Consider the following 144,179-nt stretch of genomic DNA (forward strand, 5'->3'; position numbering starts at 1 on the left):
AGATATAAATGTGGTTCGTAGTAAACAGAGGTCAGACCAGTCAAGTCCTGAAACAGGGGTAACTTTAACTAATAAAATGTACTAATTGGCCCAACCAAAAATTCTAGAAAAAAATTAGTAGATAGTTATATGAGTCTAGATTTAGGGAAAATTTACGGATCTTGATTTCAAGTTTTGTAACTCAAGATATGATTTTTCTTGTGACTGTGATGCAAGTAGCTTAAAAGTTGTGAATGTAGAAATAAATAATCCAAAGTTCTAAATATGTTAAATTAAGCTTAGTAACACCTCATACTCGACTCGGACGACGGTCTCGGGTGTGGGGGTGTTACATTTAGTGGTATCAGAGCAGGTTTAGTCAGTTCTCGGACTACGTGTTGTATGTACGGATTTTGCTATACATGCCATATGTATGAATTGTGATAGTGTGACGACTTCTGACCTTTTTAAATGATTTTTTTATATAGTAAATGGATCCCGATCCAGCTGTGGCAGATGAAGTAGAGAGTAATGCGCCAGCTCCAGCTGAAGGAGCAGCGCCGACTGAAAACCCACCCCCTACTGTTGGTCATGGAGGAGGAGAAAGGGATCGGGAAGCCTTTCTCCAAATGATGAGTGCATGGTACACTGAGTTCGTTCGTACGAACCCAAATGTACGACCTCCCCCACCTCCCCCAATTCCTCAACCTGTACCCCCGATGCCTCAAGGTATGGATATGATAAAATTTCACAGAACCCCCGTTGACAGAATTCGTAAACAAGGGGCTGAAGAATTTAGAGCAAATATTGATGATGATGCAGAGAAAGCAGAGTTCTGGCTTGAAAATTCTATCCGGGTATTTGATGAATTATCTTGTACACCTAAAGAATGTTTGAAATGTGCTACATCTTTGTTGAGAGATTCAGCCTATAATTGGTGGAAGACTTTGATTTCGGTGGTACCGAAAGAGAAGGTAACCTGGGAATTCTTTCAAGAAGAGTTTCGGAAGAAATATATTAGTGAAAGGTTTATTGATCAGAAATGTAAAGAGTTTCTTGAGCTAAAGCAAGGTAATATGACAATCTCAGAATATGAAAGAGAGTTTGTTCGATTGAGCAAGTATGCCAGGGAATATGTTCCTACAGAAGCCAAGATGTGCCGACGATTTGAAGACGGGCTCAACGAAGACATTAAAGTATTTGTCGGGATCCTTGAACTAAAAGAAATGGTAGTACTGGTTGATCGAGCTTGCAAGGCTGAAGAACTACTTAAAGAAAAGAAAAAGGTAGAGGCTGAGACTAGAAATTGGAAGAAAAGACCGATGAGTAGTTCATTTTCACAGCAACCTAGAAAGTCAAGGAATATGAATCCTTGTTCCCAAGCTTCAGCTAGACAATCATATGGGAATTATAAGAAGCAAAATGTGGGTCCTAAATCTCAGAATACTTCTGCAGCCAGTGTAGGGAACTCAAGATTTGTTAAACCCGAGTGCCAGCAGTGTGGTAGAAATCATTTTGGTCCGTGCAGAGCAAATGAATGTTTTCGATGTGGTTCTCCGGATCATTTTATTAGAGACTGCCCAGAGAGAGCTGAGAAAGAAAATTTTCAGAATGTAAAAGCTAGTGGTGCAGACTCGAGGGGAAGGTATCCGAGAAAAGCTGGAAGTGAAACAAGCAGTAAGAATGTAGCCAGGGATGCACCGGTTAGACCTGAAGGAAGGACTCTGGCTAGAACTTATGCTATTAAAGCGCGTGAAGATGCTTCCTCACCTGATGTGATTACCGGTACATTTTCTCTCTATAATGTTAATGTTATTGCTTTGATTGATCCCGGTTCTACTCATTCATATGTGTGCATGAAATTGGTGTCTAGTATGAATACACCTGTTGAGAACACAGAATTTATGATTAGAGTGTCGAATCCGTTAGGCAAATGTGTGACTATTGATAAAGTATGTAAGAAATGTCCTTTAATGATTCGGGATCATTACTTTCCGGCCGACTTGATGTTGTTGCCGTTTGATGAGTTTGATGTTATTTTGGGTATGGGTTGGTTGACATTGCATGATGCTAAAATAAATTGCAAAGAAAAGGTTATAGAATTAAAGTGTGAAAATGGTGAAACTCTGCGGGTTGAATCAGATAAATCAGAGGCATTGCCTAGTGTGATTTCTTCAATGTTGGCTCAAAGATATCTGAGAAAGGGTTATGAAGCTTATTTGGCGTATGTAATTAATACAAAAGAAGTTGAAAAGAAAGTTGAATCAGTGCCGGTTGTGTGTGAATTTGCAGACGTATTTCCAAAAGAATTGCCGGGTTTGCCTCCAGTCAGGGAAGTAGAATTTGGTATTGATTTGATACCGGGAATAGCTCTGATTTCGATTGCTCCGTATAGAATGGCACCAGCAGAGTTGAAGGAATTAAAGTCGCAGTTGCAAGAGTTGACTGATAAAGGTTTTGTGAGACCGAGTTTTTCACCTTGGGGTGCTCCCGTGTTATTTGTGAAAAAGAAGGATGGTTCTATGAGGTTGTGTGTTGATTATCGGCAGTTAAACAAGGTGAGAATCAAAACAAGTATCCGTTGCCAAGAATTGATGATTTGTTTGATCAGCTAAAAGGAGCGACATGGTTTTCAAAGATTGACTTGAGATCTGGGTATTACCAACTGCGGGTAAAGAAGTCAAATGTGCCTAAAACTGCTTTTAGAACAAGGTACGGTCATTATGAATTTTTAGTTATGCCATTCGGGTTGACAAATGCTCCTGCTGTGTTTATGGATTTAATGAATCGCATATTTCAGCCATACTTGGACAGATTTGTTGTGGTGTTTATAGATGATATTTTAATTTATTCAAAAGATGAGACAGAGCATGCTGAGCATTTAAGGATAGTTTTGCAAACTTTGAGAGATAAGCTGCTGTATGCTAAGTTTAGTAAAAGTGAATTTTGGCTCCGGGAAGTTGGATTTTTGGGTCATATTGTTTCAGGTGATGGTATACGGGTTGATCCTAGTAAAATTTCAGCCATTGTTGATTGGAAACCACCGAAAAACGTAACTGAAGTTAGAAGTTTCTTGGGGCTAGCTGGGTATTATCGGCGGTTTGTAAATGGATTTTCTATAATTGTTGCTCCTATGACTAGACTACTCCAAAAGGATGTTAAATTTGAATGGACGGAAGAATGTCAACAGAGTTTTGAAGAATTGAAAAAGTTATTAACTGAAGCACCAGTGTTGGTACAACCCGAATTAGGTAAAGAATTTGTGGTGTATAGTGATGCTTCTCTAAATGGTTTGGGGTGTGTACTCATGCAAGAAGGAAAAGTGGTGGCTTATGCTTCGAGGCAGTTAAAACCTCATGAGAGGAATTATCCTACTCACGATTTAGAATTGGCTGCAGTGGTGTTTGCTTTGAAGATTTGGCGACATTATTTGTATGGAGAAAAGTGCCGAGTATATACCGATCACAAAAGTCTTAAATACTTGATGTCACAAAAAGACTTGAATTTGAGACAGCGAAGATGGTTGGAGTTATTGAAAGATTATGAGCTTGTTATTGATTATCATCTGGGAAAAGTGAATGTGGTTGCCGATGCTTTAAGTAGAAAGTTGTTGTTTGCTTTGAGAGTTATGAACACTCAGTTGAAAATGTCAGATGACGGTTCGATTCTAGCAGAGTTAAGAGCAAGACCGATGTTTTTACAAGAGATTTCTGAAACTCAAAAAAATGATCAAGATTTGCTAGCCAAAAGAAAACAATGTGAAGCTGATACGGGATCAGATTTCAGAATTGGTTCTGATGGGTGCTTAATGTTTAAAGATCGGATTTGTGTACCGAAGAATGAGGAATTGATTCAAAAGATCCTACAGGAAGCACATAGTGGTTATTTCTCGATTCATCCGGGTAGTACGAAAATGTATAATGACTTGAAGAAAATGTATTGGTGGAATGGAATGAAAAGAGATATAACAGAGTTTGTGTCCAAATGCTTAATTTGTCAACAGGTGAAAGCTGAACACCAAGTACCTTCAGGATTACTCCAGCCTATTATGGTTCCTGAATGGAAATGGGATCGGATTACTATGGATTTTGTTTCAGGATTGCCATTGACTCCGGGAAAGAAAGATGCCATCTGGGTAATAGTTGACAGATTAACTAAGTCGGCTCATTTTATCCCGGTACTTACGGATTATTCTCTTAACAAGTTGGCTGAACTGTATATTAGAGAAATTGTTAGATTACACGGAATACCATTATCGATTATTTCAGATAGAGATCCAAGGTTTACCTCGCGGTTTTGGCAAAAGTTGCAAGACGCGTTAGGTACGAAGTTAAATTTCAGTACTGCTTTTCATCCACAAACTGATGGACAATCAGAAAGAATAATTTAGATTCTTGAAGATATGCTTAGATGTTGTGTATTGGAATTTCAAGGAAGTTGGGAAAGATACTTACCGTTGGTGGAATTTGCTTACAATAATAGTTATCAGACGAGCTTGAAAATGGCACCTTATGAAGCATTATATGGTCGTAAGTGTCGAACGCCATTGTATTGGACTGAACTCAAGGAAAATCAGATTTATGGAGTTGATCTAATAAAAGAAATTGAAGAAAAAGTGAAGATAATTCGAGATTGTTTGAAAGCTGCTTCAGATAGACAGAAATCTTATGCAGACCTAAAGCGAAAGGACATTGAATTTCAAGTTGGTGATAAAGTATTTTTAAAGGTGACTCCGTGGAAGAAAGTCCTTAGATTTGGACGGAAGGGAAAATTAAGTCCGCGTTTTGTTGGGCCGTATGAAGTAATTGAAAAAGTTGGACCGGTAGCAAATCGGCTAGTATTACCACCTAAATTAGAGAAGATTCATGATGTGTTCCACGTATCTATGTTACGTCGGTATCGTTCGGATCCTTCACATGTAGTTTCACCAGCAGAAATTGAACTACAACTAGATATGACCTACGAAGAAGAACCGATTAAGATTTTAGCTCGAGAGGTCAAACAACTAAGGAATAAAAATGTTGCACTTGTGAAGGTGTTGTGGCAAAGGCATGGAGTAGAAGAAGCTACATGGGAATCCGGAGAAACTATGAGAAATCAATACCCACATCTGTTTACCAGTAAGATTTTCGAGGACGAAAATCCTTAAAGGGGGGAGAGTTGTAATATCCCGAATTAGGGCCTAATCAGAATAGTGGTTTCGTGACCATAAATCTGAGATAGAAATAATTATTTTATAATTATTTTTAGGTTTATGATATGATTGCACAATTGTGTGAAAATTTCGTGATGAAATTCTATGCCTAAAGTGCTTAAATTGAAAGTAGGGACTAAATCGAATAAGTTGTAAAACTTGCATTCTAGAAGTTTTTAGTATGAAATTGTTTTGGAATATTAATAAGGAGGTCTTAAATAGCAATTTGACCAATTTTAAGTTCATGGAGAAAATTAGGACATGGAAGGAATTTTTGGAAAGTTTAGTAGTAAGGGTATTTTGGTCATTTGGTTATTAAAATGAATTAAAAACAAAATTAAAAGCCAATTTTTGTCCATCTTCTTCATTAGGCCAAAATTTCAAGGGTTCTCCATAGCTAGGGTTTGTTTCAAGCTTCCAAGCTCCATAGTAAGTGATTCCAAGCCCCGTTTTTAATGATTTTTACGTTTTTGAGATCCCGGTAACTCGATAAAGCTTATGTTAGCAATAATTTAACCTAGGGTTTATATTTGGAAAATACCCATAGGTGAAATTTGTATATTTTGATGTTTTATGATAGAATATGAAGTTTTAAATTATGTTAGACAACTTGTACTACTCGATTTTAAGCAAAAACGAGTAAAAGGGCTTAATCGGTAAAAATACCTAATAGTCACAAGTACATGTTAGAGTGAGATTTGATGTTGTCATAGAAGAGAAAAGTGATCAGCATGTTGTAAAACATAAGAATAAGGAATAAAGTTTAATCCCGAGCCTAGGGGCAAAAATGTAAATATACAAAAGTTTAGGGGTAAAATTGTAATTTTGCCAAAATTTGAGTTAAGGATTAATTTGATAATGTGAGTATTAAATAAGCTAAATGTGTTATTTTAGATCAAGAAAGACGTGGAATCGACCTCAATCGAGGAAAAGAAAAGATTGTGGACTAAATTGCAAAGTCTTTGTATTTTGGTACCAAGGTAAGTTCATGTGTAAATAATGTAGCATAATGGTTATTTTTAAGTTATTGATGTTAATTATATGTTATGCTGAATTTTATAATGAAATGTATGCTTTGTGGTTAATTTCAAATAATATGTAAATTATGTGAACTACTTGTTAAATATAATTGTTACCGAGTATTGATTTCGGCATTCTACGGAAGACGGCAAGGCTAAGTGTTCGAGGAAAAAGCCCGTTTGAACCTTAGGAATAGATTAGGATACAAGTGACATGTCACTAGGATGGTTGAGCATCCGAACTCGTTGAGTTGAGTCCGAGTTCACTTATGGATGCGAATGTCCGAACTCGTTGAGTTGAGTCCGAGTTCGTGAGATGTAACTAGGCATCCGAACTCGTTGAGTTGAGTCCGAGTTCACTTATGGATGCGAACGCCCGAGCTCGTTGAGTTGAGTCCGAGTTCGCTTATGGGCGGGTTACATGATTGCTTGATTGCATATATGGCACTTATGTGCAAGTTATCCATGTATCCGAATTATATTCCGATGTGTTCAACGGGTAAAGTTCTACTCAAATGGAGGAATATTCGAGATGTAAAGAGACGTATTGGTAAGTGATGTGAAATGGATATTTTGGACAGGTATGTATTTAACCCTCGGGTTGAGTATTGATACAACCACGATAAGGTAATAAGATGATGAAAAATGATTAAAAATGTGATATGTGTTTTAGTGATACATGCTAATGTTGATTGGTATGACTGTTTGTTATGTTACTTATTATTTGCATATGAGCTTACTAAGCATTTATGCTTACTCCCTCCTTCTTACTCATTGTAGTTTTGGACAAGCCAGCTCAGGAGTCGGGATAGGTCGAAGGCTCAGTCACACTATCCGGAAGACTTTTGGTAACGGCTTGTAAATTTAAGTATGGCATGTATAGCAACATACCTTTTTTGTGTAAATGATCTTATGGTATGGTGATGGAATGGTTGAGGAAATGCTTGATAATGATAAATTATGAAAATAGTTAGTTTAGATTATATTTGATGTTAAGGAAAATTATTAAGATACTTAGTGCATAAAAACTCATAAAAGGGATGAAATTTGCCATAAACAGAATACTACAGCAACACTGATGCGAGTTTAAAAATTTACTAAAAATCATAGAAATTGAACTTGGTGATGGACTACATATCAAATTGAAGCTTATTATGTCTAGTTTCACATGAAACAAATGAAACAGGTAAAGAAATTATATGTTACAAGATATTTGAATTTTAGTGAAACAGGGTCATAGCAGTTTCTGAATCCCCTGTTCCAACTTTAGAAATCCACCATAAATTGTAAAGATATAATTAGGTAGTGTATTTTATATTATAAGAATCCTTATTGAGTCTAGTTTCAGGAGAAATAAACCTCATAGTCATATGGATTTTGTACAGAGATAAATGTGGTTCGTAGTAAACAGAGGTCAGACCAGTCAAGTCCTGAAATAGGGGTAACTTTAACTAATAAACTGTACTAATTGGCCCAACCAAAAATTCTAGAAAAAAATTAGTAGATAGGTATATGAGTCTAGATTTAGGGAAAATTTACGGATCTTGATTTTGAGTTTCGTAACTCGAGATATGATTTTTCTTGTGACTGTGATGCAAGTAGCTTAAAAGCTGTGAATGTAGAAATAAATAATCCAAAGTTCTAAATATGTTAAGTTAAGCTTAGTAACACCTCATACTAGACTCCGGCGACGGTCTCGGGCGTGGGGGCGTTACACATATATTCATATATGTCATAACATTTATCATTAACATAATATTATAAACTATCATTCATACCTTTATGAGTTTCAACTCATCATAAACACATTTTACTCAAATATTTGAGTATCACATTCAGTACTATCAAAATTAGCTCAGCTTGAAAGCACGTCTATCTAATTAAAACAATTCTTGTTAGAGTCGAAAGATATCACACTATTACAGGTTAAATATAGAATGTATAGCTAGACTCACATATGCTAGTTAGTCCTAGAATCGACTAAACTGTAGCTCTGATACCAACAAATGTAACACCCCTAACCCGTAATCATTTTCGAAATAGGTTAAGAGGCATTACTGAACTTGTAACTCAATTCAGAACAATCATTTATTAAATGCCATCTCATTTCAGTAAATATCATTCATTCAAATTCAATATGTAATTAAATCGAGCATACAAGTTTTAAATCATACATTCGAGACTAAATCGGTAACATATGAAAAATTTAGAAACTTTGAAAATTTTCAATATTTCAAGTATCACACGCTCGTGTGAACAAGCCGTGTGCCTCACACGGCTAATAGACATGCCCGTGTCTTAGACTGTATGGAAACAGGGCATACATACTGACTTGGGTCACACAGTCAACCACACGCCCATGTGTCAGCCTGTGTGCCACACACGGCTAATAGACACGCCCGCGTGTCTAAGCCGTGTAACTCATTGACTTATTTTAACTAAGCTTCAGCAAACACACGATCGAGTTACACGCCCGTGTGCTCAACCATGTGGATGAGAAATAGGCTTATTTAAGCCAATTTTCGTCGCCCAAATTCAACTATAAGCATACATATAACACTATACTCTTATTCAATTTGGCAGCCAAAATAACCATTTCAAAAACACATTATGTTCCATTTAAAAATCCAAGCATCTATATACTAAATTAATACAATTTGTGCCATCAAACACATAACAAACCAATATGACTTGTAAGCCAATGTATGCATATAATCTATTCAATAATTCAAACAATTTGCATATCTTCATCTCATCAACTACTAGCCAATACATACCATATTTAGTACACATATACATAACCAATATTTAACCAAGTTAAGCCAAATCACATTGCTTAAACACATCAATGCATATAAGCTTCAATAACTAAAATAACTCATACATCTCATATCATCAACTAGCCTATACATGCCATATTACCAATTTCAAAGATTTTAAAAATACCAAATCAACTCCTAGATAGTGTGATGAAATCTTCGATGACTTTCAACCCAAGTGAGCTTTCAAATCACTGTAAAATACAGAAAATAAATAGAGTAAGCTAATAAGCTGAGTAAGCTTGTATGACTAGTATGTACTATATACAATTTAACAATTAATTAAGAATTAAATAATCATGAGGACATATAAATCAGCTCCAAATCAACACGTAATACAATAACAACCTAGTAATCCATGTATGTATTCATCGATTTTCACTTACATATCATATGAAATTTGTAACTGCCTGATTTAGACCCTATTTGGAACGGTGCTTTCGGGACCAGGAATCCGATTCAGAAAAATATTTTAAAATTATTTTCTGTGTTTATTATGTGTGAAATTATATTTGTGAAATTTTCGTGATTTAATTTTGTCGTTTGAGTGCCCAATTTAATAAAAGGGTTAATCACGTAAAATAAAATTTTATGGTTAATTGTAAAAGGGCCGAAATGAATGTGTCTTTATAAGTGGAGGTATTTAAAATGCAACTTGACCAAAAGATTATGTAGTGGACGGTTAGAACCATGAATTATAAATGTTTAAAATTTTATTATAAGGTTAAATAAGTAAAATGATTAAAATGTAATAATAATATAAAACATAAAAAAAACATAAGTGCTCATACTCTTTGCATGACCAAAACTAAATAAAAGAAAAAGAAAATAAAGAGTTTGAGGTTCGGCCCTTTGTTAAGCTCAATCAAGGTATGTAACTAGCTTGATTTTTGATATTTTTTACGTTTTTGAGATCGTTGGAGTGTAATGTACAAAGCCCATGTTTGAATTTCTGATTTTGATGAATATTTTGACTTATGCCATTGATGAATATTTGAGTTTTGTGATGTTATTTGATGAATTATGAAAGATATGTTTTGGATTGATATGTTTTGTATTGGAATTTTTGGTGATTTTGAGTAATTAAAGCTAAATTGCAAAAAAAATTGAGGGACTAAAATGTGAAATAAATGAAATGTATGGACTTTTATGAACATGGGTAGTATTCAGCCTAAGCATGGTATGTGCAAATTTTGCATGTTTTGTATTTTGTACAATTTGGACTAAATTGTAAAAAGTGTAAAATGTCAGGGGTAAAATGGTAATTTGCCCATTTATGTGTTTTTTGACTAAATTGAGTGAAAATATGTTTGAATGAGTTTAATTTGAATATGTTTAGATCAAAAACCAAAGAAATCGGATTTGGATCGGGGGAAAACTAAAGTTGTCGATTAGCCGTTTTGTTCCGATTTTCATCATCTGAGGTAAGTTTATAAGCAAATAAATGCTGTTAATTTTGAATACATATAAGTTTTAAATGCTGAATCAAATTTTATGATTATATATACATAATGACTGAATGTGTATGTGCTTGGGAATTAAGTTTACGAGTTCGATTCGATCGAGTTACGACATCCAAAAGCCTCATACGAACCTTAGGAATAGCTAGGATACATATGTCATGACATAGGATTTTTGATATGTATTCTCGTGTAAGACCACGTCTGGGATGTTGGCATCGATATAGGTGGTTATGAGTAGGACCATGTCTGAGACATCGGCATTGTATCTGATTCGTGTAAGATCTTATTTGAGACAGTGGCATCAATATGAGATAGCATGTAAGACCACGTCTGGGATGTTGGTATTGTATGTTATATGTGATTATCTGAGTATCCTATTCAATTCCAAATGGTTCAACAGGCAATGATAGTTGTTATTGAAAGTGTAAAACGAGCTAAAGTGATCAGGTATGTGATAGTTTATTTACCTATTTGAAATAAGGTAGGTAGGTTACTTGACATGTGTTGTAAATCATGTATAATTTAAATGAAAAATGTATGTGCATATGGAAAGTGTATTCACCTTTTTGATTAAATCATGTGACTATTTATGAAATGATTCATGGATATATGTATGTGGGTTTATGTATGTTCGGTTATATAATGTAACACCCCAAACCTGGCCTAAACATTATGTAACACCGCTTACCTATGTTCGACGCTGGAACAGGGTACGAGGCATTATCAAACTTAATCACTAATCATCGTATAAAAACCGATTCATAATTTCACTCTAATTTAAAACTTTTTCAAACACATTTAAGCTGTCCCTTAAAAAGAGCTTACAAGGCCCATATCATGCTTTAATTCAAACACACACATAGGCAAGCATGCACATTCATAAATTGCATCATTTAATTAATAACATAATCAAGACTATCTATATTAAATGACTTTATACAATAGAGACCTTCAAATAACATAGGTCAGTATTTTAAGCCAATTCCTAGCAACTTAATAACAATTAAACGAGTCTCTATACATGCCAAAGACTTAAATACTTTAAAACCTTTTATATATCGATCAATAGTTTGATAGTGTGATTTAACCTCCAGCGACCTCCAACTTGAGCTAACATCTGCTACACTATAGGAAAAAGGAAAGGAAGTGAGTAAGCATTATAGCTTAGTAAGTAAGTATGTAAATATTAATAAACAATACATTATCATACTTTAAACAAAGTCACAATATGTTCCCGGAATATTACCACTACAAACACACATACTTTCACTATTACAATAATAAACAGGTTCAAAATAAGCTGTTTAGCTAAGTACTAGAAACTAAATTATTTATTTCTGCAGCTACAGAACTCCAAATTACAAACCGTTAATTTTTATTGAAACTAGATTCACATATATTTTTACCATAAAATTTTTATAATTTTTTGTCCAGCCAATTAGTACATTTTATTCATTGAAGTTATCCCTGTTTCACTGCTCAACTGTTCTGACCACTCTTCACTATGAATAAATTTTCTCCTCGTACAGAATTCAAAGGATGTTCTCGTTTATTTCATTTGAAACTAGAATCATTAAATATTTCAATCATATAAATTATATCCTCTAATTAGTTTTGTACAATTTTTAATGATTTTTCCAAGTCAGAATAGGGGATCACGTAGTCATTCTGAACCAGTTTTCCAAAAACTTAAATATCGCATAATATAGAATTCCTTTGCTTGCTCTGTTTTTGTTATATGAAAATAGACTCATTAAGCTCTAATTTGATATCTCATTCAGTCTCTGATTCAATTTCTACTATTTTTGGTAAATTTTTAGTTTCACGTCACTACAACTATCCAGAATAGTTTTATTGTCAATTTTGATCTTTCACACTTCAATTGTATTAATCACTTTCCCATAACAATCTTTCCAATTTCCAATCACATATCGAGCATATTTGATACGACCCTGGCCAAGGATGCCCTTGATTTCAGCTTGAATTCAGCTCCTCAAGCTCCATTTAGCTTGGTTCAGCTCACCGAATTTTATTTTAGCTCACATGAGCTTAATTCAGCTCGTTTGAGCTTGGTTTAAATTCAATTCAGCTCATTATTAGCTCTTTAGCTAAATTAATTTTATTTGCTGGAATAAATTAATTATTTAAGTTAATTAGTTAATTTAGTTACAGCTCTTAATTACTTGTCAGCTTATTACATGTTATAATTATGTTGTGTTAGCCGAATTTAATTAGGTGGCTGGATTATATTTAATTTGTCTTAATACCATTTAGTTCAGCCGAATATACATTTGCACTTAATTTAGTTCATGTTTTTTTCTTGTAGGATGGCTGAATGCATGAAGGAGCATTAAAGTCCAAGTGCATGAATGGTTCAATACAACGTATGGGAGTATACATGAATGGCTGAATACATGAATGGTTGGATTCATGGATATGGCTCATTTTATGATAATTCAAGGTGTTAATTCAGCCAAGAAGAGCAACTAAATTCATTCTCCAAAAGCTAGCCGATGCACTTTCCAAAACAGCACCTATGCGTTCACATTTGGAGTTCACACCAAGGACCATTTGGCTGATCATTGTTCACACTTCCAAAGACTTTTCCAACTCATTTTTCACACCTTCAAGGCTGTTCACGTTCACCTTTAATGCTGGTCTCTTTTCAGCCAAGAATTACATTTTAATGAGCTCATTTAAGCTCAATTGGCTGAACCTAGCTGCTGCCATTTCTCCAAGTGCATTTGCTCTTCTAGAAATCGTCCCTTGAGCTTCAAATTCAGCTGAATTTAGCTCCAGCAATTTAGTTTTTTATTTCCAAAATTTTCTAGCATTTCTCTAGCCTAATTAATTACTTAGACATTAAGTCTTTGTTTTGGCCATTCGGCTACCTAGCTGAACACTATAAATAGTTGTTCATTTTCATTGTAAAAGGACTTTTGACTTTTGATCATTTGAATGAACTTTGTTCAAAGAGTGAGTTTTCTCCTCTCTAAATTCGTACGAGTTTCGATCTGACTTATCTAGCGTGCTAGTGGCGTCTATCGTTCTCTTTTGAACTTATCACCTTGCTTTGGTGTGGCGTTCAACCCTTCTACAATTCCGCAATCCCACCTTGAACCGAATAGAAATCGGGGTGACACTTTTTAGTGTTGAATCGTTTCTGGCGTTTAAGCTCATTTATCCATTCCACCGACTATCCTAGATTTTACCCAACTATAATATCTTTTTACAAAACCGAGCCTTCATTTATCAACTTCCATTTTTCTTATTTTTATCCTTAAATCGAGCCTACTACCCTTATAAACTTACCATCACCTTAGCCAACCTTTAAAACCATTTGAAAGCTTCCGCATCTTTAGCCTTATTTCATCCTATTTCCGGTAACTCAACTATTCCTCGTCGACGATCGGGCAATTACGTGAAATGACTCAATTAATCCGGGCCAGATCACATCATTTGGTATCAGAGCTACTAAAACGAGGAGTGCCGACATTCGTATCAAGCTCGGAGTAGGTTCGTAACGAAAAAAAGTCAAAAAAAAATCAAAAAAAAAATTTTGAGTTGGAATTTAAATTTTTTTCTCTCTTCCTTGTATTTTGTTTACTATTGTATTGGATTTAAAAAAAAGAGAAGAAATTGATTGAAAAAAAAATTCAAAAAAAAGTGAAAAAAAATCGAGCAAAAAAAAAAGACAAAAAAAAGGGTGAGCAAAAAAATCAAGTTAAAAAAAAGTGAAAAGTCTTGTGAGTTTTATTTTGTTTCTTGTTGCTTCCGAGCATCCATTCATTCTACCATTCCCTCTACCCCCCCAAAACGCCACACATACTTTGATTTTTATTTTCTTTGTTTAGCCTACCCTACACCCGACGTTATCCCTTGTAACCCATTTGAAGCCGACCCTCTAAGCCGCAATAAGTCTTCTTGAAACAAAATACGAATTCACGAGAGTGAGACGAGCGGAAAAAGGCACGAGTGGTGAGTACATTAGAGCGAGCAAAAGCCATTAAACAAGTGTAAACACGAGTGGAGTGTTATCCAATTTTCTTTGTGAGTGAAACGAGAGATTTTTGTGGTGAGGTATTTAATTTTTGTTTTGTTTTAATCATTTTTTTAGTAATTAAATCATGTCTCAAGAAGAATTCTCTACTGATGAATTTCAATACTTGGTGAACGAGATGGGCCGAATTTTGGAGGAAAAACTAAGCCCATTAAAAAGACGTTTGAACTGAGTGGAGGAAAAGTCCCAACGGAAACAAAATCCACCAAGTCGAGAAACGGAGTCGAGATCATCACGGCAATACGCGTCCAAAGACTACTCGCTAAGAGATTCTTATCGGGATTTCTATTCAACGAGGAACTCAAGACGAAGCAAAGCAAGTTTTGAGTTTGAAGCTTTTCAAGGTGACGAACGAGGAATCACAAGTAGTCCTTCATATGCACCAAGGTATTCGTCCGCCAAGAATCAATCTCGAAGAGGTGATCATTTTTTGTATGAAAGTCATTCTAATTATACCCAACGAGAGTCATTTTGTGCTGATTCTTTTGCAACATCTCCATCCTATAATGAAAGAGCGAGGCAAAAAGAAAAAGAAATAAGAAGAAAAGAAAGACAAGAAATGTTGATGAGAGAAAATGAGCATATATGGAATGAAATCGAGAGACGAAAAAAAGAAATGAAAGAAAAGGAACAAGAAATCAAAAAAGTGAGAGAAAAAGAAAATGAAGAGAAAGAATTCAAAAAAGAAATTGAGATTGAACAAGAGTGCAAGCGAGAAAGAGAAATCGAAAGAAAAGAAGAAAAGATTGAAAAAGAAAAAGAAATCCAAAAAGAGAGTGAGGTCGAAAATAAAATTGAAAATGAGAGAGGAAATGAAAAGAGAAAAAAGAAGTTGAGATTAGAAAAGAAACGAGAGAAAAGGAGATAAACGAACCAGAAAAAGTGAGGAGCATTTCGACCAATCCATATGAAACTTGTTCTTGTTCTGTTTCTTCTTTCCAGGTGCCCGAGATATCAAACGATAATTTTCAACTTCACTACCTTTCCGATGAAAGACATTTTCATATGGTCAGTATAGGTAAGGTTGAAGATGAAAACGTGCCCCAAGAGTTCAAAGGTAAGAGAGGTGAGGAAATGTTAACGATCGAGTCACGACCACCAGGTTTGAAAATTGTTGAAATACTTTTTAGTGACTTAATTTCTAAACGCTCTCCTTATTTTGGTCTGATTAATTGCTACTCCCTGAATGTGGTTGATTTTTGTTCCAATCAACAAACCAAAGATTTAATTTTGCGTGATGACGGTTTTTCACGAAAGGCGATTAAATTTTTCATTTGTGACAATTTTGTGCACCAATTAACGCTTTGTGGAAAATCCATGAATTTGTGCAAGTATGAATTGATGAATGTAAAAAGTTTTAATTGTTTGTCCCTGTGTATGCAAAAATCCCATTGGTTTAACATGTTTGGTTTAATGAAATTTTTGCTACATTTTGGCATGAATACTCAAAATCAAGTTTTTAAACCCCGAATCTATTTTGGTTCGTTATATGGGAAAGTCAAGCTTCATCAATTTTGTGTGAACAATTTCTATTGTTTTGATAATTGGGTGTTGAATAAGGAACTGAGGTATGAAAAATTTGATTTCAATTTAAATTCATTCCTTAATCCATTTTTGTGGTTGTATTTGAAGTTCGTATTTCATTACGTTAAGGTTAATTCAGCCACAGAGATTCGACTAGACTACATGATGTGACCACGTCCACAGCACCACCAAGCTTGAATCTTGTTTCCCTCGAGCTCCCAAAGGGACTAATGACTCGAGTTAGGTCCAAGCAAATTCATGAAGCTATTTTAGCTTTATTGTTCAAGTTTTGGAAGGAGAATCAGCTCGTTGAAGATGGGGAAGCTCGATCCAACTCCTTGAAGAAACCATGCACCTTAGTGCAAGCTAATTTCAGCTCAATTCCAGCTCCCTTAGCTCAATTCGACTTCAATCAGCTCACTTGAGCTCAATTCCACCTATTTGAGCTCAATTTAGCTTCTTTCCAGCTCGTTAATTTTATTATTTGAATAATTTGAGTGATGTTTTATTTTAATTATTTTTACTACAGCTCATAACCAAATTTTCTAGCTCAATTCAGCTCATCAAGAATTTTGACTATCATTGAGCTAGCCGAATTTATTATTAATTATATTTTATTTATGTCTTTATTTTAATTTGTTAAATATGTCTTGATATTATTTAATTTAAGCTGAATGTACCTTGAATCTAATTTGTTTATATCTTTTGTAGGTACATCCACATGTGGGAACACAATTAATGAGGATTCATGAACATTTCTAGTTCAATGTATGTTCGGGTACATGCATGACTACCTACAATGAATGGTTGCCTTAAAGATGATGCATGAATGATTCAATACAATGAATGGAAGAGTGCATGAATATCCACCTACATGCATCGGTTGCTGACCATTGAATTTCCTATGCACCTATCCGGCCGAAAGACATCTTTTGAAGTGTCCATTCACACCTTGGCCGAATCTAGACAAAGCTATTGGCATCCCATGCATTCATCAGCCCTCAAGTACATTTCCTTACTCATGAAGTTGGCCATTGAACATCCATACAACCGAATTTGGACATCACTTTTAATGGATACATTTCTAGTTTAGTTTTACACATTTAAAGTCGAATTACTTAATGATGTGATCCGGCTCGGTTGATTGAGTCGATTCACTTGATTGCCTGATCATCGACGAGAAGTTTGTTCGATTTTGTAGATAGATGGAGTTAGATGATTTTTATAAGCGGAAGGTAGGCAAAATGGGTTCAAAGGATGGGTTTTGGTTTGATGAAAGATAGGTTCGGTTTAACAAAGAATTAAGTTACAAAGATGATAGATAAATGGAAATGGATAAAGAACTCAAACTTTAAGAATGATTCAATACTAAAAAGTATTGCCCCGAGTCTTATATTGCTTAAGGTGAATTTTGATGAAGGATAGAAGCGGACCTTGACCCGTCACCTATATGGAGGTAAGAACCAAAGGTATAGGAAGATGGTTGAACGCCACACCGATTCGGTGATAAGTTCAATGGAGTTCGGATTGACACCAAGCAAGCTAGTTAAGTCGCTTCGAGACTCGAACGAAAGAAGAGAGGAGGTAACTTCACAAGAACAAAAGTTCTATTAAGTTTAATTGATCAAATTCTGTAACCTTTTACAATAAACAAGTAAGCTATTTATAAGCCTAAAATGCCTATTGATATTCGGCATCTATGTTGTTCACACTAACTTAAATTCTGTTCACACAGGTATTTAACATGTTCACACAAATAGCATTAAAATCCAGTTCATGCTTGAAGATGGTACATGAATTGGCCGAACCATCATGATGCTTCACTTGATGCATTCATGCATCCTTAGCCTTGAAGAATCTCCATAATTCCATGAATGTGCAGCTCTTTAATGATCCTACATCTCCCTTGGCTGAATGAGGCATTAATGTGCCTAAAATACTTGAATGGTCATCTTGAAAATGCATGAATCATGCATGAAATGTCCCATGTATTTTCCCCCATAAATATGATCCATGAATCTTCAAATACATGAACTTTTAGCAACTCCCTCTTGCATGAACGTCCCAAATGCATGTGCTCCTTTAAATGCCATCCATTGAACCTCAATTGTGCATGCACACTCCCATACATTGCACCAATCCGTTCATGAACCTGCAGCAAATTAAATCAGCAAGTTAAATGCATTTCAAACACATTAAATTAGCAGCATATGAACTCAATAATTTGCACATTAAATTTGGCCATACATATTAACAATTTTAGACATATTTAAAACATCATAATTAATTAAGTATTTAATTTAGATATAATTAAAACACTTAATTAATTATTTGTCCAGATTTTAACAAATTAACTAACTTAAGATAAACAACTAATTTAACTAATGACAAATTAAATGGTTTATTTCAGCAAAATAAATGCAAGCTAAAGAAAGCTAAAAATAAGCTCATTGGGTTAAGATTGAGCTGAATTGAGCTTGAGTGAGTTGACTTGAGCTCGAGTGAGCTGGAAACGAGCTAAACGGAGCTTAACGAAATGAAATTGAACTAATTCAGCTCGCATGGATTTGCAAACAATGCTTAGGGAGCTGATCCAAAAGTGTGCCCGGGGCATGGTCGTATCATCCCCTCCCTCTTTAAAGCTATTTGTCCCCAAATCGGGCCATTTACTCGCGAAAAATCGTTGAAGATTCTGAAAGCCACAATTAACTCGGATCAAAAGAAGCTCATTCGCATGCCCTCCCTCTTTAGGAGGGTACCACTTCACATTGTCACCTTTAAAAGAATAAAACGAATTAGTGACACGATGAAGATTAAACACAAAGGAACTTTTTGAGATTTGATTCACAGTTTGAACAAATAATCCAATACCGGGGTCAAAAATAGAAATCGTTCTTACCTTTTTCTTCGATGGAAACAAACATAAATCACAAGGCATTTGATAGCTATGGTTTTGGAAGTCAACTTTCCATGGTTCGATTACCTTAGGCAATGATATAGAATGGTGTTCACCGGGGTCAAAGACAAAATTTTCTCTTGCCATTTCAATTTGATTTGGCAATTTCATGACCGACTTCATAGAAAGAGCACTAAGCAACTCAAAATCATTATCATTCAAAACATGTTCGGATCTTTTAGTCCACAGTTGAGAACATCCTCCGAAAACAAAATTTTGATTTTGACTTAACAAACCAACAAGATTCACATGGCTCATTTTCAAACTTAAAGACAAAGTATCATACAAACAAAGATTGTTTACACATTCATTCAAACAAATTTTACGATGCTTGCTTTCTTTCATGGATGATTCATAATAGCAAACTCCAGGATTAAAGACATGATTTTGACTACTCGATCCAAATGGCAAAAAGAGTCCTTTTATCTCCAACAATTTACACAAATTAAACAACGAGGGTGTTAACATACTCAAATTCAAACAAGCAAACCCTTTAAATTTCATTCGAAAAGATTTACAAAAACCTGGAAATTTCACACCAAAAATTAGATAATCCACATGATCAACACAACCAAGCAGATGATATGTCAACTTTTGATCACACAATTCCAGATTTTGTTGGTGCTGATTTATTCGCTCTTCATCAAAAATCTTGCCAATGGCTTATTCATCAATACATTTCCATTCCTTTTCAACATGATCAGTGAGAATGAACATTTTATATGGACTTTCATCTAGCGCATCCAAAACATGCATTCCATTGCAAGTTAAAGATAAACAACCAATACCATCAAAATGATATTTTTCAAAAGCAAGAATCTTCTTATCATTAGACAAAACAAATGGATCATCATCAATCAAAGAATGACAAATAGCCACGTCAAAGTTCAGATTCTTTCTAAAGACCAAATCATCAACAGTGTGTCCATCAATAATCGAGTAAGGCAGAAGTGCTTTAAAATTTTCAACATTCATACCTTGCTTACCTTTTGGCATAGGCGAACTAGGATCGTTGAGAACATTACCTTTTTCAGCCAAAATGAACCTTCTCTCCTTTGAGAGGTATTGGAGTTGAAAATTATCGTCACTTGGCCTTCCGGAGACCTGAAAAGAGGAAACAAAACAAGACAAATTCTCATGTGGTTTAGTAAACAGATTCCTCACTTTTTCTTGCTTTTTTGCCTCCTTTTCTCTCGTTTTTTTTTCTAACTCATTGTCTTTTCTTTCTTTTTCAATTTTCTCTTTTTCCTCACACTTTTGTTCAATCTCAATTTCTTTTTCGATTTCTTTCTCTTTTTCACATCCTTTTTCAATCTCAATTTCTTTTTCCATGACACTCGTTTCTTTTACACCCTCGTTTCTTTCTTCAATCTCACTTTCTTTTTCAATTTCTTGTTCCTTTTCTTTCATTTCTTTTTTTCGTCCCTCGATTTCATTCCATATATGCTCATTTTCTCTCATCAACATTTCTTGTCTTTCCTTTCTTCTTATTTCTTTTTCTTTTTGCCTCGCTCTTTCATTATAGGATGGAGATGTTACAAATGAATCAGCACGAAATGACTCTCGTTGGGTATAATTGGAACGACTTTCATACAAAAAATGATCACCTCTTCGAGATTGATTCTTGGCGGACGAATACCTCGGTGCATACGAAGGACTACTTGTGATTTCTCGTTCGTCACCTCGGAAAGCTTTAAACTCAAAACTTGCTTTGCTTCATCTTGAGTTCCTCGTTGAATAGGAATCATGGTATGAATCTCTTCCCAAAAAATCAATGGATGTGTGCCTTCGTGATGATCTTGTCTCCGTCTCTTCACCCGGTGAGTTTGGCTTCCATCGAGCTCTTTCCTCCACTCGATCCAATCGATCATGCAATTTATCAAATTTTAATTTCACCATTCTATGCATCTCTTGCATCAAATATTGGAGTTCTGATTCGGGAAATGTTTCTCGAGACATGATTAAGTAATGACAAGAAGATGTTAGAAAAAAAATAATAAAGAAAATAAATACCTTACCACAAACCTCACAAATTCGCTCGAAAAGGAAATAATGATTTTCACTCGCACTCGTGTTTACATTCAAATTTTGGCTTTTTCTTTGATGTAATTTCACTCGTGCCTTTTTCCACTCAACCTCTTCTCACAATTTCGTGATTTGTCTCGGTAGACTTAATTTGCTGCTTGAGGGTCGGTTTCAAATTGGTTACAAGGGATAATGTCGGGTGTAGGGTAGGCTGAATAAAGAAGAAAATTGGTTTAAAGTGTGGCGTTGGGATGGGTAAATAATGGTAGGAAGGGAAACTTGATGATCGGAGTAATAAGTGATAATGATAAAAACTCGCAAGACTTTTCACTTTTTTTAACTTGATTTTTTTTTCTCACCTTTTTTTTTTGCTCGATTTTTTTCACTTTTTTTTTGAATTTTTTTTTCAATCAATTTTTTTTTGTTACTCCAATACAATAGTAAGCTAAATACAAAGGAAAAAAAATTAAATTACAACTCAAATTTTTTTTGATTTTTTTTTCACGTTTCGAACCTACTTGCGGCCTTATTACGAACGTCGGCGCTCCTTGTTTTAGTAGCTCTGATACCAAATGATGTGATCTGGCTCGGTTGATTGAGTCGATTCACTTGATTGCCCGATCGTCGACGAGAAGTTTGTTCGATTTTGTAGATAGATGGAGTTAGATGATTTTTATAAGTAGAAGGTAGGCAAAATGGGTTCAAAGGATGGGTTTTGGTTTGATGAAAGATAGGTTCGGTTTAACAAAGAATTAAGTTACAAAGATGATAGATAAATGGAAATGGATAAAGAACTCAAACTTTAAGAATGATTCAATACTAAAAAGTATTGCCCCGAGTCTTATATTGCTTAAGGTGAATTTTGATGAAGGATAGAAGCGGACCTTGACCCGTTACCTATATGGAGGTAAGAACCAAAGGTATAGGAAGATGGTTGAACACCACAACGATTCGGTGATAAGTTCAATGGAGTTCGGATTGACACCACTAGCAAGCTAGTTAAGTCGCTTCGAGACTCGAACGAAAGAAGAGAGGAGGTAACCTCACAAGAACAAAAGTTCTATTAAGTTTAATTGATCAAATTCTGTAACCTTTTACAATAAACAAGTAAGCTATTTATAAGCCTAAAATGCCTATTGATATTCGGCATCTATGTTGTTCACACTAACTTAAATTCTGTTCACACAGGTATTTAACATGTTCACACAAATAGCATTAAAATCCAGTTCATGCTTGAAGATGGAACATGAATTGGCTGAACCATCATGATGCTTCACTTGATGCATTCATGCATCCTTAGCCTTGAAGAATCTCCATAATTCCATGAATGTGCAGCTCTTTAATGATCCTACATCTCCCTTGGCTGAATGAGGCATTAATGTGCCTAAAATACTTGAATGTCATCTTGAAAATGCATGAATCATGCATGAAACGTCCCATGTATTTTCCCCTATAAATATGATCCATGAATCTTCAAATACATGAACTTTTAGCAACTCCCTCTTGCATGAACGTCCCAAATGCATGTGCTTCTTTAAATGCCATCCATTGAACCTCAATTGTGCATGCACACTCCCATACATTGCACCAATCCGTTCATGAACCTGCAACAAATTAAATCAGCAAGTTAAATGCATTTCAAACACATTAAATTAGCAGCATATGAACTCAATAATTTGCACATTAAATTTGGCCATACATATTAACAATTTTAGACATATTTAAAACATCATAATTAATTAAGTATTTAATTTAGATATAATTAAAACACTTAATTAATTATTTGTCCAGATTTTAACAAATTAACTAACTTAAGATAAACAACTAATTTAACTAATGACAAATTAAATGGTTTATTTCAGCAAAATAAATGCAAGCTAAAGAAAGCTAAAAATAAGCTCATTGGGTTAAGATTGAGCTGAATTGAGCTTGAGTGAGTTGACTTGAGCTCGAGTGAGCTGGAAACGAGCTAAACGGAGCTTAACGAAATGAAATTGAACTAATTCAGCTCGCATGGATTTGCAAACAATGCTTAGGGAGCTGATCCAAAAGTGTGCCCGGGGCATGGTCGTATCACTTAGTCTTTAAGCTTGTTTAGTATGACTATTCAGCTATCATCTGAACTCTATAAATAGTTCATTTCTCTTTGTAAAAAGGTTAGACAATTCTGATTATTAAACTTGATTGTGAGGTTTCCTCCTATCCTATTTCGTACGAGTCTCGTTCTGACTTATCTAGCTCGCTAGTGGCGTCAACCCGACTCCTTGAACTTATCACCATCCTGGTGTGGCGTTCATCCACCTTTTTATACCTTTGGTTCCTACCTCTCTATAGGTAACGGGTCAAGGTCCATCTTCGACTTCCATTAAACCCACCTTAAGCAATATAAGTCCCGGGGCAATACTTTACATGGTATTGAATCGTTCTTCGCTTGAGTTCAATTTCCATTCCATTTTATCTATCTACTTAAACTTTATTTTCTTTATTAAACCGAACCTATCCATTCTCCAAACCAAGCCATTTTTGAACCCTTTTAATTACTTCCGCTTAAAACAACTCCATAAAGTTATCTCCATTCGACATCAACCAATACTTCTCGTCGACGATCGGGCAACTTAAGTGAACTCGACTCCATCAACCGAGCCGGATCACATCATTTGGTATCAGAGCTACTAAAACGAGGAGTGCCGACATTCGTATCAAGCTCGGAGTAGGTTCGTAACGAAAAAAAATTCAAAAAAAATCGAAAAAAGGAAAAAAAAGAAGTGACAAAAAAAATTGAGTTAAAAAAAGAAGAAAGAAAAAAAAAGTGAAAAGTCTTGCGAGTTTTTATCATTATCACTTATTACTCCGATCATCAAGTTTCCCTTCCTACCATTATTTACCATCCCAACGCCACATTTTAAACCAATTTTCTTCTTTGTTCAGCCTACCCTACACCCAACATTATCCCTTGTAACCCATTTTGAAACCGACCCTCAAGCAGCAAATTAAGTCTATCGAGACAAATCACAAAATTGAGAGAAGAGGTCGAGTGGCAAAAGGCAAGAGTAAATACATCAAAAGAAAAAGCCAAAAATTGAGTCTAAACACGAGTGCGAGTGAAAATCATTATTTCTTTGTGAGAGATTGGTGAGGATTTTGAATTGGTGAGGTTCATTTACTATTTATTCTATCTTTCGATTTTCTAACATTTTCTTGAATCATGTCTGAAGAAGAATTCTCTACCGATGAATTTCAATACTTGGTGAACGAGATGGGCCGAATATTGGAGGAAAAACTAAGCCCATTAAAAAGACGTTTGGACCGAGTGGAGGAAAAAGCTCGATGGAAGCAAACTCCACCGAGTCGAGAAATAAAGTTAAGTTCATCACGACGACATTATTCGAGAAGAGACACATATCAAGACTCCTATTCAACAAGGCTTTCGAGACCGCGAGAAGAAAACTTCGAGTCAAAAATCACTCGAGATGAGCGAGAAAGGACGAGCTATTCCTCGTATGCTTCAAAGAAGCCCTTCCCAAAGGATTGTTCTCGAAGAAATGGACGAGAAGTTTATAAAAATATTTTCTCTTTCTTTGAGCCAAATGATTATCTCTTTGATTCTTTCGTGTCATCCGCACATTGTAATGAAAAAGAAAAAGAAATCAAAATAGTGAGAGAAAAAGAAAATGAAGAAAAGAAAATTGAAAAAGAAATTGAGATTGAGAAAAAATTGAAAAAGAAAAAGATGTTGAAGAAGAAACGAGAGAAAATGAAGATAGTGAGCGAGAACAAGAAAAGGAGAACGAAATTTTAACTAACCCCCGTGATGTTTGTTTTTGTTCTGTTCCTTCTTTTCAGGTTCTGACAAATCTCTGTGACGAATATCAACTTCAATATCTTCCTAACGAGCGACGTTTTTGCATGACCGAAAAAGGTAAGGATGAAGTTGAAATCGAACCACACAAGCTTGAAGGTAAGCGAGGTAAGGAATTTTTAAAAACCGAGTCATGGCCATCAAGTTTGAAAGTTGTTGAAAATGACTTTGTTTTAAAAAAATTCTCTTATTTTCATTCGATTAATTGCTATTCTTTGAATGTGGTTGATGTTATTCGGTACGAACGACAAACTAAAGATTTGGTTTTGCATGATGTCGAGTTTTCACGAAAAGCGATTCAATTTTTCAAATATGATAATTTTGTGCATCCATTATTGTCATGTGACAAATCCATGAATTTGTGCAAGTTTGATTTGATTAATATAAAGAGATTTGAATGTTTGTTTCTATGGACACGAAAACCCTTTTGGTTTGACATGTTTGATTTACTAAAACACTTTGGCGTAAGTAATCAAACTCGTGTGTTCAAACCTGGAATTTATTATTTTAGGTTGATATGTGCGGAACTCAAGCATCCTAAATTTTATGCGACAAATTTATGTCTGTTTGATGTTTGGCCTCTGAAATTTAAAGACTCTGTTTATAATTTAAAATTGTTCTTTGATCATTTTATGTGGCTGTCCATGAAATTCATTTTTCATTTCGAAAAGGTAAGATCAACTCATGTTTTTGAACCTGGTATCGTTACATATGTTCAATATGTGAATAGTGTTTTAGCCTGTTCCTTTGAGTTCAACGTCTATGGAGACATTACCCTCTTTCAGCATTATGAACCCAACACTTCGAAAAATGCAAGTTGCCTTTGTGTTTACCCTTCGTTTCAGGTTTTTCAAGGATTGTGTAATGAGCTTCGACTTCAATACCTTCTCAAGGAGAAAAGGTTCACTTTTATTGAAAAAGGTAAAATTGATTCTCAATTTTCCACTCCTAAAGGTGAATCAGGTATGAATTCTGATGTTATGCGACCATCTTTTCTTAAGTCGAATGTAACTAAAATTTTTGAATACACCTTGATTGCTGAATATCGCTTGAATCCTGTTGTGGTTAATTATTTGATTTTGCTTGATGATGATAAATCCATTTTGAGTAATGATAAGACGATTTTTCTCTTTGGAAAATGTGATGAATTCATTGTTGAGAACATAACCAAACGACAATTGCGAGTGCCAAACATGCGAAATCATGAATCATATGAAACTTTTCATTTGTGTGTTTGTGATGAAGATTTAAATTTCTTGTTCCATTACTCGCATTCCATTTACTTGAACAATGACTTGTGGAAGCAAATTGAAAGGTTCGAATGCTTAAAAACATATTTGTCTTTGTCTCGACCATTTGATGAGTTATGGATATGGAAGGAGTTTTGTCCATATGATTGTAAGAATGATGTTTTAAGTTTGCCTTTTTACATAACTCATACATGTCTTGTTATGACCATGCATGATCCACATAGTTGTTCTGATCATTTCTTGATGATTAATGGTTGTCTATTTTCATTGATCATTTGCCATCTCTAATGCCGAATATTGTGAGTTCTTTTGCAAAGGCTTATGAACGACTAATTGTTCCATTCATTCAAGGAGAGTTGCATAAGACGGATTATTTTCTAGAGAACAAACAGCTCGACTTGAGGACAAGTCGTTTTGAAGAAGGGGGGAATGATGTGACCACGTCCCAAGCACCACCAAGCTTGAATCTTGTTTCCCTCGAGCTCCCAAAGGGACCAATGACTCGAGTTAGGTCCAAGCAAATTCATGAAGCTATTTTAGCTTTATTGTTCAAGTTTTGGAAGGAGAATCAGCTTGTTGAAGATGGGGAAGCTCGATTCAACTCCTTGAAGAAACCATGCACCTTAGTGCAAGCTAATTTCAGCTCAATTCCAGCTCCCTTAGCTCAATTCGACTTCAATCAGCTCACTTGAGCTCAATTCCACCTATTTGAGCTCAATTTAGCTTCTTTCCAGCTCGTTAATTTTATTATTTGAATAATTTGAGTGATGTTTTATTTTAATTATTTTTACTACAGCTCATAACCGAATTTTCTAGCTCAATTCAGCTCATCAAGAATTTTGACTATCATTGAGCTAGCCGAATTTATTATTAATTATATTTTATTTATGTCTTTATTTTAATTTGTTAAATATGTCTTGATATTATTTAATTTAAGCTGAATGTACCTTGAATCTAATTTGTTTATATCTTTTGTAGGTACATCCACATGTGGGAACACAATTAATGAGGATTCATGAACATTTCTAGTTCAATGTATGTTCGGGTACATGCATGACTACCTACAACGAATGGTTGCCTTAAAGATGATGCATGAATGATTCAATACAATGAATGGAAGAGTGCATGAATATCCACCTACATGCATCGGTTGCTGACCATTGAATTTCCTATGCACCTATCCGGCCGAAAGACATCTTTTGAAGTGTCCATTCACACCTTGGCCGAATCTAGACAAAGCTATTGGCATCCCATGCATTCATCAGCCCTCAAGTACATTTCCTTACTCATGAAGTTGGCCATTGAACATCCATACAACTGAATTTGGACATCACTTTTAATGGATACATTTCTAGTTTAGTTTTACACATTTAAAGCCGAATTACTTAGTCTTTAAGCTTGTTTAGTATGACTATTCAGCTATCATCTGAACTCTATAAATAGTTCATTTCTCTTTGTAAAAAGGTTAGACAATTCTGATTATTAAACTTGATTGTGAGGTTTCCTCCTATCCTATTTCGTACGAGTCTCGTTCTGACTTATCTAGCTCGCTAGTGGCGTCAACCCGACTCCTTGAACTTATCACCATCCTGGTGTGGCGTTCATCCACCTTTTTATACCTTTGGTTCCTACCTCTCTATAGGTAACGGGTCAAGGTCCATATTCGACTTCCATTAAACCCACCTTAAGCAATATAAGTCCCGGGGCAATACTTTACATGGTATTGAATCGTTCTTCGCTTGAGTTCAATTTCCATTCCATTTTATCTATCTACTTAAACTTTATTTTCTTTGTTAAACCGAACCTATCCATTCTCCAAACCAAGCCATTTTTGAACCCTTTTAATTACTTCCGCTTAAAACAACTCCATAAAGTTATCTCCATTCGACATCAACCAATACTTCTCGTCGACGATCGGGCAACTTAAGTGAACTCGACTCCATCAACCGAGCCGGATCACATCACTACATTTTCGAGGAGAGAAGATTTATGGTGATCGACAAAGGTAAAAATGATCCTTACTTTTCCATCCCTCGAGGTAAACAAGGTATGACTTACGATAACTTTAAAATTTCTCTGCCCTATTCGGTTGGTAATAAAATTTTTGTTGAAGAATTGGTTGTTGCAAGGAATTTAAATTGTGATGTGTTTAACTGTTCAGCTTTATTTAAAAATGAATCATCTATTTTTATTGATGCAGATGATGCGATTTTGGAAGAACCAATCGTTCAATTTCCATTGCAAGGTTTTACTGTGCATTCATCTGTTTGTGATAAAAATTTGTGTTCAATAAGTTGTGGTGAGGAGTTTATCTGCTTGATCGATGAACAGATTAAGTTGAATGTGTCCACATGTCTCTTGAAAATTTTTGGTAAGATTCTCCTTGATGACAAGTTTGTTGAAAAGTTGAAAGATCAATGGCCACTGTTAAGCTTAACTATGCAAGATTTAAGCCGATTAAGTGGTAAAATCATAACTTGCAAAAAGCTTTGTTCAATCGATTGTGGGTATGAAATTTGGAAAATACCTTCTTGCAAGGATTATGAATGTTCTACCCAAATGGTACTTGGGCCACATATTTGCTCAAATGAATTCTTGATGATTTGTGATTACTCATTTAAAATAATTCCTTCGTTTGATGAGACTTTCTATGGTGAAGATGTAACAAAACAGTTTGGTGGTTTATTTTATTTGTGTTCGATTCCGTTTGATCGAGGAAAGATGAGTAAGCGGAGCTATGATCGAGTGAACCAACGGCTCGACTTGAGGACAAGTCGTTCTAAAGAAGGGGGGAATGATACGACCCTGGCCAAGGATGCCCTTGATTTCAGCTTGAATTCAGCTCCTCAAGCTCCATTTAGCTTGGTTCAGCTCACCGAATTTTATTTTAGCTCACATGAGCTTAATTCAGCTCGTTTGAGCTTGGTTTAAATTCAATTCAGCTCATTATTAGCTCTTTAGCTAAATTAATTTTATTTGCTGGAATAAATTAATTATTTAAGTTAATTAGTTAATTTAGTTACAGCTCTTAATTACTTGTCAGCTTATTACATGTTATAATTATGTTGTGTTAGCCGAATTTAATTAGGTGGCTGGATTATATTTAATTTGTCTTAATACCATTTAGTTCAGCCGAATATACATTTGCACTTAATTTAGTTCATGTTTATTTCTTGTAGGATGGCTGAATGCATGAAGGAGCATTAAAGTCCAAGTGCATGAATGGTTCAATACAACGTATGGGAGTATACATGAATGGCTGAATACATGAATGGTTGGATTCATGGATATGGCTCATTTTATGATAATTCAAGGTGTTAATTCAGCCAAGAAGAGCAACTAAATTCATTCTCCAAAAGCTGGCCGATGCACTTTCCAAAACAGCACCTATGCGTTCACATTTGGAGTTCACACCAAGGACCATTGGGCTGATCATTGTTCACACTTCCAAAGACTTTTCCAACTCCTTTTTCACACCTTCAAGGCTGTTCACGTTCACCTTTAATGCTGGTCTCTTTTCAGCCAAGAATTACATTTTAATGAGCTCATTTAAGCTCAATTGGCTGAACCTAGCTGCTGCCATTTCTCCAAGTGCATTTGCTCTTCTAGAAATCGTCCCTTGAGCTTCAAATTCAGCTAAATTTAGCTCCAGCAATTTAGTTTTTTATTTCCAAAATTTTCTAGCATTTTTCTAGCCTAATTAATTACTTAGACATTAAGTCTTTGTTTTGGCCATTCGGCTACCTAGCTGAACACTATAAATAGTTGTTCATTTTCATTGTAAAAGGACTTTTGACTTTTGATCATTTGAATGAACTTTGTTCAAAGAGTGAGTTTTCTCCTCTCTAAATTCGTACGAGTTTCGATCTGACTTATCTAGCGTGCTAGTGGCGTCTATCGTTCTCTTTTGAACTTATCACCTTGCTTTGGTGTGGCGTTCAACCCTTCTACAATTCCGCAATCCCACCTTGAACCGAATAGAAATCGGGGTGACACTTATTAGTGTTGAATTGTTTCTGGTGTTTAAGCTCATTTATCCATTCCACCGACTATCCTAGATTATTTTACCCAACTATAATATCTTTTTACAAAACCGAGCCTTCATTTATCAACTTCCATTTTTCTTATTTTTATCCTTAAATCGAGCCTACTACCCTTATAAACTTACCATCACCTTAGCCAACCTTTAAAACCATTTGAAAGCTTCCACATCTTTAGCCTTATTTCATCCTATTTCCGATAACTCAACTATTCCTCGTCGACGATCGGGCAATTACGTGAAACGACTCAATTAATCCGGGCCGGATCACGTCAATATTACTCATAAGTTACACACGTATATACTTACACTTATCATCACAAAGACATACACAATTTCATTTAATCAATTTCCCAGTTGAACGCTTCGGAATAATAACAGATACGCAATGGTATCGCACACAGCCCACCTTTAAAATCGAAGCTCTCTTGTACACATAGTGGCCTTCACTTAGCACCACTCATGTGACCTAACTCGATGGTACACATAATTTTGGCTCTCTTGTACACATGGTGAACACTTAGGTACCACCCATGTTGTAACGCCCCGTACCCGAGACCGTCGCCGGAGTCGAACACGAGGTGTTAACAGACTTAATTCATTACTTAAACAGCTCAAACAATTTATTTTTAAAATTTCCAGTCAAGCTAGCAATCTGCGTCACAGTCGCTTAAAAATTCGTATCTCGAGTTTTGAAACTCGAAATCCAATTCCGTAAATTTTCCCTAAAACTAGACTCATATATATTTAATAATTTTTTTCTAGAATTTTTGGTCAAGCAAATTAGTACAGTTTATTAGTTAAAGTCTCCAATGTTTCAGGGTTTGACTGCTCTGACCTCTGTATATTATGAATCAGATATCTCTCTATACAGAATTTCAATGATTATGAAGTTTGTTTCTATTAAAACAAAACTCAATAAGGAATCTGTACATATAAAGACTGACTTCTAATTATTTTTTTACAATTTATGATGAATTTTTAAAGTCAGAAAAGGGGATCTAGAAATCACTCTGGCCCTGTTTCACAAAAATTCAAATATCTCATAAAATATAATTTATATACCTATTTTGTTCAATCCATATGAAAATAGACTAATTAAGCTTCAATTTCATAACTTACTCATTATTTAATTCCATTTCTACTATTTTTAGTGAATTTTAAAATTTACATCACTGCTGCTGTCAGATTCTGTTTTATGGCAAATTTCACTTTACTAAGGATTTTCATGGACTAAATAGCATTTTAAACATACATAACATCAAATATGACTTAGATTGGCCATTCCAATGGCTAATCATTTACAAACCCTTTTCTTACCAAACCATAGCCATATCATAAGATCAATTACACAAAGTGAGTGTTTTGCCATACATGCCACATTCAAAATACACAAGCCATTTTACCAATTTAAGTCTTCGACCTATCCCGATTCTCAAGCCAGCTTGTCAAAACTACAATGAAAGAAAAGGAGGGAGTAAGCACAAACGCTTAGTAAGTTCACATGCAAATAGCAAGTAACATAATCACACAATCTCACATAAAACATCATTTGCATAAACAACACCAAGACATTCATGTTTCATTTACATTTAATATCTTTCTACGATTTCATCATACCAAGTTTTCAACCCGAGGGTTTAAGCACATACCTGTCAAATTTTCTCATTTACCACACTTACCAACATGTCACCTTCGTTTTAGGCCTTTTTCTTATTCACGTAAGATTCACCCGTTGAACACATCGGAATATAATTTGAATACGCGGATCTCATGAACATAAGAGCCATACCCGCAGCTAGACAAACTCAATAGCCTGCGGAACTTATGTAGCCAAGCTACCATGTAACCCACCCATAAGTGAACTCAGACTCAACTCAACGAGCTCGGGTGTTCGCATCCATAAGTGAACTCGGACTCAACTCAACGAGCCCAGATGCCTAGTTACATCTCACGAACTCGGACTCAACTCAACGAGTTCGGAACTCAACCATCCTAGTGACATATCACTTGTATTCTAATCTATTCCCAAGGTTCAAACGGGCTTTTTCCTTGATTACACATCTTTGCCGTCTTCCACGGAATATCGAAATCGATACTTCGGTGATAGTTCATACTTATCAAGCAATTCACATAATTACATATTATTCAACAATAACCACAAAACATAACATCTCATGATAATAATAAACATCATATCATATAAAGAACATTAAATTGCTTAAAAAGACAATTATGTTACTACATTTACACATTAACTTACCTCGGTACAAAATTATTAGCAATCGAGTCTATTCTTCGTAAACTTTGTTTTTCCCTCGATCGCGACTTGAATCTCGTTTCTCTTGATCTATAATGCCAAATTAATCTTATTTAATACATACATTCATCAAAACAGCATTTAATACGAACTTTGGAAAAATTACATTTTTTCCCCTAAACTTTTGCATAATTACACTTTTGCCCTTAGGCTCGGGAATTAAACTTCATCCCTTATTATTATGTTTTGTGACATGCTGATCATTTTTCTCTTCTATGGAAACATCAAATTCACACTCTAACATGTACTTATGACTATTAGGTATTTTTACCGATTAAGCCCTTTTACTCGTTTTCGCTTAAAACCGAGTAGTACAAGTTGTCTAACATAATTTAAAACCTCTTATTCTATCATAAAACACCAAAATACACAAATTTCACCTAAGGGTATTTTTCCAAATATGAACCCTAGGTTGAATTATTGCTAGCATAAGCTTAATCGAGCTACCGGGATTTCAAAAATGTAAAGAACATTAAAAACGGGGCTTGGAATCACTTACTATGGAGCTTGGAAGCTTGAAACAAACCCTAACTATGGAGAACCCTTGAAATTTCAGCCTAATGAAGAAGATGGACAAAAATTGGCTTTCAATTTTGTTTTTAATTCATTTTAATAACTAAATGACCAAAATGCCTTTACTACTAAACTTTCCAAAAATTCCATCCATGTCCAATTTTTGTCCATAGACTTAGAAATTGGTCAAATTGCTATTTAAGACCTCCTCATTAATATTCTAAAACAATTTCATACTAAAAACTCCTAGAATGCAAGTTTTGCAAATTATTCGATTTAGTCCCTAATTTCAATTTAAACACTTTAGGCATAGGATTTCATCACGAAATTTTCACACAATCATGCAATCATATCATAAACATCAAAATAATTATAAAATAATTATTTCTATCTCAGATTTGTGGTCACAAAACCACTATTCAGATTAGGCCCTAATTCAGGATATTACATGATACGACCCGCCCTTGGGAACGGCCATTGCATCAGCCTACAAGCGAGGCTCGTCGTGTTTGCAAGCTGGACGTAGCTCAATCTTATTTTGTGGAGCTTCATTTAGCTTGTTTCCAGCTCCTTTCAAGCTCAATGAGCTCGAACTAGCTCAATTTCATTAAGACCTTATTATAGTAGCTGAAATAATTATTTGAGTCATTTAATTAGTTTATTACAGCTCAATTAATATTCATTATTTATTTGGTTTAAAATCTGGTTGGATTTAATTATACATGATTAATTGTGTTTTTCTTACATGTTATTAAGTTAAATTAAATTCCTACAGCTTATAAATAAGTCTTAATACATGTTTTAATGTGTCTTGTCCAAACTGAATTAATTAGAATTAGTTTAATTAATTGAGTTTTGTTTTAATTATTTGGATTAATGTTGTCTAAATTTCATTCTTAATATGACTCAGCTGAATAATGATCAACTAAATTCATTTGTTCATGTTGTGTAGGTTGGCCGAATGTGGGTGGAAGCATTTAAGCTAGGTGCATGCATCATAGGTTCAATGAATGTGGCGTTATATGCATGAGGAATGTTCAGCTGATTTTAAATGATTCAAGAATCAGCATAATGCCATTCACACATGAAGTTCACACTCTTGGCTTTTCGATTCGGAATGTTCACACACAAAGACTCTTTGAAACCGAGTGTTCACACTTCATTTGGCCATTCAAATCCCTCTTAATGGCTGGTCACTTTTCAGCAAAAGATACAACTTAAATGAGTTCATTTATGTACATTGGCCGAATTTAACTTCTTCATGCACCATTCAAAGTGACCAAGGTTCAATGGGAGCTCTAGAAGCTTGTCAAGTTCAGCCGAATCTAGCTAGCACATTCAAGTGGTTCATTTGCTTACTCCTTAAGGATTGAAAGAGACCATTCGGCTAACTTAGGAGATTATTATAAATAGCTGAATTTTTTACTTTGAAAAGAACTTTTGACATTTTAACTAGCGAATTGCTGCCAAATTTGTGAGGCATTTTCTCTCAAATTTCGTTCGAGGCCCATAAGACTTATCTAAGCTTTTAGTGGTGTCTTTCCGAGTCTTTTCCGAACTTATCACTCCTTAAACCTGATGTGATCCGACCCAGATTAATTGAGTCGTTTTACGTAATTGCCCGATCGTCGACGAGGAATAGTTGAGTTATCAAAAATAGGATGAAATAAGGCTAAAGATGCGGAAGCTTTCAAATGGTTTTAAAAGGTTGGCTAAGGTGATGGTAAATTTATAAGGGTAGTAGGCTCGATTTAAGGATAAAAATAAGAAAAAATGGAAGTTGATAAATGAAGGCTCGGTTTTGTAAAAAGATATTATAGTTGGGTAAAATCTAGGATAGTCGGTGGAATGGATAAATGAGCTTAAACACCAGAAACGATTCAACACTAAAAAGTGTCAACCTGATTTCTATTCGGTTCAAGGTGGGATTACGGAATTGTAGAAGGGTTGAACGCCACACCAAAGCAAGGTGATAAGTTCAAAAGAGAACGATAGACGCCACTAGCACGCTAGATAAGTCAGATCGAAAATCGTACGAATTTAGAGAGGAGAAAACTCACTCTTTGAACAAAGTTCATTCAAATGATCAAAAGTCAAAAGTCCTTTTACAATGAAAATGAACAACTATTTATAGTGTTCAGCTAGGTAGCCGAATGGCCAAAACAAAGACTTAATGTCTAAGTAATTAATTAGGCTAGAAAAATGCTAGAAAATTTTGGAAATAAAAAACTAAATTGCTGGAGCTAAATTCAGCTGGATTTGAAGCTCAAGGGACGATTTCTAGAAGAGCAAATGCACTTGGAGAAATGGCAGCAGCTAGGTTCAGCCAATTGAGCTTAAATGAGCTCATTAAAATGTAATTCTTGGCTGAAAAGAGACCAGCATTAAAGGTGAACGTGAAAAGCCTTGAAGGTGTGAAAAAGGAGTTGGAAAAGTCTTTGGAAGTGTGAACAATGGTCAGCCAAATGGTCCTTGGTGTGAACTCCAAATGTGAAAGCATAGGTGCTATTTTGGGAAGTGCATCGGCCAGCTTTTGGAGAATGAATTTAGTTGCTCTTCTTGGCTGAATTAACACCTTGAATTATCATAAAATGAGCCATATCCATGAATCCAACCATTCATGTATTCAGCCATTCATGTATAATCCCATACGTTGTATTGAACCATTCATGCACTTGGACTTTAATGCTCCTTCATGCATTCAGCCATCCTACAAGAAAAAAACATGAACTAAATTAAGTGCAAATGTATATTCGGCTGAACTAAATGGTATTAAGACAAATTAAATATAATCCAGCCACCTAATTAAATTCGGCTAACACCACATAATTATAACATGTAATAAGCTGACAAGTAATTAAGAGCTGTAACTAAATTAACTAATTAACTTAAATAATTAATTTATTCCAACAAATAAAATTAATTTAGCTAAAGAGCTAATAATGAGCTGAATTGAATTTAAACCAAGCTCAAACGAGCTGAATTAAGCTCATGTGAGCTAAAATAAAATTCGGTAAGCTGAACCAAGCTAAATGGAGCTTGAGGAGCTGAATTCAAGCTGAAATCAAGGGCATCCTTGGCCAGGGTCGTATCATTCCCCCCTTCTTTAGAACGACTTGTCCTCAAGTCGAGCCGTTGGTTCACTCGATCATAGCTCCGCATACTCATCTTTCCTCGATCAAACGGAATCGAACACAAATAAAATAAACCACCAAACTGTTTTTTTACATCTTCACCATACAAAGTCTTATCAAACGAAGGAATTATTTTAAATGAGTAATCACAAATCATCAAGAATTCATTTGAGCAAATATGTGGCCCAAGTACCATTTGGGTAGAACATTCATAATCCTTGCAAGAAGGTATTTTCCAAATTTCATACCCACAATCGATTGAACAAAGCTTTTTGCAAGTTATGATTTTACCACTTAATCGGCTTAAATCTTGCATAGTTAAGCTTAACAGTGGCCATTGATCTTTCACCTTTTCAACAAACTTGTCATCAAGGAGAATCTTACCAAAAATTTTCAAGAGACATGTGGACACATTCAACTTAATACGTTCATCGATCAAGCAGATAAACTCCTCACCACAACTTATTGAACACAAATTTTTATCACAAACAGATGAATGCACAGTAAAACCTTGCAATGGAAATTGAACGATTGGTTCTTCCAAAATCGCATCATCAGCATCAATAAAAATAGATGATTCATTTTTAAATAAAGCTGAACAGTTAAACACATCACAATTTAAATTCCTTGCAACAACCAATTCTTCAACAAAAATTTTATTACCAACCGAATAGGGCAGAGAAATTTTAAAGTTATCGTAAGTCATACCTTGTTTACCTCGAGGGATGGAAAAGCAAGGATCATTTTTACCTTTGTCGATCATCATAAATCTTCTCTCCTCGGAAATGTAGTCTAGTCGAATCTCTGTGGCTGAATTAACTTAACGAAATGAAATACGAACTTCAAATACAACCACAAAAATGGATTAAGGAATGAATTTAAATTGAAATCAAATTTTTCATACCTCAGTTCCTTATTCAACACCCAATTATCAAAACAATAGAAATTGTTCATACAAAATTGATGAAGCTTGACTTTCCCATAAAACGAACCAAAATAGATTCCGAGTTTAAAAACTTGATTTTGAGTATTCATGCCAAAATGTAGCAAAAATTTCATTAAACCAAACACGTTAAACCAATGGGATTTTTGCATACACAGGGACAAACAATTAAAACTTTTTACATTCATCAATTCATACTTGCACAAATTCATGGATTTTCCACAAAGCGTTAATTGGTGCACAAAATTGTCACAAATGAAAAATTTAATCGCCTTTCGTGAAAAACCGTCATCACGCAAAATTAAATCTTTGGTTTGTTGATTGGAACAAAAATCAACCACATTCAGGGAGTAGCAATTAATCAGACCAAAATAAGGAGAGCGTTTAGAAATTAAGTCACTAAAAAGTATTTCAACAATTTTCAAACCTGGTGGTCGTGACTCGATCGTTAACATTTCCTCACCTCTCTTACCTTTGAACTCTTGGGGCACGTTTTCATCTTCAACCTTACCTATACTGACCATATGAAAATGTCTTTCATCGGAAAGGTAGTGAAGTTGAAAATTATCGTTTGATATCTCGGGCACCTGGAAAGAAGAAACAGAACAAGAACAAGTTTCATATGGATTAGTCGAAATGCTCCTCACTTTTTCTGGTTCGTTTATCTCTTTTTCTCTCGTTTCTTTTCTAATCTCAACTTCTTTTTTTCTCTTTTCATTTCCCCTCTCATTTTCAATTTTATTTTCGACCTCACTCTCTTTTTGGATTTCTTTTTCTTTTTCAATCTTTTCTTCTTTTCTTTCGATTTCTCTTTCTCGCTTGCACTCTTGTTCAATCTCAATTTCTTTTTTGAATTCTTTCTCTTCATTTTCTTTTTCTCTCACTTTTTTGATTTCTTGTTCCTTTTCTTTCATTTCTTTTTTTCGTCTCTCGATTTCATTCCATATATGCTCATTTTCTCTCATCAACATTTCTTGTCTTTCTTTTCTTCTTATTTCTTTTTCTTTTTGCCTCGCTCTTTCATTATAGGATGGAGATGTTGCAAAAGAATCAGCACAAAATGACTCTCGTTGGGTATAATTAGAATGACTTTCATACAAAAAATGATCACCTCTTCGAGATTGATTCTTGGCGGACGAATACCTTGGTGCATATGAAGGACTACTTGTGATTCCTCGTTGGTCACCTTGAAAAGCTTCAAACTCAAAACTTGCTTTGCTTCGTCTTGAGTTCCTCATTGAATAGAAATCCCGATAAGAATCTCTTAGCGAGTAGTCTTTGGACGCGTATTGTCGTGATGATCTCGACTCCGTTTCTCGACTTGGTGGATTTTGTTTCCGTTGGGACTTTTCCTCCACTCGGTTCAAACGTCTTTTTAATGGGCTTAGTTTTTCCTCCAAAATTTGGCCCACTCGTTCACCAAGTATTGAAATTCATCAGTAGAGAATTCTTCTTGAGACATGATTTAATTACTAAAAAAATGATTAAAACAAAACAAAAATTAAATACCTCACCACAAAAATCTCACGTTTCACTCACAAAGAAAATTGGATAACACTCCACTCGTGTTTACACTTGTTTAATGGCTTTTGCTCGCTCTAATATACTCACCACTCGTGCCTTTTTCTGCTCGTCTCACTCTCGTGAATTCCTATTTTGTTTCAAGAAGACTTATTGCGGCTTAGAGGGTCGGCTTCAAATGGGTTACAAGGGATAACGTCGGGTGTAGGGTAGGCTAAACAAAGAAAATAAAAATCAAAGTATGTGTGGCGTTTTGGGGGGGTAGAGGGAATGGTAGAATGAATGGATGCTCGGTAGCAACAAGAAACAAAATAAAACTCACAAGACTTTTCACTTTTTTTTATACTTCAAAAATTTTTTTTTTGAATTTTTTTTTGAAGTTTTTTTTGAATTTTTTTTTCAAATTTCCTCTTCTCTTTTTTTTTTGATTTTTTTTCAATTACAATATGCTGAAATACAAAGGAAGAAGAGAAAAAAAAATTACAACCTAATTTTTTTTCACGTTACGAACCTACTTCGAGCTTGATACGAATGTCGGCACTCCTCGTTTTAGTAGCTCTGATACCAAATGATGTGATCCGGCCCAGATTAATTGAGTCGTTTCACGTAATTGCCCGATCATCGACGAGGAATAGTTGAGTTATCGAAAATAGGATGAAATAAGGCTAAAGATGCGGAAGCTTTCAAATGGTTTTAAAAGGTTGGCTAAGGTGATGGTAAATTTATAAGGGTAGTAGGCTCGATTTAAGGATAAAAATAAGAAAAAATGGAAGTTGATAAATGAAGGCTCGGTTTTGTAAAAAGATATTATAGTTGGGTAAAATCTAGGATAGTCGGTGGAATGGATAAATGAGCTTAAACACCAGAAACGATTCAACACTAAAAAGTGTCATCCCGATTTCTATTCGGTTCAAGGTGGGATTACGGAATTGTAGAAGGGTTGAACGCCACACCAAAGCAAGGTGATAAGTTCAAAAGAGAACGATAGACGCCACTAGCACGCTAGATAAGTCAGATCGAAACTCGTACGAATTTAGAGAGGAGAAAACTCACTCTTTGAACAAAGTTCATTCAAATGATCAAAAGTCAAAAGTCCTTTTACAATGAAAATGAACAACTATTTATAGTGTTCAGCTAGGTAACCGAATGGCCAAAACAAAGACTTAATGTCTAAGTAATTAATTAGGCTAGAAAAATGCTAGAAAATTTTGGAAATAAAAAACTAAATTGCTGGAGCTAAATTCAGCTGAATTTGAAGCTCAAGGGACGGTTTCTAGAAGAGCAAATGCACTTGGAGAAATGGCAGCAGCTAGGTTCAGCCAATTGAGCTTAAATGAGCTCATTAAAATGTAATTCTTGGCTGAAAAGAGACCAGCATTAAAGGTGAACGTGAACAGCCTTGAAGGTGTGAAAAAGGAGTTGGAAAAGTCTTTGGAAGTGTGAACAATGATCAGCCAAATGGTCCTTGGTGTGAACTCCAAATGTGAACGCATAGGTGCAGTTTTGGGAAGTGCATCGGCCAGCTTTTGGAGAATGAATTTAGTTGCTCTTCTTGGCTGAATTAACACCTTGAATTATCCTAAAATGAGCCATATCCATGAATCCAACCATTCATGTATTCAGCCATTCATGTATAATCCCATACGTTGTATTGAACCATTCATGCACTTGGACTTTAATGCTCCTTCATGCATTCAGCCATCCTACAAGAAAAAAACATGAACTAAATTAAGTGCAAATGTATATTCGGCTGAACTAAATGGTATTAAGACAAATTAAATATAATCCAGCCACCTAATTAAATTCGGCTAACACAACATAATTATAACATGTAATAAGCTGACAAGTAATTAAGAGCTGTAACTAAATTAACTAATTAACTTAAATAATTAATTTATTCCAGCAAATAAAATTAATTTAGCTAAAGAGCTGAAAATGAGCTGAATTGAATTTAAACCAAGCTCAAACGAGCTGAATTAAGCTCATGTGAGCTAAAATAAAATTCGGTGAGCTGAACCAAGCTAAATGGAGCTTGAGGAGCTGAATTCAAGCTGAAATCAAGGGCATCCTTGGCCAGGGTCGTATCAAAACCCGAGTGTGGCGTTCACCTTTGATACCTTTGGTTCATACTTTCCTAAGTATCGGGTCAAGGTCCTTTTTAACCATTTCCAATTCATTTAGGTCCTATAAGTTTCGGGTCGACACTTTTCTTTAGTGTTGGTTCATTCTTGACCTCTTTGAACCATTACCAATTCGTACCAATACCATACCATTTCATACCAATTCCATACCATTTCGTACCAATTCCCAAATACCAAAACGTACCAAAACCAAATACCATTTCTTAATTATCCTAAACCGAACTCTTCCATTCTATTCATACCATTTCGACTTAAACCAAATCCATATCCAACTTTGCACGAACTTATCTTACTTCTTTGTACACAAATATATTCTAACTCCTTCTCGTCTAATCTACTTCTTCGTTTAAGATCGGGAATCAAACGACTCGGACTCAACTACTAAACCGAGATCATATCATTTGGTATCAGAGCTGGTAAAAATGAGAAGTACGAGCACTCGAAGTCAATTTGAAATAGGTACGTAAAAAAAAAGGAGTTCGAAAAAAAAATTGAAAAAAAAATTGAAAAAAAAATTGCATACGGTTTAGGTGCGGACGAAAAGAACGTGAAAGATCCGTAAAAAAAAGAGTCTGGAGACACTTCAATAGAAATTTTTCCAAAATCTCATTCTACACTCTTTTATATCCCCCGTAGTGAAATTTTACGCAATTAAAAAAATTTCGATATAAAAAAAAGTGTTTCGAGTTTGTAAGTTTGGCATTCTCTTCTATTCATCTTCTAAGCCACACTTAGCCTAAAGCCTTTCTTGTTTCTTTTAGCCTACCGTAACCTAACATCAATCCCTTGTAAAGCCATTTGAAGCCGACCCATTGAACTACGATAAGGTCACGACGAGTCACTTACGAAATCACGAGAGGAAATTGAGTGGAAAAAGGCACGAGTGTTGTGAGAGCATTAGAGAGAAGAAAAAGCCATTAAAGAGTGTAAACACAAGTGGAGTGCCGAATTATTTTCTTTTTGAGTGACTTGTGAGTTTTTTTTGTGAGGTTATAATTTCATATATCAAGGCAACCTGTTCGAAATGTGCCGGACTTGAATTTGCAAGCATTGCTACGCGAGGTGGAACGATTGTTCGATCAAAAGTTAGAACTGATTCAAGATAGACTTGATCGTGTGGAAGGAAGAGCCCAACGAAAGAGAACTCCCTTAAGCCCTCCGAGAAATCGAGGACGGCAATCTAATTTAGATGATGAATCTTCCGAGTCGATTGAACACGAAAGTGATCAAGGGTCCAATGCGAATGTTCAACGAAGAGGCCAACGCAACCGAGGCCAACGAAATCGAGGGAGGTTCGATGATGACTTGAAAAGCATTAAGTTGTCAATCCCTTCATTCCAAGGCCAATCGGATCCCGAAGCTTATCTCGAGTGGGAGAAAAAGATCGAGCTTATATTTGAATGCCATAACTATTCTGAGGCCAAGAAGTTAAGTTGGCTGCTATCGAATTTTCAGACTACGCAATGGTGTGGTGGGACCAACTTACAACTAGCCGAAGGCGAAATGGCGAGCGTCCTATCCAAACATGGTCTGAGATGAAGGCTGTAATGCGACGACGTTTCATCCCTTCGTACTACCATCGGAAGTTGTACCAAAAACTTCAAAATCTTACACAAGGGACGAGAAGCGTGGAGGATTACTTCAAGGAGATGGAAGTGGCCATGATTCGAGCGGATGTGGAGGAAGATCGAGAGGCAACTATGGCTCGTTTCTTAGCTGGACTTAACCGTGAAATTGCCAACATAGTTGAGTTGCAACACTACGTAGAGATCGTCGATATGGTTCACATGGCGATCAAGGTCGAAAAGCAACTCAAGATGAAAGGAGCCGTACGTGGTTATTCCTCTTCGAATGCATCTAAGTGGAACCAAGGGGCAAGTAAGAATGTTTCAACGAATCAATCAAAAGAAAATGTGGTGCCCATGAAGTCCAACAAGTCTGTGGCTGAATCTAGCAAAGGTAAGGCCATTGAAAATACTCAATCCCGAACACGTGATATTAAGTGTTTTAAGTGTCAAGGGAGAGGGCACATAGCGAGCCAATGCCCAAATCGCAACACAATGGTGATACTCCCTAATGGTGAAATAGAATCGAAGGAGGAAATAGACAAGAATGAAGAAGAGATTAACAATCCTTCCGATAACGAAGATGAGATAGAGTTTGCCGTTGAAGGCGAAATGCTCATTGTTAAAAGAAGTCTTAGTGCACAAAGCTCTATAGGTGAACCGCAACGCGAGAATTTGTTTCATACCCGATGTTATGTTCATGGAAAGGTTTGTAGCGTTGTGATCGATGGCGGGAGTTGCACAAATGTTGCAAGCACACTTATGATCAAGAAGTTGTCTTTGCCGACCCTTAAGCACCCGAGTCCCTACAAGTTACAATGGCTCAATGAAGGAGTCGAACTTAAGGTAACCAAACAAGCATTGATTCCCTTTTCAATTGGAAGATACCAAGACGAGATTTTGTGCGACGTTGTACCCATGCATGCGAGCCACTTACTGCTTGGGAGGCCGTGGCAGTTTGATCGGTGAGTCAAGCACGATGGGTCTCGAACCAATATTCATTCAAGCACAAAGGCAAAAATATCACTTTGGCCCCATTGTCTCCACAACAAGTGATGGAAGATCAACAATGATTAAAGCAATCCTTGGAAGATTTGAATGAACAAAAAAAGAAATTGAGAGAGAGTGAAAAAGAAAAGAAAAATGATTCAAAAGAAAAGAATCGAGATTGTGAGAAAAATAAGATCAAAGAAAAAGAAAGTGAAAGAAATTTGAGTGAGAGAAAGAAAAATGTTTTGATTAATCGTTGTCTTCCTGTCTCTTCATTTTTTCAGGTTAAACCAAGCAAGGAATTACGATTACATTATATTCCTGAGAAGAGAAGGTTCATATTGCGAGAGAATGGTAAAACCGATCCTCAAATCCATAATCTCAAGGATAGACAAGGTTTGGTTTCTGAAGAACTAAAAACATCTCTATTTTGTTCAAAAGGTGATGACATTCGTGAATATGACAAGTTTGATGAAGAAGTGGAAGATTATTGGCCAGTACTAAGTTTAAATTTGCAAAACTTGATTCGACTAAGTGATCTTGTTTCTTTTGGCCGATTAATATTTTTTTCACATATTTGTTTAAAAGACTTTTTGTGGATTTGTGGTTATTCGTTAAATCTATTCGTCCATTGGATGGGATTTTTCATGGTGAAGATTTGACCAATCGATTTAATTGTTTGATTCATGAGTCTTCGAATCCATTTGATAGAGTGTGTTGTGGGATATGTGTTTATTTGCATGAACTGTTCATATTCGTAGAATTATTTCCCATGTCTAGTTCCTTGATGAATTTGGAAAATCAATGTGGAAAGGTAAGGCTTATCTATATTTTTGAATTCGGCAATAGTTCTTTTGCTCTAATTGTGATTGAAAATTTGGAAAGAGTTCGCAAGTTTGTAGTTCATTGTGTCATTCATAATTTTCTTTATTGTGTAGGTGACACTTTGAAGTGGCTTTGCCCTAAAGAGGGAGGGCAAGTAACTAATCGGTGTTATTTTCAATCTACTCATGAATTTCAGGTTGCTGGGCGCAAGTTTGTCAAATTCAACAACCAAGGGGTCTTTGCTAATGAAAGTTTCTTTGCAAGCAAGTGGCCCGATTTGGGGACAAATCGCTCTAAAGAGGGAGGGAATGATACGACCCGCCCTTGGGAACGGCCATTGCATCAGCCTACAAGCGAGGCTCGTCGTGTTTGCAAGCTGGACGTAGCTCAATCTTATTTTGTGGAGCTTCATTTAGCTCGTTTCCAGCTCCTTTCAAGCTTAATGAGCTCGAACTAGCTCAATTTCATTAAGACCTTATTATAGTAGCTGAAATAATTATTTGAGTCATTTAATTAGTTTATTACAGCTCAATTAATATTCATTATTTATTTGGTTTAAAATCTGGTTGGATTTAATTATGCATGATTAATTGTGTTTTTCTTACATGTTATTAAGTTAAATTAAATTCCTACAGCTTATAAATAAGTCTTAATACATGTTTTAATGTGTCTTGTCCAAACTGAATTAATTAGACTTAGTTTAATTAATTGAGTTTTGTTTTAATTATTTGGATTAATGTTGTCTAAATTTCGTTTTTAATATGATTCAGCTGAATAATGATCAACTAAATTCATTTGTTCATGTTGTGTAGGTTGGCCGAATGTGGGTGGAAGCATTTAAGCTAGGTGCATGCATCATAGGTTCAATGAATGTGGCGTTACATGCATGAGGAATGTTCAGCTGATTTTAAATGATTCAAGAACCAGCATAATGCCGTTCACACATGAAGTTCACACTCTTGGCTTTTCGGTTTGAATGTTCACACACAAAGACTCTTTGAAACCGAGTGTTCACACTTCATTTGGCCATTCAAATCCCTCTTAATGGCTGGTCACTTTTCAGCAAAAGATACAACTTAAATGAGTTCATTTATGTACATTGGCCGAATTTAACTTCTTCATGCACCATTCAAAGTGACCAAGGTTCAATGGGAGTTCTAGAAGCTTGTCAAGTTCAGCCGAATCTAGCTAGCACATTCAAGTGGTTCATTTGCTTACTCCTTAAGGATTGAAAGAGACCATTCGGCTAACTTAGGAGATTATTATAAATAGCTGAATTTTTTTTTACTTTGAAAAGAACTTTTGACATTTTAACTAGCGAATTGCTGCCAAATTTGTGAGGCATTTTCTCTCAAATTTCGTTCGAGGCCCGTAAGACTTATCTAAGCTTTTAGTGGCGTCTTTCCGAGTCTTTTCCGAACTTATCACTCCTTAAACCTGAGTGTGGCGTTCACCTTTGATACCTTTGGTTCATACTTTCCTAAGTATCGGGTCAAGGTCCTTTTTAACCATTTCCAATTCATTTAGGTCCTACAAGTTTCGGGTCGACACTTTTCTTTAGTGTTGGTTCATTCTTGACCTCTTTGAACCATTACCAATTCGTACCAAATACCATACCATTTCATACCAATTCCATACCATTTCGTACCAATTCCCAAATACCAAAACGTACCAAAACCAAATACCATTTCTTAATTATCCTAAACCGAACTCTTCCATTCTATTCATACCATTTCGACTTAAACCAAATCCATATCCAACTTTGCACGAACTTATCTTACTTCTTTGTACACAAATATATTCTAACTCCTTCTCGTCTAATCTACTTCTTCGTTTAAGATCGGGAATCAAACGACTTGGACTCAACTACTAAACCGAGATCATATCATTACAACTCTCCCCCTTTAAGAATTTTCGTCCTCAAAAATCTTACCGGTAAATAGGTGTGGGTATTGGTTTCTCATAGTTTCTTCAGGTTCCCATGTAGTCTCTTCTACCCTGTGCTTTTGCCATAATACTTTCACGAGAGCGACACTTTTATTTCTTAATTGTTTGACTTCTCGAGCTAAAATCTTAATCGGTTCTTCTTCATAAGTCATATCCGGTCGTAGTTCAATTTCTTTCGGTGAAATTATATGTGAAGGATCCGAACGATACCGACGTAACATAGATACGTGGAACACATCATGAATCTTCTCTAATTTAGGTGGTAATGCTAGCCGATATGCTACCGGTCCAACTTTTTCAATTATTTCATATGGTCCAATAAAACGCGGACTTAACTTGCCCTTCCATCCAAATCTAAGGACTTTCTTCCATGGAGACACTTTCAAAAATACCTTATCACCAACTTGAAACTCGATTTCCCTTCGTTTCAAATCCGCATAAGATTTCTGTCTATCGGAAGCAGCTTTCAAACAATCTCGAATCACTTTCACCTTTTCTTCTATTTCTTTTATTAGATTAACTCCATAAATTTGATTTTCCTTGAGTTCAGTCCAATACAATGGCGTCCGACATTTACGACCATACAATGCTTCATAAGGTGCCATCTTCAAACTCGTTTGATAACTATTATTATAAGCAAATTCTACCAACGGTAAGTACCTTTCCCAAGTACCTTCAAATTCCAATACGCAACATCTGAGCATGTCTTCAAGAATCTGAATTACTCTCTCTGATTGTCCATCAGTTTGTGGATGAAAGGCAGTGCTGAAATTTAACTTTGTACCTAATGCCTCTTGCAACTTTTGCCAAATCCGTGAAGTAAATATCGGATCTCTATCCGAAATGATTGACAAAGGTATTCCATGAAGTCTAACAATCTCACGGATATACAATTCAGCCAACTTATTAAGAGAATAATCCGTATGTACCGGAATAAAATGAGCCAATTTAGCCAGTCTGTCAACTATTACCCAGATGGCATTTTTCTTCCTCGGAGTTAACGGCAACCTTGATATAAAATCCATCGTAATCCGATCCCATTTCCATTCAGGAACCATGATAGGCTGGAGTAATCCCGAAGGTACTTGGTGTTCAGCTTTCACTTGTTGACAAACTAAGCACTTTGATACAAACTCGAAAATATCTCTTTTCATTCCACTCCACCAGTACATTTTCTTCAAGTCATTATACATTTTCGTACTGCTCGGATGAACTGCCAAACAACCATTATGTGCTTCATGCAAAATCTTTTGAATCAACTCATCATTTTCGGTACACAAATCTGATTTTTAAATATCAAGAACTATCAGAACCGATTCTGAAATCTGATCCCGTATCAGCTTCACATTGCTTTCTCTTGGCTTGCAAATCTTGATCATTTTTCTGAGCTTCAGAAATCTCTTGTAAAAACATCGGTCTTGCTCTTAACTCTGCTAGAATCGAACCATCATTTGATATCTTTAACTGAGTGTTCATAGTTCTCAAAGCAAATAGCAATTTTCTGCTTAAAGCATCGGCAACCACATTCACTTTTCCCGAATGATAATCAATAACAAGCTCGTAATCTTTCAATAACTCCAACCATCTTCGCTGTCTCAAATTCAAGTCTTTTTGTGACATCAAGTACTTAAGACTTTTGTGGTCGGTATATACTCGGTACTTTTCACCATACAAATAATGTCGCCAAATCTTCAAAGCAAACACTATAGCAGCCAATTCCAAATCATGAGTTGGATAATTTCTTTTGTGAGATTTTAACTGCCTCGAAGCATAAGCCACCACTTTTCCTTCTTGCATAAGTACACATCCTAAGCCATTTCGAGAAGCATCACTATACACCACAAATTATTTACCTGATTTGGGTTGTACCAACACTGGTGCTTCAGTTAATAACTTTTTCAATTCTTCAAAACTCTGTTGACATTCTTCCGTCCATTCAAATTTAACATTCTTTCGGAGTAGTCTAGTCAGAGGAGCAGCAATTATAGAAAATCCATTTACAAACCGCTGATAATACCCAGCTAGCCCCAAGCAACTTCTAACCTTGGTTACATTTTTTGGTGGTTTCTAATCAACAGTGGCTGAAATCTTACTAGGATCAACCCGTATACCATCACCTGAAACAATATGACCCAAAAATCCAACTTCCCAGAGCCAAAATTCACTTTAACTTAGCATATAGCTGCTTATCTTTCAAAGTTTGCAAAACTATCCTCAAATGCTCAGCATGCTCTGTCTCATCTTTTGAATAAATTAAAATATCATCTATAAACACCACAACAAATTTGTCCAAGTATGGCCGAAATATGCGATTCATTAAATCCATAAACACAGCAGGAGCATTTGTCAACCCAAATGGCATAACTAAAAATTCATAATGACCGTACCTTGTTCTAAAAGTAATTTGATACGAGTCACAAAAGCCCAAATTCTTGAAGGCGAGGCCCAATAAGCAAATTCCCAGCCCAATCAAGAAATCCATCCATACTTAGTTGAAAATCAGGCCAAATTGTCAAAGTGGCCCAAGTTGTAAAGTTTTATTTTTATTTATTTATTTATTTATTTATTTACTTAGTTTAAATTTTTATGTCAATATTCAGTCCAAGAGTCCCAGATAAAATGACCTTTGACCAAATTTCCATATTAAAGTAATTAGGAGTTTTTTTTATTTTAGTTTTCTAATTAGATTAGGACTAGTTATAAGGCCTATTTAAAGGCATGGCTGTCCACCTTGTTAAACACTTATCATTATTATTAAAATTTCAGATTTGTTGAGAGCAGAATTTCTTTGAGTTTCTCCAAGATTTCTCTCTTGAGTTTTCTTTAGAAGTTGTTTTAACAATCTTGTGATTGTGGGAGCCATCTTCAACCTTCTTCTTGCCATTGATATTCTTTGGAGGGGAGATTAGAGCCGTTTGAAGGGAGTTGTGAGATCTTTCGAGATTTCAAGGCTTCTTAGGACTTATCTTTTAATTTCTTACTGTCAATTCTTTCTTTATTTCTACTTGTGCTGAATCATTATCTAATCTATTTTCTATTCTTATTGTGTTTTCAGCCTTTTTCTATCTTAAGGAATCAGCCCAAAAATCCCCAATTTCTAGGGTTTTTCCATACTCTTTTGGGTGAAATTAGATTGTCGAAATTTGGGGAAAACTATCTTGGCGTTCAATTGGGCAGAATCACAATCTCCTTAAGGGTTTCAAGAACCCTAACACTTATTTCTATTCTCAATTTGATTCTTTGCGGATTTGGGGATTTTATTTTAGATCTGGAAATTCAAAGTTCTAATCTTTTAATTTTTCTGTTTCGTTTCGGATCTGATTGTTTAGGGTTTTCGTAGGAGTTTCCCGTGACTTGGCAACTCGATCTTGGTCTGCGCGCAACCCCGTATCATTTGGTATCAGATTTTGGGCATTTTGGGTGTTCTTGGTTGATTTCTAAACTGATCTCAATATTTTAAAGCAAAAACAGCAGTTTTACCCAGAAAAATCTTTCAAAAAAATTTTATTTGAGTGGGTAAACGTTGTCAAATTGATCTGAAATTTTACATACATATTTGTGCCACTGTGATTGAATATAAAAATTTATTCCTTCAAAACATCAGTCAAAAAGTCAAAAAATCGAAAAAAAGACGAAATCCAATAAAAAATTTAAAAAAATTCAGCGGGTTGAGTTTGGTGCCCAAACTTTCCAGATCAAAAATTAAATATTTAAGGACATTTGAGATTTAATTTTGTGATTTTTTGAGATCGGGAACACCTCGAACGAAGTTGTCAAGTTACTCCACAGTTTTTCGGGTTTTCTGTTTTCAGCAATTTTTATTGATTCTTAGCTGTAGGTGTTCATTTGTTTTCTTTTTATTATCCTTTTAAAATATCTAACACCTTCTTGTTTCTTATGTTAGTAGGATTTAAACGTGTGCACAATCCATCCTCGGTGCAACACGAATCACTTGGTGTCTCGTCAGTTTTTGGCATCCTAGTGCAAATTAGGATTCTTTGGTAGTTTGGTTCACACTCTCTAATTGGTTATATAAACTCAGATAAAGAACTCACAAGATTGAATTCGACCTCATTGAGAATTTGATTTTTCTTTTTGAGTGATTAATGGTGAGGTTTGCTAACTTTTATTTTTGAGTGTTGAGTGTTTATTTTTTACAGGTTTTGAAGATGTCTAAAGGTGATAATAATGATGCACTTATGAAAGTCCAACAACAGTTAGACAGACATACTGCTGCAATCACACAAATAAATGCTACACTTCAAGCATTGAATACTACTTTGAATGAGGTACGAGTGAATCAAAAACATCAATATCGAGATCCAATTAAGGAAGATAGGGATAACCAGCCCCATAGGTGCAACCCTCAACGTGTCCCTAGAATAGATGATGATTGTCATGATCATGGACAATCATCTTTGGCAAAACCAAAGAGCGAGCAGCAACGAGAACATCTCTTTCATACTCGCTGCCATGTACAAGGTAAGCTTTGTAGAGTTATTATTGATGGTGAAAGTTGCTCGAACATAGCCAGCACGACGATGGTGGAAAAGCTTTGCTTAACCACTACCAAGCATCCACAACCTTATCAACTACAAGGGCTTAGCAACGAAGGCCAATTTAGGGTAACTCAACAAGTGCGCATCGCCTTTTCTATCGGTAAGTATCAAGACGAAGTTGTGTGCGACGTAATGCCTATTCAAGCCTGCCATTTGTTGCTAGGAGAACCGTGGCAACTGGATCAAAAAGTCACTCACGATGGTCGTACCAATAGGTATTCTTTCAAGCATCAAGGAAAGAAACTCACCTTAGTGCCGCTCACTCTGAAACAAGTCCATGAGGACCAAATCAAACTGAAAAGTTCTGTTAAAACAAGTGAGGAAAAAGAAAAGAGAATGAAAAAGAGCAAAAAGAGATTGAGAGTGAAAAAGAAATTGAAGAAAGAAGAGAAAATGAATTAGAAAAAGAAACAAAAGAAAAAGACGTGGAAAGGGTAGTGAGGAATGTTTCCACTAACCAAGATATGAATTTTTCTTGTGTTGCTACTTTTCAGGTTCCCGAAAGATCGAAAGATAACTTTCAACTTCAATACCTCTCAAATGAAAGACGCTTTCATACGATCAACTTAAGCAAAGATGAAATCACACTACATGATCCGAAGGTAAGCGAGGTAAGGAAATTTTAGAAACCGAGTCCAGTGCAGATTTGAAAATTATTGATAAAACTTTTGGTGACTTAGTTCTTAAAAGATCCCCTCATTTTGATCCGATTAATTGTTACTCTTCGATTGTGGTTGATAAAGTCATTACGAAAAGAAGCGTGATTTGTTATTCTCTTGATTTACCTTGTGTAAAATCCTTGAATTTGTCCAAATCTGTTTTGGAGAATAAGGTAACGAAATTTTCCAAATTTGTTTTCAATTTATATTCGTGCCTTAAACAGTTTATGTGGTTGTACATGAAGTTTGAGTTCCATTTGACAAACGTTAACTCAACAACGAAGTTTCGACTACACTATGCCCCCGATGAGCGAAGGTTTGTTTTAAATGAAAAAGGTAAAATCGACCCTTATTCTTCTACTTATCGAGGTAAGATGCTTGAAACCTTTGAAACACTTTTGTACTCCTCGGATAGTGATAAAGATCGTGTTGATGAACACTTAGATCGAAACGTGCTTGACTGTCCTATTTTATTTATTAATGATCTATCTGTTTTGATGGTTGATAAAAAGATTCTTGTTTTTGATAATGCATGTGTGAGTGAATCTATAGACCGTCGATTAATGCATGGTATGATTATGCAACTCTGTGAACCATGTGAATCTTTTCAAATACCTACTTGTGACGATTATGTTTACCATTTGATTTATTACTCGCAATTTATTCATGGTTTGTGGGAACAATGTGAGACGACTGAATGCCTTAAAACATGTCCATCTTTGTTTCAAATATTTGACGAGGCAGTGGTGAGTAAATTAGATTGTTTGCATGGTAATCTGAATCTGTCCATTCACATGCGTTATACCTGTTCTATTATGCTTATGATTGGACTACAAGCTTATTTCCGTTGCTATTTACTATCTCATGGCTATTCTTCTCAGTGGACTCAATTGCCATTAGTCCCGTTCGATAGAGGAAAGTCGAGTTCATTTGATTTTTCAGATTCGAGGACGAATCTTTTTGAGGAAGGGGGAATGATACGAGTCACAAAAGCCCAAATTCTTGAAGGCGAGGCCCAATAAGCAAATTCCCAGCCCAATCAAGAAATCCATCCATACTTAGTTGAAAATCAGGCCAAATTATCAAAGTGGCCCAAGTTGTAAAGTTTTATTTTTATTTTTATTTATTTATTTATTTATTTACTTAGTTTAAATTTTTATGTCAATATTCAGTCCAAGAGTCCCAGATAAAATGACCTTTGACCAAATTTCCATATTAAAATAATTAGGAGTTTTTTTTTATTTTAGTTTTCTAATTAGATTAGGACTAGTTATAAGGCCTATTTAAAGGCATGGCTGTCCACCTTGTTAAACACTTATCATTATTATTAAAATTTCAGATTTGTTGAGAGTAGAATTTTCTTTGAGTTTTCTCTAAGATTTCTCTCTTGAGTTTTCTTTAGAAGTTGTTTTAACAATCTTGTGATTGTGGGAGCCATCTTCAACCTTCTTCTTGCCATTGATATTCTTTGGAGGGGAGATTAGAGCCGTTTGAAGGGAGTTGTGAGATTTTTCGAGATTTCAAGGCTTCTTAGGACTTATCTTTTAATTTCTTACTGTCAATTCTTTCTTTATTTCTACTTGTGCTGAATCATTATCTAATCTATTTTCTGTTCTTATTGTGTTTTCAGCCTTTTTCTATCTTAAGGAATCAGCCCAAAAATCCCCAATTTCTAGGGTTTTTCCATACTCTTTTTGGGTGAAATTAGATTGTCGAAATTTGGGGAAAACTATCTTGGTGTTCAATTGGGCAGAATCACAATCTCCTTGAGGGTTTCAAGAACCCTAACACTTATTTCTATTCTCAATTTGATTCTTTGCTGATTTGGGGATTTTATTTCAGATCTGGAAATTCAAAGTTCTAATCTTTTAATTTTTCTATTTCGTTTCGGATCTGATTGTTTAGGGTTTTCGTAGGAGTTTCCCGTGACTTGGCAACTCGATCTTGGTCTGCGTGCAACCCCGTATCACAATTTTAGGCACATCCGACTCTTTTACTCACGCTGGTAATACCCAGATCTCAAGTCAATCTTTGAAAACCATGTCGCTCCTTTTAGCTAATCAAACAAATCATCAATCCTTGGCAACAGATACTTGTTTTTGATTGTTACCTTGTTTAACTGCCGATAGTCAACACACAATCTCATAGAACCATCCTTCTTTTTCACAAATAACACGGGAGCACCCCAAGATGAAAAACTCGGTCTCACAAAGCCTTTATCAGTCAACTCTTGCAACTGTGACTTTAATTCTTTCAACTCTGCTGGTGCCATTCTATATGGAGCAATCGAGATCGGAGCTGTTCCCGGTATCAAATCAATACCAAATTCTACTTCCTTGACTGGAGGCAAACCCGGCAATTCTTCTGGAAATACGTCCGCAAATTCACACACAACCGACACTGATTCAACTTTCTTTTCAACTTCTTTTGTATTAATTACATACGCCAAATAAGCTTCATAACTCTTTCTCAAATATCTCTGAGCCGACATCGAAGAAATCATACTAGATAATGCCTCTGATTTGTCTGGTTCAACCCGCAGAATTTCACCACTTTCACACTTTAATTCTATAACCTTTTCTTTGCAATTTATTATAGCATCATGCAATGTCAACCAATCCATACCCAAAATAACATCAAATTCACCAAACGGCAACAACATCAAGTCGGCCAGAAAGTAACGACCCCGAATCATTAAAGGGCATTTCTTGCATACTTTATCAACTATCACACATTTGCCTAACGAATTCGACACTCTAATCATAAATTCTGTGTTCTCAACAGGTATATTCATACTAGACACCAGTTTCATGCATACATATGAATGAGTAGAACCGGGATCAATCAAAGCAATAACATTAACATCATAAAGAGAAAATATACCAGTAATCACATCGGGTGATGAAGCATCTTACACGTACCTTTATTGATACGAGCACGCCCCGCGAACTTCATCGAACAAGTCTGTCAAGCCGAGCATTGACATGTTGGCAAGCTGATCCAAGCTCGTTTCCAGCTCCACGAGCTCTGTCCAGCTCAAATCCAGCTTATTCAAGCTCGATCCAACTTGCCTGAGCTAAACTGAGCTCACTTCTAGCTCATATTCAGCTCACGAGCTAAACCTTAGCTCAACTTCAGCTTAGGAGTTTAGCCTCAGCTCAACTTTAGCTCACGAGCTAAAGCTTAGCTCATTTTAGTTTAAACTTGGTTTTGTCTTTAATACATTAAATAAAAATTTGCACATATTCATTTAAGCATTAAACTTGTCTTATATTAATATTTGTTATTAATATGTCATTGTCATTATATAAATTGATTATGTTCACATAGCCGAATTAATGCATGACATTAATGTGTTCACATCATGCCGAATTTATGAGTGTTCATGAGATGTCTTAATGACTTGTTTATTTAATGTAGGTACATTCCTTTGGACGGTACAATGTATGGATGAAGAAACATCTCTTTTGGGCATTCCACACTCATTAATGAAGAAGTATTAAATGCTGGTGCATGTACTGCTAGATGCAATGTTTCTACAAATTCATGCATGTGTCGAATGCATGTGACATTAAAGGCTAGCCCATGAATTGATCCAATGCATGGGATGATATAATGCATGAATGGCTTAAGTGCATGTATGGTGGCTGTCTCTTAACTTTCCAAGGCACTTATTCGGCCAAGAAGTAGCTGCTAACTAATTCTATGTTGACCATAAAGCTCCTTGAACATGTTCACACTTTGAATTGACCTATAGGCTACTACACATGCATGGATGGGTTCAAGAACGTCCAAGGGAAGGGATTAACTCAATAATCAACACATTGATTGAATTAAGTGCATGCATAAAGGGGAGAACGAATTTACTAGGTTCATGCTGCCATTTATGAACTTACATGCCATTAAAGTGTTTAATTATGAAGATACATGTTCCATACAAGTGCATGAACGTCCTAAGGAGATGAATGCAACCTTTTGGTGCACATACAAGTCACTTGAAGCCTTTCTTTATGACTAAGCATTCATGCACAAACCAAGGGGGAAGAAAGTGTCCATCAGCTAGTGCATGAATCTGCCGAATTTATGAACTATTTTAATACATTAGTGTGAACGTTTTTATTATTGTATGAACACCTAGATGCCGAATTTGAATGGTCATCTATGTGCCTATAAATATTTGTTTTCTTTCATTTGTAAAGGACTTTTGCCAAAATTGTTAATGAACATTTGTTCTTGTGAGGTTGCTTCCTCCCATATCTCGTACAAGTTTCGAAAGACTTATCTGGCTTGTGCTAGTAGCGTCAATCGTCTTGTTTGAACTTATCACCAATCTTGGTGTGGCGTTCACCTATCCATCTATCCATACTTCACCTTAACAATATAGGAACCGGGGCGACACTTCTTAGTGTTGAATCATTTCTGACATTGAGTTCGTTTTTCCATCCCCCATCTTTCAACTTTCCTTCTTGTAACCAAACCGACCCATTTATCCATCACCCATCTTTGCTACACATAACCGAACCTATTACTAAACTTACCCTTCTTGAAACCTTCCGCTTATTCTAATCCATTATTTTACTTTTATTACTAAAATCCGAGGCACAAACGACTCTCTCGAACTATGATCGGGCAACTACGTGAATTTGACTCATCTACCCAGGCCGGATCACATCATATGGTATCAGAGCTTGTAAATCGAGAGGCACTGACGTTCGTATCAAGATCGAACTAGGTTCGTTGTGAAAAAAAAATTGAATTAAAAAAAATTGAAGTTGTAATTTTCGTTCTCTCTCTTGTAATAGTGATATTGTGAAGTATTAAAAAAAAGACAAAAAAACGAAAATTAAAAAAAAAAGTGAAGTGATCAAGTTCTTCTATTGTTTATATTTTGACCCGATCGACAAAGTGTTCTTTTCATCAACTTTGCACCCCATTTCCAAAACGCCACACTATACCAAAGACTATTTTTCTTTTAGCCTACCCATACACCGTGACATTCTAACCTTTGTAACCATCTTGAAACCGACCCCAAGGCACCAAGACAAGTCGAAAGAAACAAAATACGAGGTTACGAGAGTAAGCTTGAGTGGTAAAAGGCTAGAGCGAGTGAGATCATTCGAGTGGAGGTAAAAGCCAAACGAGTGTAAACACGAGCGGGAGTGACACCTTTTTTCTTCTTCTTTCTGAGCAAAATTGTGAGGTTTGTGGTGAGGTACTTAATATTTTTTTGTTAACATTTTCTTTTTAGAAACAAAAATCATGTCACGCGAAGAGTTCACTGAATCGGAATACCAATACTTGGTTCAAGAAATGTGAAGAATGGTGACTAAATGAGACCAAAGTGATCGAGTTTCTTCAAGTCGTAAAACGGAACCAAGAACCCCACGGAGATATACCCCCGACTACTACCTGAAAAAAAGTTCCAATCGTGATTCCTTTTCGTCATCTACTTCGAGACAAAGAGATTCATACTATGACTCATATTCATCAGCGAATTCGAGAAGTGACTTCGATCGAAAGTCCTTTTCATCAAGAAATTCGAGAAGACGATAAGTCAATTATAATTTTGATTCGTTCCAAGATGGCATTCGAAGAGAAAGACATACTCCTACTAGATCTTCAAAGAAAACTTACTCGGAGTATTCTTCACGAAGTTTTGATTGTGAATCATACGCAAATAGTTCTTCATCTTTTGAACAAGATTTGTATTCTCATCGTTCTTTTGTACATTCTTGTAAAGAGAAAATAAAGAAAAGAAAAGAAAAAGCAAAAGAAGAAAAAGAAAATGAAATAAAAAGAAAAGAGAGGCAAGAGGCAAGTAGGAGAGAAAATGAGTGAATCTTGAGAGAACTTGAAAAAGCCTTTGAAAAGCAAAAAGAAAAAGAAAAAGAAAATGAGATTGAAAAAGAGAACGAAAAGAAATTTGAGAGTGAAAAAGAAGATGAAAAAGAAATTGAAACAAAAGAAACGAGTGATTCAGAAGAAAAAGAATCGAGTGAGAAAACAAGTGAGCAAGTGAGGATTATTTCTACTAACCCACCTGTTCGATCTTCTTGTGAATTAACTTTTCAGGTTCCTAGAAGTTTGTGCGACCAATTCCATCTACATTACCTTCCAAACGAGAGGTGTTTTAGGTTGTTCGAAAAAGGTAAGTTCGCGAATGACAACCACCCACTTGCGATCGAAGGTAAGGAAGGTAAGGATTCTTTGTTTATCGAATCAAAGTCACTTGATTTGGCTAATTTTTGTTCACTTACTGTTGTTAACGATTTTGTTTTAAAAGGTGCCATATACAGTTTTTTTTATGACGATTACTACATTGGCAAATTTGTTGACAACATTGGATTAGTTTTCTCTAAGCGAATTTTGAATGTGTTTGATCAAAGTCTGTCACTTAAAAATTCTGATGTGTTTGACCATGCGAACTTTTTGAATTCATGTGTTAAATCTTTATGTTTAAATATGCGTGCTCAATTGATTTGTGATAAATCTACCTGTTTGAAAAGTTGCATGTTCTCTAAAAATTCTTTGTTTGGCATCTATGTTAAAAGATCTTCACATGATATGTGCAATTGTGTTCTTCATGAACAATCTTTGAGTTTTTGTGCGAAATTTCCATGTAGTGATTTACATTCCCGATTGATACTCTTGAAGCATGAACCTTTGCATATTGGTATGCTCGGTTTTGTCAATTCAACATGTGTGTTTAAACTAGTGAAATATAATTCGTGTGGTGAGTTGGTTATATCTTCTTCTAATATGTTGCTTGTTGGAATTCCTAATCAAGTTCATGTGTTCAAGCCTGGTATTTGCTACATGAATTCATTTTATGGAAACATTAAGCACTTGGCATCATTTGCCTTCAAATTATGTTTGCTTGATGTTCGAACTTTTGATAAGAAGGTGAAATTCAATGATTTGGGTTTCAATTTTGATTCGTTTACTAATCACCTTGTTTAGCCACATCTGAAATTTTCGTTCCATTTTGAGAAGATAAGATCGACTTATGCTTTGGGACTTGAATCAAATTTCAACGATGATTTATTTTTTTCTTTTCAGTCCATACCTCCTATTGAAACTAACCTTTTACATTTTTGTGAATGTAACCCTTTAAAAAGCACGAGCTGTCATGGTGCTTCGTCACCAACCCAAGTTGATCGAGGTCAAAGGTTTGTTTTACATTATCTGTCCGAAGAGAGAAGATTTATCTTGTTTGAAAAAGGTAAAACCGATCCTAAATTTTCTTCTCTTCAAGATCGACAAGGTAAAGTTTATGAAAATTTTCAAATACCTTTACTCTATTCGAATGTTGTTGAAAATCTTTTTGATGGTTTGATGTTTGGAAATTGTTTGTACCTTGTTGTGATTGATTGTTGTCTTTGGCCTAGTAGTGATCCATTTGTGTTGGAAATTGATTACACAAATCATGTTGTTAATAAGCGAAAGAGTGATTTAGTTTCCAATTGGCCATGGTACACTTTGCGTGTACATTCCCATGAATTGTTATTTTTGAATAAACATATTGAAATGTTTTGGATGAGGAATAATGTGTTTAAGTGCCTGCCATCGTTTACAACCAATTATCCCTTGATCCAACTTAGTCTTCATGTTTGCAACGATGGTCTAACGAAACTCTTTGATAAATTTACGTATGCTTGATTTTGTCCAATTGAGATTTTTGGCATATGTTCGATTGAATGAATTTTTTATGAACTATCGAACACATTTGAATCTGACTCCTTTGAGTTTCTTTTTATTGGCTGTGGTAAGAATTTTTCAGGTTTGTGTGACATCTTCCATCCCATTTGACCAAGGAAAACCATGCATGAGTCAAAGTTCTCCCATGGACAAACGGCTCGACTTGAGGACAAGTCGCCTAAAAGAGGGGGGGAATGATACGAGCACGCCCCGTGAACTTCATCGAACAAGTCTGTCAAGCTGAGCATTGACATGTTGGCAAGCTGATCCCTGCTCGTTTCTAGCTCCACGAGCTCCATCCAGCTCAAATCCAGCTTATTCAAGCTCGATCCAACTTGCCTGAGCTAAACCGAGCTCACTCCTAGCTCATATTCAGCTCACGAGCTAAACCTTAGCTCAACTTCAACTTAGGAGTTTAGCCTCAGCTCAACTTTAGCTCACGAGCTAAAGCTTAGCTCATTTTAGTTTAAACTTGGTTTTGTCTTTAATACATTAAATAAAAATTTGCACATATTCATTTAAGCATTAAACTTGTCTTATATTAATATTTGTTATTAATATGTCATTGTCATTATATAAATTGATTATGTTCACACAGCCGAATTAATGCATGACATTAATGTGTTCACATCATGCCGAATTTATGAGTGTTCATGAGATGTCTTAATGCCTTGTTTATTTCATGTAGGTACATTCCTTTGGACGGTACAATGTATGGATGAAGAAACATCTCTTTTGGGCATTCCACACTCATTAATGAAGAAGTATTAAATGCTGGTGCATGTACGGCTAGATGCAATGTTTCTACAAATTCATGCATGTGTCGAATGCATGTGACATTAAAGGCTAGTCCATGAATGGATCAAATACATGGGATGATAGAATGCATGAATGGCTTAAGTGCATGTATGGTGGCTGTCTCTTAACTTTCCAAGGCACTTATTCGGCCAAGAAGTAGCTGCTAACTAATTCTATGTTGACCATAGAGCTCCTTGAACATGTTCACACTTTGAATTGACCTATAGGCTACTACACATGCATGGATGGGTTCAAGAACGTCCAAGGGAAGGGATTAACCCAATAATTCAACACATTGATTGAATTAAGTGCATGCACAAAGGGGAGAACGAATTTACTAGGTTCATGCTGCCATTTATGAACTAACATGCCATTAAAGTGTTTAATTATGAAGATACATGTTCCATACAAGTGCATGAACGTCCCAAGGAGATGAATGAAACCTTTTGGTGCACATACAAGTCACTTGAAGCCTTTCTTTATGACTAAGCATTCATGCACAAACCAAGGGGGAAGAAAGTGTCCATTCAGCTAGTGCATGAATCTGCCGAATTTATGAACTATTTTAATACATTAGTGTGAACGCTTTTATTATTGTGTGAACACCTATGATAGAAGAATGCGCGTGGACGAAGATCGAGTTGCCAAGTCACGAGAAACTCCTACGAAAGGTCCTAGACAAATAGATCTGAAAACAGAAACGAAGATTAAGATTAAACCAAATCAGATTTGAATTTAAAATTCCCAAATTCAATTAAAAGAGCAGCAAGAAGAAAAGAAATAGAATCGATGAATCAAACGAAATTGAGAAGAAAGAAAAGATGCAAATCTGCCAAGGAATTGATTCGGCCAAGAATGCCCAATTTCCAGCAATCAATTGATTCCCAAATTGAAAGAGATACATTCGGCCAAACCCTAGGAATTGGGGGTTTTTTTTGAGAACGACTCTTTGCTGCCAATGAATGATGATTTAATTCGATTCTTTGAGTTGAATATGGCTGGAAAGACACAAGAAAAACAGCAAACAAATGAGATAAAGAATCGGCATAAGTAGGAATAAAGAAATAAAACGAAATAGCAAGAAATAAAGAAAGTCCTAAATATCCTTGAAATCCCGAAAGATTTCACAAATCCCTTCAAACGGCTCTAATCTCCCCTCCAAAGAATATCAATGGCAAGAAAAAGGTTGAAGATGGCTCCCACAATCAAAAGATTGTTAAAACAACTTCTAAAGAAAACTCAAGAGAGAAATCTTGGAGAAAACTCAAAGAAAATTCTGCTCTCAACAAATCTGAAATTTTAATAATAATGATAAGTGTTTAACAAGGTGGACAGCCATGCCTTTAAATAGGCCTTATAACTAGTCCTAATCTAATTAGAAAACTAAAATAAAAAACTCCTAATTATTTTAATATGGAAATTCGGTCAAAGGTCATTTTATCTGGGACTCTTGGACTGAATATTGACATAAAAATTTAAACTAAGTAAATAAATAAATAAATAAATAAAAATAAAAATAAAACTTTACAACTTGGGCCACTTTGACAATTTGGCCTGATTTTCAACTAAGTATGGATGGATTTCTTGATTGGGCTGGGAATTTGCTTATTGGGCCTCGCCTTCAAGAATTTGGGCTTTTGTGACTCGTATCATTCCCCCTTCCTCAAAAAGATTCGTCCTCGAATCTGAAAAATCAAATGAACTCGACTTTCCTCTATCAAACGGGACTAATGGCAATTGAGTCCACTGAAAAGAATAGCCATGAGATAGTAAATAGCAACGGAAACAAGCTTGTAGTCCAATCATAAGCATAACAGAACAGGTATAACGCATGTGAATGGACAGATTCAGATTACCATGCAAACAATCTAATTTACTCACCACTGCCTCGTCAAATATTTGAAACAAAGATGGACATGTTTTAAGGCATTCAGTCGTCTCACATTGTTCCCACAAACCATGAATAAATTGCGAGTAATAAATCAAATTGTAAACATAATCGTCACTAGTAGGTATTTGAAAAGATTCACATGGTTCACAGAGTTGCATAATCATACCATGCATTAATCGACGGTCTATAGATTCACTCATGCATGCATTATCAAAAACAAGAATCTTTTTATCAACCATCAAAACAGATAGATCATCAATAAATAAAATAGGACAGTCAAGCACGTTTCGATCTAAGTGTTCATCAACACGATCTTTATCACTATCCGAGGAGTACAAAAGTGTTTCAAAGGTTTCAAGCATCTTACCTCGATAAGCAGAAGAATAAGGGTCAATTTTACCTTTTTCATTTAAAACAAACCTTCGCTCATCGGGGGCATAGTGTAGTCGAATCTCCGTTGTTGAGTTAACCTTTGTCAAATGGAACTCAAACTTCATGTACAACCACATAAACTGTTTAAGGCACGAATATAAATTGAAAACAAATTTGGAAAATTTCGTTACCTTATTCTCCAAAACAGATTTGGACAAATTCGAGGATTTTACACAAGGTAAATCAAGAGAATAACAAATCACGCTTCTTTTCGTAATGACTTTATCAACCACAATCGAAGAGTAACAATTAATCGGATCAAAATGAGGGGATCTTTTAAGAACTAAGTCACCCAAAGTTTTATCAATAATTTTCAAATCTGCACTGGACTCGGTTTCTAAAATTTCCTTACCTCGCTTACCTTCGGGATCATGTAGTGTGATTTAATCTTTGCCTAAGTTGATCGTATGAAAGCGTCTTTCATTTGTGAGGTATTGAAGTTGAAAGTTATCTTTCGATCTTTCGGGAACCTGAAAAGTAGCAACACAAGAAAAATTCATATCTTGGTTAGTGGAAACATTCCTCACTACCCTTTCCACGTCTTTTTCTTTTGTTTCTTTTTCTAATTCATTTTCTCTTCTTTCTTCAATTTCTTTTTCACTCTCAATCTCTTTTTGCTCTTTTTCATTCTCTTTTTCTTTTTCTTCACTTGTTTTAACAGAATTTTTCAGTTTGATTTGGTCCTCATGGACTTGTTCCGGAGTGAGCGGCACTAAGGTGAGTTTCTTTCCTTGATGCTTGAAAGAATACCTATTGGTATGACCATCGTGAGTGACTTTTCGATCCAGTTGCCATGGTTCTCCTAGCAACAAATGGCAGGCTTGAATAGGCATTACGTCGCACACAACTTCGTCTTGATACTTACCGATAGAAAAGGCGATGCGCACTTGTTGAGTGACCCTAAATTGGCCTTTGTTGCTAAGCCCTTGTAGTTGATAAGGTTGTGGATGCTTGGTAGTGGTTAAGCAAAGCTTTTCCACCATCGTCGTGCTGGCTATGTTCGAGCAACTTTCACCATCAATAATAACTCTACAAAGCTTACCTTGTACATGGCAGCGAGTATGAAAGAGATGTTCTCGTTGCTGCTCGCTCTTTGGTTTTGCCAAAGATGATTGTCCACGATCATGAAAATCATCATCCATTCTAGTGACACGTCGAGGGCCGCGCCTCTGGGGTTGGTTATCCCTATCTTCTTTGATTGGATTTCGATATTGAGGTTCTTGATTCAATTGCACCTCATTGATGGTAGCAGTCAAAGTTCGAAGAGCAGCAGCCTGTTCATCCAACTGTTGTTGGAATTTTTTAAATATGTCACTATTATTATCACCTGTAGACATTTTTTTTAAAACCTGCAAAACACTCAACACTCAAAAATAAAAGTTATCAAACCTCACCGTTAATCACTCAAAAAGAAAAAATCAACTTCTCAATGAGGTTGAATTCAATCTTGTGAGTTCTTTATCAGAGTTTATATCAACCAATTAGAGAGTGTGAACCAAACTACCAAAGAATCCTAATTTGCACTAGGATGCCAAAAACTGACGAGACACCAATTGATTCGTGTTGCACCGAGGAAGAAGTTGTGCACACGTTTAAATCCTACTAACACAAGAACCAAGAAGGTGTTAGATAACGTAAAGGAAGAATAAAGGTAAACAAATGAAAACCTACAGCAAAGAATCAATAAAAATTGCTGAAAACAGAAAACCCAAAAAACTGCAGAGTAACTTGACAACTTCGTTCGAGGTGTTCCCGATCTCCAAAAATCACGAAATGAAATCTGGAGTGTCCTTATATATTGAATTTTTGATCTGGAAATTTTGGGCACCAAATTCAACCCGCTGAATATTTTTTTAAATTTTTATTGAATTTCGTCTTTTTGGATTTTTTTGACTTTTTTGACTGATTTTTTTGCGGGAATAATTTTTTTATATTCAATCACAGTGCCAAAAACATTTATGTAAAATTTCAGATCAATCGGTCAACGTTTACCCACTCAAATGAATTTTTTTTGAACAATTTTTCTGGGTAAAATTGCTGTTTATGCTTTAAAAAATAGAGATCTGTTTAGAAATCAACCAAGAACACCCAAAACGCCCAAAATCTGATACCAAATGATAGAAGAATGCGCGCGGACCAAGATCGAGTTGCCAAGTCACGAGAAACTCCTACGAAAGGTCCTAGACAAATAAATCTGAAAACAGAAACAAAGATTAAGATTAAACCAAATCAGATTTGAATTTAAAATTCCCAAATTCAATTAAAAGAGCAGCAAGAAGAAAAGAAATAGAATCGATGAATCAAACGAAATTGAGAAGAAAGAAAAGATGCAAATCTGCCAAGGAATTGATTCGGCCAAGAATGCCCAATTTCCAGCAATCAATTGATTCCCAAATTGAAAGGGATCCAATCGGCCAAACCCTAGGAATTGGGGGTTTTTTGAGAACGACTCTTTGCTGCAATGAATGATGATTTAATTCGATTCTTTGAGTTGAATATGGCTGGAAATTCACAAGAAGAATAAACAAGTTAGATCAAAAGAATCGGCATAAACAGAATTTAAAAGAAAAGAATGAACAGCAAGAAAGTAAATTGAAGTCCTAAAGATCCTTGAAATCCCGAAAGATTTCACAAATCTCTTCAAACGGCTCTAATCTCCCCTCCAAAGAATATCGATGGCAAGAAGAAGGTTGAAGATGGCTCCCACAATCAAAAGATTGTTAAAACAACTTCTAAAGAAAACTCAAGAGAGAATTCTTGGAGAAAACCCCAAAGAAAATTCTGCACTCAACAAATCTGAAATTTGATAGAAAAAAATAATAATAAGATGTTTTTACAAAGGGTGGCTGGCCAATGCTTATATAGGCCTCCAACAAATCCTAATCTCACAAGTAACTAATAAAAAATTAAACCTAATTAATAAAATAACAAGGTAAATTCGGCCATGCACTTATATGGGCTGTTTTGGGCCGAATTTTACATGTAATGCTCCTAAAGATTAAAAAATTAAATTAAACAAGTAAGATGTTTACAAATTGGGCCCTTTGACATTTTGGCCTGATTTTCAACTAAGTATGAAGAAATTTCTTGATTGGGCTGGATTTTGGTTATTGGGCCTCGCCTTCAAGAATTTGGGCTTGTGATCCATCTCCTACCGAAATTGGGTCGTTGACGCTCGTAATGGAGATCCAATGCGCTTTGGCTGCAAGATTCGGTTTCTTGGACCAAGATTTCCAAGATTTGAAATCTTGATTTTCTTGATTCTTGAAATCGCTCCGAACAGCAAAATTGGGCCAAGATTCGATTTCTTGATTTTCTTGAAACAAGAAAGTGAATCTTGATTTTCTTGATTTGAGCCCATCACCTTCTTAAGCTTGGGTTGGGCCTTTGTGACTCGTATCAACCTAGATGCCGAATTTGAATGGTCATCTATGTGCCTATAAATATTTGTTTTCTTTCATTTGTAAAGGACTTTTGCCAAAATTGTTAATGAACATTTGTTCTTGTGAGGTTGCTTCCTCTCATATCTCGTACAAGTTTCGAAAGACTTATCTGGCTTGTGCTAGTGGCGTCAATCGTCTTGTTTGAACTTATAACCAATCTTGGTGTGGCGTTCACCTATCCATCTATCCATACTTCACCTTAACAATATAGGAACCGGGGCGACACTTCTTAGTGTTGAATCATTTCTGACGTTGAGTTCGTTTTTCCATCCCCCATCTTTCAACTTTCCTTCTTGTAACCAAACCGACCCATTTATCCATCGCCCATCTTTGCTACACATAACCGAACCTATTACTAAACTTACCCTTCTTGAAACCTTCTGCTTATTCTAATCCATTATTTTACTTTTATTACTAAAATCCAAGGCACGAACAACTCTCTCGAACTACGATCGGGCAACTACGTGAATTCGACTCATCTACCCGTGCCGGATCACATCATTTATAGCATAAGTTCTAGCTGGAGCCCTTCTTCAGATTTAGCTGCTGAATCTCTGGCTACATTTTTACTGCTTGCTTCATTTCCAGCTTTTCTCGAATATCTTCCCCTCGAGTCTGCACCACTAACTTTTACATTCTGAAATTTTTCTTTCTCAGCTCTCTCTTGGCAGTCTCTAATAAAATGATCCGGAGAACCGCACCGAAAACATTCATTCGCTCTACATGGGCCAAAATGATTTCTGCCACACCGCTGGCACTCAGGCTGAACAAATCTCGTATTTCCCACACTAGTTGCAGAAGTAGTCTGAGATTTAGGACCCACATTTTGCTTCTTAGAATTTCCATATGATTGTCCAACCGAAACCTGTGAACGAGGATTCATATTTTTAGATTTTCTGGATTGCTGTGAGAATGAACTTCTCGTCGGTCTTTTCTTCCAATTTCTAGTCTCAGCCTCTACCTTTTTCTTCTCTTTAAGTAGTTCTTCAGCCTTGCAAGCTCGATCAACCAGTACTACCATTTCTTTTAATTCAAGAATCCCAACAAATACTTTGATGTCTTCATTGAGTCCGTCTTCAAATCGTCTGCACATTTTAGCTTCTGTAGGAATATATTATCTAGCATACTTACTCAACTTGACAAACTCCCTTTCGTATGCAGTAACTGTCATGTTCCCCTGCTTTAATTCAAGAAACTCTTTACGCTTCTGATCAATAAATCTTTCACTGATATATTTCTTCCTAAATTCTTCTTGAAAGAACTCCCAAGTTACTTTCTCTTTCGATACTACTGAAATCAATACCTCTCACCAATGTTAAGCTGAATCCCTCAACAATGATATATAGCACATTTCAAGCATTCCTTAGGTGTACAAGACAATTCATCAAATACTCGAATAGAATTCTCGAGACAAAACTCTGCTTTCTCGGCATCATCATCAATATTTGCCCTGAATTCTTTGGCCACTTGTTTACAGATTCTGTCAACTGGAGTTCTGTGAAATTTCATCAGATCTACACCTTGAGGCATCGGGGGTACAGGTTGAGGAATCGGGGAGGTGGGGGAGGTTGTGCATTCGGGTTCGTACGAACAAACTCAGTAAACCAGGCACTCATCATCTGGAGAAAGGCTTCCCGAGCCCCTTCTCCTCCTCCTTGACCAACAGTAGGAGGTGGATTTTCAGTTGGCACCGCCCCTTCAGCCGGAGCTGGTGCATTACTCTCTACATCATCAGCCGCAACTGGACCGAGATCCATTTACTATAAAAAAAATCATTTAAAAGGTCAGAAGTCGTCACACTATCACAATATATATATGGCATGTATAGCAAAACCCGTACATACAACACATTAGTCCGAGAACCGACTAAACCTACTCTGATACCACCAAATGTAACGCCCCGTACCCGAGACCATCGCCGGAGTCGAACACGAGGTGTTAACAGACTTAATTCATTACTTAAACAGCTCAAACAATTTATTTTTAAAATTTCCAGTCAAGCTAGCAATCTACATCACAGTCGCTTAAAAATTCATATCTAGAGTTTCAAAAGTTGAAATCCAATTCCGTAAATTTTCCTTGAAACTATACTCATATATATATTTACTAATTTTTTTCTAGAATTTTTGGTCAAGCAAATTAGTACAGTTTATTAGTTAAAATCTCCCCTGTTTCAGAGTTTGACTGCTCTGACCTCTATATATTACAAATCAGATATATCTTTGTACAGAATTTCAATGAATATGAAGTTTGTTTCTATTAAAATTAGACTCAATCTTTACATATAAATAATGACTTCTAATTATTTTTTTACAATTTATGATGAATTTGTAAAGTTAGAACAGGGGATCTAGAAATCACTCTGGCCCTATTTCACAAAAATTCAAATATCTCATAAAATATAATTTATATACCTGTTTTGTTCAATTCATATGAAAATAGACTAATTAAGCTTCAATTTCATGACTTAATCATCATTTAATTCCATTTATACTATTTTTAGTGATTTTTCAAATTTACATCACTGCTGCTGTCAGATTCTGTTTTATGACAAATTTCACTTTACTAAGGATTTTCATGGACTAAATAGCATTTTAAACATACATAACATCAAACATGACTTAGATTGGCCATTCCAATGGCTAATCATTTACAAACCCTTTTCTTACCAAACCATAGCCATATCATATGATCAATTACACAAAGTGAGTGTTTTGCCATACATGCCACATTCAAAATACACAAGCCATTTTACCAATTTAAGCCTTCGGATAGTGTGAACGAGTCTTTTTTCCTATCTCGATTCTCAAGTTGGCTTGTCAAAACTACAATGAAAGAAAAGGATGGAGTAAGCACAAATGCTTAGTAAGTTCACATGCAAATAGCAAGTAACATAATCACACAATCTCACATAAAACATCATTTGCATAAACAACACCAAGACATTCATGTTTCATTTACATTTAATATCTTTCTACGATTTCATCATACCAAGTTTTCAACCCGAGGGTTTAAGCACATACCTGTCAAATTTTCTCATTTACCACACTTACCAACATGTCACCTTCGTTTTAGGCCTTCTTTTTATTCACGTAAGATTCACCCGTTGAACACATCGGAATATAAATCGAATACGCGGATCTCATGAACATAAGAGCCATACCCGCAGCTAGACAAACTCAATAGCCTGCGGAACTTATGTAGCCAAGCTACCATGTAACCCTCCCATAAGTGAACTCGGACTCAACTCAACAAGCTCGGGCGTTCGCATCCATAAGTGAACTCGGACTCAACTCAACGAGCTCGGATGCCTAGTTGCATCTCACGAACTCGGACTCAACTCAACGAGTTCAGAACTCAACCATCCTAGTGACATGTCACTTGTATTCCAATCTATTCCCAAGGTTCAAACGGGCTTTTTCCTCGATTACACATCTTTGCCTTCTTCCACGGAATATCGAAATCGATACTTCGGTGATAGTTCATACTTATCAAGTAATTCACATAATTACATATTATTCAACAATAACCACAAAACATAACATCTCATGATAATAATAAACATCATATCATATAAACAACATTAAATTTCTTAAAAAGACAATTATGTTACTACATTTACACATGAACTTACCTCGGTACAAAATTATTAGCAATCGAGCCTATTCTTCGTAAACTTTGTTTTTCCCTCGATCGCGACTTGAATCTCGTTTCTCTTGATCTATAATGCCAAATTAATCTTATTTAATACATACATTCATCAAAACAGCATTTAATACGAACTTTGGAAAAATTACATTTTTGCCCCTAAACTTTTGCATAATTACACTTTTTCCCCTAGGCTCGGGAATTAAACTTCATCCCTTATTCTTATGTTTTATGACATGCTGATCATTTTTCCCTCCTATGGCAACATCAAATTCACACTCTAGCATGTACTTATGACTATTAGGTATTTTTATCGATTAAGCCTTTTTACTCGTTTTCGCTTAAAACCAAGTAGTACAAGTTGTCTAACATAATTTAAAACCTCATATTCTATCATAAAACACCAAAATACACAAATTTCACCAATGGGTATTTTTCCAAATATGAACCCTAGGTTGAATTATTGCTAGCATAAGCTTAATCGAGCTACCGGGATTCCAAAAACGTAAAGAACATTAAAAACGGGGCTTGGAATCACTTACTATGGAGCTTGGAAGCTTGAAAAAAACCCTAACTATGGAGAACCCTTGAAATTTTGGCCTAATGAAGAAGATGGACAAAAAATGGCTTTTAATTTTGTTTGTAATTCATTTTAATAACTAAATGACCAAAATGCCCTTACTACTAAACTTTCCAAAAATTCCATCCATGTCCAATTTTTGTCCATAGACTTAGAAATTGGTCAAATTGCTATTTAAGACCTTTTCATTAATATTCCAAAACAATTTCATACTAAAAACTCCTAGAATGCAAGTTTTGCAAATTATTCGATTTAGTCCCTAATTTCAATTTAAGCACTTTAGGCATAGGATTTCATCACGAAATTTTCACACAATCGTGCAATCATATCATAAATATCAAAATAATTATAAAATAATTATTTCTATCTCGGATTTGTGGTCACGAAACCACTATTCCTATTAGGCCCTAATTCGGGATATTACACATGTGACCTAGCTACATCATAATGTCTCGTAGCTCTCTTGTACACATGATGTGCACTCAGCACCATACATGTGACCTAGCTACATACCATCTGTATCATACAATCTTTCCGAAGGTTCAACTGGGATTTCTCTCTCTTTCTAATTCTTGATTCCATACTTCCAATAGTCAATTATGATTCAAAAATTAGCTACAATACATAAAATATGCTGAAATACAAAAACATAATAAAGATAATGTATTATTTACATACAAACTTACATACTTTCTCATTTTCATGTCGAATTAATATTGAACATTTAAATCATCATAATTATACTTACTTTCAACACCTCGAAAATCATTTAAATATATCAATTTTACATTGAAACATGCATGAATTAATGCTTATTATACATATGAACTTACCTCGATACTAAAACGATCATTTTCCCAACTTTCCCGATTTTCGATTTTTCTCCCATTCTAGATTCAAATCTCGTTTTCTGGGATCTAAAACATCATATTTTACTTATTTAATTAATGTACTATTCAAAACAGTCCTTAACTCAAACTTTGGAAAAATTACAATTTTGCCCCTAAACTTTTGCATATTTACACTTTTGCCCCTAGGCTCAAGAATTAAAATTCATCCCTTATTCTTATGTTTTATGACATGCTGATCATTTTTTCCTTCTATGGCAACATCAAATTCTCACTCTAACACATAGTTATAAATAATAACAACTTTTATCGATTAAGCAGTTTTACTCATTTTTGCTTAAAACCGCTTAGCAAAAGTTGTTTAACATAATTTCAGCCTTCATATTCTACCATAAAACATCAAAATAAACACATTTCACCTATGGGTATTTTTCCAAATATGAACCCTAGCTTAAATTATTGCTAGAATAAGCTTAATCAAGTTACCGGGATTCCAAAATCATAAAGAACTTGAAAAACGAAGCTAGAACGGACTTACTATTGAGCTTGGAAAGCTTGAAAACCCTATCCATGGCTTCCCCCATGCTAATTGCGGCCTCCATGAAAAAGATGAGTCAATTTTGGCTTTATTTTCCCTTTTTATTTCTTTTAGTTACCAAATGACTAAAATACCCTTGAGGCCTTTCTTTAAAATTTTGTCCTATTCATGCCCATTTTTGTCCAAACGAAATATAATGGTCTAATTACTATTTAAGGATCTCCTCTTTAAACCCCCATTTCAATCAAGTACTTATGAATTAGAACACATATTTTGTAACTTTTGCAATTTAGTCCTAAAAGTCCAATTAAGCACTTTATCAGTAAAATTACTTAACGAATTTTTACACAATATTTTAATCAATAAATAAACCTTAAAACTTAATCGGAATAATTTTTTTGACTTCAAATTCGTGGTTCTAAAACCATCGTTCTTTTAGGCCCTAAATCAGGCTATTACAGCAACTTCTGCAAATAAGCCCTAATTGGCAAATTAAACATGCAATCTATAAAATTTCTTATCAATACTCTAACACATGCATCTAATCACTCGGTAAATCATAAAAATTAATCGAAATAAACTTTTCTATCTCAGATTTGTGGTTTCGCAGCCACTATTCCATTTAGGCCCTATTTCGAGATGTTACACATTATGGCCGAATCTGGTGATGTCACATTAAAGCATGATATCATTTGCAAAGCCCAATCTTTATTAAGCCTCTTTGTGTGATCTAAAATATGATTTTAAAACTTGCATCACTATCAAAAGTATTTACTTTAAAACGTTATTAATTTCAAAATCTCGTTTGTAGTGGAAGCTTTTTAAAACAGTTGCGTACTAGCTTTTACTTGTAAAACATCGTTTTCTTGTGGTAGCTCTTAAAACCATTTACGTATTAATGGTATTTTTGGAAAATATTTATCTTTTGAAAACTCGTGTCCTACTGCTAGCAGATATAAATCAATATAAATAAAACCCCAAATTAAACGTTAAAAATTTAAAGAGGCCTTATTACAGAAAATACCCAAATTAAAATACTTAAAATTTAAAAGTAAAAAATAGAGGCATGCGCGGTTGTGTGGCCACCTTCGAGTCCTTCACAGCACCGATCCGGCTTAGGATTACTTGCGCAGATAAGCAGAAGGGTGAGTTTACAAAAACTCAGTGTGTAATCCCTTAATTAGTAAACAGTCAAACATGCGGTAAGCAAATACGGTCTGGGCCTAAGCTCATTAAGTAACAGTGACAATATCATTTTAGGCTTTAGCCCATCTCTATACAGAAACAGTCATGTGTTTGGGCCTTGGCCTATTGCAGTAACAGTAAACAGAGCAGCAACAATAATCAGTGTAGTAATAGTTTAAACAATATGCAAGTCCTACCCAACCAGCCTCTACACTCCACTCCGTCCACCCTTACACTCCTTGTGGGGATAAAATCAACCCACCCATCCCTACACTCCAAAATAGCACCGGTTGCGACACAAATAGTGTTTGCAGCAGAGCTTCCAGTACAGTACACTTCCTCCAATCATAATAAACCCATCCCCATGTAATGCATCATACAGTCATGTCATGTCATATCATAGAATCATACACGTATCCGTTACAGTTTAAATAGCAAGCTAAAATACAGTCATACATGTACAAATATATAAATACCTCACATAGGGCAAAATAGTCAATTTACCATGTAGGGGCATTTCAATCATTTTACCACATAAGGGCAAAACAATCATCTTACCTCATAAGGGCAAAACAGTCATTTTACCACATAAGGGTAAAATAGTCATTTATCAATTTGGGGTCTAGGTATACTTACAGACACAACAGTAGGTCCACAATCGTTTCGGGCGACCCGTGCAACCTTAACAGTCAAATAGTAAAAATGGACCCACGGCCCATATTGCGGGCCCATGTGGGTCCACAGACCCGTGTGGCCCACAAAGCCCAGAAATGGCCTTGGCCATGTGGATTACACAGCCTGGCCCAATATTTTCCACACGTCCGTGTGGTTTACCAATGTGGGGCCCACGAGCACATAGGGCCCACACGACCCATTTCGGTCCAGTGTGGCCCAAAAAGCCCATGAAATTGCTCATGGCGGCCTCTACGATCAAACGCCCACATTTTTACATGTTCAGATTACCACACGAGTGAGCGCACGCTCTTGTAGAGTCAATAGTCATAGTTTTCTAGCTTTTGTCGATCTACGTTTATAGCAGTGTGGTTACACACCTGATTGTGAAAATGCACAACTAGACCACGAGCACTTCAACCTACATTCAATCACAAGTTTAGATTAATCGCATCCCACTTGACTTATCAAAACCTCCACCAAACTACTTGTCCAAAAATTACCTCTTACTTGATTAGATCAGTCGATTGTGGCTTGCCCACTAAATCCCTTTGTAAAAGCCTAACAATAGGCCTTAGGGGTTTCCTGCACTCCAACTAACCCTTATCAACCACCAAACAAATGAACAGTTTGAACTTGATGAACAATCACTTACCAAAAATGCAACGTCCAAACTAGGAGGGAAGAATAACCGGCCCACACCTATACAAAAGCTGAAAGTACACAGAGTGATACTGATACGAGCACGCCCCGTGAACTTTATCGAGCAAGTCTGTCAAGCCGAGCAATAACATGTTGGCAAGCTGATCCCAGCTCGTTTCTAGCTCCACGAGCTCCGTTCAGCTCAAATCTAGCTTATTCGAGCTCAATCCATCTTGTTTGAGCTAAACCGAGCTCACTCCTAGCTCACTTTCAACTCACGAGCTAAACCTTAGCTCAACTTTAGCTTAGGAGTTTAATCTCAGCTCAACTTTAGCTCACAAGCTAAAGCTTAGCTCATTTTAGTTTAAACTCGATTTTGTCTTTAATGCATTAAATAAAAATTTGCATATATTTATTTAAGCATTAAACTTGTCTTATAATATTTGTTATTAATATGTCATAGTCATTACATAAATTGATTATGTTCACATAGTTGAATTAATGCATGACATTAATATGTTCACATTATGCCGAATTTATGAGTGTTCATGAGATATCTTAATGACTTGTTTATTTCATGTAGGTACATCCCTTTGGACGGTACAATGTATGGATGAAGAAACATCTATTTTGGGCATTCCACACTCATGAATGAAGAAGTATTAAATGCTGGTGCATGTACGGCTAGATGCAAGGTTTCTACAAATTCATGCATGTGTCGAATGCATGTATGGACATTAAAGGCTAGTCCATGAATGGATCAAATGCATGGGATGATAGAATGCATGAATGGCTTAAGTGCATGTATGGTGGCTGTCTCCTAACTTTCCAAGGCACTTATTTGGCCCAGAAGTAGCTGTTCACACTTTGAATTGACCTATAAGCTACTACACATGCATGGATGGGTTCAAGAACGTCCAAAGGAAGGAATTAACTCAATAATTCAACACATTGATTGAATTAAGTGTATGCACAAAGCGCAGAACGAATTTACTATGTTCATGCTGCCATTTATGAACCTACATGCTATTAAAGAGTTTAATTATGAGGATACATGTTCCATACAAGTGCATGAACGTCCCAAGGAGATGAATGCAACCTTTGGTGCACATACAAGTCACTTGAAGCCTTTCTTTATGATTAAGCATTCATGCACACACTTAGGGGGAAGAAAGTGTCCATTCAACTAGTTCATGAATCTGACGAATTTATGAACTATTTTAATACATTAGTGTGAACGTTTTTATTATTGTGTGAACACCTAGATGCCGAATTTGAATGGTCATCTATGTGCCTATAAGTATTTGTTTTCTTTCAATTGTAAGAGACTTTTTGCCAAAATTTTTATTGAATTTAATCTTGTGAGAATTTTCTTCTCTAAACTTTGTTTGAGACTTTGTTGACTTATCTACCTAGTAGTGGCGTCAACCCTGTTTCTTTCACCCTTATACCGAGGTTCCTACTTTGCTAAGTAGCGGGTCAAGGTTCTATTATTTTCATTTTCTCCTTGAAAGCCTATAAGCATTTGGGTCGATATTTTCTAATATTTGTTCGTGCTTGCTTTTGAGTTCCTTCTTTCCATTCTTTCATTTACTTTAAACCGAACCTTAATAATATTCATATTTTTTAAACCCTTCATTTGAACCCCTTGAATAGCTTCCGCATAATTTATTTAGAAACATCCTTTTTGAACAAAACCGAACGATACTTTCTCGTAGACGATCGGGCAAACTCGCATACGACTCGACTCTCCCCGAGGCGGTTCGTATCATTTGGTATCAGAGCTACTAAAACGAGAAGATCGTGCGACGAAATTAATCCGGGGCTAGTCCAAGTGAACGCAAGTAAGTAGGATCCAAAAAAAAAGAGTATAGAAAAAAAAATTTCGTATACCGAAGTTTTCTCATTTTGATTAGTTAGCTGCTGTTGCTATAAAAACAAAAATCTACATAGCCGAAGAAAAAAAATCATGTACAAAAAGTGTTTTATTGTATTTAGTTTGTCAATATAGTACCAAAAAAAGTTATACAAGTCAAAAAAATTGAAAAAAAAATTCAAAAAAAATTCGAAAAGAAAAAAAAATCTGAAAAAAAAAGTGTTTAATGCAATTTGATTGTTGTTCGAATGTCAAAGCCCTTGGTTTGATATTGTTCCTGATTCATCTTCTATTCTAATCTCATCCACACCACTTTTTTTTACCCAATTTCCTTTTCTTTTAGCCAACCCGTAACCCCTCATATGTTATCCTTTGTAAAACCATTTGAAACCGACCCACAATACTAGAGATCAAGTCATACTAAGTCTGTTACAAGGTTATAAGAGGAGAAAGGAGCGGAAAAAGGCATGAGCGAGTGAGATCATTCGAGTGGAGGTAAAAGCCAAACGAGTGTAAACACGAGCAGGAGTGACACCTTTTTTTTCTTCTTCTTTCCGAGCGAAATTGTGAGGTTTGTGGTGAGGTACTTAATTTTTTTTATTTTGTTTTGTGATCTAACATTTTCTGATACGACCCTGGCCAAGGATGCCCTTGATTTCAGCTTGAATTTAGCTCCTCAAGCTCCATTTAGCTTGGTTCAGCTCACCGAATCTTATTTTAGCTCACATGAGCTTAATTCAGCTCGTTTGAGCTCAACCGAGCTTACTTTCAGCTCCTTCTTTCTTTCTTTCAATAAACTAAGTCTTAATTTAGTTTATAATTAAGTTTGCTACAGCTCATGCCGAAACCCCTAGCTCAATTTCAACTCATTAAGTGTTTTGACTATTTTTGAGCTAGCTGAATTTATTATAAGTTGACTTATAATTATTGTGTTCAAATTTAGTTAGTGATATTAAGTTATTTAGTTATTATTTTAAATTATAATTATATGAATAGTTGTGTGTTATTTAATTATGTTATTTACTTTTGTAGGTTAGCCGAATGTGGAAGGTACATTCATGAAGAGATGCATGAACGGGAAAGTTCAACGAATGAGAAGATTCATGCACGGCCTGGTTCAATGTTTGGAGGACATACATTCATGTACATGGAAGATTAATGCATATTGAAAGGTGCATCTCCCTTGGACGGCACACATGCATGAATGGGGGGTAATCAATGCAAGTGCATGTATGGCTAGGTTCAAGGCCCCTTCCAAGTTCCATGTACAATCGATGCATGTGGGAGGACCCTTGGAGTTTCCTAAGCACCTATTCGGCCAAGAGACACCCTTTGGGAGTTTCATGCATCCCATGGCCGAACCTAGACAATCCCATTGGCTTCCAAAGTTTGCTCATACATGAAGCTGCCCATTCATCTCCCATTCGGCCGAACATGGACAAGGACACCATTGGTCATTTTTCTAGAAGGTTCATGTCTTAATTTAGGTTCATTACTTAATCATTAAGTTCATGAATGGACTATTCGGTTAGCATAAGAAACTAGTATAAATAGTTTGTTGATTTCATTTGTAAAGGACTTTTGACTTTTGACTTTTGATCATTTGAATGAACTTTGTTCAAAGAGTGAGTTTTCTCCTCTCTAAATTCGTACGAGTTTCGATCTGACTTATCTAGCGTGCTAGTGGCGTCTATCGTTCTCTTTTGAACTTATCACCATCCTGGTGTGGCGTTCATTCACCTTTTTATACCTTTGGTTCCTACCTCTCTATAGGTAACGGGTCAAGGTCCATCTTCGACTTCCATTAAACCCACCTTAAGCAATATAAGTCCCGAGGCAATACTTTACATAGTATTGAATCGTTCTTAATACTTAAGTTCATTTTTTCATCTCCATCCTATTTATTAAATATAAACTTTATTTCTTTTCTTATTAAACCGAACCTACAAAATATCCAAATTTAGCCTATCTTTTGAACCCTTTTAAAAGTCTTCCGCTTAAACTGAAAACAATCTTCATCTTAAAACAATTTCGAACGAACTTCTCGTCGACGATCGGGCAACTTAAGTGAACTCGACTCGATTAACCTGGGCCGAATCACATCATTTGGTATCAGAGCTACTAAAACGAGGAATGCCGACGTTCGTACCAAGCTCGGAATAGGTTCGCAACGTAAAAAAAAGTCAAAAAAAATAAAAAAAAAATTGAGTTGGAATTTAATTTTTTTTCTCTTCCTTGTATTTTGTTTACTATTGTATTGGATTTAAAAAAAAGGAGAAGAAATTCAGAAAAAAAATTCAAAAAAAAATTGAAAAAAAGGAAAAAAAAGTGACAAAAAAATCGAGTTAAAAAAAAAGAAGAAAAAACAAAAGTGAAAAGTCTTGTGAGTTTTATTTTTTTTTTGCTTCCGAGCATCCATTCATTTTACCATTCCTCTACCCCCCAAACGCCACACATACTTTGATTTTATTTCTTTGTTTAGCCTACCCTACACCCGACGTTATCCCTTGTAACCCATTTGAAGCCGACCCTCTAAGCCGCAATAAGTCTTCTTGAAACAAATACGAATTCACGAGAGTGAGACGAGCGGAAAAAGGCACGAGTGGTGAGTACATTAGAGTGAGCAAAAGCCATTAACAAGTGTAAACACGAGTGGAGTGTTATCCAATTTTCTTTGTGAGTGAAACGTGAGATTTTTGTGGTGAGGTATTACTTTCTATCTTATTTAATCATTTTTTAGCAAAAAAAATCATGTCACAAGAATTTTCTGAATCAGATTTCCAATATTTAATGCAAGAAATGCGTAGAATGGTGAAATCAAATTTTGATAAATTGCATGATAGATTGGATCGAATAGAGACAAGAGCCCAACAAAAACAAATTCCATCGAGACAAGAGACGGAGTTAAGATCATTCCGACGACACTACTCGACAAGAGACTCTTATCAAGACGTCTATTCAACAAGGCGTTCGAGACCAAGAGAAGCAAATTACGAGTTTGAGTCCTTTCGAGATGATATACAAAAAGGTAATCATGTCTCTACAAATGCCTCAATTTATTCAACTACGAAGGATTATTTACGAAGAGGCGAACGTGTTTCAAGAATGTCAAAGTACTCGAATACGGAGGGTTATTCACAAAGAGATGATCGTGACTTGCATGATGAATCTGCCATTTCTTTCAAACGAGAAGCTTGTCGTTATGGTTCTTATAAGTTATCATCTTCTTGTAATGAAAGAACAAGACAAAAAGAAAATAGAAGAAAAGAAAAACAAGAGATGTTGATGCAAGAAAATGAACGAATCTTGAATGAAATTGAGAGAAGAAAAAAGAAATAAGAGAAAAAGAAAAAGAAATAAAAGAAAAAGATGAAAATGAGATTTCAAAAAGAAAAGAGAGTGAAAAGCAAAAAGAGATTGAAAAAGAAGAAAAAGAAAGAGTGGAAAAAGAAATTGAAAGAGAGTTTCAACAGAAATTGAGTGGAAAAGAAAAAGAGTTTGCCAAAGAAAATAGTGAAAGAGATGAGAGAGAACAAGAAAAAGTGAGCGTTGTTTTTACTAAACCACATGTGAGTTGTTCTTGTTCTATTTCTTCTTTTCAGAATTCTAAAGATTCGTGCGACGATTTTCAATTACAATACTTCCCTGATGAGAGGCGATTCAAGTTGATTCAGAAAGGTAAGAACATAGAAGACCCTTGTCCACCGGCACAGAAAGGTGAGGGAACTATGCCGTGTGAGTCTCCATTATTCCACTTGAATGTTTGTGATAATATTGATGATGATTTAGTCTTTGAAAAGGTTTCATGTCTTGACATGGCTAATTGTCATTCTTTGTTTGATGATAATTTTATTTTAAATGGAGGCATGAAGAGTTGTGTATTTGACGTGATTCGTGTTGAAAATTTTGTTGATAAATTGGATTATTTCAGCTTGTGCAAATTTTGGACGTGCGAGATTGGAGGTATCCACATAAAAGGTTTGATTTATTCAATTGTCATGGTTATGTGAATCTTTTATATTTTTACACGAAATCCTTTTGTATAAGCATGCCTGTGAGAATGAAATTTTTACTGCACTATGGAATAAGTGATCAAAATCGTGAGTTCAAACCTGGAATTTGCTATGTTGACTCGTTTCGTGGGAAACTTGGGCATTCCAAACTTAGTGCAAACGATTTGATTAATGTTGTGGATTTTGAAAAATATTTGTATCCTGACACAAATGATTGTTTTCCTTTGGTTAGCCTTGAAGTGTATGTTTTGAACGATGAATGCAAGAATAAAGTTAGTACAAATTGCGATGCTGATCTGCAAACAAATGAAATTGTAATCCAACGTCTTTGGTACTTTTTGACTACGCAAGATGAAAACCCATATAAATCTATTTCTGACATTGATCGTGTTGAAAATGCTGTTGAGTTTGATTGCGTGCGATCATGTATGGTTATTTGTCTTTTGAACCGATTGAGTTCACTTGTTTGCAATAATGACATATCAAGACTGTTTGATAATTTGATATATGCAAGTTTTGATCGACTAAAATTTTGGATGCATGATCGATTGAAAGAATTTTTTATTTATTTTGGATGTAAATTGAGCTTGACTCTTTTGCTCTTTCAACCGTCAAAGATGGAGAGTCAAATTGAAAAGCTTCAACTACAATATACTCCCAAGGAGCGAAGGTTTGTGTTGATCGAGCAAGGTAAAAATGATCTTTGTTTTACTACTTTTAAAGGTAAGGCTCATGAACTTTTTGAAACATCATTGTTCTCTTTAGGTGGTGCCAAAGATTGTTTTGTTGATTTGATTCGTTATTCACATATTGGTTATGACTTGTGGAAACGATGTGAGACATTTGATTGCCTTAGAACATGTTCATTTTCGTTTCGAATAATTGACGAGGCATTAACGAGTAAATTAGTTTGTTTGCATGGTTGTGAACATGTTGCTTTGCATCTGTCCACTCCCATGGGATTTTCTTGTTCTATTTTGCTTGCATTTGGATTACAAATTTATCTGAAACCATTCTTGTTAACTCATGGTTATTCCTTTCAGTTGTCCCAATTCCAATCCATCCCGTTCGACCGAGGAAAGCTAAGTAAAAGTTGCTGCGATCGAGTGAACCAATGGCTCGACTTGAGGACAAGTCGTTCTAAAGAAGGGGGGAATGATACGACCCTGGCCAAGGATGCCCTTGATTTCAGCTTGAATTTAGCTCCTCAAGCTCCATTTAGCTTGGTTCAGCTCACCGAATCTTATTTTAGCTCACATGAGCTTAATTCAGCTCGTTTGAGCTCAACCGAGCTTACTTTCAGCTCCTTCTTTCTTTCTTTCAATAAACTAAGTCTTAATTTAGTTTATAATTAAGTTTGCTACAGCTCATGCCGAAACCCCTAGCTCAATTTCAACTCATTAAGTGTTTTGACTATTTTTGAGCTAGCTGAATTTATTATAAGTTGACTTATAATTATTGTGTTCAAATTTAGTTAGTGATATTAAGTTATTTAGTTATTATTTTAAATTATAATTATATGAATAGTTGTGTGTTATTTAATTATGTTATTTACTTTTGTAGGTTAGCCGAATGTGGAAGGTACATTCATGAAGAGATGCATGAACGGGAAAGTTCAACGAATGAGAAGATTCATGCACGGCCTGGTTCAATGTTTGGAGGACATACATTCATGTACATGGAAGATTAATGCATATTGAAAGGTGCATCTCCCTTGGACGGCACACATGCATGAATGGGGGGTAATCAATGCAAGTGCATGTATGGCTAGGTTCAAGGCCCCTTCCAAGTTCCATGTACAATCGATGCATGTGGGAGGACCCTTGGAGTTTCCTAAGCACCTATTCGGCCAAGAGACACCCTTTGGGAGTTTCATGCATCCCATGGCCGAACCTAGACAATCCCATTGGCTTCCAAAGTTTGCTCATACATGAAGCTGCCCATTCATCTCCCATTCGGCCGAACATGGACAAGGACACCATTGGTCATTTTTCTAGAAGGTTCATGTCTTAATTTAGGTTCATTACTTAATCATTAAGTTCATGAATGGACTATTCGGTTAGCATAAGAAACTAGTATAAATAGTTTGTTGATTTCATTTGTAAAGGACCTTTTACTTTTGACTTTTGATCATTTGAATGAACTTTGTTCAAAGAGTGAGTTTTCTCCTCTCTAAATTCGTACGAGTTTCGATCTGACTTATCTAGCGTGCTAGTGTCGTCTATCGTTCTGTTTTGAACTTATCACCATCCTGGTGTGGCGTTCATTCACCTTTTTATACCTTTGGTTCCTACCTCTCTATAGGTAACGGGTCAAGGTCCATCTTCGACTTCCATTAAACCCACCTTAAGCAATATAAGTCCCGAGGCAATACTTTACATAGTATTGAATCGTTCTTAATACTTAAGTTCATTTTTTCATCTCCATCCTATTTATTAAATATAAACTTTATTTCTTTTCTTATTAAACCGAACCTACAAAATATCCGAATTTAGCCTATCTTTTGAACCCTTTTAAAAGTCTTCCGCTTAAACTGAAAACAATCTTCATCTTAAAACAATTTCGAACGAACTTCTCGTCGACGATCGGGCAACTTAAGTGAACTCGACTCGATTAACCTGGGCCGGATCACATCATTTTCTTTTTAGCAACAAAAATCATGTCACGCGAAGAGTTCACCGAATCGGAATACCAATACTTGGTGCAAGAAATGCGAAGAATGGCGACTAAGCAAGACCAAAGTGATCGAGTTTCTTCAAATCATAAAACGAAACCAAGAACCCACGAGATATACCCCGACTACTACCTGAAAAAAGTTCAATTGTGACTCCTTTTCGCCATCTACGTCGAGACAAAGAGATTCATACTATGACTCATATTCATCAACGAATTCGAGAAGTGACTTCGATCGAAAGTCCTTTTCATCAAGAATTCGAGAAGACGAGAAGCCGATTACGATTTGATTCGTTCCAAGATGGTGTTCGAAGAGAAAGACATACTCCTACTAGATCTTCAAAGAAATCTTACTCGGAGTATTCTTCACGAAGTTTTGATTGTGAATCATATGCAAAAGTTCTTCATCTTTCGAACAAGATTTGTATTCTCATCGTTCTTTTGTACATTCTTGTAAAGAGAAAACAAAGAAAAGAAAAGAAAAAGCAAAAAAAGAAAAAGAAAAGAAATAAAAAGAAAAGAGAGGCAAGAGGCAAGTAGGAGAGAAAATGAGCGAATCTTGAGAGAACTTGAAAAAGCCTTTGAAAAGCCTTTGAAAAGCAAAAGAAATGAAAAGAAAATGAGATTGAAAAGAGAACGAAAGAAATTTGAGAGTGAAAAAGAAGATGAAAAAGAAATTGAAACAAAAGAAACGAGTGATTCAGAAGAAAAAGAATCGAGTGAGAAAACAAGCGAGCAAGTGAGGATTATTTCTACTAACCCACCTGTTCGATCTTCTTGTGAATTAACTTTTCAGGTTCCTAGAAGTTTGTGCGACCAATTCCATCTACATTACCTTCCAAACAAGAGGTGTTTTAGGTTGTTCGAAAAAGGTAAGTTCGCGAATGACTACCACCCACTTGCGATCGAAGGTAAGGAAGGTAAAGATTCTTTGTTTATCGAATCAAAGTCACTTGATTTGGATAATTTTTGTTCACTTACTGGTGTTAACGAATTCGTTTTAAAAGGTGCCATATACAGCTTTTCTTATGACGATTACTACATTGGCAAATTTGTTGACAACATTGGATTAGTTTTCTCTAAGCGAATTTTGAACATGTTTGATCAAAGTCTGTCACTTAAAAATTCTCATGTGTTTGACCCTGCAAACTTTTTGAACTCATGTGTTAAATCTTTATGTTTAAATATGCCTGCTAAATTGATTTGTGATAAATCTACCTGTTTGAAAAGTTGCATGTTCTCTAAAAATTCTTTGTTTGGCATCTATTTTAAAAGATCTTCACATGATATGTGCAATTGTGTTCTTCATGAACAATCTTTGAGTTTTTGTGTGAAATTTCCATGTAGTGATTTGCATTCCTGATTAATACTCGTGAAGTATAAACCTTTGCATTTTGGTATGCTCGGTTTTGTCAAATCAACATGTGTGTTTAAACTAGTGAAATATAATTCGTGTGGTGAGTTGATTATATCTTTTCTAATATGTTGCTTGTTGGAATTCCTAAACAAGTTCGTGTGTTCAAGCCTGGTATTTGCTACATGAATTCATTTTATGGAAACATTAAGCACTTTGCATCATTTGCAATCAAAATATGTTTGCTTGATGTTCAAACTTTTGATAAGAAGGTGAAATTCAATTACTTGGGTTTCAATTTTGATTCATTTATTAATCACCTTGTTTGGCCACATTTGAAATTTTCGTTTCATTTTGAGAAGGTAAGGCCAACCTATGTTTTTGGAATTGAATCAAATTTCCATGGTAGCTTTCCTTTGCCATTTAAGTCCATAGTTTTCGATAATACTAACCAGTCTTATTTTTGTAAATTCCACCCCTCGAGGAGCAAGACATGTCATGGTGCGTCACCACCTATTCAAATTTATCGGAGTAATAGGTTTGTCTTACGTTATCTATCCAAAGAGAGAAGATTCATTTTGACCGAGAAAGGTAAACCTAATCCTCAATTGTCTTCTCTTCATATTCGTCAAGGTAAGTCATCTGAAAATTATCAAATATCTTTGCTCAATTCGATTGAAGTTGAAACTTCCATTGATTGGTTGTTTGGAAATTATTTATACTTTGATGTGATGGATTTTTCCTTTTGGCATTGTGATGATGTGATTATTACGTTGGAATTTGGAGACTCCCCTCATGTTGTTCAAAAACGAAAGGAAGAGTTAGCATACCTTTGGCCATGGCATACCTTGCATGAGCAATACAAGGGACCAAATGAGTTACTATATTCGATTAAAGAAATTAAAATGTTTTGGATGAGGAATAATGTGTTTAAGTGCCTACCATCATTTTCAACCAATTATCCCTTGATCCAACTTAGTTTTCATGTTTGTAACGATGGTCTAACGAAACTCTTTGATAAATTTACGTATGCTTGCTTTGTCCAATTGAGATTTTTGGCATATGTTCGATTGAATGAATATTTTATGAACTATCGAACACATTTGAATTTGACTCCTTTAAGTTTCTTTTTACCGGTTGTGGTAAGAATTTTTCAGGTTTGTGTGACATCTTCCATCCCATTTGATCGAGGAAAACCATGCACGAGTCAAAGTTCACCCATGGATAAACAGCTCGACTTGAGGACAAGTCGCCTAAGAGAGGGGGGAATGATACGAGCACGCCCCGCGAACTTTATCGAGCAAGTCTGTCAAGCCGAGCAATAACATGTTGGCAAGCTGATCCCAGCTCGTTTCCAGCTCCACGAGCTCCGTTCAGCTCAAATCTAGCTTATTTGAGCTCAATCCATCTTGTCTGAGCTAAACCGAGCTCACTCCTAGCTCACTTTCAACTCACGAGCTAAACCTTAGCTCAACTTCAGCTTAGGAGTTTAATCTCAGCTCAACTTTAGCTCACAAGCTAAAGCTTAGCTCATTTTAGTTTAAACTCGATTTTGTCTTTAATGCATTAAATAAAAATTTGCACATATTTGTTTAAGCATTAAACTTGTCTTATAATATTTGTTATTAATATGTCATAGTCATTACATAAATTGATTATGTTCACATAGTTGAATTAATGCATGACATTAATGTGTTCACATTATGCCGAATTTATGAGTGTTCATGAGATATCTTAATGACTTGTTTATTTCATGTAGGTACATCCCTTTAGACGGTACAATGTATGGATGAAGAAACATCTATTTTGGGCATTCCACACTCATGAATGAAGAAGTATTAAATGCTGGTGCATGTACGGCTAGATGCAAGGTTTCTACAAATTCATGCATGTGTCGAATGCATGTATGGACATTAAAGGCTAGTCCATGAATGGATCAAATGCATGGGATGATAGAATGCATGAATGGCTTAAGTGCATGTATGGTGGCTGTCTCCTAACTTTCCAAGGCACTTATTCGGCCCAGAAGTAGCTGTTCACACTTTGAATTGACCTATAAGCTACTACACATGCATGGATGGGTTCAAGAACGTCCAAAGGAAGGAATTAACTCAATAATTCAACACATTGATTGAATTAAGTGTATGCACAAAGGGGAGAACGAATTTACTAGGTTCATGCTGCCATTTATGAACCTACATGCTATTAAAGAGTTTAATTATGAGGATACATGTTCCATACAAGTTCATGAACGTCCCAAGGAGATGAATGCAACCTTTGGTGCACATACAAGTCACTTGAAGCCTTTCTTTATGATTAAGCATTCATGCACACACTTAGGGGGAAGAAAGTGTCCATTCAACTAGTTCATGAATCTGACGAATTTATGAACTATTTTAATACATTAGTGTGAACGTTTTTATTATTGTGTGAACACCTAGATGCCGAATTTGAATGGTCATCTATGTGCCTATAAGTATTTGTTTTCTTTCAATTGTAAGAGACTTTTTGCCAAAATTTTTATTGAATTCAATCTTGTGAGAATTTTCTTCTCTAAACTTTGTTTGAGACTTTGTTGACTTATCTACCTAGTAGTGGCGTCAACCCTGTTTCTTTCACCCTTATACCGAGGTTCCTACTTTGCTAAGTAGCGGGTCGAGGTTCTATTATTTTCATTTTCGCCTTGAAAGCCTATAAGCATTTGGGTCGATATTTTCTAATATTGGTTCGTGCTTGCTTTTGAGTTCCTTCTTTCCATTCTTTCATTTACTTTAAACCGAACCTTAATAATATTCATATTTTTTAAACCCTTCATTTGAACCCCTTGAATAGCTTCCGCATAATTTATTTAGAAACATCCTTTTTGAACAAACCGAACGATACTTTCTCGTAGACGATCGGGCAAACTCGCATACGACTCGACTCTCCCCGAGGCGGTTCGTATCAGATAGGGACAAAGTGGTACAATTGTACCCCTAGCAGCATTCGACAAAGAAGATAAAGTATTAAAAGAAAGATCATAATGGTAAAATGAAACAAAAAGGGAGAATCTGGAGCACTTACCGATTTGTCAATGAACCCTTACTAACTCGAAAACAAAAACAAAAAGATCAGGAGTAGAGGGTGGAGTATTTGGCCAAGATACTAGATAAATAAAGATGATAAATAAAATGATCTGAAAGAGAAAAGAGAAGAAACCAATAACTTTAGAACTGAAAGAAAGAGATGAGGGAAAAAGTAGAAAATGTTCGATTTTAGCAATGCGAGAAGGTATGCTTAAAGAAAGCCGAAGGAATAGAGATGAGGATAGGAAAGGGTATTCAACTAATGTTTGGAGAAGTAGAGGAAAATACCCAAATGGTCAATTTGGCCTAAACCAAAAATGTAAAGAAGAAAAAGAAAGTATAGCTACCAAAATGGAGAGCAAAAACAAAACACAATTTCGGCACTAGAGAAAAGATGATATGAGCACGCCCCGCGAACTTTATATAGCAAGTCTGTCAAGCCGATCAATGACATGTTGGCAAGCTGATCCAAGCTTGTTTCTAGCTCCACGAGCTCCGTCCAGCTCAAATCCAGCTTATTCGAGCTCAATCCATCTTGCCTGAGCTAAACCGAGCTCACTCCTAGCTCACTTTCAACTCACGAGCTAAACCTTAGCTCAACTTCAGCTTAGGAGTTTAGCCTCAGCTCAACTTTAGCTCATTTTAGTTTAAACTCGGTTTTGTCTTTAATGCATTAAATAAAAATTTGCACATATTTATTTAAGCATTAAACTTGTCTTATATTAATATTTGTTATTAATATGCCATAGTCATTACATAAATTGATTATGTTCACATAGCTGAATTAATGCATGACATTAATGTGTTCACATCATGCCGAATTTATGAGTGTCCATGAGATATCTTAACGACTTGTTTATTTCATGTAGGTACATCCCTTTGGACGGTACAATGTATGGATGAAGAAACATCTATTTTAGGCATTCCACACTCATGAATGAAGAAGTATTAAATGCTGGTGCATGTACGGCTAGATGCAAGGTTTCTACAAATTCATGCATGTGCTGAATGCATGTATGGACATTAAAGGCTAGTCCATGAATGGATCAAATGCATGGGATGATAGAATGCATGAATGGCTTAAGTGCATGTATGGTGGCTGTCTCCTAACTTTCCAAGGCACTTATTCGGCCAAGAAGTAGCTGTTCACACTTTGAATTGACCTATAAGATACTACACATGCATGGATGGGTTCAAGAACGTCCAAAGGAAGGAATTAACTCAATAATTCAACACATTGATTGAATTAAGTGTATGCACAAAGGGGAGAACGAATTTACTAGGTTCATGCTGCCATTTATGAACCTACATGCTATTAAAGAGTTTAATTATGAGGATACATGCTCCATACAAGTGCATGAACGTCCCAAGGAGATGAATGCAACCTTTGGTGCACATACAAGTCACTTGAAGCCTTTCTTTATGATTAAGCATTCATGCACACACTTAGGGGGAAGAAAGTGTCCATTCAACTAGTTCATGAATCTGTCGAATTTATGAACTATTTTAATACATTAGTGTGAACGTTTTTATTATTGTGTGAACACCTAGATGCCAAATTTGAATGGTCATCTATGTGCCGATAAGTATTTGTTTTCTTTCAATTGTAAGGGACTTTTGCCAAAATTGTTAATGAACATTTGTTCTTGTGAGGTTGCTTCCTCTCATATGTCGTACAAGTTTCGAAAGACTTATCTGGCTTGTGCTAGTGGCGTCAATCGTCTTGTTTGAACTTATCACCAATCTTGGTGTGGCGTTCACCTATCCCTCTATCCATACTTTCACCTTAACAATATAGGAACCGGGGTGACACTTCTTAGTGTTGAATCATTCCTGACGTTGAGTTCGTTTTTCATTCTCATCCTTCGAATTATTTTCTTGTTATACCAAACTGACCCATTTATCCATCACCCATCTTTGCTACACATAACCGAACCTATTACTAAACTTACCCTTCTTGAAACCTTCCGCTTATTCTAATCCATTATTTACTTTTATTACTAAAATCCGAGGCACGAACGACTCTCTCGAACTACGATCGGGCAACTACGTGAATTTGACTCATCTACCCGGGCCGGATCACATCAAAAGAAAAGTCCTATAACTGATTTTGCCACAATGACTTTCCCCCACACGGCACCCCTAGCACTCTTCTCATTTGATAGCCTCAAAGCCGAATTCTAATTGTTGAGAGTCCAAAATCGGCACCAACACTCCCTCTCCCTCAAAATCCCTTGATTTCCTCCTAAAATCTCTCCACAACATCCTCAACCCTAGCCCTCAACAACTCAACCACTTAATTTGAATTTCATTCAAACTTTTTAGTGTTTCTATCTCTACTACCCACACGGCTTAGGCAGCAAAATAGAACTTCCATTGCACAAACTAGGACTCAAACTTTAGACCTCAACAATAGTAACACACCACTTATCCCCTAGGCTAGCAAGCTCTTTTCTATTATACTTTACCCATTTTACATAAAAACCTACTTCCTAGAGACAATGCTTATTCCTTTAAAAAACAAAACTTCTTGCACTTGCTCAGGCTTGAATCTAAGACTTCTCAGACACTTCCCAGTACACTTAACCACTAAAACAGATACACAATTGGGTCACTTTCTTGCACAACTAAATATTTATGACCAGCTTCCTAATTGTACCCCTGCTCAAAACCTAATACTTCTAGGCCTAAAATTCAGGGCGTTACATATAATGGTACTATGGTTTTGAAATTGAATATTACATTGATAATAGATACATGTATAATCAGTCATGAATAAGTTAATATATGAAAGAATATGTTATACATGAAACTATAAGCTTGTGATTTAATGTGATTATGATAGTATAATTTGGTTTGGTTTAAATGAGTTGATTATGTCAATTAATTATTTATTTACTTATGACTTACTAAGCTATGTGTGTATGTTTATGTTTGTCTCTGTTTTATAGATTTCGAAGATTAGTTACGAGCTCGGGGATCATTAGCAAAGTCCTTCACACTATCTACTGTCTTTGGTATTTGATAAGTTTAAACTTGAACCTATGGCATGTATAAGCTAGGTTATATTTTGTTAAGATTGAAGTTGTATATATTAAGCCATGCAAAAATGGCTGATATGTTATGTGAGTACATAAAACTTTAGTCAAGATTATACATGTGTTATGTATATTGAAATTGGTTGGTGATTGTAAATATGTGTGTTTGGTTGATTCGGCTAAGGTTCATATATAGATAAAAATATATGTGAGCTTGGTTGTTGTGCTTTGTTAAGTATCACAAATTGTCTAAAATTTGGCTCACTTATGGCAAGTTTGAAATATGATATGTTTTATTGTGTTAATGGTTTAGTAATTTGGCTTTATTAATGGAATAAAGTGATGATGATTTATATATAAATATATATGTATATTCAAATGTTTATTAGTCTTTTTGATTCGGCTTGTAATGGAAATGAATGTGCATGTCTTATGCTTGAATGATTATTGAATTATGTATGGTTGATGAAGATAAATATTGAGTATGTTATATGATTGTTTTGGTTAACAGGTTTTGTTTAAAGTATGGTAATAAAAGATCCAATATTAGATTATATATTGAGTTGAAAATGTACCTATTAGTGGTTCAAAGAAAATAATTTAATTTATAATTCATCTTATAAGATTTGTTTGGAATTGGTAATGATATGCATGTATATTCTACTAATGTATTGAAAATGACCAAATGAATAGTGAATTTTGTATTGGTAAAACAAAAAAAAAGATAATATGAGTTTTATGTGATGCATATATGTTTGATTTGGTTAAAATTGATGTTTGAGTAGGTTAAAATTGATGTTTGAGTAGTGTATAGGTTAGTCATTAAATGATGATCATAAGTTGATTAATTTAGTAGTAGATTTGTTCATGTTTTAATTCATTCAAATTATATGTAGTAATGTACATGTGCCGAATATGATATGGTCAAAATGATATGATTATGAGTAATTGGTTTTGTGAGTTCTATTTATGCATGATTTTTTTTAATATGCGATTGAAGTGTATTATGGTTGGTATGTTTTGCGCATTATAAGTAGCATTAAATTAAAATTGATTATGTGTTTAGACAATCATAAATGTAATAGTTTGTTTAATTTATATTATGCACAAATGATTTGTCAAGTAATTAGTTATACTAGCATATATTTGATATTTGTGTTTAAATGTCTTAATGTTTATACATGGAATTGGTCATGTAAATATCTATGTTATAATTTGATTAATTGAATGCTATAAAAAAGATGTATATATAGTTTGTATAATTGAGTTGTAATACCTTAAATATGATTAGCAATGATTAATATCTGTTAAGTTGTGTATGGTTTGGTAATGCCTTATAAACCTAATCTGGCGACGGATACGGGTAGGGGTGTTACATTTGATTGGCATCAGAGCTACGATTTAGTCGATTCTAGGACTAATGTAGCGCGTGTGAGTCTAGCTATACAAGCTATATTTTATACTACGATAGTGTGATAACTTCTGATATTTGAAAATGTGTTTTCGTATAGTAAATGGATCCCAACAGAGCCATAGTTGATGATGTCGAGAGTATAGCGCCTACTCCCACGCAAGGGACAGCGCTGGTTGTTTCTCGACCGACTTCGAGTAACCAAGAGGAAGAGGCTAAACAAGCCTTTTACCAAATGATGAACTACTGGTTTACTCAGTATATCCAGACGAATCCGACTATACAACAACCTCCACCCCGACTAATCCTTCTCTGATACCTGCTATACCTCAAGTGAGTGATCTGTTGAGATTACATAAGCCTCCTGTTGATAAAATCAGAAAACAGGGGGCTGAAGAAATTGAGCTACTAATGATGATGATATTGAGAGAGCTGAATTCTGGCTTGATAATACTATCCGTGTGTTTGATGAGCTATCTTGTACCCTGAATGAATTTTTGAAATGTGTCATATCTTTGCTACGATATACCACGTATCACTGGTGGAATACACTAGTATCGGTGGTTCCGAAAGAATGGGTGACTTGGGACTTCTTTCAGACTGAGTTTCGTAAGAAATATATCAGCCAGAGATTTATTGACCAGAAGTGCAAAGAATATCTGGATTTGAAACAGGGTCGGATGACTGTGACAGAATATGAATGAAAATTTGTGAGACTCAGTAGATATGCCTGTGAGTGTGTTTCAACTGAAGCTATCATGTGTAAAAGATTTGAAGATGGATTGAACAAAGACATTTTAACTACTAGTTGGCATACTTGAAATAAAAGAGTTCGTAGTACTGGTTGAGCGAGCGTGCAAAGCCAAAGAGCTCGGGAAAGAGAAAATGAAAGCTGACTTTGAAGCTAGAGATTTGCGTAAAAGATCATCGGGTAAAACATTTCAGTTGGCATCAAAGAAGTTTTGAGATGATTTTATCCGTTTTAAGGCTAGTTCAGGATATCCTAGACAGAATCGGGATAGACCACCTATGAGCTCGAGAGCTACTTTAGTAGCTAGTGTTGGTAATATTAGATCGAACCAACCTGAGTGTAAACATTGCAGTAAACGACATCCTGGAAATTGTAGATTGCATGATCGGGTCTGTTTTAAATGTGGATCGACGGATCATTTCGTTCGTGAATGCCCTGAGTTAGCTAAGCAAAACACAGTACAAAATGCGAGACTGAGTAACACGTCAGCTCAAGGTAGACCACCCAGAAATACGAGTAATGCAAGTAGCAGTCGGAGAGGAACTAAAGACACGATAGTTCGATCTGAAGCTCGAGCACCTGCTAGAGCTTATGCCATACGTGCTTGCGAGGAGGCTTCATCCCCAGATGTTATTACTAGTACATTCACTCTCTATGATACTAGTGTAATTACATTGATTAATCCTGGTTCGACTCATTCTTATGTGTATGAGACCTTATGATAAAGGGACGCACGCGGACCAAGATCGAGTTGCCAAGTCACGAGAAACTCCTACGAAAGATCCTAGACGAACAGATCTGAAATCAAAAACAAATATTAAGATTAAACCGAATTAGATTTGAATTTAAAATTCCCAAATTCAATTAAAAGAGCAGCAAGAAGAAAAGAAATAGAATCGATGAATCAAACGAAATTGAGAAGAAAGAAAAGATGCGAATCTGCCAAGGAATTGATTCGACCAAGAATGCCCAATTTCCAGCAATCAATTGATTCCCAAATTGAAAGAAATCCAATCGGCCAAACCCTAGGAATTGGGGATTTTTGGGTTCGAATGGGTGCTGCCAATAGGAGAACAACTTAAACGATGAGATCTTGAGTTTAATCAATGCTGGAAAACAAACAAGAATAGCAAAATATTAGATGAGAAATCGGCACAAGTATAAGCAAAGAAAAGTAAAGAAAGAAATCGAAAACAGCAAGAATTAAAGGATAAGTCCTAAAGATCCTTGAAATCCCGAAAGATTTCACAAATCTCTTCAAACGGCTCTAATCTCCCCTCCAAAGAATATCGATGGCAAGAAGAAGGTTGAAGATGGCTCCCACAATCAAAAGATTGTTAAAACAACTTCTAAAGAAAACTCAAGAGAGAATTCTTGGAGAAAACCCCAAAGAAAATTCTGCACTCAACAAATCTGAAATTTGATAGAAAAATAATAATAAGATGTTTTTACAAAGGGTGGCTGGCCAATGCTTATATAGGCCTCCAACAAATCCTAATCTCACAAGTAACTAATAAAAAATTAAACCTAATTAATAAAATAACAAGGTAAATTCGGCCATGCACTTATATGGGCTGTTTTGGGCCGAATTTTACATGTAATGCTCCTAAAGATTAAAAAATTAAATTAAACAAGTAAGATGTTTACAAATTGGGCCCTTTGACATTTTGGCCTGATTTTCAACTAAGTATGAAGAAATTTCTTGATTGGGCTGGATTTTGGTTATTGGGCCTCGCCTTTAAGAATTTGGGCTTGTGATCCATCTCCTACCGAAATTGGGTCGTTGACGCTCGTAATGGAGATCCAACGCGCTTTGGCTGCAAGATTCGGTTTCTTGGACCAAGATTTCCAAGATTTGAAATCTTGATTTTCTTGATTCTTGAAATCGCTCCGAACAGCAAAATTGGGCCAAGATTCGATTTCTTGATTTTCTTGAAAACAAGAAAGTGAATCTTGATTTTCTTGATTTGAGCCCATCACCTTCTTAAGCTTGGGTTGGGCCTTTGTGACTCGTATCATTCCCCCCTTCCTCAAAAGATTCGTCCTCGAATCTAAAAATCAAATGAACTCGACTTTCCTCGATCGAACGGGACTAATGGCAATTGAGTCCACTGAAAAGAATAGCCATGAAATAGTAAATAGCAACACAAACAAGCTTGTAGTCCAATTATAAGCATAATAGAACAGGTATAACGCATGTGAATGGATAGATTTAGATTACCATGCATTAATCGACGGTCTATAGATTCACTCACACATGCATTATCAAAAACAAGAATCTTTTTATCAACCATCAAAATAGATTTATCATCAATAAATAAAATAGGACAGTCAAGCACGTTTCGATCTAAGTGTTCATCAACACGATCTTTGTCGCTATCCGAGGAGTACAAAAGTGTTTCAAAGGTTTCAAGCATCTTACCTTGATAAGCAAAAGAATAATGGTCGATTTTACCTTTTTCATTTAAAATAAACCTTCGCTCATCGGGGGCATAGTGTAGTCGAATCTTCGTTGTTGAGTTAACCTTTGTCAAATGGAACTCAAACTTCATGTACAACCATATAAACTGTTTAAGGCACGAATATAAATTGAAAACAAATTTGGAAAATTTCGTTACCTTATTCTCCAAAACAGATTTGGACAAATTCGAGGATTTTACACAAGGTAAATCAGAGAATAACAAATCACGCTTCTTTTCATAATGACTTTATCAACCACAATCGAAGAGTAACAATTAATCGGATCAAAATGAGGGGATCTTTTAAGAACTAAGTCACCAAAAGTTTTATTAATAATTTTCAAATCTGCACTGGACTCAGTTTCTAAAATTTCCTTACCTCGCTTACCTTCGGGATCATGTAGTGTGATTTCATCTTTGCCTAAGTTGATCGTATGAAAGCGTCTTTCATTTGAGAGGTATTGAAGTTGAAAGTTATCTTTCGATCTTTCGGGAACCTGAAAAGTAGCAACACAAGAAAAATTCATATATTGGTTAGTGGAAACATTCCTCACTACCCTTTCCACGTCTTTTTCTTTTGTTTCTTTTTCTAACTCATTTTCTCTTCTTTCTTCAACTTCTTTTTCAATTTTCTTTTATGTTTCACATTCCTTTTTACTCTCAATCTCTTTTTGCTCTTTTTCATTCTCTTTTTCTTTTTCCTCACTTGTTTTAACAGAATTTCTCAGTTTGATTTGGTCCTCATGGACTTGTTCCGGAGTGAGCGGCACTAAGGTGAGTTTCTTTCCTTGATGCTTGAAAGAATACCTATTGGTACGACCATTGTGAGTGACTTTTCGATCCAGTTGCCATGGTTCTCCTAGCAACAAATGGCAGGCTTGAATAGGCATTACGTCGTACACAACTTCGTCTTGATACTTACCGATAGAAAAGGTGATGCGCACTTGTTGAGTGACCCTAAATTGGCCTTTGTTGCTAAGCTCTTGTAGTTGATAAGGTTGTGGATGCTTGGTAGTGGTTAAGCAAAGCTTTTCCACCATCGTCGTGCTGGCTACGTTCGTGCAACTTTCACCATCAATAATTACTCTACAAAGCTTCCCTTGTACATGGCAGCGAGTATGAAAGAGATGTTCTCGTTGCTGCTCACTCTTTGGTTTTGCCAAAGAAGGTTGCCCACGATCATGAAAATCATCATCCATTCTAGGGACACGTCGAGGGTCGCGCCTATGGGGCTGGTTATCCCTATCTTCCTTGATTGGATATCGATATTGAGGTTCTTAATTCAATCGCACCTCATTGATGGTAGCAGTCAAAGCTCGAAGAGCAGCAGCCTGTTCATCCAACTGTTGTTGGAATTTTTTAAATATGTCACCATTATTATCACCTGTAGACATTTTTTTTAAAACCTGCAAAACACTCAACACTCAAAAATAAAAGTTATCAAACCTCACCGTTAATCACTCAAAAAGAAAAAATCAAATTCTCAATGAGGTCGAATTCAATCTTGTGAGTTCTTTATCAGAGTTTATATCAACCAATTAGAGAGTGTGAACCAAACTACCAAAGAATCCTAATTTGCACTAGGATGCCAAAAACTGACGAGACACCAATTGATTCGTGTTGCACCGAGGAAGAAGTTGTGCACACGTTTAAATCCTACTAACACAAGAAACAAGAAGGTGTTAGATAACGTAAAGGAAGAATAAAGGTAAACAAATGAAAACCTACAGCTAAGAATCAATAAAAATTGCTGAAAACAGAAAACCCGAAAAACTGCGGAGTAACTTGACAACTTCGTTCGAGGTGTTCCCGATCTCCAAAAATCACGAAACTAAATCTGGAGTGTCCTTATATATTGAATTTTTGATCTAGAAATTTTGGGCACCAAATTCAATCCGCTGAATCTTTTTTTAAATTTTTATTGAATTTCGTATTTTTTGATTTTTTTGACTTTTTTGACTGATTTTTTTGCGGAAATAATTTTTTTATATTCAATCACAGTGCCAAAAACATGTATGTAAAATTTCAGATCAATCGGACAACGTTTACTCAAATGAATTTTTTTTGAACAATTTTTCTGGGTAAAACTGCTGTTTATGCTTTAAAAAATAGAGATCAGTTTAGAAATCAACCAAGAACACCCAAAACGCCCAAAATCTGATACCAAATGATAAAGGAATGTGCGCGGACCAAGATCGAGTTGCCAAGTCACGAGAAACTCCTACGAAAGATCCTAGACGAACAGATCTGAAATCAAAAACAAATATTAAGATTAAATCGAATTAGATTTGAATTTAAAATTCCCAAATTCAATTAAAAGAGCAGCAAGAAGAAAAGAAATAGAATCGATGAATCAAACGAAATTGAGAAGAAAGAAAAGATGCGAATCTGCCAAGGAATTGATTCGGCCAAGAGTGCCCAATTTCCAGCAATCAATTAATTCCCAAATTGAAAGAAATCCAATCGGCCAAACCCTAGGAATTGGGGATTTTTGGGTTCGAATGGGTGCTGCCAATAGGAGAACAACTTAAACGATGAGATCTTGAGTTTAATCAATGCTGGAAAACAAACAAGAATAGCAAAATATTAGATGAGAAATCGGCACAAGTATAAGCAAAGAAAAGTAAAGAAAGAAATCGAAAACAACAAGAATTAAAGGATAAGTCCTAAAGATCCTTGAAATCCCGAAAGATTTCACAAATCTCTTCAAACGGCTCTAATCTCCCCTCCAAAGAATATCGATGGCAAGAAGAAGGTTGAAGATGGCTCCCACAATCAAAAGATTGTTAAAACAACTTCTAAAGAAAACTCAAGAGAGAATTCTTGGAGAAAACCCCAAAGAAAATTCTGCACTCAACAAATCTGAAATTTGATAGAAAAAATAATAATAAGATGTTTTTACAAAGGGTGGCTGGCCAATGCTTATATAGGCCTCCAACAAATCCTAATCTCACAAGTAACTAATAAAAAATTAAACCTAATTAATAAAATAACAAGGTAAATTCGGCCATGCACTTATATGGGCTGTTCTGGGCCGAATTTTACATGTAATGCTCCTAAAGATTGAAAAATTAAATTAAACAAGTAAGATGTTTACAAATTGGGCCCTTTGACATTTTGGCCTGATTTTCAACTAAGTATGAAGAAATTTCTTGATTGGGCTGGATTTTGGTTATTGGGCCTCGCCTTCAAGAATTTGGGCTTGTGATCCATCTCCTACCGAAATTGGGTCGTTGACACTCGTAATGGAGATCCAACGCGCTTTGGCTGCAAGATTCGGTTTCTTGGACCAAGATTTCCAAGATTTGAAATCTTGATTTTCTTGATTCTTGAAATCGCTCCGAACAGCAAAATTGGGCCAAGATTCGATTTCTTGATTTTCTTGAAAACAAGAAAGTGAATCTTGATTTTCTTGATTTGAGCCCATCACCTTCTTAAGCTTGGGTTCGGCCTTTGTGACTCGTATCACCTTAGTTTTCAGTAAGACTTTGCTTGTTGAGTCTACTGAGTTTGTGATTAGAGTATCGAACCCCTTGGGCTGGTGTGTTATGGTTGATAAAGTGTGTAAGAATTGTCCTTTGATGATTCGAGATTTATGATTTTCGGCTGATTTGATGTTTTTTCCATTTGAAAAATTCGATATAATCTTGAGTATGGACTGGTTGACTTTGCACGATGCTATCGTAAATTGCAAAAAAAAGACTATTGATTTATGGTGCTAGAATGATGAGATTATTCGGATTGAATCTAATGATCTGAATGGTTTACCGGCAGTGATATCTTCGATGTTAGCTCAAAAGTATGTGAGAAAGGGTTGTGAAGCTTACTTTACATATGTGCTTGATAGTAAAATGGCCAAAAGAAAGATCGAATCAGTACCAATTGTGTGCGAGTATCCGGATGTGTTTCGTGAAGAATTGTTAGGTTTGTCACCTATCCGAGATTTAGAGTTTGGTATTGAGTTAGCGGCAGGGATGACTCCGATATCAATTGCTCCATACAGAATGGCACCTACTGAACTAAAATAATTGAAAGCTGAGTTGCAAGAATTGATAGATAGAGGTTTCGCGCGACTGAGTTTCTCTCCCTGGGGTGCACCAATTTTATTTGTGAAAAAAGAAAGACGGAACTATGAAAATGTGTATTGACTATAGCCAACTCAATAAGGTGACTATAAAGAATAAATATCTATTGCCACAGATTGATGACCTATTCGATCAGTTGAAAGGGGCAATAGTGTTTTCAAAGATAGATTTGAGATCTGGCTACTATTAGTTGCGAGTTAAAGACTCCAATGTACCAAAGGCTGCTTTCTAAACGAGGTATGGACACTATGATTTTTTGGTTATGCCTTTCGGACTCACTAATGCACCTGGTATTTTCATGGATTTGATGAATCGGATCTTCAGATAGTATTTGGATTGATTTGTGGTTGTGTTCATAGATGACATATTGATCTATTCCTGAGATGAAATCGAGCATGCCGAACATCTTAGACTTGTGTTACAGACTTTGCGAGATAAATAGTTGTATGCAATGTTCAGTAAATGCGAGTTCTGGTTACGCAAAGTTAGTTTTCTAGGTCATATTGTATCAGCATTGGGTATTCGGGTTGATCCGAGTAAAATTTCAGCTATACTTGATTGGAAACCTCCAAGAAATGTTTCTGAAGTTCAAAGTTTTCTAGGACTTGTTGATTACTATAGACGGTTCATGAAAGGTTTCTCTATTTTTGCAACCCCGATGACGAAGCTATTACAGAAAAATGTTAAGTTCGAGTGGTCAGAAAAGTGCCAGAAAAGTTTTGATCAGTTGAAAACCTTTTGACCGAAGCTCCAGTGCTAGTTCAGCCAGAATCGGGTAAAGAATTTGTTATCTATAGTGATGCATCTTTAAATAGTTTGGGTTGTGTTTTGATGCAGGTAGGCAAATTTGTAGCTTATGCCTCGATACAATTAAAGCCGCATGAAAGGAACTATCCGACACACGACCTAGAATTGGTAGCTATTGTGTTTACATTGAAGATATGGCGTCACTATCCGTTTGGTGAGAAATGTCATGTTTATTCTGATCACAAAAGCTTGAAATATTTGATGACTCAGAAAGATCTAAATTTTAGATAATGCCAATGGTTAAAGCTGTTAAAAGACTGCAAGCTTGTGATTGACTACCATCCGGGAAAGGCTAATGTTGTTGCTGATGCTCTATGACTGTTTGCTTTGTGTGCAATGAATGCGCATATGGCTATGCCTGATGATGGTTCGATAATAGTTGAATTAAAGCAAGACTGTTATTTACTCAACAAATTTGTGATACTTAGAAGGTTGATGATGATTTATTAGCAAAACCGGTCCAATGTGATTCGAATGTTGATTCAGAGTTTTGAGTTGATGCTGAAGGTTGTTTGAGGTTCAGAAACATAATATGTGTTTCGAGAAATCTAGAGTTAATTCAGATGATTTTGAACGAAGCTCACAGCGGTCGGTTATCTGTTCACCCAGGTAGTACGAAATGTATAATGATATGAAACAGCTTTATTGGTGGCATGGCATAAAACGAGACATATCTGACATTTTTTTGAAATGTTTAATTTGTCAACAAGTAAAAGCCAAGAATCAGGTACCTTCTAGATTGCTTTAACCGATTATGATACCTGAGTGGAAATGAGACAGAGTCACGATGGATTTTGTATCTAGTTTACCGTTGACACTGGGTAAGAAAGATGCAATCTGGGTTATTGTGGATAGATTGACTAAATCGGCTCATTTTTTCCTGTTCGCACAGATTATGTTTCTCAGATTGTGAGATTACATGAAATACCTATTTCTATAGTTTCAGATAGAGATCTGAGGTTTACATCACAGTTTTGGAAGAAACTGCAAGATGCTCTAGGTATAAAATTACATTTCAGCACTGATTTCCATCCGCAAACAGATGGTCAGTACGAACGAGTCATTCAGATACTTGAGGATATGTTAAGATGTTGCATTCTTGAGTTCGACGTGGGAACGATACCTACCTTTGATTGAATTTGCATACAATAATAGCTTTCAATCAAGTATTACAATGGCACCTTACGAGGCTTCGTACGGCTGTAAATGTCGTACCATTATATTAGATTGAGCTTAGTGAAAACAAGATACACAGGCTCGATTTGATTAGAGAGACTGAACAAAAAGTAAAAGTGACCCATGAAAGTATGAAAACAGCGTCAGATCGTCAGAAATCATATGCGGACTTGAAACAAAAAGATATAGAATTTTAGATTGGGGAAAAAGTATTCTTGAAAGTCTCACCATGGAAGAAGATACTCAGATTCGGTCGTAAAGGCAAATTGAGTTTGAGATTTATTGGGTCGTATGAGATTATAAAGCGTATCGAGCCGATCGCTTATAGACTGTTGTTGCCACCTGATTTAGAAAAGATCCATAATGTATTCCATGTTTCAATGCTACGTAGATATCGATCTGATCCCTCACATGTGGTTAGTTCGTCAGAGATTGAGATTAAGTTTGATATGACATATGAGGAAGAACCGATTCGTATACTGGCTCGCAAAGTTAAAGAATTGCGAAATAAGAAAATTCTATTAGTGAAAGTACTATGGCATAAACACGAAGTTGAAGAAGCAATGTGGGAGACAGAGGATGCAATGAAAGAACATTATCTGAACCTATTCACCAGTAAGATTTTTGGGGACGAAAATCCTTAAGGGGGAGAGTTGTAATAGTCCGATTTAGACCCTATTCAGAACAATAGTTTAAGACCACGAAGTCAAGTCAGAAAAACATTTTAAAATTATTTTCTATGTTTGTTCTGTGTCGAATTTATATCTATGAAATTTTTGTGATTTAATTTTGTCGTTTGAGTGCCCAATTTAATAAAAGGGCTTAATCGCGTAAAATGAAAATTTGATGGTTAATTGTAAAAGGGCCGAATGAATGTGTCTTTATAAGTGGAGGTATTTAAAATGCAATTTGACCATAAGATTATGTAGTGGACGGCTATAACCATGAATTATAAAGGTTTAAAATTTTATAATAAGGTTAAATAAGTAAGATGATTAAAATGTAATAATAATATAAAACATAAAATAAAACATAAGTGCTCATACTCTTTGCATGACCGAAACTAAAGAAAAGAAAAATAAAATAAAAAGTTTGAGGTTCGGCCCTTTGTTAAGCTCAATCAAGGTATGTAACTAGCTCGATTTTTGATATTTTTTTACGTTTTTGAGATTGTTGCAGTCATGTTTGAATTTCTGATTTTGATGAATATTTTGAGTTATGCCATTGATGAATATTTGAGTTTTGTGATGTTATTTGATGAATTATGAAAGATATTTTTGGATTGATATGTTTTGTATTGAAATTTTTTATGATTTTGAGTTATTAAGGCTAAATTGCAAAAATAATAAATTGAGGGACTAAAATGTGAAATAAATGAAATGTATGGACTTGTGTGAACATAGTAGTATTCAACCTAAGCATGGTATGTGCAAATTTTGCATGTTTTTGTTTTGTACAACTTGGACTAAATTGTAAAAAGTGTAAAATGTCAAGGGTAAAATTGTAATTTGCCCATTTATGTGTTATTGGACTAAATTGAGTGGAAATATGTTTGAATGAGTTTAATTTGAATATGTTTAGATCAAGAACCAAAGAAATCAAATTTGGATCAGGGGAAAACTAAAGTTGTCGATTAGCCCGTTTCGTTCCGATTTTCATCGTCTGAGGTAAGTTTATAAGCAAATAAATGATGTTAATTTTGAATATATATAAGTTTTAAATGCTGAATCAAATTTTATGATTATATATACATAATTATTGAATGTGTATATGCTTGCTAATTAAGTTTACGAGTTCGATTCGACCGAGTTACAGCGTCTAAAAGCCTCGTACAAACCTTAGGAATAGCTAGGATACGTGTGTCATGACATAGGATTTTCGATATGTATTCTTGTGTAAGAACACGTCCGGGACGTTGGCATCAATACATGTGGTTACCAGTAAGACCATGTCTAGAACATCGGCATTGTATTTGATTCGTGTAAGACCCTGTCTGGGACAGTGGCATCGATATGAGATAGCATGTAAGACCACATCTGGGACGTTGGCATTGTACGTTATATGTGATTATCCGAGTATCGTATTCAATTCCCAATGGTTCAACGAGTAATGATAGTTGTGATTGAAAGTGTAAAACGAGCTGAAGTGATCAGGTATGTGATAGTTTATTTACCTATTTGAAATAAGGTAAGTAGGTTACTTGACATGTGTTGTAAATCATGTATAATTTAAATGAAAAATGTATGTGCATATGTAAAGTGTATTCGACCTTTTGATTAAATCATGTGAATATTTATGAAATGATTCATGGATATATGTATGTGGGCTTATGTATGTTTGGTTATATAATGGTACTATGGTTTTGAAATTGAATATTACATTGATAATAGATACATGTATAATCGGTCATGAATAAGTTTATATATGAAAGAATATGTTATTCATGAAACTATAAGCTTGTGATTTAATGTGAATATGATAGTATAATTTGTTTTGGTTTAAATGAGTTGATTATGTCAATTAATTGTTTATTTGCTTATAACTTACTAAGCTATGATAGCTTACTGTGTGTATGTTTATGTTTGTCTCTGTTTTATAGATTTCGGAGATTAGTTACGAGCTCAGTGATCATCAGCAATGTCCATCACACTATCGACTGTTTTTGGTATTTGATAAGTTTAAACTTGAACCTATGGCATGTATAAGCTAGGTTATACTTTGTTAAGATTGAAATTGTATATAAGCCATGTGAAAATGGCTGATATGTTATGTGAGTATATGAAACTTTAGTCAAGATTATACATGTGTTATGTGTATTGAAATTGGTTGGTGATTATAGATATGTGTGTTTGGTTGATTCGGCTAAGGTTCATATATAGATAATGTAACACCCCAAATCTTGAGTGATTAAATTTGTATGTTATGTTGCATGTTGGCTTGCTTGCATTAATGGTTAGGTGTCCTGAGAAGTGTGGGAAGTCCTAGGTTCAAGCCTTGGCTTTAGCAAAAATTTTGTTTTAATTGAATAAAACCTTTGCTGCTAGATATTGGGTTCTTAAATAATTGTGGGGAAATCAAGTCTTGAAAAGCCTGCTAGTCCAGGGGGTATTGGCGTGTTACTACTACTAATAGGTCTTGAGTTCAAGTCCTGTTGTGCACAAGGGGTGTTTATTTTGTTGCTGTGCTGTGTAGGAATTTGAGTAGTAGTAGAACTCTGAAGCTGTTGGACGGTTGGAGTGTTTGAGTGGGAGGGGAGTGTGCGGCCGAATTTTAGGAAGAGTTTTAAAGGGATTTGAATTGGTCAGTTGAGGGGTTAGAGGAGAGATTTGGAGAGAGATTTGAGGTGTGGATCAAGGAGTATGGGAATGGAAGTAGTTTGCCGAAAGTGGGATTTCCTTTAAGGTCAATTCGGTCTTAGGCATTTGGTACCAAAATTGCCTAGCATTGTTGTCTTTTGCGATAGCTTCTCGCCTTTTGTTTTCTTCGCTCATTAGTTTTGTTGCTTGTTTGACAGCTGAATCCTAGTGGTGACCATTCAGGTATTCTGGTGTTACGTTTTGGCACTCTCTTTTTGACCAAACGCTCTGTTCCTCCCTCTACAACCCATTGTCGAATACTATTGTTCCTTTTTTCTCTCCCCAAATCAGTTCACTTTAGCCGAACCTTTTCTCTTCCTTTCTTCTTCCCCTCATTCGAGTCTTCTGCATTAACTGATCCCCACTCCTTTCCATACTGTAACCTTAACTGATTGTTCATGCTCTTTTCCTTCTCTTCATCTTTGTATTGTAGCCGAATACCCTGTTCTCTCCTTCTATACTTTCGGTTCTGGACTATTGATGTTCGATTAATCAGGTGTAAGGGTACGTGGTTATTCTTTCTCTCTCTCTTCTGTCGCACTAATATCTCTCTGTGCTACCGTTGTCTGAAACGTACAAGTGTTCCATTTTGCCTCTATCAATTGAGTACTTCTGGCTCTTGTGGGTTTAGCCCGAATATTCTTCCTTCTAGTCTGGGAAATACAGTTTCAGTAAGTGATTGTTCAGTTAGTTCAAATTATTCTGTTGTTGGATGGTTGATAAGGTTTATTGGTGTGTAGGAAACCTTAAGTCCTTGTGATTAGATCTTTTGCAACGGTTCTAGGGTGACCGATCAAAGCCAATGATAGGTAAATTCTTGAGCAAGTATTGGTTAGGGTTTTTTGCAATTTGTTGGATGAGTGTTTGACCAGAGATCTGATTGTGATAGGTTTGGAATACTTATGGGCCAGTAGCGCATTTTTGCAATCAGGTGTGTAATCACACTGCAACAATTGTTAATTGGCATAAGCCAAAAAATATGACTTTTGATGCTACACGAGCGTGCACTCGCTCGTGTGGTAATCCAAATGTGTAAAATGCAGGTGTTAGATCGTAGAGACCTCCATGAGCATTTTTATGGGCTTAGGCCGTATTGGGCCACGTTGGGCCAAAATGGGTCGTGTGGGCCCCACAGACTCGTGGGCTCCACACGGACGTGTGGAGAATATTGGGCCAGGCTGTGTTGTTCACATGGCCAAGGTCATTTTTGGGCTTTACAGGCTACACGGGTGTGTAGGCCCACATGGACTGTGTTATGGGCTTTGGGCCCATTTTCACTGTTTGATTGTTAAGGTTGCACGAGTCACCCAAGATGACTGTGGACCTACTATTGGGTTGGTAAGTACACTTAGACCCCATACTAATGAAATGATCGTTATACCCCTATGAGGTAAAATGATTGATATACCCCTAGGTTATGTATGACTATATTTGAGCATGACATTCTACATACACGTATGATATTATGACATGACATGTTGTATGGGGGTAGGTTGATATATTTGGAGGAAGTGTACTGTACTGGCAGCTTTACTGCAAATATTGTTTAGTGCAGCAACCGGTGCTATATTTTGGAGTGTAGGGTTGGGTGGATCAATTTTATCCCCACATGGAGTGCAGGGCTGTTTGATACTAATAAATTATCTTGAAATCAATTCTCCTATGAGCACATTATACGTACCTTAACATGCAAAGTATATAAATATTACTTTTCTACAATGATTACCACGGATATTCATTATTGTAGTCTTACTTAACTTACTGGCTTTGTCCCGGTCGAGTCTTAGAACTTGAAACACATTTATAACACAAGTTCACGGTTCTTTACCTCGTATACCATTCTAGCACGTGGCTTGCGGACTTCAAGTCCGGATATATTTCTAGCATATAGCCTGCGGACCTCATGTCCGGATATATTCCCAGCATATAGCCTGCGGACTTCATGTCCGGATATATTTCCAGCATATAGCCTACGGACCTCATGTCTAGATATATTTCCAGCATATAGCCTGCGGACCTCATGTCCGGATATATTTCAAATACCATGCATACTTAATCATAGTTTAGCACATTTCATTCAACCTATCACTTTAGTAATCATTTAATATGTTCGGATATAAACTCGATATGCACATCATCATTCACATTTCAGCTCAAAAGTTATACTTAATATCACACATTCATTTCACTATTCCAGCTTAAACTCAGAGTGACCATCACTATAAGTCATATACATGCATTATTTAATAAACAACTTTATTCCAGTGTAAACCAAAGTTCGCGATTCACCTATTATACTCTTATAAAGCATCATCAATTATGTATACTAGAGGAGACTACTCAAAACTTACCTTGGTATATTCGAACGGTTGTAGATTGGCTACTCTATTGCTTCCTCTTTTCCCCTATCCAACTTTGATCCTCCTTGCTCTTGAGCTTAATAAATGCAAATAGATTTGTTTAATATCTTAACCAATATTGTTTACTTATTATTCACATTCGGCAATCACATAACAAATTCAATATGTATTATAATTTATAAATTTGCCATGATTCAAGTTTCATACTTATTTATAACCGAAAATTGCAAGAACTTATCAAGCCACGATAGTCATTTATAACTCAACTCAAAATGATCATAAAACCCTAATAACCGATCATTCAACTTATACTAGTTTCGCATACACAAGCAAAACTTACATAGTTTATCTTGTTTTCTTATACACTAGTTTAACCACTACGATTATTACCAAATAAATCACATAAAAATAACACTACCCATTTACATATACATCAACTATCAAATTCTCACTCCTAAGCTAATACCGAATGCTTATATAAGCCCTAAGTCATCTTTACACATTCATCAACTTTCCAATTCAACTTAATACCAAAAATTAATGTCATTTAAATAGCCAACACCAAAACATTTGTTCAAAAGGACCTAACCGAACACCTCACTTAGTTAAAAGTTCCACACAAAACACTAATAGCCAACTCAATTTCATCCTTAATATCTCTTATAACAAAGTTTATCAAAATTCAATAAGAAATACATTAAATCCCATGACGAATTTGCAATTCACCATAATAACCACTTGCCATAAAATAATTAAGCCACAATCATTTAATTTACCTAGCTTAGACTTAGATTAATAATTATCTAAATTATTTAAAACATTCAACACAAACTCTTCTTTAATTAAGCAGATATTCGACAAGGAAAATGGTAATTTAGCAAACCTTAGTTTAACATATAATTTGTTTATAACACATTTTAAGCATTCTTTTCATTCCATCAACTCAAAACACATACATTACTCAAATATAACCAAGTTCATATTCGGCAATAACATCCAACATGATAGCCGATTCTTCCCACTTCGCATCTAATGCATACATATGATCATTTGTTTGGCTCAAACACCCGTCCACCATGATTCATCCAAATTAACATGAAACAACAACCATATTCTTTATTGACTACTATGGCCGAAAGCTCTATTCATTCCCAAAATCAAAAATTTAACATGGGTCAAATAAAGAACTTGGTAACTAACTCAAAATTAACTAAAATTTAAAGAATTAACATAAACTTCTTACCTTAATTTAAGCCTAGGATGACCGAATGGTGTTTCTCCCCTATTCTTCCTTCACATTCGGCTTAGAAGAAACAAAGATGAACACTTTGTTGTCTTCACCCATTTTCCCCTTTTTCAATTATTATTATTCTATAATATAAAGCCATTTAATTAAAATAATGCTAATAGAGAATTCTTATATTATATATTAACTAGTAACATGGCCGGCCACTATCTAAAATGGGTAATTTGACATGCAAAACCCTTCTTTTCCATACACTTATTAATAGACCATTATAAAATTAACCTATCACATTTCAAAAGTGTCTCACATGAGTCCTATTTAATAAATTCACATACAAATGACCAAATCAAAGCATGAAACTTTCACACATGCATTTACTCACATCAAAAACATAGAATATAACATTTAATTATTTTTATAACTCAGTTTTGTTGTCCCGAAACCACTTTTCGACTAGGGTCAAATCAGGGCTGTCACAAAAGATCCTCACTTCACGTCTCGATTTTGGAAAAAGTTACATGAGGCTTTGGGTACAAGGTTGGATTCAGTACGGCATTCCACCCTCAGACGGATGGCCAGTCAGAGAGGGTGATTCAGATACTGGAGGAGATGTTAAGGGTTGTGTGATAGACTTCTGAGGCAGTTGGGAAAACTGCTTGCCGTTAGTAGAGCTGCATATAACAATAGCTATCAGTCTAGAATATAGATGGCACCTTACAAGGCACTATATGGTCGTAGGTGTCGTACTCTTATGTGTTGGACTAAGTTGGGTAAGCGGCATGTTCTAGGCCCTGAATTAATTTTTGATACTGAGGATAAAGTTTGACTAACTTGGGATCGACTGAAGGCAGCATCAGATAGACAGAATTCGTATGCGAATCTTAAATGTAAGGAGATTGAATATTCTGTGGGAAACTTAGTTTTTCTTAATGTCTCGCCATGGAAGAAAGTTTTGAGGTTTGGACGGAAGGGGAAGCTAAGCCCTAGGTTCATTAGGCCTTACCGCATACTGAAACGTTGCCTATCAACTTGAGTTACCTCCAAAGCTGGCCCAGATTCATGAAGTCTTTCATGTCTTTATGCTGAGGCGATATCGTTCTAATCCTGTTCACATCGTCTCGACTGAGGAGATTGAGGTTAGGCCAGATCTGACCTTTGAGGAAGAGCTGGTTTAGATTTTAGACCGTGATGTGAAGGGTCTGAGGAGGAAGTCTATTCCACTGGTTAAGGTACAATGGCATAATCACAATTCTGAGGAAGCCATGTGGGAACACAAGGAGATTATGCGACAACAATACCCTCATCTGTTTTCATCAGGTAAATTTCAAGGTCGAAATTTCTTTTAGAGGGTAGAGTCATAATGCCCCAAATCTTAAGTGATTAGATTTGTATGTTATGTTGCATGTTGGCTTACTTGCGTTAATGGTTAGGTGTCCTAAGAAGTGTGGGAAGTCCTGGGTTCAAGCCTTGGCTTTAGCAAAAATTTTATTTTAATTGAATAAAACCCTTGCTGCTAGATAGTGGGTTCTTAAATAATTATGGGGAAATCAAGTCATGAAATGCCTGCTGGTCCAGGGGGTAGTGACGTGTTACTGCTACTAGTAGGTCTTGAGTTCGAGTCCTGTTGTGCACAAGGGGTGTTTATTTTGTTACTGTGCCGTGTAGGAATTTGAGTAGCAGTAGAACTCTGAAGCTGTTGGACAATTGGAGTGTTTGAGGGGGAGGGGAATGTGTGGCCAAATTTTAGGAAGAGTTTAAAAGGTATTTGAATTGGTCAGTTGAGGGGTTAGAGGAGAGATTTGGAGAGAGATTTGAGGTGTGGATAAGGAGTAGGGGAATGGAAGTAGTTTGTCGAAAGTGGGATTTCCTTTAGGCCAATTCAGTCTTAGGCATTTGGTGCCAAAATTGCCTAGTGTTGTTGTCTTTTACTGTAGCTTCTCCCCTTTTGGTTTTTTCGCTCATTAGTTTTGTTGCTTGTTTAACAGCTGAATCCTAGTGGTGACCATTCAAGTATTCTGGTGTTACGTTTTGGGGCTCTCTTTTTGACCAAACGCTCTGTTCCTCCCTCTACAACCCATTGTCGAATACTATTGTTTCTTTTTCCTCTCCCCAAATCGGTTCGCTTTAGCCAAACCTATTCTCTTCCTTTCTTCTTCCCCTCATTCGAGTCTTCTGCATTAACTATTCCCCACTCATTTCCATACTGTAACCTTGACCTATTGTTCTTGCTCTTTTCCTGCTCTTCATCTTTGTATTGTAGCTGAATATCCTGTTCTCTCCTTCTATACTTTCGATTCCGGACTCTTGATGTTTGATTAATCAAGTGTGAGGGTACATAGTTATTCGTTCTCTCTCTCTCTCTCTCTCTCTCTCTCTCTCTTCTGTCGCACTTATGGTTCATCTAATATCTCCATGCGCTGCCGTTGTTTGAAAGATACAAGTGTTCCATTTTACTTCTATCAATTGAGTACTTCCGGCTCTTGTGGGTGTAGGCTGAATATTCTTCCTTCTAGTCTGGGCAATACGTTTTCAGTAAGTGATTGTTCAGCTAGTTCAAACTGTTCTGTTGTTGGATGGTTGATAAGGTTTATTGGTGTGCAGGAAACCTCTAAGGCCTTGTGATTAGATCTTTTGCAATTCTAGGGTGACCGATCAAAGCCAGTGATAGGTAAATTCTTGAGCAAGTGTTGGTTAGAGTTCTTTGCAATTTGTTGGATGAGTGTTTGACCGGAGATCTGATTGTGATAGGTTTGGAATACTCATGGGCCAGCAGTGCATTTTTCCAATTAGGTGTGTAATCACATTGCAACAATTGTTAATCGGCATAAGTCAAAAAATATGACTTTGACGCTACACGAGCGTGCACTTACTCGTGTGCCAATTCCAAGTCATGTATTGGATAGTTCTTTTCATGCTGCTTTAACTGTTTCGAGGCATAAGCTATGACTTTGCCTTCCTACATCAAAACACAGCCCAAACCATTTAAAGATGCATCACTATAAATAACAAATTCTTTACTCGATTCTGGCTAAACCAGCACTGGAGCTTCGGTCAAAAGGGCTTTCAACTGATCAAAAATTTTCTGGCACTTTTCTGACCATTCAAACTTAACATCTTTCTGCAATAGCTTCGTCATCGGGGCTGCAATCATAGAGAAACCTTTCACAAACTGTCTATAATAACCGGCAAGTCCCAGAAAACTTTAGACTTCAGAAAAATTTCTCGGAGGTTTCCAATCAAGTATAGCTGAAATTTTACTTGGATCAACCCAAATACCTGATGCTGATACAACATGGCCCAGAAAATTGACTTCGCTTATCCAAAACTCACATTTACTGAACTTTGCATACAACTGTTTATCTCATAAAATTTGTAGCACAAGTCTTAAATGTTCGGCATGTTCTGTTTCATCACGAGAGCAGATAAAAATGTCATCTATAAATACAACCACAAACCGATCCAGATACTGTATAAAGATTCGATTCATCAAATCCATGAAAATAGCAGGTGCATTAGTAAGTCAGAAAGGTAAAACCAAAAACTCATAGTGTCCTTACCTCGTTCGGAAAGCAGTCTTTAGCACATCGGAGTCTTTAACTCGCAACTGATAGTAGCCTAATCTCAAATCTATCTTCGAAAACACTGTAGTCCCTTTCAGTTGATCAAACAAATCATCAATCTGTGGCAATGGATACTTATTCTTTATAGCCACCTTATTGAGCTGTCTATAGTCGATACACATTCTCATAGTTTCATCTTTCTTTTTCACAAATAAAACTGGTGCACCCCAGGGGGAGAAACTCGGTCGCACAAAACATCTATTTGTCAACTCTTGCAACTAATTTTTTAATTCTTTTAATTTAGTAGGTGCCATTCTGTATGGAGCTATCGATATCGGAGTAGTCTCAGGTACTAACTCAATACCAAACTCTACCTCCCGAATAGGTGGCAAACTCGGTAATTCTTCAAGAAACACATCCGGATACTTGTACACAATAGGTACTAATTCAATGTTTCTTTCAGCCACTTTACTATCCAACACATAGGCAAAATAAGTTTCACAACCTTTTCTCACATACTTCTGAGCTAGCATCGAAGATATCACCACTGGAAGACCATTCAGATCATTAGATTCAACCTGAATAATCTCATCATTCAGGCACGTAAATCAATAGTCTTTCTTTTGTAGTTTACCACTGCATCATGCAAAGTCAACCAGTCCATACCCAGGATTATGTTAAACTCATCAAATGGCAACAACATCAAATCAGCCAGAAAGCACAAATCTCGGATCATCAAAGGACATTACACACTTTATCTACCATAACACACTGGCCTAAGGGGTTCCATACTCTACTCACAAACTCACTAGACTCTACAGGAAGAGTCTTATTGAATACTAAAGTCTCACACACATAAGAATGGGTCGAACCAAGATCAATCAATGCAATTACATTAGTATTATAGAGAGTGAATGTACCAGTAATAACATCTGGGGATGAAGCCTCCTCACGTGCGCGAATAGCATAGGCTCTGGCAGGTGCACGAGCCTCATACTGCTGTATCTTTAGTCTGTAACACCCCTTACCCGTATCCAACGTCAGAACAGGGTTCGAGGCATTACCAGACTTACATCAAAATATTCATAAAAACTAGGCCATAAAATTTCATCAAAATTAAAACTTTTTATACACATGCATGACATCCCTTATACGGGCCTATGAGGCCCAAAACATACATCGGGGGTGGTTCGGGACTAAACCAAGAACTTTGGAAACTTTTGGAAAACTTAAAAATTTCATCATGAAACAGGGTCACACGCTTGTGTGGCTCGGGACATGTCCGTGTCCTCAGCCCATGTAACTCTCTGCTTATGACATCATCACAATAATAAGGGCACATGGCCAAGGCACACGCCCGAGCCTTCAGGCCGTTTCCCTCACACAACTAAGACATGTGGCTATGTCACAGCCCATGTGGCCAATTCAAAACTAAAGTACATGATGCAGAGGACACACGACCCGTGTGGACAATTTTTAGGCTATTTTCCAAGCCAATTGCCACCCTCAATAACAAACTCACATGCTTACTTTTATTAACCATTAACATGGCACATTGGAACATTCAATCATCCACAAACAATACAAGATCATGGTAACCTCATATCATATTTTAAATACTTAAAACATCATGCTTAGTCAAGCTCAAATTTACTAATTCTCATGCATCAAAGTTTATAAGATTACTCCCATATCACACATTTAAGCTTTAGTTATCAACACATCATCTCATCTCAATTAAACCATCAAGCATTCACCACCAACAATATAACTCATTACATACACACAATCACAAGCCTCATCTCCATGACATAGGCACATGCATAATCATATAATCAACATAAGCTACCATTCATGGCTATACACAAATTGAACTATAACCATTATAGGCCAACACATTTGGCCACATTAGTAATGAAATAATTACAAAAGAAAAAGCCCTTATACATGCCATAGACTTAAGTATTTGAATACTTATACCCAAAATGGTAGCTTGATAGTATGATTGAATCTCTAGTGATCTCCAACCCGAGCTAGCTAAATAAACCTATAAGAGATGAAAAGGAAGGGGAGTAAGCTATAAAGCTTAGTAAGTTCATATGAAAATAATAAGCAATTTATTAACTTTCTTCTCAAGGTAATACAACCGTATTTGCATTTTTACTTATGTTTAGGTCAAGCTATTTTCACGAGTCACAGTAACTAATTTATTTATATCTGGTGCTAGGAACTTCAAATTAAGTTCCACTAATTTTCCTTGAAACTAGACTCACATATATTCTTACCATAAAATTTTAAGAATTTTTGGTTTAGCCAATAAAAACAGTTTATTCTTTAAAATCACCCCTGTTTCGCTGCCCGACAGCTTCAACCTTTCTTCACTAAAAATTAGTTATCTCATAGTATGGGACTTGGATAATGTTCCTGTCTATTTTTATTGAAAAAGACTCATCAAGAATTATATTCATATAAATTATAACTCTTAAATATTTTTTTACAATTTTTAATGATATTCTCAAATTAGAGCAGGGGATTTTGAAATCGTTCTGACTCTGTCTAACATAAATTCAAATATCTCATAATATGAAATTCTTTTGCTTACACCGTTCCTTTTATAAGAAAATAGGCTCAATAAGCTTCAATTCTATATTTTATGCAATCTCTAGCTCACTTTCTACTATTTTTGATGTATTTTCAAAATCGTACTACTGCTGCTATCCAAAACTGTTTTAGTAAGAAAATGAAAATAACTAAATTTACCACACCTTCCTTTCTTTCAATTAGAAATCCATACATTTATAAACATATAGCATTATTCACCAAATTAACACAACATCATTTCACAATGCTCATGGACTCACCATTCATGGATTTCATATTAAGTTGAGTTTCTGTACATACCTGTACCGATCCTTACCATTTCATACATATACATAATGTCGTTGCATCTTCGATGTCTCGTACAATATGTACCATAGTCGATACCTTGCATGCTAAGTGTTATTCTGGATGTTTCGTACACTAAGTGCCATCCTCGATACTTTGCACACTAAGTGCCATTTATATATATACATATAGCCAAAGCTATCTCAAATTGCACACCAAGTGCCACTTTTAGCCGAAGCTATTTCAAACCGCACACTAAGTGCCATTTTAGCCGATAAGTTGTTAATCATAACAATAATCACATATAGACAATTTATACAATATCAAGCATTAAAAGCATAAATTTAACAATGCTTAATACATACTAACTTACCTCGATCGTCAAAACATTGAAATGGATCAACTAGTCTGAAACTCTATTTTTCCCTCTATATAGACTCGTACAAGGCTTAACTTGATCAATTCAATCAAATTAAGCTATTTCAATTCATATTCCTTTCATTTTAACTCAATTTCATATTTTGGTAAAATTACTATTTTAGGCCTACACTTTTTACATTTTTACAAATTAGTCCCTAAGCTCGAAAAATGCAAATTTAGTCAATTTCATCGTAGCCCAAGCTATCCAAATTTCATACATGCTCATATCAGCCCATATTTTTCATTTATTCACACTTTTACCACACAATTGATTATATTTCACAATTTAGTCCAAAATTGACATTTTTGCTAAAATTCACTTAACAAAACTCAATAATCTACCATCAAAGATTTATTTTCTATCATTAAACATCAAGATACTCAAATATTCAACAATGGCATCATCCAAATACTTTAACAATTTTGAAATCAGAGGTATGGGCTAGCTAGAATACAATGCAACGATCTCAAAAACATAAAAATTATTAAAAATCGAGACGAAATGGACTTACATGCATGAACAACCATGGCCGAACCTTTAAAGATTTGAGAACATTATTTTCTTTCTCACATTCGGCTATTGATGAAGATGATAGCATGTAATTTGGCTTTTGTTTTATTTTATTTTATTATAATTACCAAATACCATATTTAACCTTAATATACATTAAGAATTTCCATTATACCAAGCCATGGAATTCCACTATCAACAATTATGGAATAATTACCACTTAAGGACTCCCACTATTTAATTCCATAGCTATTTAATATCTTTAACTTATAGAACACAACTTTTACGCTTTGCACGATTTAGTCATTTTTGCTTAATTAACTATCAAAACGATAAAATTTTTCAACGAAACTTTAATACCTTCTTATTGCCACTCCGTAAATATTTATAAAAATAATCACGAATCAGTTTATAGAAACAAGGTCTCAATACCTCATTTTCTAAACCCACTTGACCTTAAGGTCATACCACTTGAACTTAATAAATCGCTTATAAAACAAAAATCACAATATTAAAAACCTTTTTTAAACTCACAATTAACTCGTAAATATTAAATATAATATTTACAAACCTACTCATCGGATTTGGTGGCTTCGAAACCACTGTTTCGATTAACCCTAAAAATGGGCTGTTACATAGTCTCTCTTTGACTGCTACTCACATTACCCGTGTTTCTGGGTGGTCTACCTCAAGTTGCAGTATTACCCGATCTCGTATTCTGTAGTAGATTTTCTTCAACTAACTCTGGACATTCACAAATATAATGATCCATCGATCCACATTTAAAATAGGCCCAATCATGTAATCTGCAACTGCTGGGGTGTCGTTTACTGTAATATTTACACTCAGGATGATTTGATCTGACATTACCCACACTGGTTACTAAAGTAGCTCTCGAACTCACAGGTGGTCTATTCTGGTCCCGTCGAGAATAACCCGATGTAGCCTTAGAATGGCTAGAATCATCTCGAAACCTCTTTGGTGCTGGCTGAAATGACTTACTGAATGATCTCTTACGTGAATCTCTAGCTTCAAAGTCAGCTTTTCTTTTCTCTTTCCCGAGTTCTTCAGCTTCGTAGGCTTGCTCAACCAGTACTACGAACTCTTTTATCTCAAGTATGCCAACTAGCAGTTTAATGTCTTCGTTCAGCCCATCTTCAAATCTTTTACACATATAGCTTCGGTTGATAAACACTCTCGGGAATACCGACTAAGCCTCATAAATTTTCGCTCATACTCTGTCACGGTTATCCGACCCTATTTCAACTCCAAAATTTCTTTGTGCTCCTGGTCGATAAATCTCTGGCTAATATATTTCTTACGAAACTCAGTCTGAAAGAATTCCCAAATCACCTGCTCCCTCGGAACCACCGATACTAGAGTATTCCACCAGTGATATGCGGTGTCTCGAAGCAAAGATATAGCACATTTTAAACAGTCATTTGGAGAACAAGATAGTTCATCGAACACACGGATAGTATTATCTAGCTCAGCTCACTCAGCATCATCATCATCAATAGCTTTGAACTCTTCAGCCCCATGTTTTCTGATTTTATCAATGGGTGGCTTATGTAATCTCAGCGGGTCACTTACTTGTGGTATAACAGGTATCGAAGATGGATTAGTAGCGGGTGGAGGTTGTTGTGCAGTCGGGTTAGTCCTGATATACTGAGTAAACCAGTCATTCATCATTTGGTAAAAGGCTTGTTTAGCCTCTCCCTTTTGGTTACTTGAAGTTAGTCGAGAATCAACTGGCGCTGTCCTTTGCCCAGGAGCAGGTGCTACACTCTCGACATCATCAGCTACAGCTCTGTCGGGATCCATTTACTATATGAAAACACATTTTCAAATGTCAGAAGTCATCACACTATCACAGTATATAATATGGCATGTATAGCTAGACTCACACACGCTACGTTAGTCCTAGAATCGACTAAACCGTAGCTCTGATACCAATTAAATGTAACACCCCTAACCTGTATACGTCACCGAAATGGGGTTACAAGGCATTACCGTTCATAATACCATTCAGAATAGACTTTCATTACAAGATTAATCATCTAACTTTTTAAAAAAAAAACCAAACTAACATGTTTTGATATACCATTTATCTAATTAATCAAACTTCGGTTAACTCAATACAAATAAATAATCATAGAAATCAAATGCTTAACTTATAACTCAATACAATTCATTTCATATTCAAATCATATATGCAAACCTAACCTTTAAAGTATACGTATGGTTAATATATGAATTAATCTATCAACTTACAATTTACATGCACCAACTTTAATTAATAAATTCATACATCATTATATTTCATATAAATAACATATATCACAATATCCACTTCATTTATCAAATATTACCAAACCTTATAATATATATTGCTTAACCACAAATATTCCATTTCACAATTATAACACGAGCATACAAGCAAACATATAATGACCTATTTTAATCACATTGTCGAACCACAAATGTAGTATATTAATAAATCTAAATAACATATCCAACTTGTCTCTACTTGGCCAATGCATTACATTAATAGCTATGATTTATGCGCATATATATATACTCATACATTGTTATTGCAACCGAATTAAAACAACTAATATCCATTCAAATATATATATGCATATCATAATCATTTCACTTCAATACTAAGTCGAATTTAGTAAACCATTCTCAACTGCAAAACATATCATATAATACACTTAGACCAAAATAGGTCTTAAACACATTATAATATAGCCGAATACTCTTTAGTACCGATTCATGATATAAAATTTACCTTTCAAAGATAAATCATTAATCAACTATAGATATATATATATCCAAGACACATACCTTACAAATCATATGGAAAACATAACAAATTAAATCCAGCCATGTTCGGTTATTACAAAATATCCTTCATTACCAAATCATTTATAACATCTTAACTAGCATAATAACCGAATTCACATATATACTTTATCTTAGTAAGAACCACATCCAAATCAATCAAACATACCTATGTATATATTATGACCAGTTCATTCATATCACATCCAAAATCATTAACCAACTCCAATATCCAAACACAAATCACAAATACCATTCATCCATAGCACATAACATTATATCTAAAACAAACTCAAACCATAATCAAACATAACCGATTTCAAGCAAAGAAATTAAGCCATTTTCGCATGGCTTATATACATGTACTTTCAAAATAAACTAACTCCAAGGCTAGCCTACACATGCCATAATTCAAGTTCAATTTATTAAGTACCAAAATAGTAGATAGTGTGATGAACTTTGCTAACGATCCCTGAGCTCGTAACTTGGTCAAAACGAATTCATAAACATAGTTCCCAAGCATAATAACATTCGGCATTCACATATAAAATCTCATATAATTTAATTTCAGCTTATAAACTAATAAATAATTAGAATTAACAATATCTATTTGCTTATAAACTTATCTCAAACGATGTAAAACAGAACAGGACGACTAGTCGACAACTTTAGTTTTCCCCCGATCCAAATCTGATTTCTTTGGTTCTTGATCTAAACATATTCAAATTAAACTCATTCAAACATATTTTCATTCAATTTAGTCCAAAAGCACATAAACGGGTAAATTACCATTTTACGTTGACATTTTACACTTTTTCCAATTTAGTCCCTATTGCACAAAACACAAAATATGCAAAATCTCAACATATCCCTGTTAGGTCGAATGTTGCTAGTGTTCATACAAGTCCATATATTTCATTTATTTCACATTTTAGTCCCTTAAATTATTATTTTTGCTATTTAGTCTTAATTACTCAAAATCATCAAAAACTCCAATACAAAACATGTTAATCCAAAACATATATTTCATATTTCATCATCAAACAACAAAAATCACAAGCTTTCAACAATGGCATAACTCATAATATTCATCAAAATCAAAAAGTCAAGCATGGGTTGATACGAGCTCGTTTCGTATGAAATAACGAGTCGTAATATTTCCCGATCGAAATTAGGTAGTGTCGGCCTTGAAATAAATTCAAGTCTTGGTGTTTAAAATTAAATGGCTTTGGAAAACAAGGGAGTTTGATGGAGTGTTGTTTGTTGGATATTTCAATGAAAACAAGTCGAACCCTTATTAGCAAATAAGGACCCGGGGCTTAAGGTTTCAAAGAAAGAAAAGATTTTGGGATAAAACCGAGACCCTCTATTTAGCAAAATAGGAACCTACGGTATGAAGAACGCCACACCAATGGTGATAAGTTCGAAACAAAGTCAGATTGACGCCACTTGTTGAAGATAAGTCAATTTGAGCTTTGGAGAATAAAGAGAGTGAATTGCCTCACTAAAATGATATTTCATTCAGAAATTTGTCAAAAGTCCTTTTACAAGAAAATGAGTAACTATTTATAGCCTAATGCCTAGTAGCCGAATGGACATATTCTAGACTTAGTTTCTAAGCAAACATTGAACAAAAATGGCCAATGTAGGTTTGGCTGAATGGTGACCATACATGAAGCTTCCATATTAAGCAAATGAATCTTGGGAATGCATGTAGCAGCTACATTTAGCTGATGAGCTTAAATGATCATTCAATAGGCAACTCTTGCTGAAAAATTATCAATAATAAAGAGGGCACTTGAACAGCCACATTAGGTGTGAAAGGACGGTTTTGAAGAGCCTTAAAATGTGAACACCAAGAACCGAATGGCCAAAATGTATCCAGCAATGTGAAGGAAATAATGGCAGCTTGAAAAACTATCTCTTTAGCCGAATGGTCACTTAGAGAACTTCAATAATCAGCACACCATTTTTAATGTAGTTCATGCATGTATCATTAGGTGCATTGAATCCAACATGCATGCATCTTGCACACCACATTCGGCCAACCTTTCCCATGCATCTTCCACATTCGGCTGAACCTAAATAAAACAAATGAACCTCATTAATTTAACTCAATTCAGTTGAATTAATTTAAAACATAATATGAACATACTAATTAACATTAAGCCGAATTAAATATGTACTAAACAAGACACATTAATTCGGCTGAACATAGTTAATTCATGTAATATATTCAAACAAATTAAATGACATCTATACACCTTTAATTCAACCAAATCAACATATTAAACACTTGTAATAAATTAAGACATATTTAAAAGCTGTAATAAAACTTATTTAAATGCTTATTTAAATGGTCTAAAATTCCAGCAGCAAATTAATTAGCTAGAACAAAATTCAACTTCAAAGAAGTTGAATATGTTCAGCTCGTTTTTAAACTCCTTGCTATCATTTTCCTCAACCCGTTCCACCATTGCTAAAATAGCATCTTTGAATCGTCTAGCTCTAGCTCGCGTTATTGGACCAATGGGCAGCTTAATGGCTTCTTGTTCGTTCTCCATTTGGTTCGTAGGCAAGCTCACATCATGGGTCTTGAAGATAACTTGGCAACGATCTCAAAAACATAAAAATTATCAAAAACTGAGCTAAAAACATACCTTAATCAAGCTTGACTATGGCTAAACCCTAACTTCTTTTTTTTTCTTCTTATTTTGTTATTTTGACAATGAAATAAAAGTATGAACACTAATATTTTTTTATGATATGTTTTATATTATATAACTTATATTATTAATTTACTAAGTTAACCTTAGTTAAAATTTTATACTATCATATATAACATGTCCTTTGCCGTCCACTAATACTAATAATGGCCCAATTACAACATAAAGGCTTTACATTATAAAGACATCAACAATTTAGTCCTTACACATTAAACTATCAAGTTTTCATTTTATGCGATTAAATCCTTTTATTTAATCAGGCACTCAAACAATAAAATTAAAGCACAGAAATTTCACAGATATAAATTCACACAAAATAAACACAGAAAATAATTTTTAAATATTTTTTCTAACTCGGATTCGTGGTCCTAAAACATCTGTTCCTATTAGAGTCTAAATCGGGCTGTTACAGATCTAGATATAGTATCAAATTCAATATATTAACTTCCAAATTATTCAATTTAACATATAATACACATTTTGGCAAAAATTATGCTTTCACCCCTAATGTTTTACATTTTTACAATTTAGTCCTTATCACGTAAAATTGAAAATTCATGAAATTAAAGGACAACCCATGCTAGCTGACTATTGTATAGCTTCATAACATTCCATAATTTCATTTTATTCAAACATTTAACCATAAAATTTTACAATTTCACAAATTAATCCCTAATTGACAATTTTGTCAAAAATCACTTTATAAAACTTGTTAATCTAGGTTCAAACATTAATAATATATCATAAAACATCTAAACAACCAAGCATTCAATAATGGCATCATTCAAAATCCATAGCAATTTCAAAAATGAAGGTACGGGCTAGCTAGATTAAGTTGCAACGAGCTCAAAAACGTAGAAATCATTAAAAACTGAGTTAAAACAGTACCTTAATCAAGCTAATAGTTTGATGAACCCAAGAACTCTTCCATGGCTATTTTCTTTGTTCAATTTCGGTGGAAGATGATGAAAAATAAGCTTAAAATTGTTTTTGTTTTATTTTATTAACCTTATTTACCAATTTACTAAATTAATCTTTAAAAATATTAAAAATTACACCATTTTCCATGCTATCATCATTCACCAGCCACAATTGGCCTATTTATCACTTAAGTTCCTTTACTTTAATATTCTATAGCTATTTGACACTTTTAGCTAATAGAACACAAGTTTTATACTTTAAGCGATTTAGTCATTTTTACCGAATTAACCACTCAAACAGTAAAATTTCTTTTTGAAATTTTCACACAAACATTATGCCATACTGTAAACCTTAATAAAATAATATAATAAATATTTATACTTTGAATTATGGTCCCAAAACCACTGTTCCGATTAACCCTAAAAATGAGTTGTTAGAAGTACATTCAGTGTCAGCGAAAGCAAATTATATAATGGAATCAAAGGAGGAAGGAGAAAATGGACGTGCTAGCATCATTTAAATAGAAAGATCAATTGAATGATAGGAAGGAAGCCTGCAGAAACATAGAACCAAAACTTGATGGGATGATAGGATGGATGCAGGAAACAAGCCTAGTACTCCAAGAATTTGCAAAAATGAATGGGTTACGCACCCTGAATTATTCCCCAGACATGTTTAGCCTGACTCTGACTCATCAGGATCAGGGGGATAATATTGAGGTGGAAGGTGCTACTCAGGAGTACCCTAGAACGAAGGACGAATATGAAGCGATATTTCAACCGTAATTTTCTATACCAAAAGGGCCTGACATATGAAGCCCAACTCACCATGCACCTTCAATGACTGGGAGCTCTCACCAAGCACATGTTAAACGAAAGGGAAAAGCTCCAATGGAAATGAGGTAGGCACCATAGTGGGATAATGAGGAAGATTGAACATTTTTTTCAAAGACTTGTATTAATTTTTGGTTAATTTTGATTTAGACACTATAGGAGTAGGATTAATAGTATATTTTTAGTTATGTTTTGTTTAGGTTTTCTATGTAGGAATGAATACGAAGGAGACACAAATAATTCAAGCTTAACACGATCAAAAGAGGAAGCACCCACCATTAATAGTTAGAGCGACCACGATCAATTGAGTAACTTTTTTCTTTATATTTATGGGCTACATATTGAGGACAATGTGTCAACTAAAGTGTTTACTTGTTGCTACTTATTTCTTTATATTAGGATAATCATAATTTATTTTAATGATCAAAATTTAATTTAAGGTACAATGGTTTCACAAAGTAATTTTAACCTATTGAATATTTTCTTAGTTTGAAAAAAATATTTTTAACGCCCCAAAATATAGGTACTTATTTTCTGTATGTTGTGTACTCAAATGCATGCTTGTCTCAATGGTTAAGTGTCCCAAGAAGCGCCTGAGAGGTATTGGATTCAAGCTTGGGCATTTGAGAAAAAACTTTATTTTTAAGGAATGAGCCTTTGTCATGGTTGGTAGACTTTTAAATTATTGAGGGTAAGATATGTCATAAAAAGCTTGCTGGTCCAAGGGTTAATGGCGTGTTCTAATGCTAAGGGACTTGAGTTTGAGACCTACTACGTGCAAGGGTGTCTTTTTGCTGTTGCGCGAGTAAGAGGTTGTATGTTAGTGGGATACTAATGCTCATGGGCGGTTGAGAGTGTTAAGGGGAGTGAGAAGTGTGTAGCCAAATTTTAGGAGGATATTGTAGAGAGATTTGAGGGGAGGATTAGGGGGAGTTGAGGTGAGAGAGTATGGAGTGTCGAATTTGGGCTTTAGGTACTTAAGGAATCGGTTTGTGTTAGGGATTCGGCTTTTGGTGAGTTTAGTTCATTGGCTGTACACTTTTGTTCTTTTTCGCTCCTCACTTTTTGTCTTTGCGACATTTGTTTTTGGGTTCTTTTTTTCATTTTGCTAATAGCCAAATTCTACTATAGGTTTTTTGGGTATTTTCTTTTTTCCTATTTCGACTTTTGACCTTTTACCGCTACTCCTTAACTAATCATTTTTCCCCTTGTTGTTCTTGTGGTCGAATACTTTTCTTCCTCTCTGAAATCCATTCTGTTTTGGTGGTCAAATTTCTTCTTCCTCCTTTTCCCCAATCGGTTTCTTATTGATCAATTGCTCCTCTCCCTCTCTGTGCTAATTCTTCTTTAACTTCTGTTGGCTTTGGTGGTAATGCATCTACTCGATTTTGCTCTTCCTCTCTAATTCTCCCACCTTGTCTTTTTAGTCGTATACTTATCATCTTCTTGTGCTGCCAATTTCTGATAGGAGGGTAGTTGTGCCTTTGTTAGCTCTGTCAAAGCGAGTGCTTCTGAATTTCGTGTTGGGTGTAGGCCAACCGCTCTTTTCTTCAAATTGGTTCTGTGTTTTTTGATAGGTCCTTGTTTGGTTTCTACGCTTTTGGCTTTCTCTTACTTTCCCTATCTGTTGTGTTAATCCTGTAGCTAACATCTCCTTTTGCTATCGATTTGCTAGGAGTATTGGGTGATCAATCTTATTTAGTAGTTTAAGTGGATTAAAACACTTTTGTTCATTCAAGGAAGGTATCTAATGTTTTGGGATTAAGTAATAAAAAGGATGGTGATTTACCTTATTATCAAACAGCTAATTCAATGCCTTGAATGAATGTAGGATTGGTGCTCGTGGACTTCTAGTACTTTTCGCAAACAGGTGTGTAACCACATTGCTATAAACATAGATTGACAAAATCCGAAAAAGTTTGTCAACTGACGCTACATGAGCGTGCGCTCACTCTGTGGTAATCTGAATGCGTAAAACGTGGGTGTTAGATCGTAGAGGCCCCCATGAGCGTTTTCATGGGCTTAGGCCATTTTGGGCCACGTTGGACCGAAATAGGCCATGTGGGCCCCACGAGCTTGTTTTTCGAAATACAGATCACAATGAGGTTTAAATATAGAACAAATTTTTCAACAAAACTATGTTTTTCGAAATACACTTCATTGTGACATCGCAGATTCGGTCATAACGTCTAGGCCGGGTTTTGGGTGTTACATTTAGTGGTATCAGAGCCAGGTTACAAAACTCGACTGTGGATTTGGGCTTCTTTAAAACTTAGAAATGTTTTACTAAATGTGTGATACACTGAGTCTTCAGCGCCGATCCTATAAGTTCCCTGAAACTACTGCTTGTTTAAATTAAAATATTATGACTACTATAGGTAGTAGACAGCATTGAAATACTTTGTTTAGGGTAACCTAAAACTGTAGTAAAACTGTGATCTGCGAAAACAAAACTCTGAACAACTGATATTGTTTTTCAAAAATATCTGTTAATAAACACTGGAACTGTAAACTGATACATAAAATTGTTGAAATAGATAAAACAAAAATCGATAATGAGTGCTAAAGGTACTCGTGGAAGGGGTACAAGAGGCCGCAACGGAGGCCGTGGTGGTGCTCGGGCTGGGTCTTCGACATTGGGCAATATTCCTAATGATAAAGCTAAGGAGGTACCGGCTTCACCTGAGACTGAGACTAGGTCACACGATCATGTAATTGGGGGCGACGCACTGTCTCAAGCTATGTTACAAATTTTGGAGAGGGTCGCTGGGCTTAATACTGGTACTGTGGGCTGTGGGTCGGTGACGGAATGACTCAGGTCTAATGGGGTTGAGATTTTTAGGGGTATCGCTAGAGTTGCCCTAATGTGGCTGAATATTGGATTGAGGCCACAGAGAGGATCATGGATGACCTCGACTGTACCCCAGAGCAGAAATTAAAAGGTACAGTGTCGTTGCTACGAGATAAAGCCTATTAGTGGTGGCTTATAGTTAAAGAGGGTACTCAGCCCGACCGGTTGACTTGGGAATTTTTCAAGACTGCATTCCAAGAAAAATATGTGGGCGCTAGTTATGTGGATGCCCGAACGACGGAGTTTCTAAATTTGAATCAGGGGGATAAAATAGTAGCTGAATATGAGTCTAAGTTTTTACAACTTAGCCGATATGCACGTGGGATGGTGGCCACTGAATATGAGCACTGTGTTTATTTCGAGGACGGCCTCAGGGATAGTTTAAGGATTCTGATAGCTCTATAGAGGGAGAGAGACTTTGCTGCTTTGGTCGATAAGGCGAAGATCACCGAGGATGTGAAGCGCGCTGAGCGCCTAAACTGTGAGAAGGAAAAGGCTAGGAACAAGAGGGTTTGGGAGTCTTCAAGTTCAACTTTGAAGCCTAAGAAGAAGGCCAAATTTGATGGGCCAGCCAGAGTTAGTCCCCTGTTGCTGCTACTAGACCGTAGCCTTGTGCTAATTGTGGGAGACTCCATCAGGGCGAGTGCTGGAAAAGGATAGGAACATGTTTGAGGTGTGGATTTATGGAGCATCGTATCAGAGATTGTCCATAGAGGTTCGATCAAATGCAAGCTACTAGTATGGGTACTGTTCAGCCACCTAGAGGTGTTCAGCAGCGACCGAGAGGCCGTCGACAGGCCAGAGGTGGAAATGGTATGGGCCGTGGTCATGGAGCACCGGGCAGAGGTGCTAGTCATACTAAGGCAAGACAGTCGGCATTGGTTTATACTGCACGTCACTAAGAGGACGAAGACGCCCCAGATGTTATTACGGGTACATTCTTTATCCGTAATGTGTCTTATACTGCATTGATTGATGTTGGGTCTACGCATTCTTATATAGCATGTATTGTATCTAAGACTTTGGGTGTGATGGTTGAAAACACTACGAGTGAGGTTACTGTGTTAAGTCCACTAAGGCAGTCAGTGAAAGTGAATAAAACTGTTTAAGGATGTACGTTTCAAGGTTCAAGGAATGATCTTTTTAGAGGATTTAATGGCACTCCCTTTTGGAGAATCCAACTTAATACTGGGCATGGACTGGCTGGTTAAACATCAAGTGAATTTGGACTGCGCTGCTAAGCGGGAGGTTTTGAAAACTGCAGAGGGTGATGAGGTAGTTGTGATTGGGGAGCGTCAAAATTACCTATCAAATGTGATTTCTGCAGTTAGGGCAGAGAAATTGGTGCGTAAGGGTTGTGAGGTGTATCTAGCCTATATTAGTGTTTCTAATTCTGAGGTTTCGTCTGTTAAAGATATCAGAACAGTTAAGGACCTTCCGGATGTCTTTCCCGATAAGCTACCTGGGTTACCGCCAAACCGTGAAGTTGAGTTTGGGATTGAGCTCCTGCCTGGTATGACTCGAGTGTCTATCGCTCCTTGTAGAATGGCACCGAAGGAGCTTATGGAGCTTAAAGCTTAGATTCAAGAGTTATTGGATCGAGGGTTCATCCGCCCTAGTGTGTCTCTATGGGGAGCACCAGTTTTATTTGTGAAAAAGAAGGATGGAACCATGCGTATGTGCATCAATTACCGGCAATTGAACAAATTGACTATTAAGAACAAGTACCCCTTATTGAGGATTGACAATTTGTTCAACTAGTTCCGAGAAGCTTCGGTCTTCTCTAAGATTGATCTCCGATCAGGGTACCATCAACTGAGGGTCAAGGAGACTGATGTTTACAAGACAGCATTTAGGACTTGGTATGGTCATTATGAGTTCCTAGTGATGTCGTTTGGACTGATGAATACACCAACGAATTTTATGGATTTGAAGAACCGAGTGTTCCAGCCCTACCTGGATCGGTTTGTAGTGGTGTTTATAGATGACATTCTAGTGTATTCGAGAACTGAAGATGATCAGGATGCACATCTCTGAGTTGTTCCGCAGATTCTGAGGGAGAAGCAACTATATGCTAAGTTCAGTAAATGAGAGTTCTGGCTATGAGAGGTAACATTTCTAGGCCATGTGGTATCTACTGAGGGGATTAGGGTTAATCCTCGAAAAATTGAAGCTGTTCTGGATTGGAAGCAGCCTAAGTCGGTATCTGAGATTCGAAGTTTTCTGGGTCTAGTAGGATATTATAGACCGTTTGTTGAGGGGATTTCGTTGATTGTTGCATCTCTGACTAAGTTATTGCGTCAAGGGGAACCGTTTGACTAGACTGAGGCCCTTGTCTTGATTCAGCTGGAGTCTGGGAAAGAATTTACTGTCTACAGCGATGCATCACATGTTGGTTTAGGATGTGTGTTGATGCAAGAAGGTAAGGTAGTGGCATATGCATCTCGTCAGTTTAAGACGCATGAGGCAAACAATCTGACACATGACTTGGAGTTGGTTGCGGTGGTATTCACATTGAAAATTTGGAGGCACTACTTGTACAGTGAGAAGTTTATCATTTACACAAATCACAAGAGTCTCAAGTATATCCTCACTCAGAAGGAGTTAAACCTTAGACAGCATAGATGGATTGAGCTACTTAAGGATTATGATTGTTTGATTGAATACCATCATAGTAAGGCTAATGTGGTGGCCGACGCACTAATCCGTAAGGCTGTGACTGATCTGAGGACGATGTTTGCTCGTCTCAACTTATTCAATGATGGTAGTCTATTGTCTGAACTTCAGGTTAAACCGATGTAGATTGAATAGATTAAGGGTAAATAGTTGGAGGATGAGTCATTAGGTCCTCATTTTCGACAGATTGAGAGTGGTGGCACATCAGATTTTGGACTGAATAACAAAGGGGTACTCTATTTCCGTGGAAGAGTCTGTATACCGAAGGATATTGATCTGAGACAGTCTATACTGCAAGAGGCGCATAGTAGTCCTTATGCTATGCATCTTCGCGAGAATAAGATGTACCAGGACTTTCTTGAGTTGTATTGGTGGCCACGTCTTAAACGTGAAGTTACCGACTTCGTGGGTAAATGCCTTACTTGTTAGCAGGTTAAGGCTGAACACCAGTTACCTTTAGGGTTGCTTCAGCCAGTTAAGATTCTGCTGTGGAAGTGGGAGAGAGTGACTATGGACTTTGTTAGTGGGCTACCCTCAATGCCTACTATGAAGGATTCAGTATGGGTCATCGTGGATCGATTGACCAAGTCTGCCCATTTCATACCTGTTCGTACTGATTACTCGTTACTGAAGCTGGTTAAGCTGTATTTGTCAAAAATAGTAAGACTGCATGGGGTACCTATTTCCATAATATATGATAGAGATCCTCACTTCGTCTCGGTTCTAGAAAAAGTTAGACGAGGCTTTGGGTACAAGGTTGAACTTCAATACTGTGTTCCATCCTCAGACAGATGGTCAATCGGAGAGGGTGATTCAGATACTGGATGAGATATTAAGGAGTTGTGTGATTGACTTCCTAGGCAATTGGGAGGACTATTTTCCTTTAGCATAGTTTGCGTATAACAATAGCTACCAGTCTAGCATACAGATGGCACCTTACGAGGCACTATATGGTCATAAGTGTTGTACTCTTTTATGTTGGAGTGAGTTGGGTGAGCGGCGTCTTCTGGGTCCTAAATTTATTTTTGATACTGAGGATAAAGTTAAACTAATTCGGGATCGACAAAAGGCAACATCAGATAGACAAAATTCGTACACGAATCTGAAGCGTAAGGAGATTGAGTATTCTGTGGGGGACTTAGTTTTCTCAAGCTCTCGTCATGGAAAAAGATACCCTGGTTTGGGTCTCGTCATGGAAGAAGATACCCTGGTTTGGACGGAAGGGCAAGCTAAGCCCTAGGTTCATTAGACCTTACCGCATATTGAAGCATGTGGGACCGGTTGCCTATCAACTCGAGTTACCTCCAGAGTTAGAACAAATTCATGATGTGTTCCACGTCTCTATGCTGAGGCGATATCGTTCTGATCCTGCACATACCGTATCGATTGAGGAGATTGAGGTTAGGCCAAATTTGACCTTTGAGGAAGAGCTGGTTCAGATTTTAGACCGTGATGTGAAGGTTCTGAGGAGGAAGTTGTTCCATTGGTTAAGGTACTATGGCATAATCACAGTTCTGAGGAAGCCAGGTGGGAACCCGAGGAGACGATACGAGAACAATACCCTCATCTGTTTTGACCAGGTAAATTTTGAGGCCGAAATTTTCTTTTAGGGGGTAGAGTTGTAACGCCCCACAATATAGGTACTTATTTTTTGTATGTTGTGTAACTCAAATGGATGTTTGTCTCAATGGTTAAGTGTCTTGGAAAGCACCTGAGAGGTATTGGGTTCAAGCTTGGGCATTTGAGAAAAAATTTTTTTTTAAGGAATGAGCCTTTGTCATGGTTGGTAGACTTTTAAATTACTGAGGGTAAGATATGTCATAAAAAGCTTGCTGGTCCAAGGGTTAATGGCGTGCTTCTAATGCTAAGGGACTTGAGTTCGAGTCCTACTGTGCGCAATGGGTGTCTTTTTGCTGCTGTGCCAAGTAAGAGGTTGTATGTTAGTGGGATACTAATGCTCATGTGCGGTTCAGAGTATTTAGGGGAGTAGGGAGTGTGTAGCATAATTTTAGGAGGATATTGTGGAGAGATTTGAGGGGAGGAGTAGGGGGAGTTGCGGTGAAAGAGAGTGGAGTGCCGAATTTGGACTCTAGGCACTCAAGGAATCGGTTTGTGTTGGGGATTCGACTTTTGGTGAGTTTAGTTCAGTGGTTGTACACTTTTGTTCTTTTTCGCTCCTCACTTTTTGTCTTTGCGACATTTGTTTTTGGGTTCTTTTCTGCATTTTGCTAATAGCCGAATTTTGCTAAGGGTTCTTTGGGGTATTTTCTTTTTGCCTATTTCAGTTTTTGTCCTTCTACCACTACTTCTTAATTAATTATTTTTCCCATTGTTGTTCTTGTGGCCGAATACCTTTCTTCCTCACTGAAATCTATTTTGTTTTGGTGGCCAATTATCCTCCTTTCCCCCAATCGATTTCTTATTGATCAATTGGTCCTCTCCCTTTCTGTGCTAATTCTTCTTTACCTTCTGTCAAATTTGGTGGTAATGCATCTACTCGGTTTTGCTCTTTTTAGACGTATGCTTATCATCTTCTTGTGTTGCCGATTTCTGATAGGAGGGTAGTTGTGCCTTTGTTGCCTCTGTCAAAGTGGGTGCTTCCAGATTTCGTGCTGGCTGTAGGCCAACCGCTCTTTTCTCTGAATTGGTTCTACGTTTTCTGGTAGGTCCCTATTTGGTTTCTACACTTTCGGCTTTCTCTTACTTTCCCTCTCTGTTGTGTTAATCCTATAGCTAACACCTCTTTTTGCTATCGATTTGCTAGGAGTATTGGGTGATCAATCTTATTTAGCAGTTTAAGTGGATTAAACCACTTTTGTTCATTCAAGGTAGGTATCTAATGTTTTGGGATTAAGTAATAAAGATGAGGGTGATTTACCTTATTATCAAACGGCTAATTCAATGCCTTGAATGAATGTAGGATTGATTCTCGTGGACTTCTAGCACTTTTCGTAAATAGGTGTGTAACCACACTACTATAAACGTAGATCAACAAAAGCTAGAAAAGTTTGTCTACTGACGCTACTGATAAACCATAATTTATACATATTTTTACCCTATGCTTAACACATTTTGTGGATGATTTTCCCTTAGAATTGGTGAATTCAATGCTCCTAATGCCTTAATTTCATGTTTTATACTTAGGAGACATAGGAGAGCGAAAGAAACGAGAAACGGGCCAAAAACGGAGAAAATGGGCCAAAGTACGAAATCAACACGGCCTTGAATTCCTTACACAGGCAGACCACACGGCCGTGTCAATTTGGCAGAATCGAATCATGACTCACACGGTTGGACCACACGGCCATGCCTATTTAACAGGCTCAAGCATGGCCTGAAGTAATTGCACATGGGCGTGTCCCTGTCGAGCCCAAGTTGAGTCCAATTCGAAAAAGGCAAATTTTGAGGGCTTCTAGGCATTCTAAAGCCTATAAATACACCCTAAAGGAAGAGGAGACGACACATAGAGAGAAAAAGGCAGGGAACTGCTCGAGGGAAGCCGATTGATCCATCTCAGAAGCCGTATTCACCATCAAGACTGAAGATCTCCATTCAATTTCCCTTTAGGAGTTTTGGTGTAACATCCCGAAATAGGGCCTAAACGGAATAGTGGTTGCGAAACCACAAATCTAAGGTAGAAAAATTTATTTTATTATTATTTTTAGGTTCATGATATGATTGCATGATTGCGTGAAATTTCGTGATGAAATTCTATGCATAAAGTGCTTAAGTTGAGATTAGGTACTAAATCGAATAATTTACAAAACTTGCATTCTAGAAGTTTTTAGTACGAAATTGCTTTGGAATATTAATTAGGAGGGTTTAAATAACAATTTGACCAATTTCTAAGTTCATGGACAAAATAGGACATGGATGGAATTTTTGAAAGTTTAATAAGGAAGGGCATTTTGGTCATTTGGATATTAAATGAAATTAAAAGGGAAAAATAACATAAAATTCATCATCTTCTTCATTAGCACGAAATTTCAAGGGTTCTCCATAGCTAGGGTTTGTTTCAAGCTTTCAAGCTCCATAGTAAGTGATTCCAAGCCCCGTTTTTAATGTTCTTTACGTTTTCGGAGTCCCGGTAGCTCAATAAAGCTTATGCTAGCAATAATTTAAGTTAGGGTTCATATTTGGAAAAATACCCATAGGTGAAAAGTGTTTATTTTGATGTTTTATGATATAATATGAGGTTTTAAATTATGTTAGACAACTTGTGCTACTCGGTTTTAAGTGAAAACGAGTAAAAGGGCTTAATGGTAAAAATACTTAATAGTCATAAGTACATGTTAGAGTGTGAATTTGATGCTGTCATAGAAGAGAAAAATGACCAGCATGTTATAAAACATAAGAAAATAGGATGAAGTTTAAATTACGAGCCTTGGGGAAAAAGTGCAAATATGTGAAAGTTTAGGGGCAAAAATGTAATTTTTCCAAAGTTTGGGTCAAGGACTGTTTTGATAAATGTGAATATTAAATAAGTTAAATTTGCTATTATAGATCAAGAAGAACGAAATTTAGGAGTAGATCGGGGAAAAGAAAAAGTAAAGGACTAAATTGTAAAGTTTAGTCACATTTTGTATCGAGGTAAGTTTACAGTAAATAAATGCAATATTCTTTTATTTTACATTATTATTGTCAATTTCCAGCATTTATATACTTATTTTTTTGAGAATATTTAAAGTCGAATGAAAGGCGAAGTGACAGAGAAAAAGCATTAGGAAGCCCCGTTTGAACCTTAAGAATGTTAGGATATTGGGGTTGATAGGATAGGACAGGACAGAAATGAGCCATGTAAGTCCATATCAGATATATGGCTTTGGAGACAGGAATGAGCCATGTAAGCCCATATTATATATATATGGCATTGGAGACAGGAATGATTCATGTAAGTCCATGTCGAAGACATGGCATTGGCAGGATATTGATAGACAGGAACGACCCTAGTATCCTTAGTATTCCGAGTGGTTCAACGGGTCATTGTACATGTTAAATTACAGTGAATTATCAGCAAAAGGGAAGGTAGATTATATTTATGAATAGTGAAAGGTCAGGTAAGAAAGAAGGTAAGTGAGTAAAGAAGAAGGTAGAAAATGAGAAGTAAAGAAAGTTTATGAGGCTAGGTGACATTATGTATAATTATTCATTATGTTGAATGTTGTAATTTATTTGCTTGTAAGCTTACTAAGCCTAGTGCTTACTCTCTTTATTTTCTTTTTCTTATAGTTTTTACCAAGCCACTCGGGGATCGAAGGAAACGTTAGAGACCTGATCACACTATCGAAGAAATCACATTGGTATAGTTAGACTTTTCGTTTTGTGTATGGCATGTATAGGAAGTTGGATTCTTTTGATATGATATGATCAATGAATGATGTGTAAATACTTGCTAGTGATTAGCTAATAGAGTGGCTGATGATATACATGTTTAATAGTATGTATGATTAAGTAGTAACTATCACATGAAAACTAAGAAAAATGTGAAAGTAACTTAAAAATAGATTCAAGTATCAGAAATAACGGGATTTTGAACAATCACAAGAAATTGTAGAGACATAGGTTGATGGTGAATAATATATGAAATTAAATCTCGTTGTGTCTATTTTCATATGGAATAAGCAAAATAGGTAAAGGTTTTGTATTTTATAGGGTATCTGAGTTTTGGTGAAATAGGACTAAAGCGATTTCTGGATCCCCTGTTCCAACTTTAGAAATTCACCATAACTTTTAAAAAAATAATTAGGTGGTGTACTGTATATTGTTAGAATCCTTATTGAATCTAGTTTTAATAGAAACAAACGGTATAGTCATATGATTTTTGTACAGAGAGAAAAGTGGTTCGTACTAAGTAGAGGCCAGTGCAGTCGAATTCTGAAACAGGGGTAACTTTAACTAATAAACTGTACTAATTGGCTAAGTCAAAAATTATAGAAAAAAATTAGTAGATACATATATAAGTATAGTTTTAGGAAAAATTTACGGATCTTAATTTTGAGTTTTGAAACTCGAGAAATGAATTTTTAATCAACCATGATGCAGAAAAACAATTTATTCTGAAAATTAAAATAAGTGGTTTAGAGTTGTTTAAAAGGTAAGATAAGTTTAGTAACACCTCAACCTTGACTCCGGTGACGGTTTTGGGCATGGGGGTGTTACATTTGGGTTTTCTTTATGTTTTGTATTCATTATTCTTCTGAGATGTTTTCCTTTTTATTTACGAACTAAATCCCCTAAATACCTAAGGGGAATGAAACCTAAGATGAATCTTGTTATTATTTTCTGAATTGTATGATAAATATTTAACTTGTTCTTAATTATGTGTTCTTAATTCTTGTTTTGATATCCCATGATACTGATTCAAGATAAGCTCTTATTCAGAGGAGGAATTGATGTGATCCAGCTCGGTTGATTGAGTCGATTCACTTGATTGCCCGATCGTCGACGAGAAGTTTGTTCGATTTTGTAGATAGATGGAGTTAGATGATTTTTATAAGCAGAAGGTAGGAAAAATGGGTTCAAAGGATGGGTTTTGGTTTGATGAAAGATAGGTTCGGTTTAACAAAGAATTAAGTTACAAAGATGATAGATAAATGGAAATGGATAAAGAACTCAAACTTTAAGAATGATTCAATACTAAAAAGTATTGCCCCGAGTCTTATATTGCTTAAGGTGAATTTTGATGAAGGATAGAAGCGGACCTTGACCCGTTACCTATATGGAGGTAAGAACTAAAGGTATAGGAAGATGGTTGAACGCCACACCGATTCGGTGATAAGTTCAATGGAGTTCGGATTGACACCACTAGCAAGCTAGTTAAGTCGCTTCGAGACTCGAACGAAAGAAGAGAGGAGGTAACCTCACAAGAACAAAAGTTCTATTAAGTTTAATTGATCAAATTCTGTAACCTTTTTACAAAGAGAAAAGAACTATTTATAGATTACATTAGATAGCCAAATAGACTAAGTAAATTCGGCTTTAATTGAATTAAACTAATCTAGAAATGTATCTTTAAAGGCTATGTCCAAATTCAGCTGAATGGTACTTCAATAGGCAGCTTCATGGCTAAGGAAATGAACTTGAAGGCTTGGTGAATGTATGGGAGAGCAATGGACATGTCTAGGTTCGGCCAAGGTGTGAATGGACACTCCAAGAGATGCCTTTTGGCCGAATAGGTACTTAGGAGATCAATGGACAGCAACCGATGCATGTAAGTGAACATTCATGCATTCTTCCATTCATTGTATTAAATCATTCATGCATCATCCTTACGTTCATTGAACCAGCCCATTCATGAATCATCTTTAATTGTGTTCCCACATCATGCATTGTAAGTAGACGTTCATGCACCTAGCTTGAATGAATCTCCACATTCGGCTGTACCTACATGAAACATGAACAAATTAATTAAAATAGATATATTAATTAACACATAAATTTAAAATAGACAAAAATAAAGTCTTAAGCTAAACATATTAAATTCGGCTAAGACAACTTTAAAAACATGAAATAAATCAAAACATAATTATGAGCTGTAATAACTTAAACTAAGTTAATAAAATACTTTAATTATTCAACCAATAAAATAAATGAGCTGAATTGTAACTAAATTGAGCTCGATTGAGCTGAAATGAGCTCAATTGAGCTGGTCGGAGTTGAAACGAGCTAGAAAAGCTAAAATGGAGCTGAAATTAGCTTGCACTAAGGTGCATGGTTTCTTCAAGGAGTTGGATCGAGCTTCCTCATCTTCAACAAGCTGATTCTCCTTCCAAAACTTGAACAACAAAGCTGAAACAACTTCATGAAATCGCTTGGACCTAGCTCGGGTCATTGGTCCCTTTGGAAGCTCGAGGGAATCAAGACGAGGACTTGATGGGGCTTGGGGCGTGGTCACATCATTCCCCCCTTCTTCAAAACGACTTGTCCTCAAGTCGAGCTGTTTATTCTCTAGAAAATAATCCATCTTTTGCAACTCTCCTTGAATGAATAGAACAATTAGTCGTTCATAAGCCTTTGCAAAAGAACTCACAATATTCGGCATTAGAGATGGCAAATGAATCAATGAAAATAGACAACCATTAATCATCAAGAAATGATCAGAACAACTATGTGGATCATGCATGGTCATAACAAGACAAGTATGAGTTATGTAAAAAGGCAAACTTAAAACATCATTCTTGCAATCATATGGACAAAACTCCTTCCATATCCATAACTCATCAAATGGTCGAGACAAAGACAAATATGTTTTTAAGCATTCAAACCTTTCAGTTTGCTTCCACAAGTCATTGTTCAAGTAAATGGAATGCGAGTAATGGAACAAGAAATTTAAATCTTCATCACAAACACACAAATGAAAAGTTTCATATTATTCATGATTTCGCATGTTTGGCACTCGCAATTGTCGTTTGGTTATGTTCTCAACAATGAATTCATCACATTTTCCAAAGAGAAAAATCGTCTTATCATTACTCAAAATGGATTTATCATCATCAAGCAAAATCAAATAATTAACCACAACAGGATTCAAACGATTTTCAGCAATCAAGGTGTCTTCAAAAATTTTAGTTACATTCGACTTAAGAGAAGATGGTCGCATAACATCAGAATTCATACTTGATGATACGAGTCATAAAGGCCCAATCCAAGTTCAAGAACGTGATGGGCTCAAATTGCCACAAGGCCCAATAACAAGATCAAAGGCCCGACAAATGCGGTCCAAACTAAATGGGACCATTCAAGAGCTTGTTAGCAAGGCCTTAGATACATACATGAGAGAACAAGAAAATCAAGATTCACTTTCTTGTTTTCAAGAAAATCAAGATTTCAAATCTTGGAAATCTTGGTCCAAGAAACCAAATCTTGCAGCCAAAACGCATTGGATCTCCATTACGAGTGTCAACGACCCAATTTTGGTAGGAGATGGATCACGAGCCCAAATTCTTGAAGGCGAGGCCCAATAACCAAAATCCAGCCCAATCAAGAAATTTCTTCATACTTAGTTGAAAATCAGGCCAAAATGTCAAAGGGCCCAATTTGTAAACATCTTACTTGTTTAATTTAATTTTTTAATCTTTAGGAGCATTACATGTAAAATTCGGCCCAAAACAGCCCATATAAGTGCATAGCCGAATTTACCTTGTTATTTTATTAATTAGGTTTAATTTTTATTAGTTACTTGTGAGATTAGGATTTGTTGGAGGCCTATATAAGCATTGGCCAGCCACCCTTTGTAAACACATCTTATTATTATTTTTTCTATCAAATTTCAGATTTGTTGAGTGCAGAATTTTCTTTGGGGTTTTCTCCAAGAATTCTCTCTTGAGTTTTCTTTAGAAGTTGTTTTAACAATCTTTTGATTTGGGAGCCATCTTCAACCTTCTTCTTGCCATCGATATTCTTTGGAGGGGAGATTAGAGCCGTTTGAAGAGATTTGTGAAATCTTTCGGGATTTCAAGGATCTTTAGGACTTCAATTTACTTTCTTACTGTTCATTCTTTTCTTTTAAATTCTGTTTATGCCGATTCTTTTGATCTAACTTGTTTATTCTTCTTGTGAATTTCCAGCCATCTTTATTACTCAAAAAGATCGATCGGTACTCATTCTTGGTAGCCAAATTCGACTAAACTTATCTTTTCCAATTAATCTTGTCGAATTCTTCTTGTCAAAACTGATTGTTTTAGGTTGCTGCAATTTTGGGAAAAATCAAGTTGCTGGAATTTGGGGCTTTATTCATCGGTTTAGTTCTTGGACAGATTCGGCTTGTTGAAAATCAATCTTGGAGATTGATTTCGTGTTTTTGCATTCCGAAAACATCTATTCATAAGATCTTTGATTCTTGGCTGTTCTTGATTGTTTTGGGGATCTTAATTTCCAGATCTGATTTGTTTTTAATCTTATTCTTTGTTTTTATTTTAGATCTGTTCGATTAGAGCTTTCGTAGGAGTTTCTCGTGACTTGGCAACTCGATCTTGGTCCGCGCGCAACCTTATATCACCTAATTCACCTTTAGGAGTGGAAAATTGAGAATCAATTTTACCTTTTTCAATCAAAGTGAACCTTTTCTCCTTGAGAGGGTATTGAAGTCGAAGCTCATTACACAATCCTTGAAAAACCTGAAACGAAGGGTAAACACAAAGGCAACTTGCACTTTTCGAAGTGTTGGGTTCATAATGCTGAAAGAGGGTAATGTCTCCATAGACGTTGAACTCAAAGGAACAGGCTAAAACACTATTCACATATTGAACATATGTAACGATACCAGGTTAAAAAACATGAGTTGATCTTACCTTTTCGAAATGAAAAATGAATTTCATGGACAGCCACATAAAATGATCAAAGAACAATTTTAAATTATAAACAGAGTCTTTAAATTTCAGAGGCCAAACATCAAACAGACATAAATTTGTCACATAAAATTTAGGATGCTTGAGTTCCGCACATATCAACCTAAAATAATAAATTCCAGGTTTGAACACACGAGTTTGATTACTTACGCCAAAGTGTTTTAGTAAATCAAACATGTCAAACCAAAAGGGTTTTCGTGTCCATAGAAACAAACATTCAAATCTCTTTATATTCATCAAATCAAACTTGCACAAATTCATGGATTTGTCACATGACAATAATGGATGCACAAAATTATCATATTTGAAAAATTGAATCGCTTTTCATGAAAACCCGACATCATGCAAAACCAAATCTTTAGTTTGTCGTTCGTACCGAACAACATCAACCACATTCAAAGAATAGAAATTAATCGAATGAAAATAAGAGAATTTTTTTAAAACAAAGTCATTTTCAACAACTTTCAAACTTGATGGCCATGACTCGGTTTTTAAAACTTCCTTACCTCGCTTACCTTCAAGCTCGTGTGGTTTGATTTCAACTTCATCCTTACCTTTTTTGGTCATGCAAAAACGTCGCTCGTTAGGAAGATATTGAAGTTGATATTCGTCACAGAGATTTGTCGGAACCTGAAAAGAAGGAACAAAACAAAAACAAACATCACGGGGGTTAGTTAAAATTTCGTTCTCCTTTTCTTGTTCTCGCTCACTATCTTCATTTTCTCTCGTTTCTTCTTCAATATCTTTTTCTTTTTCAATTTTTTTCTCAATCTCAATTTCTTTTTCAATTTTCTTTTCTTCATTTTCTTTTTCACTCACTATTTTGATTTCTTTTTCTTTTTCACTACAATGTGCGGATGACACGAAAGAATCAAAGAGATAATCATTTGGCTCAAAGAAAGAGAAAATATTTTCATAAGCTTCTCGTCCATTTCTTCGAGAACAATCCTTTGGGAAGGACTTCTTTGAAGCATACGAGGAATAGCTCGTCCTTTCTCGCTATCTCGAGTGATTTTTGACTTGAAGTTTTCTTCTCGCGGTCTCGAAAGCCTTGTTGAATAGGAGTCTTGATATGTGTCTCTTCTCGAATAATGTCGTCGTGATGAACTTAACTCTATTTCTCGACTCGGTGAAGTTTGCTTTCGTCGGGCTTTTTCCTCCACTCGGTCCAAACGTCTTTTAATGGGCTTAGTTTTTCCTCCAATATTCGGCCCATCTCGTTCACCAAGTATTGAAATTCATCGGTAGAGAATTCTTCTTGAGACATGATTCAAGAAAATGTTCGAAAATTGAAAGATAGAATAAATAGTAAATGAACCTCACCAATTCAAAATCCTCACCAATCTCTCACAAAGAAATAATGATTTTCACTCGCACTCGTGTTTACACTCTTCTAGGCTTTTCTTTGATGTAAAACACACGTGCCTTTTACCTCTCGACCTCGTCTCACAATTTCGTAATTCGTCTCGATAGACTTAATTTGCTGCTTGAGGGTCGGTTTCAAAATAGGTTACAAAGGAATGATGTGGGTGTAGGGTAGGCTAAACAAAATAAAATCAAGGCTAAGTGTGGCGTTGGGATGGGTAAATAATGGTAGGAAGGGAAACTTGATGATCGGAGCAAATAAGAGAGAAAAAAATAAAAACTCGCAAGACTTTTCACTTTTTTTTAACTTGATTTTTTTTGCTCACTTTTTTTTGCTCGATTTTTTTCACTTTTTTTTGAATTTTTTTCAATCAATTTTTTTTTGAATTTTTTTTATTTTTTTTGTTACTCCAATACAATAGTAAGCTAAATACAAGGGAAAAAATTAAATTACAACTCAAATTTTTTTTGATTTTTTTTTTCACGTTTTGAACCTACTTGCGGCCTTATTACGAACGTCGGTGCTCCTCGTTTTAGTAACTCTGATACCAAATGATGTGATCCGGCTCGGTTGATTGAGTCGATTCACTTGATTGCCCGATTGTCGACGAGCAGTTTGTTCGATTTTGTAGATAGATGGAGTTAGATGATTTTTATAAGCGGAAGGTAGGCAAAATGGGTTCAAAGGATGGGTTTTGGTTTGATGAAAGATAGGTTCGGTTTAACAAAGAATTAAGTTACAAAGATGATAGATAAATGGAAATGGATAAAGAACTCAAACTTTAAGAATGATTCAATACTAAAAAGTATTGCCCCGAGTCTTATATTGCTTAATGTGAATTTTGATGAAGGATAGAAGCGGACCTTGACCCGTTACCTATATGGAGGTAAGAACCAAAGGTATAGGAAGATGGTTGAACGCCACACCGATTCGGTGATAAGTTCAATGGAGTTCGGATTGACACCATTAGCAAGCTAGTTAAGTCGCTTCGAGACTCGAACGAAAGAAGAGAGGAGGTAACCTCACAAGAACAAAAGTTCTATTAAGTTTAATTGATCAAATTCTGTAACCTTTTTACAAAGAGAAAAGAACTATTTATAGATTACATTAGATAGCCAAATAGACTAAGTAAATTCGGCTTTAATTGAATTAAACTAATCTAGAAATGTATCTTTAAAGGCTATGTCCAAATTCAGCTGAATGGTACTTCAATGGGCAGCTTCATGGCTAAGGAAATGAACTTGAAGGCTTGGTGAATGTATGGGAGAGCAATGGACATGTCTAGGTTCGGCCAAGGTGTGAATGGACACTCCAAGAGATGCCTTTTGGCCGAATAGGTACTTAGGAGATCAATGGACAGCAACCGATGCATGTAAGTGAACATTCATGCATTCTTCCATTCATTGTATTAAATCATTCATGCATCATCCTTACGTTCATTGAACCAGCCCATTCATGAATCATCTTTAATTGTGTTCCCACATCATGCATTGTAAGTAGACGTTCATGCACCTAGCTTGAATGAATCTCCACATTCGGCTGTACCTACATGAAACATGAACAAATTAATTAAAATAGATATATTAATTAACACATAAATTTAAAATAGACAAAAATAAAGTCTTAAGCTAAACATATTAAATTCGGCTAAGACAACTTTAAAAACATGAAATAAATCAAAACATAATTATGAGCTGTAATAACTTAAACTAAGTTAATAAAATACTTTAATTATTCAACCAATAAAATAAATGAGCTGAATTGTAGCTAAATTGAGCTCGATTGAGCTGAAATGAGCTCAATTGAGCTGGTCGAAGTTGAAACGAGCTAGAAAAGCTAAAATGGAGCTGAAATTAGCTTGCACTAAGGTGCATGGTTTCTTCAAGGAGTTGGATCGAGCTTCCTCATCTTCAACAAGCTGATTCTCCTTCCAAAACTTGAACAACAAAGCTGAAACAACTTCATGAAATCGCTTGGACCTAGCTCGGGTCATTGGTCCCTTTGGAAGCTCGAGGGAATCAAGACGAGGACTTGATGGGGCTTGGGGCGTGGTCACATCAAGAATAGACCCTGTCTAAGAGTACATTTGTCATAATTAAGCGGAGTTGAGTGCGCGCTTAGAGATAGGGTGACAAGATTTTGCCGGATTAGAGTGAAACCTAATAAGGGGATCCATAGATCGAGTTAATGCAACCCTGGGGTGTTAATTAGAGAAAAGTCTCAATTATTCAATCTAGGGATTAGACGTTATTAGTCTTGAATAGGGATAATAACATAACTTAGGGATCTCTACGGAACAAGTTAAATGAATAAATCGTCCTGTTCGGCGTCAGAATAACAAGTGAAGTCTAGGTGGATTTTTCCTTAGGTATTGTCTTAATTTAATCGTTTTTCCAAAAGTAATTCCCCAATTTTATTTTCTGTGAATTCTTAGTTTAGATAATTAGTTAGTTAAAACAAAACCCCCTTATTCTTAGGTTAAATAATAAAAAGACAGTCATTACTAGTACTTTTAGTTCCTTTGGGTTTGACAATCCGGTCTTGCTAAAACTATACTACTGTTCGATAGGTAGACTTGCCTACATCGTGATAATAGTTAGTTTCAAGAACGATTAATTATAAATATTTAAAACCTATCACGAAAATCACGATAAGCTACACGAGCGTGCGCTTGCTCGTGTGATAATCTAAACGCGTAAAACATGGGTGTTAGATCGTAGAGGCCTCCATGAGTGTTTTCATGGGCTTAGGCCATTTTGGGCCACGTTGGGCCGAAATGGGCCGTGTGGGCCTCAGACAGAAAAATCGCAAGGACGTGTGGAGATTATTGGGCCAGCCAGTGTTGTTCACACAACCAAGGTCATTTTTTGGTGTTACGGGCCACACGGCCGTGTGGGCCAACATGGGCCTCATTATGGGCTTGGGCCCATTTTCACTATTTGGCTGTTAAGGTTGCACGGGTCACCCGAGACGACTGTGGACCTACTATTGGGTCGGTAAGTGTACCTAGACCCTAAGCTATTGAAATGAATCATATTTGTTAGAAGTAGGCCGCAGTTTTCATAAAGATGTATGCTTTCAAAACACCTCGCTATTGCCTCATAATTTATAGCTTCCGCAAGCAAACAATGTTTTTAAAGTGCAATAACAACCTAATATGATAAACACTTTGCTAAACCAACTTGAGTTTTAACAACGATCAAGAAACCTTAAATTTTCATAAAGATCACAACGAGGTTTTAACATAGAACAGATTTTTCAACGTAACTATGTTTTTCGAAATACACTTCAATGTGACATAGCAGATTCGATCATAACGTCTAGACCGAGTTTGGGGTGTTACAATATTCTTATCAATGCTATTACAAATACGACTCTAACCTTGAAACTTCACCTCTAGGTCAGCCCATTGTATGCATATTACATCTAAGGAGAATGTTGTCTAAGTACGGTGAATTCTAGCCTAGTCTTCTTCGAATCCTTACATTTTCACTTTTTACCTGCAATACATAATAACACATAAGCTCAAATGAACTTGGTGAATTATCCATACCTTGCATCAACAGAATACTAACAAATGGCGCTTCATGATTAAGAATTTAAGTCTGACTATCTGTACTTGGACGGTTCGCCAATCTCATTGGTGTAGCATTAACATCATACAAACTGGCACACTTGTATTTGGTGCACTATCCTTAAAGACACCACGAAGAGAATTCACCTTACTCGATTGCCTTTGATATATTACGGATGACTTGAAAACAAAAGATTTCATGTTCGATTATACAAATCCTTACACATAAAGCTTTCACTATGAGATTTCATATATGAAATACCATAATACAGATTTAATAGCGATTGACCTCTTACCGTGTAACACCCCTCGCCCGTATCCCTCGCCGGAATAGGGTTCGAGGTGTTACTCGACTTAAACTCAGTCAATCACACAAAAATCGTGCCAAAAAAAGTTCAATCAATTTAAAACTTTTCTTTTCACATGCAATCTGTCCCATATATGGGCTTACGAGGCCTAAAACATCGCTAGCCAACACTTTTGGCTAAATTATAATATCACATACTCAACATTAAAACCCTATACATGCCATAAACTCGAAATACTAGGATTTACTTACACCAATAGCGTGAGCTCGACAGTGTGATAATATCTCCGGCGAACTCCAACCCGAGCAGGTAACTGAAGTCAACAATCTATAAAACAGAGGAATGTAACAACGGAGTAAGCTTTCATAAGCTTAGTAAGTCTTAAGCAATGCAAACAAATAAACGCAATTATACTTCGATTTTTCAATTTCTTAAGAGGCCAAATTCTAGGGATATTGCCATCTAGCCGAATATACACAAGCACATAATGCACGTTCAACATTCTTATCACACTTAATCTGAATTCATATAACATAATTAAATCAAATACTTTCACATACTTTCACACCCTGACCAGGTGTATCATGATCATAGGTATAGTTTTAACGTTTATTCACGTACGTATCATATTACTCACTTATGATTCACTTCAAATCAAACTCACATATGAGTACCTACTGTGTACCTGGCCCACTTAACGTATTAAATGTATTCATTTGACAATCTAACATGAGGTACTTCAGTCATAGGCTTTCCTCAAATCACTGAATAGTATCTCACTGGCATTATAGTCTGCTAAGCTCAAAGGCTCGAATAATCAAATCAACAAGTTCCATATAACATATTCATATCAATTAAGTACTAACATCATTCGAACGTATGTAATTATACATCTCAAACACTTTTCTTTCATCTCATTTTCACACTTAGCATTTGATAGCTTAGGCATAACATTTCACTCACATTCATTTCAAACTTATCGTTCGATTATAAAAGGACATT

General features: G+C 35.8%; 1 protein-coding gene across 1 annotated transcript; it reads left to right on the forward strand.

Annotated features, from left to right (window-relative positions):
• The first annotated feature begins 127,319 nt into the window (after positions 1–127,319).
• On the forward strand, positions 127,320–128,823 carry LOC121212294 (uncharacterized). Its single transcript, XM_041084748.1, has 4 exons — positions 127,320–127,489; positions 127,583–127,694; positions 127,770–127,992; positions 128,627–128,823. The coding sequence occupies exons 1-4, from the start codon at positions 127,320–127,322 to the stop codon at positions 128,821–128,823; spliced, it is 702 nt and encodes a 233-aa protein (XP_040940682.1).
• Positions 128,824–144,179: the final 15,356 nt, after the last annotated feature.

The sequence above is a fragment of the Gossypium hirsutum genome, chromosome A13 (genome assembly GCF_007990345.1).
Source record: "Gossypium hirsutum isolate 1008001.06 chromosome A13, Gossypium_hirsutum_v2.1, whole genome shotgun sequence".
Classification (NCBI taxonomy): Eukaryota; Viridiplantae; Streptophyta; class Magnoliopsida; order Malvales; family Malvaceae; genus Gossypium; species Gossypium hirsutum.

Coding starts and splice junctions, on each gene's coding strand:
- LOC121212294 (XM_041084748.1), top strand. CDS start 127,320: ATGCAAGAAGGTAAGGTAGTGGCATATGCATCTCGTCAGTTTAAGACG. Junction 127,490..127,582: donor ACAAATCACAAGAGTCTCAA/GTATATCCTCAC, acceptor ATACCATCATAG/TAAGGCTAATGTGGTGGCCG. Junction 127,993..128,626: donor TGAAGTTACCGACTTCGTGG/GTAAATGCCTTA, acceptor CTGAGGATAAAG/TTAAACTAATTCGGGATCGA.